Below are 137,400 nucleotides of genomic sequence, written 5' to 3' on the forward strand. Positions count from 1 at the left end.
TGGTAGAACCAGAGACTCATCTGAAAGTGTGACTGGGGAAGAGCTGCTCTGTGCAGGATACAGCTCTCTGCAGCTTACAACATGGTAGTTTTCCATTTTGTTTTTTAAAAAATATTTATTTGAAAGGCAGAGTGACAGAGAAAGAGAGGTCTTCCATCCACTGCTTCACTGCCAAAATGGCCACAATAGCCAGGGCTGGGTCAGGCTGAAGCCAGGAGCCAGGAACTCCATGTGGGTCTCCCACATGGGTGACAGGAACCCAAGTACTCAGGCCATTATCTGCTGCCTCCCAGGTACATTTAGTAGGAAGCTGGGTCAGAAGCAAAGGCAGAACTAGATCTCAGGTGTTCCAATAGGGGATACAGTTGTCCCACGAGGCAGCCTAACCTGCTGAGCCAAAGTATACCACTTAATTCCATTAAAATTTTATTTTATTTGAAATATAGAGAAAGAGTTCTTCCATTCTCTGCACTTCCCAAATGCCCACAACATCTGGGATTGGGTTTGGCCAAACCCAGAAGCCCAAAACCCAACCCTGAAGTCTCTTGTGGGTGGCAGGGATTCAAGTACTTGGGCCATCATCTGCTGCATCCCAGGCTGCACATTAACAGGAAGCTGGATTAGAAATGGAAGCAGGATGGCCGGCGCCGCGGCTCAATAGGCTAATCCTCCACCTGCGGCGCCAGCACACCGGGTTCTAGTCCCGGTTGGGGCGCCGGATTCTGTCTCGATTGCCCCTCTTCCAGGCCAACTCTCTGCTATGGCCAGGGAGTGCAGTGGAGGATGGCCCAAGTGCTTGGGCCCTGCACCCGCATGGGAGACCAGGATAAGCACCTGGCTCCAAGCGTGCCGGCTGTGGCGGCCTTTGGAGGGTGAACCAATGGCAAAGGAAGACCTTTCTCTCTCTCTCTCTCTCTCTCTCTCTGTCCACTCTGCCTGTCAAAAAGAGAGAGAGAGAGAGAGAGAGAGAGAGAGAGAGAGAGAGAGAAATGGAAGCAGGGCTCAAACCCAGGCACTCTAGTATGGGGTACAGAAGTCCAAGTGGCATTTTCACTTCTATGCCAAATGTCTACCCCTATAGCCCCAAAATATGATAGTTTGCTTCACCAAAGCCAGCAAAAAGAACTCAGCTATGAAAATAAAACCATATCTAATCCAATCACAGGTAGGCCACCCCGTCAGTGTAGGGACATTATGTTGACTGAAGTCAGGTTGGTCAAAAGGATGGGATTACACAAACCCATGAATATCAGTGGACAAGGACCACTGATGGTAGGGCAAACTCATAGCTCCCTTCCACGTGGCATTTGCTTGTTATGTCTTCCTGGTCTGTGTTGACCATTTCTCAGGCTGTCCATTGAGAAGCTCTACAAATCATGCGATTCTGGAAGCAACAAGCACATTTCGTGCCCAGATCTTGCATTCTAAATGCATTCCCCAATAAAAGGAACCAGATGGCCGGCATTGTGGTGCAATTAAGCTGCCAATTGCAAGGTTGGCATCCTATATCAGAGCACTAGTTTGAGTCCTGGTTATTGCTTTCAGTCTAGCTTCCTGCTAATGTGCCTGCGAAGGCAGTGGAGAATGGACCAAGTACTTGGGTCCCTGCTGACCATGTGATAGACCTGGATTGAGTTCCTGGCTGCTGGCTTTGACCTGGCTCAGCCCTGGCTATTATGGCCATTGGAGAGTGAACCAACAGATAGAAGAGTCTCTCTCTCTCTCTCTCTCTCTCCCTCTCTGCCTTTCAAATAAATGGATAAATATGTTTTAATAAAAGGAACCAGAGCTCCTTGGAGAAATGTCTGATTTTAAGGCTGGAGTAGAGAAACATGAGCCTAGAACATCCTGTAAAGCCAGTAGTTATGGGAGCATGTCACCAGGATATGGGGGCAACCTCACAGAACTCCCCGGAGCCAAAGCTGGAACAATGACAGAGCAACAGTAGTATTGGATTATGGTCCAAAGGATGAAACATCCATGAGTCCATACTGACATCAGTCAGTGCTATGATTGAATAAATCAATGCTGGAGAAGGGACAATTCTTCCATGTGGAAGAATCCCAAATAATAAATATAGAAGGAATGAAAGGAGTAGAAAAGTTCATTAGACTATTGCAGAAATAATTACTGCAGGTTAGATCCACCAAACGCTAACACATAAACACGGCATCCAACAGTTGCCCAACCTTAGTTCTCACTTTCCAAACATATGTGAAATATCTGACTCTTAGCCCTCTGAGAGGTGGGGTGGAATTCCTTTCCGCTTCAATGTGGGCTACACTGTGAAACTTGCTTCTAATGACAAGGCCTCACATAAGCATGAATTTCTTCTTTTTAAGAACATTTATTTTGAAAGTCAGAGTTATGGGGGGCAGGGAGAGAGAGATCACTCTTCCATCCACTGGTTCATTCCTCAAATGGTCACAATAGCCAGTGCTGGGCCAGACCAAAGCCAGGAACTTGATCTGGAGTGGGTGCAGGGGCCCAAGGACTTGGCCATCTTCCACTGATTTCCCAGGCCATAGCAGAGAGCTGGATTGGAAGTGGAGCTGCTGGGACATGAACTGGTATCCATATGGGATGCTGGCCGGTGTTGCAGGCAGCATCTTTACCCTCTACACCACAATGCCAGCCCCAAACATGAATTTAAAGGTTTTTTTTTTTTAAAAAGATTTATTTGAGGCCGGCACCGTGGCTCAATAGGCTAATCCTCCACCTAGCGGTGCCGGCACACTGGGTTCTAGTCCTGGTTGGGGCGCCAGATTCTGTCCCGGTTGCCCCTCTTCCAGGCCAGCTCTCTGCTGTGGCCCGGGAAGGCAGTGGAGGATGGTCCAAGTCCTTGGACCCTGCACCCCATGGGAGACCAGGATAAGCACCTGGCTCCTGCCATCGGATCAGCGCGGTGCGCTGGCCACGGCGCGCTGGCCGTGGCGGCCATTGGAGGGTGGACCAACGGCAAAGGAAGACCTTTCTCTCTGTCTCTGTCTCCCTCACTGTCCACTCTGCCTGTCAAAAAAAAAAGATTTATTTGAAAGGCAGAGTTACAGAGAGATAGAGAGACATACTTCCATTTGCTTGTTCACTGCTCAAATGGACACAACAGACAGGGCAGAGTCAGGCTGGAGCCAGGAGCTTCATCTGGGTCTCCCACATAGGTGGCATGGACCCAAATACCTGAGCCGTCACTGCTGCCTCGCAGGGTGCACATTATCAGCTGAAATTGGAAGAGGAGCTGACTCAAACCAGGCATTCTGATATGGGATGTAGGCATCCCAAGTGGCATATTTTTTAAAAAAGTTTTATTTGAAAGTCAGAGTTACACAGAGAGAAGGGGGGAGAGAGAGAGAGAGAGAGAGAGAGAGAGAGAGAGAGAGAGAGATCTTCCATTCACTGGTTCACTCCCTAGATGGTCACAACAGCCAGAGCTGAGCTGATCTGAAACCAGGAGCCAAGAGCCTTCTCTGGGTCTCCCACATGGGTGCAGGGGCCCACATCTTCTACTGCTTCCGCAGGCCGTAGCAGAGAGCTGGATTGGAAGTGGAGCAGCCAGGACTTGAATTGGTGCCCATATGGGATGCTGGCACTGCAGGCAGTGGCTTTACCTGCTAACGCCACAGCACTGGCCCCCCAAGTGGCATCTAACCACTGCACCAAATACCTGACTCTCCATATTTTTAAGAGTTACATGCGGGGCTGGCACTGTGGCGTAGTGGGTAAAGCCGTCGCCTGCAGTGCCAGCAACCCATATGGGCGCCGGTTCTAGTCTCGGCTGCTCTGCTTCCAATCCAGCTCTCTACTATGGCCTGGGAAAGCAGTAGAAGATGGCCCAAGTCCTTGGGCCCCTGCACCCACGTGGGAGACCTAGAAGAAGCTCCTGGCTCCTGGCTTCAGATCAGCTCAGCTCTGGCTTTCGCAGCCAATTGAGGAGTGGACCAGTGGATGGAAGACCTCTCTCTGTCTCTTGCTCTGCCTCTCCTTCTCTCTCTTTGTAACTCTGACTTTCAAGTAAATAAATAAATCTTTTAAAAAATAAATTTAAAAAAGAGTTACATGCAAGGACTTTGGAAGTTATTTTTTAAAAGATTTACTTATGCATTTGAAAAGCAGAGTTACAAGAGGGTGGGGGGGGAGAGGTCCTTTCTCTGACTTTATTCTGTTTCTGCTCATTTTCCTTCCTGGAGCTATCTTGGGTCTTAGAGCACTTAATATGCTCGATATGTGCCTTAATTCTCTTGGCAAGAATTTTGCCCTTAACTTGTTTGTTTACAACAATGTCAACAGCATGCTGGGTGACATTGTAAACTCTTCCAGTGTTACTATGGTAATGTGGATGGGCCATTCCCTTTTGAGCAGCACCCATTACCTGGAAGTCTACAATATCACCTTTCTTGTGGATGTGCATGTATGTGGCCAAAGGAACAACTGCATGTTTTCTTTTATAAGAAATTAATTAATTGGGGGCTGGTGTTGTGGCACTGAGGGTTAAGCAGCCACATGCAACAGCAGCATCCCATAAAGAGTGCCAGTTTGAGCTATAGCTGCTCTGCTTCCTAGCTAGTTCCCTGCTAATGTACCTAGGAAAGTAGTAGAGGATGGCCCATGTGCTCATGGGAGATCTGAATGGAGTTCTGGGCTCCTGGGTTTGGCCTGCCTCAGCCTGGCTATCTGGATAGTAAAGCAGTGAGTGGAAGATCGATTCTCTCTCTCTCTCTCTCTCTCTCTCTCTAACTCTGCCTTTTACATAAATGAATCAATCTTAGGAAAAAAAAGAAAAAACTTGGGCACTCCGATGTGAGACTTGGGCAGCCAAGATGTTAGGTCAAACACTAGCCCCTCCATGTCTTTTGCTTTAATAAAATTTATTTTGCAGTGTTTTGTTAAACATATTTTTTAACATTTATTTATCTATTTGAAAGTGAGAGTTACACAGAGAGAAGGAGAGAGAGAGAGAGAGAGAGAGAGAGAGAGAGAGAGAGATCATCTTCCATTCACTGATTTACTCCCCAAATGCCCACAGTGACCAGGTCTGGAGCCAAAGCCAGAAGCCTGGAGCTTCATCCAGGTCTCCCACATGGGTGCAAAGGCCCAAGGCTTTGGGCCATCTTCCACTGCTTTCCCCAGCATGTTACCAGGGAGATGGATTGGAAGTGGAACAGCCTGGACATGAACCAGTCCCTATATGGGATGCGGGATCACAGGTGGCAGCTTTACCTGCTACACCACAACACAGGCCCTGAGATAATATATTCTCAGTTTACATTATAGTCAAAGACTTAATGCTCCCCTAAAAAAAGAGATCAGCAAATAGAAAGTAAAAAGACCGTAGTTCAGGAGGAACCCCTCCATGTTTTCTAGAAGGCCTAGAGAATATATATCAGGTTCCTCTCCTCTATTTCTTTGTACTGCTCATTTTGGGGAATTACTGCTGGGAGATAGCAGTTCCAGCCAAAAGTCTATTGTACACTTTTCTTAGAAGAAGAAGAAGGAGAAGGAAGAATTTTGAATGTTTTCACCATAAATACATGATAAGTGTTGGAGGAGATAGATACATTTGCCCTGATGTGAACATCATACCATGTATACATGAATTGAAACATTGTATGGGGATGGGCTGTGGTGAGGACACCACTTGAAATGCCCTTCATCCCACATCGGAACACCTGGGTTTGAGTTCTGGCTCTGCTTACAGTTCCAGCTACCCGCTAATGTGCACTGTAGGAAGTAGCAGATGATAGTTCAAGTACTTGGGTCTTCTATCACTCATGCAAGAGATCCAAATTGAGTTTTGGGCTCCTGGCTTTGGCCTGTCCAGCCCCTGCTGTTGCTAGCATATGAGGAATGAACCAGAGGATGAAAGATCTCTGTCTCTTTCTGCCTTTCAAACGAGTTCAAATTTAAAAATATTTTTAGGGGCTGGCACTGTGGCACAGTGAGTTAAAGCCCCAGCCTGCAGCTCCAGCATCCCGTATGGGTACCGGTTCCAGTCCTGGCTGCTCCACTTCCCATCCAGCTCTCTGCTATAGCCTGGGAAAGCAGTGGAAGATGTCCCAAGTCCTTGGGCTCCAGCACCCACGTGGGAGACCCAAAACCCAGAAGAAGCTCCCGGCTCCTGGCTTTGGATCAGCTCAGCTTTGGCTGTTGCAGTCATTTGGGGAGTGAACCAGTGAAATGGAAGACCTCTCTCGCTCTCTGGCTCTCTCTAACTCTGTCTTTCAAATAAATAAAATAATTCTTTAAAAAAATATTTTTAAATGTTAAAGCATAGAAGAAATATATAGAGGACATCAAGCTCAGGAAAGATGAATTGTCTGTATTGTGTTAACAGAGAAAATAGATTTTTAAAAGATTTATTTATTTATTTGAAAGTCTAAGTTACACAGAGAGAGAAGGAGAGGCAGAGAGAGAGAGAGAGAGAGAGAGGTCTTCCATCCACTGGTTCACTCCTCAGCTGGCCACTATGGCCGGAGCTGTGCTGATCTGAAGCCAGGTACCAGGAGCTTCTTCCAGGTCTCCCATGTGGGTGCAGGGGCTCAAGCACTTGGGCCATCTTTTACTGCTTTTCCAGGCCATAGCAGAGAGCTGGATCAGAAGTGGAGCAGCTGGGACTCAAATCGGCCACCCATATGGGAACTGCTATGCCACAGTGCCGGCACCAAGAAACTAGATTTTAAGGCTGTGGCTATCAGGACTGGAGCCATGGCCTAGTAGGTTAAGCCTCTGCCTGCAGCACCAGCATCCCATATGGGTGCCGGTTTGAGTCCAGGCTGCCCCACTTTCGATCCAGGTATCTGCTATGGCCTGGGAAAGTAGCAGAAAATGGCCCATGTGCTTGGGCCCCTGCACCCATGTGGGAGACCCAGAAGAAGCTCCTGGCTCCTGGCTTTGGATCAGCCCATGTCTGGCTGTTGTGGCCATTTGGGTAGTGAACCAGCAGACAGAAGATCTCCCTCTCTCTGTCTGTAACTTTGCCTCTCAAATAAATAAATAAATAAATCTTCTTTAAAAATGCTGCAGCTATTATAAAAAATAAAGGGATATTATAAAAGGGTGAACTCATCAGGAAGCCATACCATCATGAATGTGTAAAATGAATAGTAACAGGATTTCAAAATCTGACCCAAAATCTTACAGAAAAAAAGGGAGAAATACACAAGTCCACAGTCATGGTTGAAGATTTTTACCATCCTGTGCTCAGTAGCTGATAGAACCACATGATTTGTAAGCTATAGGAGGCTTCCACCTCCAACCAAGAGAGAATAATGGTGACTGGATTTCCTCTACTGCCTGAAACAAACAAGAATCCAGGCAGGGGCTGGCGCTGTGGTGCAGCGGGTTAAAGCCCTGGCCTGAAGCTCCGGCATCCCATGTGGGCACCAGAGGAACACCAGCTGTTCCTCTTCTGATCCAGTTCTCTGCTATGGCTTGGGAAAGCAGTGGAGTCTGGGAAAGCAGTGGAGTCCTTAAGCCCCTGCACTCTTGTGGGAGACCTGTAGGAGGCTCCTGTCTCCTGGCTTTGAATCAGCACAGCTCTGGCCATTGCAGCCATCTGGGGAGTGAACCAGTGGATGGAAGACCTCTCTCTCTGTCTCTACCTCTCTCTGTAACTCAATCTTTCAAATAAATAAAATAAATCTTAAAAAAAAGAATCCAGACAAATTTATAAAAACACCAAATCTCAAGACAGCAGACAGCAGACAATGAAGGAAAGTGATCCTTGAGAAATTGGAAACCAACAAGGTGAGCTGGAGACAGAGGGTCAACTTAGTGTGGACCATGAAAATATTATGCTATTTGAACTAAGCCAGACACAGGACAAATATGCGGTATCTCAAATAGACTAATCCATAAAGACAGGAAGTAGCACGGAGGTTATTGAGGTCTAGGGGGTGGGGAAGGATGCGGAGTTATTGCCAGAAGGGTACACAGTTTCTGTTTGGGATGATGAAAAAGTTTTGGAAATATACAGTGGTCACTGTTACACAACAACAAATGTACTCCTGAATGTATACTGAATCGTATACTGAAAAATGATAACTTCTACTTGATGCATACTTTACCATTATTTATGGGAAGGATAAAGGGGAATATTATGAACACATTCATGCCAATAATTTGGACACAAAATATCCATGCCCACTCAGGAAGAAAGGGATAACTTAATTAGCCCTATATGTATGGACTACATTGCATTTGTACTAAAACACCTTTCCACAAATGAAATGCCAAGCCCATATGACTTCCTTGGAGAATCCTATCGTATAGTTAAGAGAGAAGTAGAACAAATTCTGCCCTAACTATTCTAGAAAATCAAGGAGGAGAGGATACTTCTCAACTCATTCTATGAGACTAGCATTACTTTAATACAAAACCAGAGAAGTTATGACAAAGAAAGAAACCTGGGGAGGGCATTCAGTACAGTAGTTAAGCGTGGGATGCCCATATCCAGTATCAGAGTGCCTGGGACTGAGTGTCTTTCTCATGCACATCCTGGGAGGCAGTAGATAATGGTTCAGTTACTTGGGTCTCTGCCACCCATGTGGGAGACCCAAATTGAGTTCTGGGCTCCTGGCTTCAGCTTGGCCCAGCCTTGAATGTTTTTGAGCACTTTGGGAATGAACCGATGGATGGAAGACTCTGTTTCTCTTTGCCTTTTTAATAAAAAATGAAAATAAATAAAAATTATAAAGAGCAAATTATACATAACTACACTTCATGAATACAGGTACAGGATTTCATAACAATTTAGTAAATCAAATCTAATAATATATGCAAAGGAAAATACATAAAGATAAAATTTTATTTCTTCTAGTAATGCTAGCAAATCCACAAAATCATAAAAAAAAAGATGCAGAATAACCATTTGACAAAATCCCACATCCATCCCTGATTAAAGAACAACTTTTTAAAAAATATTTATTTATTTATTTGAAAAGCAGAGTTATGGAGAGAGGGAGCTGGATCTGAAGTGGAACAACTGGCACTTGAGCCGGTGCTCATATGAGATATCGGTGTTTCAGGCAGCAGCTTAACCTGCTGCAACACAGCTCTGGCCTCTAAAGAAAAACTTGCAAGGAGCAAGTGTTGTGGCACAGTGGGTTAAGCCATTATTTCAGACACCCACATCCCATATTGGAGTGCCTGGTTCAAGTCCTGGCCTCACCACTTCTTATTCATCTTCTCGCTGATGCATCCTGGGAAGCCAGTAGATGATGGCTCAATTACTCGGACCCTTGCTGCCCACATGGGAGAACCGGATGGAGTTCCAGGCTTCTGGCTTCTGCCTGGCCCAAGGCAAGTGTTGTGGGCATTTGGGGAGTGAACCAGCAGTTGGAAGATAAAGATAATCTCTCTGTCACTCCCTCTCTGTGTGTCACATTGCCTTTCAAATGAATAAATACATCTTTTAAAAAAGAAACACTCTCAAAAGATTAGAAATAGAAGGAAATATCTCAACATGATAACAAGCAGCTACACATAACTCATTGTGACATCAAACTTCATGGCAAAAGCCTGACTGTCTTTCCTCTTAAGATCAAGAACAAAGCAAGATATTCACTCTCATCACTTCAATTCAACATTGTGCTGTTGGTTCCAGCCAGCGCAAAGGCAAGAAGAAAGAAAGAAAAGGCATATAGATTGGAAAGGAAGAAGCGAAGCTGTCTTTATTCAAAGATGATGTAATCATATGGAATCTACAAAGAAATAGAACCATGTTACTTTAGCTACATTGCAGGATATATCAATATACCTAAATTAATTGTATTTCTATAAACTAGTAGTGACCCACGGGCCATTGAAATTTTAAACTATCATTTATTACAACACCAAAAACAAGAAATATTTAGGGAAAAACTCACCAAATACATGCAAGATATATACATTGGGTATAAAGCATTGATGAAGTGTGGGGGAGGCAGTGTTGTGGCACAGAAGGTTAAGCCTCCACTAAGGATGTCCGTATCCTGTATTGGAGTGCCTGGTTCCAGTCCCAGCTATTCTGTGCTTCTGATCCAGTTTCCCATGAATGTGCATCTGAGGCATTGATGGTGGCCCAAGTACTTGAGTTCCTTTCACTCTCATGGCAGAACATGATGGAGTTCTTGGCTCCTGGTTTTGACCTGACCCAACACTGGCTGTTGCGGGCATTTGGGGAGTGAATCAGAAGATGGAAGCCCTTGTCTCCCTCTCTGTCTTTCCCTCTCTCTTTGTCACTCTGCCTTTCAAATAAGTAAATAAATCTTTTAAAAAATTAAGACTAATACAGGGGCTGGCATTGTGGCATAGTGGGTAAAGCTATTGCCTGTGATGGCAGCATCCCATAATGGTGCAGGTTTGAGACCCAGCAGCTCCACTTCCAATCCAATTCCCTGCTAATGAGCCTGGAAAAGCAGCAGAAGATGGCTCAAGTGCTAAGGCACCTGCAGCCATGTGGGAGACCTGGAGGAAGCTCCTGGCCCCTGGCTTTGGCCTGGCCAGGCCCTGGCCATTGCAGCCATTTGGGGGGTAAACCAGCAGATGGAAGATCTCTCTCTCTCTCTCTCTCTCTCTCTCTCTCTTCTGTCTCTCTTCTCTCTCTGTAACTCTGCCTTTCAAAAAAATTTTTTTTTAAAAATGACATACATAGAAAAGAAGAAATGTCAAAGAAAAAAAATCTATGCGGAAAAAAACTTTAAAATGCCTTTGTCATAACCCATAGATCTTTACAACACACAAAAAAATGCATCTTGGAGTGGGTGTTTGGCTTTAGTGGTTGAGGTTACTAGGGATGCCCACATTCCAAATGGGAGTGCCCTGCTAATGTGCACCCTGGGAGGCGATTTCTGCAGCCCACATGACAGACCCGGATTGAGTTACTGGCTCCTGGCTTGCAGCTCAAGTCCTGACTGCTGCTGCCTTTGAGAAGTACACCGATGGTTGGGAGGGTTTTTTTTGGGGGGTGGGGGTGGGGGTGGGGGGAAGGGTGTCTCCCTGCCTTTCAAACAAATGTAAAATAAATAAAAATTAAAAAAATAAAATTACACTAACAGAATGGATAAGCAAAATGTGGTTTGGCATTCTACTCACCCAGAAAAAAATATGGATACAATTTGTATGATGTTTGAAAGTATTACAATGAGTAACAGAAATCAGATACAAAAGTGCACAAAATGTCTCATTCCACTTGTAAGAACCGCTACAAAAGCCAGACACAATATATAGGAAAGGAAGGCCATCAGTGGTTGCCTGGGGTGGGGGTGGGGTTTGGGATGGGGCACAAAGGAACCTTTTGAGGGTAAAGAATGTCCTGTATCTTGATTGTGGGGGTGGTTACAAGGTTGCATACATTTGTCAGAGCTCACGGAATTCTTCTGTTATAATGGATGCATTGGTATAGAGGTGTATATAATAAAGTCCATTCCATTACTAAAGGGCAGGGAAAAAAAGCCCTGACTGAAAATATTTTCCCACAACAGACAACTCCTATGATAATGAAAAGAAAAAAAAAAAACTGCATGAGATACCATTTCTTACTCTCAGGTCAGTGAGGATTATAATGTATGTTAAGGCTTATTTGAATGTTCCTGGTGTTTCACCAGTTCGTTCTTTTTTTAAATATTGTGTTTTTTTTTTCTCCCTTCGATTCACTGCCATTCTTTCTGGCATTTTAAATTTATTGGGTCATTTACCTAAAATAATATACTACATCACGTTAACAAAATCATCGTCAGAGTTAGAAAATAAATTTTAAAAGGGCCAAGGGCTTTATAAGAGGTGGGATTCCCCCGTTCGGGTCATCCGGAGGAGGGCGGGAACGAAACCGAGACCCGAGCAAAGCTTCCGCTTTCATTTCTATGGTTAAGTCAACCTTTCTCATTAAAGGAGTACCGCGGAAGGGCGATTTTCTGTCGGCAAACACTTCCTCAACGACGAGTCCACCCCTGAGGCAGGGGTGTCATAATGTCGCACCATAATAGGCAGTCTATGGGAGCTCAAACGCCAGATCCTATGGCTTGCATTTCAGTAATACATGGAGTCACAATTCATCTGGCTTGCTCATTTCGCCCTCCTCTTTCCATCGGCAAAACGCCGAACTTCGGAATTACGTTGTTCCCCCTCCATTCCTGGCCAGTGGTTTGGTCAGACCTGAATACTGACAGCAGGCACGAGCTGCGTCTGCGTAGAAAGCTGACGGGGGGGTGGGGGGGAGGAACATGGCGCAAGCTCTGTCTGAGGAGGAGTTTCAGCGGATGCAGGTGCCACTCGCTGTGGGAAAGACCACCGGGCTGGGCGAGCGGGGGCGGGGTAGCGAGCGGTCATGCCACCGCCTCTGACGAGTTGGTTGGGATGGACTCTTGAGTCTAAAGGGCTTGGGCTGGAGATGGGAAACTGAGGCGCTGAGTGGTGAAAACTGTTGGAATCCGAGATTCTGTAGGGCTTTGAAGATTGGATTCTGTTAGCTTTCTGGGCAGGGGAGAACGTCCTTGAATAGACATTACCTTACTCAGACCTGGGGGTGGGGCGAGACCTTTGGGCTCGTGCGGGGGACACCATCGGTGGTGATAATGCTGGGCTTTGCGGGAAGGAGATTCTGACAGGGCGAAACCATTTTGTGTGGAGAGGAAGGAAGCCGGCGTTGGGCCGTTTGCGTCATTGTGGGGGGAGCCCAGGAGAGGGCAATACCATTAGATGGTGGGAGGTGAAAAGTTTGTGGAAGATACCATTATGAGATGCGTTTCTGTGAGGCAGAGATCACTGATGAGGTGAATCCTAACAGGAGGCGGTACTGTTGCATGATTAGAAATGATCTCATAATCCCTGTAGGGGGCAGGACCAGAGGGGGTGGGCGAAAGTAATACTTGGGACAGCATGCAGGGGAGATCACAGAGATTTTGGGAGGTAATCTGGGTATTCTTGCCACTTGGTTCTTTTCCAGCAGTGGGGATATTTGGAGAGGGGATGCATGGTCATAGTGTTCCACCGTAAGTGGGCCCTTGTTGAGAGTTGCTCACTGTGGGGAACTCTGAGAACCCCTTAGTGGGGTCCTGTAGGGGAAAGAGATGAACTCTTGAGTGAGGTTTGGTCATTCTATTGGATCTTGAATAAGGGAATCCAGTTGTCCCCTGTGTGAGGGACAGTGGAGATGGATGGAAGGGTGAACTATTTGACCATGAATGGGGAAGAACAGTGTAACCGGTGCAAGGAATTCTAAGTGAGCAGGAGAAAGCCACCTGGCCCACCTAAGACCTTGTAAGGAGAGACTCTAAGGGTGAAGAGCCTTCCCTTTGGATCGTGACTTGGAGCAATCTTGAGCGGGGAGGGGGCACCCTTGATTTAGAAAGACTGAGCCCACTGGCCCATGTAGAGGGGAAAAATGTTGGCTCCATAGCAGAGGGACTCCAAGGCTGTGCAAAGGATGTTCCAATTGGACCAGGAGTAGGAAAGATCTTGTAGAGGCTAAGGGTTGGGGGAGGGGGGCAGTGGGGGAGTGGAGGATGGTGCCATAAGAGGGAGGAGAAGGTCCTGGTAGAGTATGGGACAGTGAGCTGGTTTGGGAAGAACCAGCCTTGGGTCTAGAGGGTTGGCAGACAGGAGTGTGCTGTATGAAAAGACCCTTACTTCACTGTCCCTAAATTTTTGAAGAGGCTCTGGACATGTTTTCAGAGTCTTGCAGATGGAAGACCCTGGGAAGCCTCCTGACGCAGTGAAAGCTGGGGAGGAGAATACCAGACCCTCTTCTGCCCTCCTGGGCCTCTGAGTGGGATGAGGAGGATGGACTACACTCAACCCCTGACAGTCTTCAGCTAGGAGGCGGAGGAACTTTATCCTGTGGGCATGGATAACCACAGGACGCACCCAAACAAGAGCCTGCCCTGATCAGTGCTCTGGGATGGCCTGAGTGCCAAGTGGATTGAAACGGGGGAGATGGAGGAGTGCAAATGGCTAGGGGAGCTAAGGGAGGTGAGACAGGGGCTGAGGGCCTGGAAGCTCAGTGAGTATACAGTATGCATAGGTTTTAATGAGTAGCTAAAGAGGCACATGGAGGGACTGGGGCTTAGGGGCTTGGTTCACTCATGGTGGGGCTAGGGGTGGTTTCCTGACCATGTCTTTCCCCTTTCCTACTTCCCCTAAAGGCCCAGCTCCTGGAGCTTCGGACTAACAACTACCAGCTTTCAGATGAACTTCGCAAAAATGGTGTTGGTAAGCCAAAAAGGTCTCATTAGGTGATGGGGGACTGGAGTGGCTTTGGGGGATGGAGGCCAAGGTTTCCGCTCCCAGAGGCCTGGCAGGAAGACCTTTCAGCTTCTTGCCATTGCTTGAAGCTGAGATTCTCTGCTTTCCTTATACCAGAACTCGCCAGTCTTCGACAGAAGGTTGCCTACCTGGATAAGGAGTTCAGCAAAGCTCAGAAGGTACCTCCTTCTACCTACCCATCCATTCACCCATGCTTCCCTCTATCCATACCACTCATTCACCTACCTGGTGAGCCCCTACAGTGAACCAGACCTAATGTCACATGCTGCTTCCATGTACTCATTTAAAGAATTTGCATGGAAGTCTCTTGAGCTTGCTAATTTTACCTAATCCTGCTTAATTTAGTGATTCATTTTAATTTACTCTTAATTCATTTCCAATTTCAATTACATACTCATTCTCATTCACTAACTTTTAATTAAATACTCAAATCTGTCAGGAAATCTGCCTTGACTGTGCCTACCATCCTCCACTCACACTGTTGCTTTGTGCTCTTGCCTGTCATCCTTGTCATTGTTCTGTTGGTAAAATGAGGCCGAACCCATCTCTCATAGTCTCTAAAGATGAGGTAGAATATAACCTGCTATGGCCCCTCAAGATATTCAAGGTCCTCCTTTGTCTCCTTCTTTTATAGTTCATGCTTGGTAAATAGTTGTTGGATGAAGATTGCAGAATGCAGCGCGTCAGGCAGGCAGGAAGCAGAGCTTCTCTTTGGTAGGGTGCTGGTTCCCCAAACCTGGCAATTCCCTGCACTGCCCATCGAGGGCATGGCAGCTTCTACATTGTATGGGAGGGATCGACAGAGATGTGTTTGGACAGATGTAGCAATGAAGTCACAATTTTTGAGTCTGGAGATTGAGCTCGTATAAGGTTGAATAAGGAACACCCCTTTCCTACATGCATACACACACACACACACACACCAGCCTAAGAACTTAGAGGAAAAGATGATATCTGTGTGTTGTAGTACCAAGGCAGAATTCTCATTCATTCACTAATTCATTCTATCATTCCTGTAGGTTCCAAATTGATATGGAAAGTTCTGGGGTTGAAGATCCTCCTATTCCACAGCCCTTATCATTGCCCCATCCCCTTTGCACTTGCCACCATTGTCTCCATACTCTAGTGGATGGGTTCATCTCTGTTCACTTTAACTCTCTTCTCCCACTTCAGGCACTGAGCAAGAGCAAGAAAGCTCAGGTAAGGGAACCCATGGAGGGTGAGTATGTCTGGGAAGCTGTGTGTTAGTGGAGATATTTCTGCATGTTGAGCTCTCCTTGTACTGCCCTTTCTTTCTCTCAGTGTATCCTTGAATCTGTGACTAACAGTCATGTGTTTGTTTTCCTGTGTTGGTCTTGCACCCTGCTTCTCTGTGTCTCTATACTTCTCAATTTCTCTGTCTTCATCCTTTTTTTTTTTTTTTTTTGAGGTGCCCTCTGCCCCATCTCTCTGTCCTCCTGTCCCTCTCTCTAACCCTTGTTTTTCTCTCCAACCTTCTCTGACTTCTCTCCTCCACCCATTCCTATCTCTGTCATTTCTCTTTTCTTTTTTTTCCTTATTTCCTTTCTTTCCTTCCCTCCCTCCCTTCCTCTCTTTCTTTCTTTCCCCCTCTCCTTCCTTCCTTCTCTCTCTCTCTTTGCTTCCATCTCCCCATTCCTCTATCTTTCCTGACTTGTTTCTTTCCCTGAGCCTCCCTCTGTTCTGTTTTCTTCTTGTTTGATCTTTCTATTCTTGCCTTTATTTCTCTTTTTCCCTTCCAATGACTCTCTTTTTCTGTCCCCGTTCCCCTGTCTCTCTTTACCTCCTCTTCCCATCATGATTTCCCCATCTTTACCCCACTCTCTCCCTTCCTGTCTCTCCCTCTCCATCTCTCTCTCATCTTCCTGATTTTCCCTCCTCTCTACTCCCCATGTCTCTCTCCCCCATCACTTGTTCTCATTCTATCTCTAATCTATCACCTCATTCCCTTTACCCTATGTTTTCTCCCCATGCCATTTTCTCTCCCTCTCTTTCTTTGTCCTACCCCCATCCTTTCTGCCCCTGATGGATTCCTGGCCCATGTCTGCCACTGCAGGAGGTCGAGGTACTGCTGAGTGAAAATGAGATGTTGCAGGCAAAGCTGCACAGCCAGGAGGAGGACTTCCGCTTGCAGAACAGCACACTCATGGCCGAGTTCAGCAAGGTGCTGGTGCCCAGGAGAGCCCCAGGGGAAAGGCAGGGTGGGGAAAGGCAGCAAGGGTGGTTGGACAGGGTCTGGCATTGGAGCACTGTCCTTGGTGCTGAAATAGGTCCTGGACTGCTGCTGGGGGGCAATGATTTGACAGAAGGGCTCACTCACTGTTCTGGGATCAGGAGGCTTCCAGCCATGAAGTCAACTGGTTCCTGGCCAAGTCATTTCTTTTCTTTGGGCTTCAAGTCTCCCCATGTATAATTGGGGTCAATGCTGTGGAACTCTAGGGTATTGAGGAATTTAGGTAATGCTTAATATGGGATGGAAAGGTGTTCAAGCTACTTCCCTTTTCTCTGCCTTCCCTTTGTCTGACATGAGCCTGGGGTTCATTCTGGATTGACTAATTCTATCTCCTCACTGATTTTAGTGTACTGTTTTTAAAAATACTGGGTAGTTGGAAACATTAACTATTGTTCCCTATTTGTTTTATGTACCTTTGGTTAACAACTTACTAAGTTTTTAGTGTGTATTTTTAAAGATTTCTTTATTTGAAAGGTGGAGTGAGAGAGAGGTACAGAAATATATCTTCCATCTGATGGTTCATTCCTCAAATGGTCTCAGTAGCCAGGTATAGGCCAGGCCAAAGCCAAGAACTAGAAACTCCATACTGATCTCTCATATGCATGGCAGTGGCCTGAGTATGTGGGGCATCTTCCAGTGCCTCCCCAGGAACATTTGTAGGAAGCTAAATCAGAAGTAGAGGACTGAGTACTTGAACTGGCATTCTGATATGGGATGCCAGCATTGTCAGCTAAGGCTTAAATCACTGCATCACAATGTTGGCCCCTTAGTGTAGGGGTGGGGAGCACCCGGCCCATGGGCCATATGAGGCCTGTGCAATCATTTGGTCTGGCCCTGCCAAGGCAACCACAGGTGGGACTTGAAATTCAGTAACTTGGGGCTGGCACTGTGGCATAGAGGATTAAGCCACTATCTGCAGCTCTGGCATCCCATATGGGCACTAGTTCAAGCCCTGGCTCTTCCACTTCTAATCTAGTTCCATGCTAATGTGCCTGGGAAAGCAACAGAGGATATCCCAGGTCCTTGGGCCCCTGCACCCACATAGGAGAGCTGGAAGAAGCTCCTGGCTACTGGCTTTGGTCTGGCCCAGCCCTGGCCATTGTGGCCATTTGGTGAGTGAACCAGCAGATGGAAGATCTCTGGAAGATCTCTCTCTGTCTTTCCCTTTCTCTCTCTAATTCTGTCTAAATATATATATATATATATATATATATATATATATGTATATATATATATATATTTTTTTTTTAAAGGAAATTCAATAACTCTATAGCAGGCTAATTTTTAAGTTGATAATTTTGTGTGAACCATAAATGATATTATAATTATCTAAATGATCCTTGGCAGAAAAAAGGTTACCTAACCTTAGTGTGTTTTTTTTTAAGTTTTTTTTTATTTTTAATTTTTTTTTTTATTTTTGACAGGCAGAGTGGACAGTGAGAGAGAGAGACAGAGAGAAAGGTCTTCCTTTACTGTTGGTTTACCCTCCAATGGCCGCTGCGACCGGCGTGCTGCGGCCAGCACACTGCGCTGATCCGAAGGCAGGAGCCAGGTGCTTCTCCTGGTCTCCCATGAGGTGCAGGGCCCAAGCACTTGGGCCATCCTCCACTGCCTTCCCAGGCCATAGCAGAGAGCTGGCCTGGAAGAGAGGCAACCAGAACAGAATCCGGCACCCCGACCGGGACTAGAACCTGGTGTGCTGGCGCTGCTAGGTGGAGGATTAGCCTGTTGAGCTACTGTGCCGGCCAAAGTTTTTTTTATTTTTTTTGAGAGGCAGAGTCACACAGAGGTAAGTTAGTGGAGAGAGAGAGAATCTTCCATCTTCTGGTTCACCCCTCAAATGGCAGCAATGGCCGGGTCTTGGCCAGCCTGAAGCTAGGAGCCAGGAGCTTCCTCCAGGTTTCTCACACAGGTGCAGGGGCCCGAGGACTTGGGTCATATCCTGCTGCTTTCTCAGGCACATTAGCAGGGAGCTGGATTGGAATTAGAATAGCCAGGAAGCGACCTGGCACCCACATAGGATGCCAGTGCTGTAAGCTGTGTTAGCCTGCTGAGCCACAATGTTTTGCTCCCTTGGGAGCAAAAATGGTGTTTCTAAGTCCACCTAAGAAGATAGTGCTTAAGACCTTGGAGCTGGCGCTGTGGTGTAGTGGGTAAAGCTGCCACCTGCTGTGCTGGCATCCCATAGGGACACCATTTTGAGTCCCAGCTGTTCCACTTCTTATCCAGCTCTCTGCTATGGCCTGGGAAAGCAGTAGAAGATTGCCCAAGTCCTTGGGCCCCTGCACCTGTGTGGGAGACCCAGAAGAACCTCCTGGCTCTGGCCATTGTGGCCATCTGGGGAGTGAACCAGCAGATGGAAGACCTCTCTCTCTCTCTCTCTCTCTCTCTCTCTCTCTCTCTCTCCCTCTCTCTCCCTCTCCCTCTCCCTCCCTCTCCCTCTTTCTCTCCCTGCCTCTGCCTCTCTGTAACTCTACCTTCAAATAAATGAATTCATTTTTTAAAAAAGATCTTAAAAACAAAACAAAAGGGGCTTATATGTGACACATGGTGTTAAGCTTCAGGTTGCAACTCTGGTATTCCATGTGGGAACTAAGGTTCTATTGGCTTCTCTGCTTCTGATGCAGCTCTCTGATAATGTGCCTGGGATGGCAGCAGAAGATAGTCCAAGTACTTGGGCCCCTGCCACCCACAAGAGGGACTTAGATGAAGTTCTGGGTCCCTGGCTTTGGTCCTTTGCAGCCCAGGCCATTGCAGCCATTTGGGGAGTGAACTAGCAAATAGACAATCTTGTCTTCTCTCCATCTATCCCTTTCTGACACTCTACCTTTCAAATAAGTAACTGTGTAAATCTTTAACGAGAAAAAAAAATCAAAGATAATCTTTAAGCAGGTGTAATACCAGGAGAGGCAGTTGAGCAAGCAGTAGTTCTTTGTAAGGACTCTGGGGCCAGAAGGCCTGGATTGGAAATTCTTGGCTGCACCATCTACTACCTTGAAACCTTGGACCTGTACCACCTGCCAGTTTCTTTTACTACCTGCCTGTATCATGGTTCCCAAACATTTAAAATGGAAATGCTGACAGTCACAAGGTGTACCTCACTGACCTTTCACAAGGACTAAATTGGTTAATGTATGTAAGTCACATAGAACAGGGCCTTGGCACAGTCTCTGCTGTGGACAGGCTAGCTACTAATCATCTCCTATCAATCTTCTATTAATTTATTTTCCATCTATAATATATCTCAACTTTTAAAAAGTTTTGTTTGTATTTCTGGTTACCTCAATCCTCATCACCTGCCACCTGCTCTATTTCCACAGTCTTTTCATTGCTAGTTTCCTCTATTGGTCCACGCCACAGAGATGGTTCTGACCTTCAGCTCTGACTATATCATTCCTTTTGTTTTTATCTATTTGTTTATTTCCATTTTATGATAGAGAGAGAGAGAGAGAGAGAGAGAGATCTCCCATCCTCTGGTTTACTTCTTAAATGGCCACAACAGGCAGGGCTGGGCTAGGCCAATGCTGGGAGTCTGGGACTCAATCCCAGGATGCACTTTAGTGGGAAACCAGAATTGGAAACCAAGCTAGGGGTTGGACCCAGGCTGGCTAAGCCAAACATCTGCCTCCATATCACTCTATTAAACAGTGTCTTCCAGTGGGACCCCACCCTGTGTTCAGAGCCCCTGGTGCTCACATAACTACTGGTTTCAGCAACCGACTTCTCACTGCTTCTTGTGTCCAGCCTCTGTGGTGCCATGAGGCAGAGGCAGGCATTTGTCCATAAATTCAGTTCCTATTTCCCTGCACCCTGGGTCAGGCACTGTCTTCCTAGTCCCCTTCTCCCTTCCAAGAGCTAGATGTGCTCACAGAAATCCCTGGGCTCAAAGCTTGCCTCAATCCTTTGTTTACAAAGATGGTTCAACTCAATTGTTCTTTCAACAAAGAGTTACTGAGAACCCTGTGTGTGCCCTATGTTATGGCTATACAGTTGTGAGCAACACAGAGTGGTCCCCACTTTTGGGTTACTTACATTCTGGGGGTGGAACAAAGAGGATAACTCACTGAACAAACAATAGTAGTGATAGCTGACTTTTTAAAAAAAAGATTTATTTATTTATTTGAAAGTCAAAATTACACAGAGAGAAGGAGAGACAGAGAAAGAGAGGTCTTCCATCCAATGGTTCAGTCTGCAATTGTCTGCAATGGCTGGAGCTGTGCTGATCTGAAACCAGGAGCCATGAGCTTTTTCTGGGTCTCCCAAGTGAGTGCAGGGGCCCAAGGACTTGGGCCATCTTCTACTGCTTTCCCAGGCCATAGCAGGGAGCTGGATCGGAAGTGGAGCAGCTGGGACTTGAACCGGCGCCCATATGGGATGCTGGCAACTGCAGGCAGTGGTTTTACCCACTACACCACAGTGGTGACCCCAAGAACTGCTACTTTAGAAGTGACTTCTGAGCAGAGCACTGAAGGATACAGATACACCAATCGTGTGAAGATCTAAATCAAAGAAATAGTATTCCGGGTAGAAAAGAAATGAAGCAATACAAAAAAAATTATGGGCCTCAGTATTGTCACCTAAAAGTGGTGACAAGGGACCATGTCAGAACTGCTGTGATAGCTGTCCATTAGCCACATGTTAAGCATACAGCAGATGTAGGCAGTGTTGGTCCTGGAAGTGTCCTGAAAGTTACCTGTAAATGCCTGAGCTGAGAAGGAACTTTCCTTGGGCCTGGGACCCAGGACACAGAAGGCTTCACAGAAGAGAGTGGCTCTGGGGCTATCCATGGTCCTGACAGCTTCCAGAGGTGCCAGTATCTTGGGTTGCATGGTGAGGTTGGGAGAAGACAAGGGAAAAAAAAAAATTGTTCACAGTACCCTCATCCTCTTTTTATTTATTTTAATGTTTTGTTTATTTTTATTTACTTGAAAATCAGAGAGAGAGAGAGAGAGAGATCTTTCATCTACTGTCTGTTCTCCAAATGCCTGCAACAGCCAGGGCTGGGCCAGACTAAAATCATGGCCAGGAACTCCACCCTGGTCTGCCACATGGGTGGCAGGACCCAAGTACTTGAGCCATCTTCTGCTGCCTCCTTGGGTGTGCATTAGCAGGAAACTGGTTTGGAAGTGGATGTGGGACTTGATCCCAGGCACACTGATAATGGGATGCAGGCATTCCCAAACAGCAGGTTAATCCACTGCACCACAAGACCAGCCCCTTTATTTTTATTTGTTTGAGAGGCGCACACACACACACACACACACACCCCAAGCTCTTCATTTGCTGATTCACTCCCCAAATGCCCACAACAGCCTGGACTGGGCCAGGCAAAAGCTGGGAGCCAGGAAATCAACCCATGTGTCTCACATAGGTGTCAGTGACCCACATATTTGAGTCACCTGCTGTCTCCCAGGTGCGTGTTATTTGGAAGCAGAGCTGTGAGTCGAACCCAGGCACTCCAATATGGGATGTGTGTATCCCAAGTGATGTCTTAATTGCCACACCAAATGCCCGCCCTCTGTTTCTTATCCTCTTTGATGCTTCCATTTTTTAAAATATTTATTTGTTTATTTAAAAGACAAGAGTTACAGAGAAAGAGTGGGAGGGAGAAACAGAGAGAGAGGAGATCTTCCATCAGCTGGTTTGCTCCCCAAGTGGCCCCAATAACTCAAGATGGGCTGATCCAAAACCAGGAGCATGGAGCTTCATCTGTGTCTCTCATGTGGGTGCAGGGATCCTCTGCTGCTTTCCCAGGCTCATTATCAGGAAACGGGATGGGAAGTGGAGCAGCCGGGACTTGAACCGGCACCTATATGGGATGCTGGTGCTGCTTGCAGTGGCTTTACCAGTGACACCACAGCACTGGCCCCTTGACACTGCCATTTCACAGACCTGCAGCATTATTTAGCATCCCTCCCTCAGTATCCTTATGTGTAAAATGTGAGAGCACCTACAACATAGGGGCGTTTTGAGAATTTAAGGAATTGTGGAGTGCATGGCCCGGTGCTGTTTTGGTTTCACTCAGTGTTGTTCTGATCTGCTGCTGCTGCTGCTGCTTCTCTACTTCTCTCTTCCTATGCTCAGCTCTGCAGCCAGTTGGAACAGCTGGAGCGGGAGAACCAGAAACTGAAGGATGGGTCTGCTGGAGCAGTGGCTGCCCAAGTGGAGCCCCATGTGGATGGGGAGCTGCTCAGGCTGCAGGCGGAGAACACAGCATTGCAGAAGAACGTGGCAGGTACTGGGGGGCCCTCCTGGGGGTGGCGACCTTGGAATTTGAGTAGAGCAAGGAAAGGTATTGTCCTCTTAAGGGGGGTGGCGACCTTGGAATTTGAGTAGAGCAAGGAAAGGTATTGTCCTCTTAAGGGAGGGAGAGGGGCTTCAGGGTGAGGTGTGGCCCTGCCACCAGTGTGTGGCTCTGGACAAGTCATTCCACATCTCTTAGCCAAAGCTCCCTTGTCTACAAACATGTCTGCCGCCTGGAAGAGGGCAGTAGACATAGGAGGTAACCTGCATTTAGTTCAACATCTGGTACCTGGAAAATGTTAGAGAAGAGCAACTTGAACACTGAAAAGGACATACTTGCTAAGTGGAGAAAACGAAGGAACAATGTGAAAATTGTGAGCCTAGATCCTAAGTGGAGTTTGGAAGGAAAGCTGAGTAGGAAGTCCATGGTGTGTGAACCTTGGAGAGCAGCTGGGGCTGGTATGCTGTTGGCTGCTGGCTCAATGACCAGGAGGGAGACTCTATAGAATATGGATAGGAAGTTAGAGGAGGGATTCAGCTGTAAGTCGTAGGTGCAGCATGATGGACATGGCCTTGGAGGGCTCTTAGTGGAGGCTGGAAGATCAAGAAGAGGGATTGGGAAACCAGGTTGCATTAATAAGATCTCAGTGGTTGGTAGTGTTTAAAATAATTGTGAGAGGTGAGGACAGGGCTGGAGCTTCATTTGATAGGCTGTGGTCATTTGGAAGGGTCAAAGGCCAGTTCTCTCTCTAGTTGAGGCATGGCAAGGACTTCAGAGATGACCTCATCCATCATATGTCCCTGTTCTACTCAACAGCCCTGCAGGAGCGCTATGAGAAAGAGGCCGGGAAGACCTCAGCTGTCGTTGGGGGTCAGGGAGACCCCTCAGGGGGCCTGGCCCCCACGCCATTGGCAGAGGTGGAGTTGAAGTGGGAAATGGAGAAAGAGGAAAAGAGATTACTCTGGGAACAGCTGCAAGGCTTGGAGGTGAATCTAGTTTTGTTGAGATTGGGATGCCAGGAGGCAGCAGGTGCCCTGGCTCTGCCCATGGTCCCATGGAGATGTCTGTGACATCATCATCTCATGGACTGACACGGCGGGGGAGGCAGGAGGATGGGAAGGCAGAGGCCTTCTCCCCTCCTTGATGACAGCAACCCCATTTTTCCTTCCCTGCAGAGCTCAAAACAAGCTGAGACATCCAGGCTGCAAGAGGAACTTGCTAAGGTGGGGCTTCTGGGTGCTTCCTTAATCTGTGCCACACTCCACTCCCCACCTTCCAGGGCAAAAGGGGCATTGTGTCCTCTCCAAGCCTCAGCTTCATCACCTGTGAAATGGAGAGACCCACACTTAGGTCTCCATTGTTTTCAATATGGAATGGGTTCATGCGGTCCCACCATATCTTGTACATCACAGAATCCACCCCTTCTATCTCCTCCTATTGTCTGCTCATTTGTTCATTCATTCATTCATTCATTCATCTAGCCAAGCATTTATAGATTCCTGATCCTTAGGACCTGGAAACCCAGTGGTGAGACAACAGATCATGATCTTGGGTTCACCCAAGCCTCACCATTCTGTGACATGGCCATTGGCCACTATTTTGGGCTTTGGAGCCTGTGGGGTCCAGGTGGAGATATTATTGTAGCTGTTGACCAGCTAGGACTCAGTTTGTCCATTTGTAAAACCAGTGGTACTCGCTTCTTGGGGCTGTTCTGAGCACTCCACGAGATAACATGAATAAATCGTGGCTTCCAGAAAGGCCTGAGTAACAGGTATCTATAAATATTAAGTCTTTTTCTGTGTTTAATATTATTCTTACTGTTGTCTCTTGTCCATATCCCCTACACTCCCCAGCTCTCCGAGAAACTGAAAAAGAAACAAGAAAGGTAATTTTCCTTTTTTCAGGGGCTTTGAGGGACAAGGTGGGGGGTTTGACTTGTGGGGCTGACCCATCTGGGTGTGTCTTTCCTGGCCAGTTTTTGCCGTCTGCAGACAGAAAAGGAAACACTATTCAATGACAGCAGGTAACTGCCAGGGTTGGGGGCCTGAGGACAGCGCCCAGCAGAGTTACCTGAAGGCCACGGGGCCTGAGCTAGGAGACAGCCTCAAGCCATGCCCAATGTGCTCCCTTCCTGTCACCCCCAGGAACAAGATTGAGGAGTTACAACAGCGGAAGGAAGCAGATCTCAAAGCGCAGTTGGCTCGTACCCAGAAGCTACAGCAGGAACTTGAGGCTGCCAATCAGGCAAGTGGGGCTGGCTTCTGAGATCCCTGGGGTAGAGACCAGGGCTGGGTGTCTGGGGAGGTCTGAGGTCCCTGGGGTAGAGACCAGGGCTGGGTGTCTGGGGAGGTCTGAGGTCCCTGGGGTAGAGACCAGGGCTGGGTGTCTGGGGAGGTCTGAGGTCCCTGGGGTAGAGACCAGGGCTGGGTGTCTGGGGAGGTCTGAGGTCCCTGGGGTAGAGACCAGGGCTGGGTGTCTGGGGAGGTCTGAGGTCCCTGGGGTAGAGACCAGGGCTGGGTGTCTGGGGAGGTCTGAGGTCCCTGGGGTAGAGACCAGGGCTGGGTGTCTGGGGAGGTCTGAGGTCCCTGGGGTAGAGACCAGCGCTGGGTGTCTGGGGAGGTCTGAGGTCCCTGGGGTAGAGACCAGGGCTGGGTGTCTGGGGAGGTCTGAGGTCCCTGGGGTAGAGACCAGGGCTGGGTGTCTGGGGAGGTCTGAGGTCCCTGGGGTAGAGACCAGGGCTGGGTGTCTGGGGAGGTCTGAGGTCCCTGGGGTAGAGACCAGGGCTGGGTGTCTGGGGAGGTCTGAGGTCCCTGGGGTAGAGACCAGGGCTGGGTGTCTGGGGAGGTCTGAGGTCCCTGGGGTAGAGACCAGGGCTGGGTGTCTGGGGAGGTCTGAGGTCCCTGGGGTAGAGACCAGGGCTGGGTGTCTGGGGAGGTCTGAGGTCCCTGGGGTAGAGACCAGGGCTGGGTGTCTGGGGAGGTCTGAGGTCCCTGGGGTAGAGACCAGGGCTGGGTGTCTGGGGAGGTCTGAGGTCCCTGGGGTAGAGACCAGGGCTGGGTGTCTGGGGAGGTCTGAGGTCCCTGGGGTAGAGACCAGGGCTGGGTGTCTGGGGAGGTCTGAGGTCCCTGGGGTAGAGACCAGGGCTGGGTGTCTGGGGAGGTCTGAGGTCCCTGGGGTAGAGACCAGGGCTGGGTGTCTGGGGAGGTCTGAGGTCCCTGGGGTAGAGACCAGGGCTGGGTGTCTGGGGAGGTCTGAGGTCCCTGGAGGCCAGTTCAGGAGTCTGATAGTTCCTGTGTTGGAAATACAGGGACCAGGTATTTCCTAGCCCCCTGCCCCCCACCAGGAGCTAGGGGAGTAGGGAGTGAGGGAGTCCTGAGAGCCCTAGGAGTTGGGATAGGAGTCTGCATGAATCAGAGACTCTGAGGGATGGAGGACTTGAGGGAATGTGGGCCACAAATTTGTGTGAATCTGAAACTCCTGGGCTTGGAGACAGGAGGGTGGCCACTGGGGACTGGGACCAGGAATTGTGAATCTGAATTCCCTAGAGGCTGGGTAACTTCAAGGCCTTTGAGGGTCTGGAGTTGTCAGTGAATTTGAGACTCCCAGGGGCTGAATGGATATAAGATTTTCAAGGGTAAAACAGTCGGGGATGCAGGCTGAGTGCATTTGAGATTCTGAGGGTCTGTGGACTGGTTTGGGACTGAGACACCTAGGAAGTGGAATCACATGGGTGGTGTGGTTCTGATCCCCTGGGGGCAGGGAACCAAAGCTGAAAGGGATGGTGGGGGGACGACAGCAAAAGTCTAGGTGGGTCTGAGGCTCCTGGGGTTTAGGGGCTGGATGGCCTTAAAGCCTCTGGGTGTCTTCCTCAAAGGGACAAGTCTGAGGTCCCTTGAAATGGAGGATATAGTGGCTTGTGGGCCTAGCACCCCTAGAATTAAAAACATGGGGGTTGGTGCAGGAGTCTGGAGAAAGCTGAACCCCCCCCCCCCACCCAAGAGCTGGTGGTTGGCTGGGTCTGAATATCTCCAGAGACTGGGGACCAGGGTGACAGATGGGAGGGTCAGTCTGAGAGCTTACTAGAAGCAAGAGGCTAGGAGATTGTATGAATTTGAGACTTCCGGGTTCTGGCCCAATAAGCTTGGGTAGATCTGAGACTCTTGTGAGCTAGGGACATGGAGGCTGAGTGTGTCTGAAAGTCCCAGTGGTTGGGATCAGGAGTCTGGGCAAAGCTGTAGTCTGTGGATATTGACTGCATCTGGGATCCCTGGGGGCTGAATGTGTCTGAGAATCATAGGCCCCTTGAGCTGGAGTCTGGGGAGTGGGAGGCCTCTTAGGGATGAGGGCTGAGTGAGTTGGAAATCCTCCCACCCCAGGCGCTAAGGCCAGGAGCTCAGGTGTGTCTGAGATGCCTGGAGACTGGGACAGAACAGAGGGGACACATGTGTCAGGGGCCCCTGGGCTAATGAGCTGGAGTCCAGGTGAACCTGAGCTTTCTGATGGTTGTGTTGTCTGAGACCCACAGGAACTGTGGGTTAGATGTGCTGTTCGGTGGTCAAAGAGGGAGTCTGTGGTTTATACATACAACAGGGGGAGCTGAGATCTGGAATGGGCTCCCCTGACCTGTTCCCCACAGAGCTTGGCAGAGCTGAGAGATCAGCGGCAGGGGGAGCGACTGGAGCATGCAGCAGCTTTGCGGGCCTTGCAAGATCAGGTACGTTGTACTAGGTGGGCTTGGGGAGATGGAATTGAATGAGCGCAGCCTGAGTGGGCCCACACAAGCAGGCAAGGCTCTGGGAGGGGGAAGGGGGGCCTGCTTCCCCTACTCTGGGGTGTGTGTGTGTGTGTACGTGTGTATGTGTGTCTGGCTGTCTCCCTGTCTCTCTTCTTTCTTGGCTGCAAGCAAGTTCTGTCCTCCTGTTCTGGACCTGCTCTCACCTGTTGTGGGGCTGGGCCAGGTGTCCATCCAGAGTGCAGATGCGCAGGAACAAGTGGAAGGGCTTTTGGCTGAGAACAATGCCTTGAGGACTAGCCTGGCTGCCCTGGAGCAGGTACAGGACACCTGGGAACCTTTGCTGATCCTTCCCCAGCTCTCCGGACTCCCTCTGCTTCTGATCCACATCGGGGCAGGGTGGTCTGGACCCCGTGCTGCTCCCCTGCCTCTGTTTCTGTTTCTCCTTTCTGTTGGCTTCCAGTCCTCTCCTCTCTGGCCATCCATCCCTGCTTCCCTGGCATTCATGTTTCTCTCCAGTAAAGTGCATGAAATGGACTAAGCTTAAGTGGCCATTGAATGAATCCTCTTTAGCGAGCTCTCTCTCTAAGTATTTATCTGCATGCAGCCACCACCCAGATTAAGATACAGAGCACTTTCAGTAGCTTAGATGGTCCTCTTTACTCCTTCCCAGTCAGTTCTCCCCCAAAAGTAACCATTATTCTGATGTCTGGCAACCTAGATTCATTTCACTTGTTCTTTAACTTCATATAAATGGAATTAGAAACTCTTTCTCTCTGGCTTCTTTCTGGCAGCATTATGTTGATGAGATTTATCCATGTGTAGCCATCTGGTCTTTTTTTTTTAAGAAAAATATTTATTTATTTGAAAAGCAGAGTTGCAGAAGGAGAGAGAGAGAGAGAGACAGAGAGAGACAGAGAGACAGAGAGAGAGAGAGAGGTCTTCCATCTGCTGGTTCACTTCCCAGATGGCTGCAATGGCCAGAACTGCACCGATCCAAAGCCAGGAGCCAGGAGCTTCTTCCTGGTCTCCCACTTGAGTGCAGGGGCCCAAGTACCTGGGCCATCCTCTGCTGCTTTCCCAGGCACATTAGCAGAGAGCTGGATTGGAAGTGGAGCAGCCGGGACTCAAACCAACACCCATATGAGATGCTACCACTGCAGGCCACGGTTTAACCTACTATGTCACAACTTTGGCCCCACCATCTGTTCTTTTACCACTGTGTAATATTCCATTGTATGAATAGACCACATTTATTCATTTCCCTTCTCATTACTGCCACTTTCTCCAGATCCAAACAGCAAAGACCCAGGAACTGAATATGCTCCGGGAACAGACCACCAGTCTGGCAGCTGAATTGCAGCAGCGGCTGGACGAGTATGAGGACCTCATGGGACAAAAAGATGACCTCAACTCCCAGCTCCAGGTGACACCTCTGCCTCTGGCCCATCTTCCAGTTCCTGAGTCACCTCACTGGAGTCCCCCAGGAAGGGCAGAGGGGAGACTGTGGGTTCAGGAGGATGCAGTCGGGCTCCCTAACTTGTTAGCATATATATGTCCTGGGATGCATCATTTCACTTCTGTAAGACTGAGCTTCAATGAGTTAAGATATCCATTCAGATTCCATAATATAGAGTATTTTCCTTATCTGAAATTTGTGGGACCAGAAGGATTTCCAATTTTTTTAAAGCTTTATTTATTTATTTGAAAGGCAGAGTTAGAGAGAGGTAGAAGCAGAGAGAGAGAGAGAGAAGTCTTCCTTTCCACTGGTTCACTCCCCAGATGGACGCAATGGCTGGAGATGGCCAATTCAAAGCCAGGAGCCAGGAGCTTCTTCTGGCCTCCCATGTGGGTGCAGGGGCCCAAGGACTTGGGCCATCTTCTACTGCTTTCCCAGGCCATAGCACAGAGCTGGATTGGAAGTGGAGCAGCCGGGACTTGAACCAGCACCCATATGGGATGCCAACACTGCAGGTGGCTGCCTTACCCATATACCACAGCACCAGCCCCTCCAATTCTTTAATTAAAATAAAATCTGGACTATATGAGGGTATTTCAAAAAGTTCATGAAAACTAAAATTAAAAGATAACATTATTGTAGTATAAAAATTTTGAAATCCACACATAGTTTTGTAATAATATGCATTTTTCACAAACTTTTTGAGGGTGGGACTCAACTCTGAACATAAAATTCATTCATGTTTTATATATATATATATATACATATATATACATACATATATATATATGTAAGCATGGCTAGAAAATTTTGTACAATATTTTAGTGTGCTGTACTTTTTAATAAGGATTTATTTATTTATTTATTTGAAAACAGAGTTACAGAGACAGGCAGAAACAGAGAGATCTTGGATCTGCTGGGTCACTCCCCAAGTGGCCACAATAGCCAGGGCTGAGATAGGCTAAAGCCAGGACCCAGGACCCAGGAGCTTCATCTGGGTTTCCTATGTGCTGCTCTCTCAGGCACATTAGCAGGGAGCTGGATCAGAAGTGGGGCACCCAGGACTTGAACAGGTGCTCATATGGGATGCTGGTGCTGCAGGCAGCATTTTTATTTATTTTTAAAATTTTTATGTATTTGAAAGGTAGAGTTACAGAGAGAGGAGGAGAGACAGAGTGAGAGAGAGATCTTCCATTTGCTTGTTCATTCCCCAAATGGCTGCAATGACTGGGGCTGGGCCAGGCTGAAGCTAGAAGCCTGGAGCTTCTTATAAGTCTCTCACATGGGTGTAGGAGCCCAAGGACTTGGGCCACTTTTTGCTGCTTCCCCAGGCACATTAGCAGGGAGCTGGATTGGAAGTGGAGCAGCCGGGTCTTGAAAGGTGCCCATATGGGATGCTAGCACCGCAGGAGGAGGCTTAACCTGCCACGCCACAATGCCAGCCCTGCCACCTGCATTTTGATGGTGACCTGTTACATGAACTCAGGTGTGGAATTTTCCACCTGCAGGCATCATGTCAGCACTCACAAAGTTTTAAAGGTTGGAGCATTTCAGATTTCAGATTTTCCTTTTTTAAAATAAGCTATTTTTTGTATTTGAAAGGCAGAGTGACACCCCATATGAGATGCCCATGTTGCAGATGGCAGCTTTACTCACTACAGCACAACACCAGCCCCAAGCTTGCCACTTTTAATGCCAGCATCTCATATTGGGAGCACTGGTTCAAGTCCCACTTCTGATCCAGCTCCCTGCTAATGTACCTGGGAAAACAGCAGAAGATGATCCAAGTGCTTGTGCCCCTGCCACCCACATGGGAGACCTGGATAGAGTTCCTGACTCCTGGCTTCAGCCCGGCCAGCCCTAGCCACTGCAGCCATTGGGAAAGTGAACCAGCAAATGGAAAATCAATTCTCTCTCTCTCTGCCTCCCTCCCTCTATGTAATTCTGCCTTTCAAACAAATAAACCTTTTTAAAAAGAAATTACATGACCACAATAAACTGGGAGGGATGGAGAGAAACATGTGCTAGGCAACCACGTGCCCAATCACAAATTCTGCAGTTAGGAAAGTCGGGGGGAAATGGGTACTGGGTAGCAATTACCAGTGTGTGTCCTATTTCTCAGCCAGAGCTTGATCTCATAGCACCTACTTTCCAGGGAGAAGGGAGATGTCTATCTGAAGTGTCCGGGGTGACTGGCACCCACTGAGAGCTGTTTATCAACCTTTTCCCCTGCATTCCTGCATTAGGAGTCATTGCGGGCCAATAGTCGGCTGCTGGAACAGCTGCAAGAAATTGGGCAGGAGAAGGAGCAGTTAACGCAGGAGCTCCAGGAGGCTCGGAAGGTGGGGCAACGTAGGGGGAGGGGTGAAGTCTAGCTGGATGGGAGGAGGCGATAAATGGCCAAAGCCATGGGAAGGGGAAGGCAGTTGACTAGTTCCATGGCTGGCCAGTTTCTTGGCCTGATCCCTGAGAATGGGAAGAGAAAGAAAGTGGCCAGTCCCATGAGGATGGGTGAGTGACTGAGACAGTTGGATGGAGATGGGGAGGGGATGGGGTTTGGGAAGTTCCTTGGGCATGGGAGAGGGTGGTTGACCTCTCTGGGTGTTGGGGGCAGAGGAGGTTGATTGCCATCCTCTTGGTCCCCAGAGTGCCGAGAAGCGCAAGGCCATGCTGGATGAGCTAGCCATGGAGACGCTGCAGGAGAAGTCTCAGCACAAGGAGGAGCTGGGAGCAGTCCGACTCCGGCATGAGAAGGAGGTGCTGGGGGTACGGGCTCGCTATGAGCGTGAGCTCCGGGAGCTTCATGAAGACAAGAAGCGGCAGGAGGAAGAGCTCCGGGGGCAGATCCGTGAGGAGAAGGTGGGTGGGCCGACGGCAGTGCCCTTCCTCCTCTAAACCCCGGGGACCCCAGCATCGCTACTGGGCTAGTGGATGGTGTGTGCAAGGTACCTGGCTCCTCTGTCTGCCTGGCCTGTGACTGTCTGTCCCCTCCCAGGCCCGAACACGGGAACTGGAGACTCTGCAGCAGACAGTAGAGGAACTTCAAGCTCAGGTCCACTCCATGGACGGCGCCAAGGGCTGGTTTGAACGGCGCTTGAAGGAAGCCGAGGTGAGTTTGTGGTTCCGGGTAAGGTGAGGAGTCTGATTGGAGGCATCCAGGCCAAACCAGGAGAGCAGGAGTGGCCCTGGAACTTTCGGAGAAGTTCTGAACTTGTGGGTATCTCCAGAACACCCCTAGCTCAACCGTGGTGCTCCGGAGGGATCAGAGAAGGCCAACAGCTCAGACCGCAGTCAGGTGTGCAGGGCCGCCCTACCTTTGTGCAGATTTTAAAAGGCACCTCTTCTTCCTGAATGTGTACTTCCGTCGGGAAAGTATTGCACTACACATGCGAGGTTTATTCCCGTAGGAACCTTCATTGCCCTTTCAGGTGAAACTCAAGATAGAACATAAGAGGCAGTTGCTTGCCTGGGTTTGAATCCTGGCTGGGCCACTTTCTAGCTGTGTGCCCTTCGGCAAGTTGTCTAACCTCTCTGGCCCATTTCCACTGTCAAGTAGAAAGGGGATAATAATACCTAGTCTCTAGGTATTAGGGGAGGATTATAGAGAATGAGTTAGTACTTGTAAAACCCTTCCAATGTTCCTGGCATGTAGTAAGCGTGTGCTGTTAGGTTTTGTTAAAACAAAACCATAAAAGCAAATCTAGAACTAGGGTGTGCATGGTACAGCCCATGGGCCTGTGGGTGTTGCCTGCAGGGGGTTCTTTTCTGCATAGCCCAGGGTCCCCAGGTCACCCCCGAGCAGGTGCGGTATCTGCTGGGGGATTGCTGCCAGACCTGGGACTTATGTTACAGGAGTCCCTGCAGCAGCAGCAGCAGGAGCAAGAAGATGTTTTGCGGCAGTGTCGGGAGCAGCACGCTGCTGAGCTGAAGGTGGCTCTCATGTGACGGTGGTCCTCTCTGGGGAGGCGTGGTGGGCCTTCGTGGGAGGACGGCGGCTTCCCAAGCTGAGGCTGAGCTTCTATCTGCCTTGTAGGGCAAGGAGGAGGAGCTGCAGGCTGTGCGGGATCAGCTCCAGCAGGTCCAAGAGGAGCGGGACGAGCACCTGAAGACCATCAGCAGCCTGAAGCAGGTCAGCGGTCACTCCGTGGCTGCAGACACTCCCCCACTCACCCAGCCAGCCAGCCAGCCAGCCACTCCAGCACCCACCAGGCTTCTTTGCTCTACCCCACAGGAGGTGAAGGACACGGTGGACGGGCAGCGGATCTTGGAGAAGAAGGGCAGCGCTGCGGTAAGATGAGGCACCGCTGGCCTGCAGCCCCCCGCCCCGCCCCCGCCTGTGGGCCCACTGGCCTCAGTCCTCCTCTCCCCCTGCGCTCACACACAGCTCAAGGACCTCAAGCGGCAGCTGCACCTGGAGCGGAAACGGGCCGATAAGCTGCAGGAGCGCCTGCAAGACATCCTCACCAATAGCAAGAATCGTTCAGGTGAGGGACCAGGACAGGCTGGGGAGCCGCGGCGCGGCCCAGCAGGGCGCAGGTCCTTCCTGCATGTCCCTCAGGCCTGCTCTCCTATGTCCTGTCCCTCCTGAACTCCATTTCCCCTTTTACCTTTTTTCGGTCTTTCTTTCTGTGCCCCCATCTTTTTGCTGTGTCCCCTATTTCCATCTCTCTGGGCTTTTCTATCTGGCTCATTTTGTTCTCTCACTTTCCTCTGGATCTGCCTGTGTCTCCTTGCTTTCTTTCCCTAGTTCTCTCCTTTTTCCTCTTCCTATTTCTTCTCTCTTTCCTCTTATCCCCCAACTCTCTGCCTCTTCCTCTCTTATTCTGTCTTCTGTTGCTCACTCTCTCAGTCTCCCCACTCCACACTCCCACACCTCACTTGATGTTTCTAAATCCATTGCGTCCATTCTCTCATTCCATCAATCCCCAGCCTCAAGCCCAGGGTCCCTGATGTGAAACTTCCTGAGTGGCTGCCCTCAAGGAGCTCCCAGTTGAGCTAGGGAGACCCTCACAGACACGCAGGCAGCAAAGACACAAGTGGCACTGCAGTTGCTTCATGCTTGGTTTTACATGGGGCAGGCCTCAAAGTCCATGCACATAAAGCAAAGAGGCAGATCACACAGAGAAAACTTGCTTGCTCGTCCCCTGACTTGGGGAACCCATGGAGCCCCACTCAGCACCCCTGCCCTTGCTGGGGAGCCCTTGACGTGTAGTGTTGACTCCCTCCCCGCCACCCGGAGGCAGCCACAAAAGCAGCGGCACAAGCTCAGTGCCTGGGTTTTAAGTGACATGGCGAAACAGATGGATCTCCTACCAAATCAACTTCCCTGTGAGGCACTGTCTCCCGAAGTAACTCTCTTTACGAAGCATGAGTTCTGTTTCTGTTTTGTTAGGGGTTCATGTCAGCATCGCAGAACTGATGAGAATGGCGTACCGTACATTCTCCTGGTCCATTAGATGAAATGGAGGGTTGCCCGCATAGCTGCGGGAGCCGGCTGCCATCTTTTCTCTCTTCCTGCTCTGACTTGCTCTCGTGTCCTTGTCTAGGCTCTCTGGTTCTCTGGCCTTTTCTCTTTGCACATGAGTGTGCCTCGTGCCCTCTGCAGATGTCAGTCTGCCTTTTTCCATCACCACCCACACCCCCGCCGCCCCCAAGTCTGAGTGTGTATGCCGCTCAAGGCCTTCTTTCTGCTGGCTTCTTCAGCTTTGCTCTCCTCTGTTGGCTGTTTGCCTAAAGAGGCACCTTTTCTGTTTTTGTCTCTCCCTGTCCTACTGCCTGCTTCTGCCTTGCCGCATGCCCGAGTGTCTCTTGCCTCTTTCCATCTCTGTCAAATCTATTTCTGCCTCTTCTTCTTCCTGCCAGTTGTGGCTCTGGGACCCGAGGGGATTGGGGCTCAGGTTTCTCTTCCCTCCACTGCCCAGGCCTTGAGGAGCTGGTTCTCTCTGAGATGAACTCACCAAGCCGGACCCAGACCGGGGACAGCAGTAGCATCTCCTCCTTCAGCTACCGGGAGATCTTGCGGGAGAAGGAAAGCTCGGCTGTTCCAGCCAGGGTAAGGGGCAAGGAAGAGCATACAGCCCCAGCTTCTCCCACCCAAATTCTAGGACCCCCTTTTCTCCTCACCTACTGCCATCTCCTACTCTGAGCCCAGGACATGCATTTTCTTGTTAGCTCTGCCCCAAGCTTACCAACTTGGATTCAGATTGCCACACGGGGGGAGGAGCTAGTCATTTGCTCGCTCTGCCCCCGTTTCGCCATCTGGGAGCTAATTGCACTTTTCCTGGCACTGTAATGTGGCTCATAGTAGGTACGCTATCCATGTAGAAGGTCCCTTTTTCCAAGTTACAGTCACCACTCACTATTATTGCCATCTGTCATGGCAGTTTCTTTGCCAGCCACTTTTCTTACAAACATTGTTCTTTTTATAAAGGTTTATTTATACAATTTTTAATCTACTTGAAAATCAGAGTGACACACACACACACACAGCACTTTTATCTATTGGTTTAAACTCCCCAAATGCCTGCAACAAACAGGACTGGACCAGGCTGAAGCCAGGAGCCCAGAACTCCATTTGGAACTCCCACGTGGGTGGTAGCAGGGCCCAAGTACTTGAGTCATCATTTTCTGCCTCCCAGGCTACATCAGCTGGAAGCTGGACTGGATGCAGAATAGCCAGGACTTGAACTAGCACTCCAACATGGGATGTGAGCATCCCCAGCAGCACCCTCACCTGCTGCACCACAATGCTTGCTCCTTGCAAATAACATTTTTTATTCTATCAATAGTCCATGTGCATTACAGAAAGATTTTTTAAAACTACAAGATTTTTAGAAAATCTTAAATAGCAAAAAAAAAAAAAATCACATTTTCACCATCCAGAACTCAGTGTTATAAATTCTTAGTTCATACCCTTCAATATCTCACTCCCTTTTAAACCTAAATGAGGAGGCTGGCATTGTGGCACAGTGGGTTAAACCACTGCCTGCGACGCTGGCATCCCATGGGCGTTGGTTTGTGTCCTGGCTGCTCCACTTCCAATCCAGATCTCTGATTATGTGCCTGGGAAAGCAGCAGAAGATGGCCCATATGTTTGGGCCCCTGCCACCCATGTGGGAGACCCGGAAGAAGTTCCTGGATCCCGGCCTCTGCCTGGCTCAGCCCTTGCCATTGTGGCCATTTGGGAAGTGAACCAGCGGATGACAGATCTCTGCCTCTATCTCTCCTTCTCTCTCTGTAACTCTGTCTTTCAAATAAATAAATACATCTTTAAAAAAAAAAACCCTAAATGAGATTATGAGTAACCTGTTTTTGTTTAGCTGATCTTTCTACCTTCCCAACTTGGTAAATCTTCATCTCATCCAGTACTTTGAACCTAATCAGATTGCTCTTTTTGGCCCCCAAATCTCCTTTACTGCTGGTTTTATGGACACCGGTACCCAGTTTCAGAGCACATGTTGTGTGTGGTTGTTCTGTATCCTTTAAGTCTCTCTAAGGTTAGCCCCTCTTTTCCTGATGTCAACTTTGTTGAAGATGTCACCTCTTGGATTCTTCTGCTGACTTCTTAGTGTGGTTGTTTTTAGCTGGCTCTTCTCTCCTAGTTTTCCTGTCAGCTAGAAGTTGGATCTCAACTCTGTGGGATTGCCCTTCATTCTCTCAATAAAGCTCTGATATGTGTGTGTGGGGGGGGGGGGGGGAGTTACTATCAACGCAGCTTTGGGCCAAAAGGGACGCAGTGTTACCAAGGGTGCCAAGACAGGGCCCACGGCCTCCCACCCACCTCTGCCTGGTTCTCTCCTCCTGTTTGGAGTGGGCAGTGCTAAGCCTGGCTTCTCCCTTCTTCTTTCCTGCAGTCCTTATCCAGCAGCCCGCAGGCCCAGCCCCCTCGGCCAGCAGAGCTGTCAGATGAGGAAGTGGCTGAGCTTTTTCAGCGGCTGGCAGAGACCCAGCAGGAGAAATGGATGCTGGAGGAGAAGGTACCGTCTGCCTGCCTGCTTATCCCCACTTGAAGTGCCCTGGGAGAGGCTGAGGCTGGGGCTCCGGCCAGGTCCCTCCTCATAGTGGGGAACAACATCTGCAGTTGAGGGGTCTGAGATGGGCTGGGCCATCTTGCAGGTGAAGCACCTGGAGGTAAGCAGCGCCTCCATGGCAGAGGATCTCTGCCGGAAGAGCGCCATCATCGAGACCTACGTCATGGACAGCCGCATCGGTCAGTGCTCCCTCCCGTGCCCTCACCCCTGGGCCAGCCTTCACCTGCCCCTCCTTCTCCATGGTCCTCTGCGACAGCGTCTCATGGCGTGGAATTCAGCACGGCTCCTGATGAAGCCATAACCCAACCTGTGAAGGGGACAGCAGGAAGTTCTGTCTCTTTACCTTGCCTCCTCCCTCCGCTCCATGCCCCTCATTCACTGGTGTGTGCCTCTGTGTCCGCCCTTCCCTTTCTCCTTTCTTCTCCCTGTGGTTCAGTTCTCTCCCTTTCTCTCCCCTCTGCCTCTCCCCTCTCTCTCTCCCTCCCTCTCCTTTTTCTGCCCCTTCCTTCATCTTCTCTGTCTGTATTGTTCTAGTTCCAAATATCTTCAATCTCTTTATCTGTATCCACTTTTAGGTCCTTACCTCTTTCTCTCCATCCTCTTTCTTCCTCGCTCTGCCCCGCCCCTCTCTTCCTCTCTTCTCTCCCTCCCATCTCCCACCTTCTCTCTCCTTTCCTCTCCCCTCCCCATTTCTCATCTTGCTGCTCGCTCCTGTCTGTCAAACCGTCTCCCTCTCTCCCTAATTTTCCCTAACTAGAATACTGCTAGCTAACCCGGATGGAGGGTTTACTGTGTGCTCAGTGATTCCTATGCAGTCACAGCATTTTTTTCTAGCTCTGTGACTGAGCCCCATCTCTCTGGGTCGCACAGCTAGGAACAGAGCTGTGTTCTACACCACAGAGCCCCTGTCCCTCTATAACATGGCTTCTCCCCAGCCCTCTGTTCCCTCCTCTTCTCCTCTGGCTCCGCCGAGGGACTGCTTCTCAGCTTGGGCCCTTGCAGATGTGTCCGTGGCAGCAGGCCACACAGACCGCAGCGGGCTGGGCAGTGTCCTGCGAGACCTGGTGAAGCCAGGCGACGAGAACCTCCGGGAGATGAACAAGAAGCTGCAGAACATGCTGGAGGAGCAGCTCACCAAGAATATGCACTTGCACAAGGCAAGTGTGGCCCAGCAGCCTAGCCCTCTGCCCATCTAGCCAGCGTAGCTCCTGCGTCCTCTGCCAGTCCTCCCAGCCAGCCCCCTTGCCCATTCATCAGCCACCCCATCATGCTTTCATCCATGTTCCATTCTCCTGTCAACTTAATATCACTTCAGTCTTTCACTCGTCCCTCTCTCCTTCCATCCACCCACTCATCCATTCATACACCTTTCACCCGGCTATTTACCTATGAGTCCATAGACTCACCCTACTGTTCACTCTTTGAGTCATCTCCCCCATGTCTTCCTACCTATTTCTTGACATCTCTGTTACATCAGTCACTCCTGGCCTCACCTTTCAGTGCCCACCCCCCTTCAGCCACCTGCCCGTCCTTTGCCATCCTTTGGCTTCCCACCCATGCCCACACTGTCCAGCTCAGCGGCCCCCACACACACACACACTGCTGGGGGCTCTGTGAGCATCTCTGACTACCTTCCCATTCCAGGCGAGACCCACCTGGGCACTGATGAATAGGGTGAGAAGGAAATCACCCTCAGGTTTGTTGAGGGAGCTGTCCCTGCCCTCTTCTCTCACTTCTGATGGCTCGTTTGTTTCTTAGGACATGGAAGTTCTGTCCCAGGAAATTGTGCGGCTCAGCAAGGAGTGCGTGGGGTCCCCTGACCCAGACTTAGAGCCGGGAGAAACCAGCTAAAAAGATCTGCAGGCTACACCCCCCTCCCCTCCCACAGGATGCCCTTCCCTTGGGCTGTGGTGGAAAAATGGGGACTGGCAAGAAAATCAAATAGTTTGGGAGACTGGACATTAAAGGGGCTAGAGGCCTGACAGCTGGTGTTAATGACCCTGTCTCAGGGCAGAAGCCTGTGGAGAGTGGGGTCCTAAGGGAAGGGGCAGCGGGTCCCAAGGGAAGGGGCAGGTATTTCTCCTTCTTAGCCCTGGCTCCCAGGCGCTTCTGCCTTCATCTCTGCATGAGCTCTCCCTCCCAGAGACCAACTCTTTTTTATTTTATTTTATTTTTTAATTTATGTCTGGAAGCCTGGCTACTCTGCATTTGGGATCGGGGATGTTGGGTGGGGGCGCGGTCCATGTTCAGCGTTCTAGCAACATGTGTGTGTGTGTGTGTAAAGGCTGTGCAGCCAAAATACCACCTGGCCAGACGGGCCCACCCACTGACTGTCTGATCTCGTTCTTTTCAACCAGGAGGAGTGTGCGGGCCGGGGGGTGGGGGGGGATGTCACATCACTGGGATGGGGAGGGCAGTCTCTGGTTGCAACCTTACTCTCCTTCTCCCATCCTGTATGTATTTACTGTGGACCAACCTCTGAAACTGAGCAGAGGACGAACATCTGCAGATGTGTATGTGGGTGGATATGCATGGAGTTGTGCATGTAGAGGCGGCGTCTGATGGGAAGGAGGATGGGTAAATAAACAGAAGGTTGCATGGACCCGTGATGGATAGATTGGGAACTAAATGGATGGATGGATAGGTGGCTGAATGAATAAATGGAGATGTAAATGGACAGATGTATAGCTGCATGGACAAATGGGTGGATGAATTAGTAAGTAGATGGACAGGTAACGAGTAAATGGACGCATTGACGGGGAAAGTGGATGGATGAGCTCATGAATGGGAAGTTAAAGAGTGGCTGCATAAAAGACGGGTGGATGGACAGATGAGTGGAGAACGGATACATACAGATGGTGAATGGGTAGGTGGATGAGGTGAGCATACAAATGGACGAGTTGGGTGGAGTAATGACTAAATGGACAGATGGGTGGGTGGAAGGATGAGTAGAGTGATTATGTGGATGGGAGCATGGGTGGGTGGGTGGAGGGATGAAGACATGGACATGGCAGGATTGTGGTAAGTGAGCAAATGGAAGATTACATGGGCGTGTGAACTGATGGAAAGGCTAGCCTTGCTGCTCCCCGAGCACCACCCACCTTTCATTACTTGAGATTAGGCATCCTCTGTGTCATCCCTGTCACATCACTTCGTGTAATACCCTAGGAGGACACTGTCAAGATAGGACAGTTGAGGAAACAATACAAGTCACTTGTTTAAGGGCACAGCGACTCAGTGGAACAGCTGGAGTAGGAACCCACCCATGCCTGCCAGAGGCGCTCCCTGATCCATGCTCTGTGCTCCTGCCACCCAGGAACAGAGCCCTCTAGGGGCAGAGGTGTGACTTGAGGCCAGCCACTGGATGTGAACCGCTCCGAGTGGGGCTGCCTGGGATAGAACCTGGTGGGGGCGTAGGGCCTGGATTGTCCCCATCTGCACTTCCCTTACTGCTCATTTCACATCCAGAGAGAGGAAGATGCACGCTCCAGTGCCAGAGCATAAATCTTAGGGCGGGGGGGGGGGGGGGGAGGGGATGGGGGGGGTGGCTTTGGAGGCAGGGCCATATAGAGGATCCCTCATACCAATTATCCCCACCCCCCAGCCCTGTTTCTTCTGCCCTTCCATAGCCTGGGGGGCAGGGAGGGGACACAGCGCTGCATCATCCCCCGTGGCACTCCGCTCTGGGGCCATTAACAGACGCCTCCCCATCGATCGGATCTGCTAAGTGCTGCTGATTCAGGCCAGTGGGGGGTGGGGGCCCCCTGGGGGCAGAGGGGGGTAGGAGCTGGGCAGGAAGAGGGGGGGAGTCCAGGAAGGAGGTGGGGAGAACTGGCAAAACTCCCTGCCACCCCCATTTTCCAGATGACGCGACTGAGGCCCAACCAGCTTTGTAGGAGGCGGAGTCTCCCCAGGGTCCCTCTCAGGCTGTCCTAGGGGAGGGGGCTCTGGGAGCCACAAGGCCCCTCCCTGCCTCTCTCTCCATCTCCCGGCAAGCTCGGAGGGGCGGGGAGAGAGAGCCAGAGGAGAACTCCCGGCAGCTCTGCAGAGGGGTCAGGAGCTTCGGTGCTTGGTACCCCCAGCCCCACCGCTCTTGCTGCTGCTGCAGCGGGGACACAGGTGAGGACAGCCCCATGGGGAGGGGGAGGGGACCACCAGTGTCACAGTCCTTGTCCTTCCCTGGTCCAGCCCCCATGCCCTAGCCCATTCTGGGACAGTCCCCCGGGGTCCCACCAGATCTTGTCTTTCCAGAGACCCAGCCCCCTTCCCCTGCCTGTGCCGCCTTCTCTCCTAGGCCTGGCTGTGGCTGCTTCTCTTCCTCTTCCTCCTCCTCCTCCTGCTGCCGCTGTCGCTACTGCCGCTGCCCAGCACGCACCGCCAGCCCCTCGGGGTGTGGTTTCCCCAGACCTGCCCCCAAGGTGGGACCGAGCCTTCTCCCGGACTCCCCCCGCCAGCCTCCTTCAAGGTCTTGCAGTCCCCTCCCTGATTCAGACACACCCAACTCCCCTCAACACCCCCCCTCCAGCCCCTTCCTCTTATCTTAGTCTTTAGGGATCCCCGGGTTCCTCTGGGGCTGTGCCCAACTTCTGTCCAATTGAGTCCTGGTCCCTTGGGCTTCCCCAGGCCCCCTTTTCCTGCCTGCAGGACTCCTGAGGGTGTGGGAGGGGCTCTGTCAGCCTCTCCAGATAGTCCCCAGGTAGCTCTCAGCCTCTCAAAATGTAACCCAGCCCCTTTTGCCGCCCTGGCCAGTCCCACTAGGGGGCTCACCTCGCTTGCCTTCCCCAGCACTCCTGCAAGGTGGAGACGACCGCCACCTCCACACACATCCCCCGGGCGAGTCTCAGCAGCTCAGGTACTCCGGAGACAGCTTTCAGCCTCCCTGCAAGCTCCTGGTTCTGTAGCCACCCCTCGAGATGCACTAGCCCCCTTTCCACATCTGTAAGGGGGTTCCAACCCCTTTATCATTCCTCCAGAAATCTTGATGGTTTGGACAGCCCTCCTAGCTTTTGTCAGCCCCTCCTTGAAGCCCCCTGCCCCTTCCAGACTCTGCCTCTTTCAGGCACCTGTGGTCCCACTTCCACTCCTCTGAATGCCCCAGTCTCCTCGCCAGCCCTGCCAGGGGGTTCCAGGCCCTTTTTCCTTTCCTAAGAACTCCGGAGAGTGTGACAGCCCCTCACGTGTTTGTTGGCCCCTCTAGACACCCCCAGTCACCTCTCAGGCATATGTTGGCCCCTCTACAAACATCTAAGTCTCTAAATCCTCCCTCAGACACCCTGTGGCCCCTTCAGACACTGTAGCTCTTGCTTGGTCCCTTGTGACATTGTCTGGCCCCCTCCTAGACCCTCTAAATGCCCCCCATGCTCCTGCCCGTCTCTCTAGTTCCTCCTCCTGGTTCCTCTTGGCCTCTCTAGACACCCCCCAGTATCCTTGTCTGAGTGGCCTAGGGCCTCTCCAAGCCCCCCACCATCCTGGAGACAGCTACATTCTCCTAAAGGCCACTCCCCCCAAGTCTCCGTGGGCCTGGGGAGCGGCAGGATGGCGGCAGGTGTGGCCACGTGGCTACCTTTTGCCCGGGCGGCTGCAGTGGGCTGGCTTCCCCTGGCCCAGCAACCGCTGCCCCCGGCGCCGGGGGTGAAAGCATCTCGAGGAGATGAGGTTCTGGTGGTGAACGTGAGTGGCAGGCGCTTTGAGACCTGGAAGAACACGCTGGACCGCTACCCAGACACTTTGTTGGGCAGCTCGGAGAAGGAGTTCTTCTACGATGCTGACTCCGGCGAGTATTTCTTTGACCGGGACCCGGACATGTTCCGGCACGTGCTAAACTTCTACCGCACGGGCCGGCTGCACTGCCCGCGCCAGGAGTGCATCCAAGCCTTCGACGAAGAGCTGGCCTTCTATGGCCTGGTCCCCGAGCTTGTGGGTGACTGCTGCCTTGAAGAGTATCGGGACCGCAAGAAGGAGAACGCCGAGCGCCTGGCTGAGGACGACGAGGCCGAGCAGACCGGGGACGGTCCAGCATTGCCGGCTGGCAGCTCCATCCGGCAGCGGCTGTGGCGGGCCTTTGAGAACCCGCACACGAGCACCGCAGCCCTCGTTTTCTACTATGTGACTGGCTTTTTCATCGCCGTGTCGGTCATTGCCAATGTGGTGGAGACCATCCCGTGCCGGGGCCCTGCACGGCGGCCCCCGAGGGAGCAGCCCTGTGGCGACCGCTTCCCACTGGCCTTTTTCTGCATGGACACAGCCTGTGTGCTCATCTTCACAGGTGAATATCTCTTGCGGCTGTTTGCCGCACCCAGCCGCTGCCGCTTCTTGCGGAGTGTCATGAGCCTCATTGACGTGGTGGCCATCCTGCCCTACTACATTGGGCTTTTGGTGCCCAAGAATGAGGATGTCTCTGGCGCCTTCGTCACCCTGCGTGTGTTCCGGGTGTTCCGTATCTTCAAGTTCTCCAGGCATTCCCAGGGCTTGCGGATTCTGGGCTACACCCTCAAGAGCTGTGCCTCTGAGCTGGGCTTCCTCCTCTTTTCCCTCACCATGGCCATCATCATCTTCGCCACTGTGATGTTCTATGCTGAGAAGGGCACAAGCAAGACCAACTTTACGAGCATCCCGGCGGCCTTCTGGTATACCATTGTCACCATGACCACACTCGGGTGAGTGCAGACCCTGTGTTAGGAGCTGCCCCATCAACCACACTCGCCCCTGCTATAAAATTAGGAAGGCTGGCTGAATGAAGGATCTCTTTCTCCCCTTTGGTGCTTCACTTGTTCCTAGGTAAAAACTGAGGGAACTGGACACGAGTCTTGAAACCCCTCCCAGTTCTCACAATACCTGGATTTCCCAGGCCAGGAGACTTGGGTATGAGGGTTGTCTTTGCTTTTTTGCTGTTGGTATTTTCTCAGAGCCTCAGTTTCCCCCTTTGTGAAATGGGAACTGATGACTCCCTCTTATCATCTAGAGAGGATACTGACATCATGGTTGTGAACGTTTTCTGAATGTTTCTGGTGCAGGACACACAGGTATTGGCTTTCTATCGCTCTTTTTTCTGTTCCAAGAACCCATGTCTCCCAATCTACTAGAATTCTCTGCTGTGTGGGACACTGCTTCTGTGGATTTGTGATTCCTTGATGGTTCCCAGAACAAGATTTTTTTTTTTAACTGCCAATTTCTGAGATTGGGATAAAAGTATCATATGGAATCACCAAACCCATGACACTCTTAAACACGTCATCTAGGGCAGCTGCTGTGATTCTTCTCTAAATTTCCATCACCGTGATTAGGTATACCGTTGGTGCTCAGTATCTCCTGTTGAATGAATGACTCAATGAATTGGCCTTGCTCAGTACCTTAATACAGGTACAGAAAAAATAGATTTAGCGTTTCTAAGGAGTGGAAATTAATTCTGGTTACAGGTTCAGGGTGAGAGCAACAAATATTGAGCCCTGACAGCGGATTGGCACTGGGTGTTTGATGTCTTTTACCCTATTAAGTCCTTTTATGCTATTCCTCCACCCTGTGAGGGTGGATGGCTGCCCGTGTCTCGCGGTCGAGGACACGGTGCGGGATGACACATCACAGAGCCCAAGGTGGCCAAGTTGGAGGGACTTCTTAGCAGAGTCCTGAGTGCTTAAAATGAGTCAAAATACACGAAGCAAGCAGGCAGGGCCAACCCAGGGCCAGCCTGAGCCCAGGCCGAGAGGCTGAAGCCTGCAGAGGCTGTGTTTCTCTGGTGGAGTTCTGATTGCTGCTGTGGTAGGACACAGGTCTGCTGTGTGGTCTTGGGCAAGTCAGTTATGGAATCTCCCAGAGCTTCCGTTCACCTCTCTGGGAAACAAGTGAGTCAGCTTGGCTCTACTCTGTCTCCATGGAGGAGCGGGGGCAGGAAATGGGGGGCTTCAAGGCTCCTCCCCAATGTGTTTATCCGTGGACACTTTCAAGGTTTTCCCTGGGGGGAGTCAGAAGGGGTGCTGCCTAGAGAGCGTAAGACAGAGAGAGGCAGGCAGATACAACCAACAGAACATTCCTTCTGGGATGCCGTTCGCCTCAGCTGGCCTGAGGGACTCTCGCCCCTGGAGGCTGTTGTTACCACCTGTGACTTCCTCATTCTCCCCTCTGCTGGGTGTGAACAGGTTTCCAGCTGATTCAGATGCCCAGTGCATAGCTCGGATGGTGGCAGCAGATGGTAGGGGCAGAGAGCCAGGCCTGTTTCTCAAGTGACCCCCAACTGCTGGCCAAAGAGGTCCTTCCCCACATTCTGTAGGGCAAGAAACTGAGGCTCAGAGAGTTTGGGTGCCTGGCCAGGGTCGCAGGAGCGAGTCAGTGTCGGGTGGCATGGAGTGGGGCACTGAGGGGTGGGTGGACACATTTCCTCACCTTGGCCTACCTGCTCTGCCCCCGCCCTAGCTATGGAGACATGGTGCCCAGCACCATCGCTGGCAAGATTTTTGGGTCCATCTGCTCACTCAGTGGCGTCTTGGTCATTGCCCTGCCTGTGCCAGTCATTGTATCCAACTTTAGCCGCATCTACCACCAGAACCAGCGTGCTGACAAGCGCCGAGCGCAGCAGGTAACTGCCCCTTCCATATGAGCACCTCCTGTTCCCCACACCCCCAGGGCGGTCTACTCTTGGGCTTACCCACCTACCCCTTCGTCTCCTCCTGTCTCTGTAGAAGGTGCGCCTGGCAAGGATCCGGCTGGCAAAGAGTGGTACCACCAACGCCTTCCTGCAGTACAAGCAGAATGGGGGCCTTGAGGTGGGTAGGGCCCAGATAGGGGCTGGGGGGTGGGCAGCGAGTTGGGCAGGAAGGCGCTGACCTTACCTCTCTGCTCTGGCCACTCCAGGACAACGGCAGTGGAGAGGAGCAGGCGCTGTGTGTCAGAAATCGGTCTGCTTTTGAACAGCAACATCACCACTTGCTGCACTGCCTAGAGAAGACGACGGTGAGGCCTGCTGAGAGGTGGCATGGCAGACTGCAGGGGGTCCCTCTGCTGCCAACCCAGCTCCTTCCCTGGGATGGAGGCTTGCTGCTACTTGTAGAAATCACCCAGGGCTTCCTGGAAGAGGGCACGGCAGAGCTGAACCTTGGAGGATGGGCAAGGGAAGGGCAAAGAGACTAACTTCCAGAAAGGAGGGAAAAGCCTGAGCGGACATGGGGTGGGATCAGCTCCCAGAGGGTGCCTGTCTCCCTTCTGTCCACAGTGTCACGAGTTCACAGATGAGCTAACCTTCAGCGAGGCCCTGGGAGCTGTCTCACTGGGGGGCCGCACCAGCCGCAGCACCTCTGTGTCCTCGCAGCCAGTGGGGCCCAGCAGCCTGCTCTCTTCCTGCTGCCCCCGGCGTGCTAAGCGCCGGGCCATCCGCCTTGCCAACTCCACTGCCTCGGTCAGCCGGGGCAGCATGCAGGAGCTCGATACGCTGGCAGGGCTGCGGCGAAGCCCTGGCCCTCAGAGGTAAGCACCTCTTCCATCTGCTGGTCACACCTGGGGCTGCTTGGAGCTTGGAAGAGCGAGTCTGAAATTTCATGACTCTAGGCCTAGCAAGTTCACCTTGAACCCAGACTCCTCCAAGGGCTTCTCCTGACCAGAACTCCTCAGTTTCCATTTGTTCTCTCACCAAGTATTTATTGAGCACCTACTGTAGGCCAGGCAGTTTTAGGCACTTGGGATGTAGCAGTGAACCGAGCGGAACAGATATCCCTGTCCGTCTAGAACCTGCAATCTACTGAGATGAAACAGTTACTAAGCAAACAGGTCAGTTACAAAGCCAGGTCACATAGGGTGGGTAAACACCTGTGAACACCAAGAAAAAGGAGAAGCCACGGACGGGGCATAGAGAATGTGCAGGAGGGGATGCGGTCCTCGCAGTGTGGTCAGAGACCTGAGGGAGACCCAGATGAGCCATGCAGATAATGTTGAAGAAGAGGTTTCTAGGAGTGAACATCTGTGCAAAGGCCCTGAGGCAGGTATGGGTCTCTGTGTTAGAGACACAGCAAAGAAGCTACTGTGGGAGGGTGAGGGAGGGGGAGGGAAAGTCAAGAGGACTGAGGACCCGATGGTGCTGTTCCTGGTTTTTAAAGGCTCGGGCACTGACCCTGGTGCATTTGCGTGCCTGCTCGTCATGTCCCAGGTACTGCCCTGAGCACTTTTTATCATTTCCCATCTATTTCATCTCCAGCCTATGAGGCAGGAGCTATTGTTATTCCTATGCTACAGATGATGGGAAAGAGAAGTTTAGACTGGTTAAACAGGAACCAGGCATAACACCCAGGATTATCCGACTCTGGAACCCTCACTCTCCACCACCTTAATTGAGGATGCAGGAGAAGCATTTTGCACAATGCCAGGGACCCAGCAGGTGCTCAATAAATGCCATGATTGCAGTGGCAAGTGTCGAGATGACTTTGTAAACACCTCCCATCTTTCCCACCCTTGTCCACAGCCGCTCAAGCCTCAATGCCAAGCCCCACGACAGCCTAGACCTGAACTGCGACAGCCGGGACTTCGTGGCTGCCATCATCAGTATCCCTACCCCTCCTGCCAACACCCCAGATGAGAGCCAACCTTCTTCCCCTGGCGGTGGCGGCAGGGCCAGCAGCACTCTCAGGAACTCCAGACTGGGTACCCCTTGCCTCCTGCCTGAGACTGTCAAGATCTCTTCCCTGTGATGGGTGGGCCTGCCCCCTCAGAAGGCCCCCTTCCTTACTGGGGACTCCTTTCCAAAGCCATATCTTGGGGAGGCAGACAGGGGCCGGCCTGGGGACCCCTTCTGCCCCCTGCTGGGAACTATGCAATGGACTTCCATGGAACGACTCACCTTGGGGGTGAGGGGGAAGCAGTTAGGGAATGGGCAACTTCCCCCACCCCAGACAGTTTTCCCCGTGGGAGCTGAAGCACTGGGCTTCCACAGGCCCTGGCCTCCTTGCCCCAGCACACTGTGGGACTGGCCCTTCTCCCCCAGCTGCCTCCTGCATGCTCTTCCCTTTGGGTCCTTGGAGGTGGGTTGAGGTGGCCTGAGAGGGACAGCTGAGATGTCCTCTTCTCTCTGGCTGGGCTGTGGAGCTTTGGGAGTTCAGAGAACAGAAACCCCTTGCCTCTGATCTGACCTCCAAAAAGATCCTTGGCCTCCACCAGGCCCAACAATTCCTGGATTCTGAAGCTTGGAATGCAATCAATTACAGGCTTCACGGGCTGTGGCCTCAGCAGTGCCCTGCCACCCCCAGGCCTTGGCTAAGGGGACAGGCTGCCTCTCCAATACATAGATAGCACAAATGCCACCGCTCCCTTCCCTGGCTGCTGGAAACAGGTCCCTGCAACCTTGTCGTCTGCTAGGCCCCTGGCAAACTCTAGCAATAGCAGCTGCTGCCATGACATTATGCAACGCCTCTGACCGGTCTGCTGCAGTAGTTACATCTGCCCTAATTGGAGGACCACCTCTGATTACCTCTCCTCCCCTCTTCTCCTCCTTCCTGGGTTGGGCCGGAGTCTGGACTGGCTGAGATAAGAGCCTGGCAGCAGCAAGCACTGGACTGTGTTTGGAGATCATGGGCATGTTCTTGGGCAGCAGCACAGACACATCACGGGCTGAGGCCTGGATTGTTCCTGAACTCTGTTCCTAGAGGAGCTTTTGGAGGCAGGAGGAACTTCTGATTCGCAGCCCCGTCACCCACTCCTTTTCACATATTCCCCTCTCTTCTCTCTCCGGGGTCACCTTCCAGAATTCTTGCTCTCAGGCTGAAATCTGGCATCATCTCAGGTTCCCTGTCCCCAGCGCTGTCCCCACAGAGCTGGCGGCTGACAAAGATGTAGTTTCCATCGGTCAATAAAACCTGAGAGGAGAGATGGGGACTGAGCATCTGCTGGCTCTGTGGGCTTGGGGGCTGGGTTGGCCAAGGTGGGGGTTTGAAAACACTCTTGATTTCAACTCCTTTCAACCAGTAGAAGGTCTGGAGTGAGCTGAGGCATGAGGCAGGTGGCTGGTGATGTATTCTGGAAGATGAGGCCCTAGAAGAAATGAAAGAGGGTGATTTGAAGAGTCCAATCTACAACCAGGCAGGCTAGGGAGTCTCATGCTACTCCTTTTGTACATCATTGGGTCCAGCTCCCTCAGTCACAGATGGGTAAACTGAGACTCAGAGCAACACATACTTGGTTAGAGGAGACTTCAACTCAGGCTTTCTGACAGCAAACAACTCTGAACTGAACCCTAATAAAAGCATCTCTTGGTCTGATGGACTTCCTGTTCCTTGTGGCCTCTCCCACCTTCTCTTTTCTGGTTCACCAGCTACACAAGGCTCGTGCATGACCGAACTCTGCAGAGCGCTGAGGAGCCAGGCCTTGGGTGAGGGAACCACTTATTTTCTCTTGCTTCAGGTTGCTAATCTGTGAAATAGAGATAATGATTCATTTATTTGCCAGTTATTCATTAACTGCTCACTGCGTTCTAGTGTTAGAAATACAAAGAAGGGCACATTAAGCACTCCGCTGTACAGAGTTGAGCATGGAAGGCGGATGATTAAGCAACACTGTACTGCTAGAGCTATGATTGGTGGATTACAGGACAATGTAGCTGCCAAGAGAACCTAACCTGGCCAACACACAAGGAATGAGTTGGAATTGGCCCGGGCAAAAGACGAAAGGCTGGAAATGCTGTAGGCAGGCAGAGGGAACAGCATGTACAATGGCCTGGAGGCTAGAGAGTGAGCCCAGGGTTCTAGGGGGAATGGAAGTAGTTCAGTCCAGCTGGGGAGGAGGGTGAGGCTGTGAGGAGAGGTAGGTCTTGGAAGCTAGGAGATGGACTCGGGACTCCATTGTAAGGATAACGGGGACCTCTGAAGGCTTAGGAACAAGACTATCATGATGAGGTTTGGGTTGCAGAAGGGCTGTTCTGGCTGTAGGGGGATGAATTACAGAGAAACAGTCCTGGAGGAAGAGCAGTGAAGAGGCTTTCGTGGTAGCCCAGCTGGTAGGTGACGGTGGCTTGGACCAGGGGAGGAGCAGTAGAATCGGAGAGAGAGCCAAGAGACTTGGGAGGAACAATGGCAGCACTAGGGATTGGCAAGCCTGTGGGAACTGAGGGAGCGGAAGCAGTCAAGATTCACTAGACGATTCAATGGGATAACGTGTACAGGCATTTGGCTCAGAGTCCCAAACACAAAAGGCCAGAAAACATGAGTCCCCTCCTCCCATTCAGTCTCCTGAGCAGACAACACTACTGATGCTTGTCTATTGCTAATACCTTTGGGGGAAGAGCTTCGACTAGTGGCAGCATCTGAAGGGAAAACGTTAGGTGGCACTCGGAAGCTTTCCAGTGGTCTTTCAGTCAACTTGTTGCATGACGAAGGCTAGCAGTGAGCCCTCACCTCACAAACCTTCTTGGTTCATGAGCTCACCAGAACCCTGTAATGATTCCCCGCATCATTCTCATTTTACACATGGGTAATCTCTAAAGTCTGGGATCTTTTCTATGCACACACCATGAGACTAATTTACTGAGCACTTACTATGTGCCAGGCATTGCACCAGGCCCTTTATAAGTATTACTCGCCGAGGCTCCGATGGAATTATCATTGTAATACAAAGAAGTCAAAATTGAGAACGAGTGGGTGTTAAATGACTTGCCAAAGATCACTCAGGAAAGGCAGAGCTAGGATTAGCTTGTAGGTCTCCAGCCACCCAACAGCAGCGATTTTACCAACCCCCTTGCGAGACCATAGCTGGTGGCACAGTTGGTTCAGAAACATTAGCTGGATCCAAGCAAATTCAGTTTTTAGAAGAAAGCCGTAGTGCGCTTGCGTACCAGCCATAGGGGCGGGGAGGTCAACGCGAGGGTGAGTACGGTGGTGCCAGAGAGGGAGTGTCTGTTTCTCTAACACCTACTGTCCCCATGGTACCTGTCTGTCCCGAGGTTGGCTTGTCTGAAGTGAGTGACGGCGTCTCTCAGCCAATCACTGCAGAACTCAGCCTGTTACCAGGGTGAAGCGGCGCCCGCCTCTCCGGCCAAAGGGGATTTGTAGGTGGGTGGGACCGGAACTGACGATGCGGGGACTGCTGTGATCTGGGAGTGTTGATGTTTTCCAGTCCGGGTGACTGTGTTCAAGTTGGTAGCCTGGAGGGGCGGCGCTTTTACCGTGCGCGGGACAGACCACGCTGTTCTTTCGCGGTACCCACGCCTGCGAGTCAGAGCCTCCACGAGAGACTTGACGAGCATGACGGGACCGACAAAAAGAAACGCTGGGAACCAGAGTGCCGACTTTGAAATCTGAGACGGAGGGCCCGGGAGGATGACCGCTAGCCTCTGATTGGCCGGGGGCGCCGTCGAGGACTTACGCAGCTGCTTTGATTGGTTGGCATCCGCAATTGTTGTGGCGGTGGCGGAGATCTTGCCCACGTACTTCCGAGCGACGGGCAGGGCTGTGCCCTTGCGCGCCTGCGCGGCGCCCCGGGGCCCCACCCGGTAGTTCAAGAACCTGGGAGGGGGCGGAGCGAAGAGGTGCTTGTTTTGGTTCTGTTTCCTTTGAAGCCGAAGGCCGGAACAAACGTAGCCGTAAACTTGCTCAGCTACGACAGTCTCGTCGGAGAGAAGGCTGCAACAAACCCGCCGCTGTATCTTCGTTCTAGACTTCACATCCGGGTTTTCCTCCCGGCGTGACCTGCGCGCCGCCGACGGTTCTCGAACCGGTGCCTGATCTCTTTATCCGGGTCTAGCTGCTCCCGTCGTGCTTCGCGCACGACTGTAGCCCCCTCATCCGGGTTCTCTCCCGGCGTGCCTCGCGCCGGGTTTGCTGGGGGGTACTCGGTTGTGCCGCCATGACTATTCTCCCCAAAAAGAAGCCGCCGCCTCCCGACGCCGACCCCACCAACGAGCCGCCGCCGTCCGGGCCTCTGCCCCCGGCGCCGCGCCGCGGCGGGGGTGTGGGCGTGGGCGGCGGCGGCACGGGTGTGGGTGGCGGCGACCGCGACCGTGACTCGGGTGTCGTAGGGGCCCGTCCCCGGGCTTCGCCGCCGCCTCAGGGCCCGCTCCCGGGGCCGCCGGGCGCGCTTCACCGCTGGGCATTAGCCGTGCCACCAGGCGCAGTGGCGGGGCCTCGGCCACAGCAGGCCTCTCCACCTCCTTGTGGGGGCCCTGGTGGTCCCGGCGGCGGTCCGGGTGATGCACTGGGTGCAGCAGCGGCGGGCGTAGGCGCGGCGGGCGTGGTGGTGGGCGTAGGTGGTGCTGTGGGCGTGGGTGGCTGCTGCTCAGGACCGGGGCACAGCAAGCGGCGGCGTCAGGCTCCTGGGGTTGGCGCCGTTGGTGGGGGCAGCCCGGAGCGTGAGGAGGTCGGCGCGGGCTACAACAGTGAGGACGAGTATGAAGCAGCAGCTGCACGCATTGAGGCCATGGACCCTGCTACGGTCGAGCAGGTAAGGGTTGGGGGTGAGGCTGGGCGTTGCATGTTAAAGTAGCAGCCCCTGGGCCGAGAAGGGACCCAAGGGACCTAGGCCTTCTCGCGTGATCTGACACTCATACGTGTGTGGTAGGGATAGGATTTACACTCTCCTCCACCCCCAAGGACTTGCGGGTAGAGGCTTCCGATAAGGTGGGGGCCTTAAAGACGGGGGCCAAGGTCTCTTGAAGGGGGCGCTAGTCTTCACTCCAGGCCCTGGGACCTCATCTTGTGGGACCCACAGAGAGAGTCTCCAGAGACAACAGGCAAGATGGAGCTCCTCCAGAGAGGAGGAGTCAGGTGAGGCGAGGGCTTAGGCATCTCTGAGGAATCCAGGTGTGTGTGTGTGCCGCCGCTTGAGATCGCCCTTCCTGGACAGGCCAATGCGAGTGCCCCCTCCTGGGAACTCACGTAAGGTGGGGACCTCAGAGATGGGGGTCTCAGCCTCCTTAAAGAACCTAAATGCTCCCAAGGGTCTGAGACGCCGCACGCACGCACGCACGCATGGGACAGCCCTTGTCCCCTGCAGGGCAGCATGGTGTGGGACCCCTGAGTGCTCGGGCCTGGCCCCTCCTCAAGGGTCCTAAGCCTGCCTTCAGGGGCCTGACACTCCCTGTTCTAGAATTTAGGGCTTGGCAGGAGCCTACGTGCATGAGAGTATGTGCACACGTACACAGCAGAGGGATCTTCTGAGCTTTTTCTTCTCCTGGGGAGATAAGATCTCCTCCCCATTTGTGGACAGGGACTAAAAACAACTCCCAGGGCCTGCCGGGAGACTGCTTGGGTACATGAGATATATCTCTTCTGAGCGATAAGGGGCTGTGTTTCTCACCAGTGGCCCGAGGCTGCCCGCTTTCCAGAGATGCCCCCACCCCAGGGGGAGGGGGCGCTCAAGCTTTTGTCAAGGGGAAATAACCCACAGCTTGTGGATACTGGGGCCTAGGAGGCTCCTGCTTACGGGCTGGGGGTTTTTTTAGGCTGCGTTTGAGACCTCTTCAGGGGCTTGATAGCCCCCAGCAGAGGTCCTGGGCAAGGTGAGTTCCTTAGGAGATGGTTCTTCTCATTGACTGGCGTCTGAGTGTTCTCAGGGGTCTGAGACCCGGCCGCCACACACACACACACACGGATGTAAGGTCTTTCTTTCTCAATTCTATGGGACTGAAATACACCTTGGGGACTTAACAGCCTGTCTTTTTCTCTGTAATAGGGGTTTGAGGGCTCCCTCTTGTCACAAGGGCCTAAATTTCTCTCTTGGGAACTCGAGCCTGCCTCAGGGGACATGGGCAGTATGGGGGTCCCAGAGATGATGTCTGAGGCCTCCTTGTGGCTCTTTAGCGTAACTTGAAGGGCCCAAGGCCCGCTCTGCCGAGGACACTGGAACTTCTCCTCAGGGACTGGAAACCCACTGCACTGCAGTGGCTGTCCTGAGAGAGACAGGGTCTGAGCATTCTCCTCAAGGGTCTCCTCAGGAGTAGGAGATCCTACCAGAACCGAGCCCTGGAGCTCTTCTCTCTGGTCAAGATACCAGGTCCCTGAGGAACAGCGTGCTGAGTCTCCCCTCAAAGGTTTGCACTTGCCTGAGTGAAGGCCTGTCTCCCACCTCAGGATCTGACGCACGACTCTTCCCTGAAGGCACTGTCCCCTCACCTCGCACAACAGACATACACCCCAGTCATGGGAGCTTTTAAGGAATGTAGTATTTCCTGCTTTGGGTATTTGGGCCTAAGACTCACATTCCCTTGTCTTCCAGGGGCATGTGTTTCTGCTCAGAGACAAGAGATCCTTTACCTTAGGGACTGAGGCCTGAGCTCCCCCTTCAGCGTGAAGCTCTCCTACCACACCAGGCAATCCCTTATCACCAGGGAGAGGAGCAGGAGGTCATCTTAGTGTGGCTGAGACTTCCTCATTGGGTGCTCTTCAGGTCATATAACCCCTTACCCTGAGCCCCCTCACTGGGCCAAGAAGGTCCCCCTACCTTCTATGAGAAGGTCATGTCCTAGGGGCATGGGGTCTGAGCCTCCCCTCTGGAACTGGGAGAGATTCTGAGTCTTTCCCTGACCCGCCTCTGCTGGCTTGCCATATCCAGGGTCAGGGAAATATTCCAGGTTCTGAAAGGCAGGGCAGGGGTTTGGGACCCCCACTCCAGGGAAATTTTCCTCCCATACCCCTCTCTCCCTTGGTGCAGGTAAACCTTTGTGTACTTCCTTCACAGAGGGCAGGGCCTTGTCTTGAGCCCCATATTCTTATTCCCTACCATCATTATTTTTGACAGGATCAATCTGAGCTCAACAGAGTCAGGACCAGGAAGTTCATTTTTTTCCTTGGTAGGGATAAAGTGTCTCTCCTTGCCCACAGAAGTGGGGAGTGATATATTCCCTGGTCCCAGGGGCAGAGGAAGAAGGTTCTGTGTTGCCATGTTAACCCAAGAAACACCTCTCTACAGCCCTGTCCTTACATTTGTCCCCATAGGAACATGGAAGGGGCCTGCACTGTGGCGTAGTTGCACAAGTCTCCGCCTGCAGTGCCATATCCCATGTGGATGCCAGTTCAAGCCCCTGCTGCTCCAGTTCTGATTCAGCTCCCTGCTGGTATGCCTGGGAGGACAGTGGAAGGTGCCCAAGTGCTTGGGCCCCTGCCACCCATGTGGGAGACCCAGAGGAAGCTCCTGGGTTCTGGCTTCAGCCTGGCCCACCCCTGGCTGTTGTCGCCATTTGGAGAGTGAGCCAGCGGATGGAAGATGTTTTTGTTTCCCCTCTCATTGTATCTCTGCCTTTCAAATAAAAAATAGATAAATTTAAAAAACAGAACATGGAAGAAGAGCTTTGTGGGCTCATGAAACCTGCCCTTCCTGATAACACAGGAGAGGCCCTCTGTCCTCTCACTTGGGATGAAGGGAAGAAATTTCCTTTTCTCCCTGCCTCACCTGTGCCCTTAGGACCTGTTAGGAATGAGAAGAGGGGAGAGATTCTTCTTGCTCTCCCTGTCTTGGTCCTGAACTGTCATCGGGGGCACTTGTACCCTGGAAGCCAGTTGGATCCCTTGGGAAGGAGAGCATTGTAGAGTCTGGATGGTGAATCAGTCCCCGTTCTGACTCCTTCCTGTTTGTCCTGAATCTGAACAGACGCCTCCTCCTCGTAGGAGTCTCTTTTGGCACTGTAGGGTCCAGGTGCTGGGGTTTCCTTTTCCAGATGTGACTGCCTTGCTGAGAGTCTACCCTATGGAAAGGATGACTTAGAAGCTTCCTGAGCTTGGGGACCCCGCGGAGCTCTTCACAGGTGGTAGAAGAGGTGGACCTGGCACTTGTAAGCAAGGTGCTGTTGTTCCAGCTCTGAGACTGTTGAGACCTTACTGGGTGAACCAGAACAGGCGTCGGCTGTGCTGTCTGCACCTCTGTTTTCTCACTGGTCAGAGAAGGGGCTGGTGAGGTGTTGCTTAGCTTTGAGACTTTAGGCAACTCGGTCCACAGCCCTCTGGACCTAAAGGTGACAGAATGGTGGGTGACTTTTGAGGAGGAGCTGGTTTCTTCCCCTCTCTTCCCTGCTCCTCTGTTTCAGCCATCCAAGCATGGTGGGGAGGACAAGTGTCCTACTGGTGTGACTTAGGGTTGCTAGTAATTTTTGTGGCCAGCTGTGCTGTGGTGACTAAGCTTGGTGAGCGTGGTCATCAGGGGCCTGTTGGGCAGTGTAGAGAGAGAGTTGTGTGTATGAAAGAGTTTGGGCTTTAAGCAGGGTAGGCTTGGGTGCAAATCCCAGCGTCTCCTACCTAAGTGCTTCATGGCTTTGGGCAGCTACTTCACCTCTCAGCTGCCATTCTTGCAGAAGTCCATCTATGCCCAGAGCTGCTGAGTGTGGGATACCTGACCTTGCCCACCTTAGAGCTTGGCTGATTTGTTGTCTTGCCTGGGGTGGGCAGTTTGCCCCAGAGCCATCTGGGTTCTCCCTGGGAGCCTTTTTGCACCCCTTGTAACACATCCTTGGTAGCAAAGAACCCACTCTGTGGCTTCTAGGAACCTGCCGGCTGATTCCTTGGGCGCTTCTTTCCCTTCAGGAGTTGGCTAGCTAACTGGGGGATGAGCTCTGCCCAGGTGACAAGGATTTGAGTCCTGTTTCTGCACTAAGCTTTTGTGTGGGCTTCAGGCTACTCCTTTTTCTGCAGCTTGGTTTCAACATTCCTGCAGTGACGGGGGTTGGGGGTGGGGGAGGTTGGACTTACTGCTCCGAAGTAAGTTGTGATCTCCACTTTAATTCCTGGCTCCTTACTCCCCCTGCCCTTCATGAAAGTTTGAAGTGGGACCCCTTGGCTTTTGAGGATATGTTGTCTTTTAAGGGATGTGCTGTGACATTTCAAGTGATGTTCAGCCTCTTCCCGGGCTGTTGCTATAGGCCCTTGCTGTTCTTTTTGTAACAGCTTCATTGAGGTGCAGTTCACGTACCATCCTTGTGCATCCATCGCCACAATTTTAGAACATTTCTGTCACTCCAGAAAGAAACTGCATCCCTTAGCCATCAACCCCCAATCTCCCAACCCCCTCATCCCTTTCCAGCTCCTGACAGCCATTAATCTACTTTTCTATCTTGATTGATTTGTCTATTTTGGATGTTTTGTATAAATGGAATAGTACAATATACAGTCCTTTGTGAACTTGGCTTCTTTTTACTTAGCATTATGTGTTCAGTACTCATCCGTGTTGTAGCATGCATCAGTACTTCATTCCTTTTTATTACTGAATAATAGGGTCCTGGAGGTTTTTAATTCCCCTCCTCTCAGTCTCCTGGCAATAGGCTGGGGCCGTGCTCTTTTCCTCCTGCCCCAGAAGGCTTGTGTCTTGTGTTTCTCATTGGATGGGTTGCCTGTGTTTTGCCCATGGAGCCAGGCCAGTGTTCCTGGGTGTTTTGGGGGAGGGGATGGTGTAGGCACCAGGATTGCTGGGACAGAGCTGTGAAGCCCAGAATACTAAACACCTCTTGGCCATGAGCTCTGGGAAGACATCTGCCCACCGGGCCACTGCTGCTGCCATCTTTGCCTGCCCCCTTCCCCCTGCACTGGCAGCTCATTTATGATCAGCAGCTTCCTAGGCCAAGAGAGAGGGGATTCCAGGCCCCTGCTCCCCTTCCTAGAAGGATGCAGAATAGCAGTCATACCATGTTTCACAGCCTTGAGGCCCTAGAGCTCAGACGCTAAGGTGGTGGTGGTATTTGTGTCTGTGGCTGCTCCGACAGATTACCACAAAGTGCATGGTTTAAAACAACAAAAATTGATTCTGTCAGAGTTTTGGTGGCCAGATGTCCAAAATAAGTTTCACTGGGACAAAAATCAAGGTGTTGGCAGGACCACACTCTCTCTGGAGACTCTAGAGGAGAATTCAGCCCATTTCCAGCTTCTTGTGGTTTCTGACATTCCTTGGTCTCTGGCTGCATTACTTCCATCTCTGCCTCACATCATCTTCTCTGTATACGTGTTGTTTCCTCTTCTGTCCATAGCGAACCTCCCTCTGTCTCAGAGGACACTTGTGATTGCATTTAGACTCTACCTGGCACTCCAAGGTAACCTCTCCCCATCTCATGATCCTGAGTCATGTCTAAGAACACCCCTTTTCTTCTTTATTTTACTTATTTATTTACTTGCGATAACAAGCGTGCATGCTCTGAGAGAGCTCCCATCTGTTGGTTCACTCCCCAAATGCCTGCAACAGTCAGGGCTGGGCAAGGTGGAATTCGGGAGCTAGGAATTCAGTGCAGGCCTCCCTCTTGGGTGTCAGGGACCTAACCCCATTGAGTCATCACTGCTGCCTCCCAGGGCCCACATCAGCAGGAAACTGGAGTCAAGAGCTAGAGCCAGGTATTGAACCCAGGAGCCCTGATAGGCCACAGCATTCTCTTCTCTTTTGTTTCTCTCTTTACTAAAAAAGATTCATTGATTTATTCAAAAAATTACAAAGAGATGAGGAAAGAGGATGAGAGAGACCATCTATCTGCTGGTTCACTCCCCAGATGGCCACAATAGCCTGGGCTGGGCCAGGCAGGAGCCAGGAACTTCATCTGGGTCTCCCATGTGGGTGGCAGGGGCCTAAACACTTGGACCATCTTCCACTGCTTTTTCCAGGCCATAAGTAGGGAGCTGGATTGGAAGTGGTACACCTGGAACAGGAACCAGTACCCATATGGGATGCTGGTGTTACAGGTGGCAGCTTAACCCGCTAAGCCACAATGCCAGCCCCTCTTTTTCTTTTCCCCTTTAGCTTTTTATTCTTTTCTTTCCTCGATTTGAAAGGCAGAGTTTTTGGGGCAGCACTGTGGTGTAGTAGGTTAAGCCTCTGCCTGCGGTGCCACTTCAAGTCCTGGCTACTCCACTTCTGATCCAGCTCTCTGCTGAAGTCCTGGGAAAGCAGTGGAAATGGCCCAAGTGCTTAGATCTCTGTGCCCACATGGGAGACCAGGAAGAATTTCCTGGCTCCTGGCTTCAGATCAGCCCAGCTCTGGCCGTTGTGGCCATTTGGGGAATGAACCAGTAGATGAAAGATCTTTCTCTCCCTCTCTCTGCCTTTAACTCTGCCTCTCAAATAAATAAGTATTTTAAAAAGAAAATAAAAGCAGAGTTTTATCCTCTGATTCATTTCCTAAATGGCTACTATGGCCAGGGCTGGGCCAGGCTGAAGCCAGGATCCTGAAACTCCCATCTGGGTTTCCCTACATGGATGCAGGGGACCAAGCACTTGGACCATCTTCCACTGCTTTCTCAGGCACACTAGCAGGGAGCTGGATCAGAACTGGAGCAGCTGGGACTAGAGCTGGTGCCTATATAGGATGCAGGCTGTGCCAGTGCTGGCCCCTTTTCTTTTTAAAGATTTATTTTTAAAAATAGTTATTTGTTTATGTGAAAGTCAGAAATATGGAGAAAGAGAGAGACCTTCCATTGGCTGGCTCACTCCCCAAATAGCTGCAATGGCCGGGCTGGGACAGGCCAGAGCCAGGAGCTTCATCTTGTTCTCCCACATGGATGGCAGGGGCCCAAGCACCTGGGCTATCCTCTAGGGAGCTAGCTCAGTAGTGGAGCAGCCAGGACTCAAACCTGCACGCATATGGGATGTTGGCATAATAGGCAATAGCTTTACCTGCTATGCCACAATGCCGACCCCTAAAGATTTATTTGTTTGAAAGGCAGAGTTACAGAGCGAGAGAGCGAGAGCGAGCTTCTATTTGCTGGTTCACTCCCCAGATGGCCGTAATGACCAGGGTTGGGCCAGGTGGAAGCCAGGAGTCAGACTTCTTCCTGGTCTCCCATGTGAGTGCCAGAGGCCAAGGGGCTTGGACCATTTTCTGCTGCTTTTCCCAGGCCATTAGCAGGGAGCTGGATTGTAAGTAGAGCATCTGGGACGTGAACTGGCCCCTATATGAGATACCATTGTTGCAGGCTGCTTTACCTGCTATGCCACAATGCTGCCACCACCCCCAGCCCACCAAACACCTTTTTTTGATTTTTGTTTTTAATGATTGTTTGATTTATTTGAAAGAGTTACGTAGAGAAAGGAAGAAACAGAGTTTCCATCTGCTGGTTCATTCCCCAAATGGCCATGATGCCTGGGACTAGGCCAGGCCAAAGCCAGGAGCCAGGAACTTCTTCCAGGTCCCCCATATGGGTTGCAGGGGCCAGTGTACTTTAGCCATCTTCCACTGCTTTTCCCAGGCCATTAGCAAGGAGCTGGATCAGAAGTGGAGCAACTGGGTTTTGAACCAGCTACTGCAGCAGCTTGACCTATTATATCACAACACTGGCTCCACCCCGCCCTTTTTCAAAAAAGAAGATTCATTTACTTATTTGGGGCTGGCATTGTGCAGCAGGAACCATGGGGACCCTGCACCCATGTGGGAGACCCAGATGGACTTTTCAGGCTTGGCCTGTCCTAGCCCGGCCATTGGAGTGAACCATAGGATGGAAGATATTCTGTCTCCCTTTCAAATAAGTAATTTTTTAAAGAAAAATGATTATTTATTTGAAAAGCAGAGAGAGAGATCTTCCATTTGCTGGTTCATTCTCCAAGTGGCTAGAACAATCAGGCCTGGGCCAGGCCAAAGCCAGGAGCCAGGATCTTCTTCTGGGTCTCCCACATGGATGCAGGGGCCCAAGGAGTTGGGCCACCTTCCACTTTCCCAGGTGCATTAGCATGGAGCTGAATCAAAAGTGGAGCAGCTGGGACTCAAATCAGTACCCATATGGGATGCCAGCATCACAGGTGACAGCTTAACCTGCTGTGCGACAATGCTGGTCCCTTCCTTTTTTTTATTTAATGATTTATTTATTTGAAAGAGTTAAGAGAGAAAGAGAACCTGCTATGCCACAACACCAGCCCGTCCTTTTTTCTTTTTCTTTTTTTAAAGATTTATTTATTTGAAAGTCAGAGTTACACAGAGAGAGGAGAGGCAGAGAGAGAGAGAGAGGTCTTCCATCTGATGGTTCACTCCCCAATTGGCCACAATGGCTGGAGCTGTGCTGATCCAAAGCCAGAAGTCAGGAGCTTCTTCCGGATCTCCCACATGGGTGCAGGGGCCCAAGGATTTGGGTCATCTTCTGCTTTCCCTGGCCATAGCAGAGAGCTGGATCAGAAGTGGAGCAGCTGGGCCTCGAACGGGTGCCCATATGGGATGCGGGCGCTTCAGGCCAGGGCGTTAACCTACTGCACCACAGCGCCGGCCTCATTTTCTTTATGGGATAACACCTCATAGTAGGTTCCAGGTAGCAGCATATGACATCTTTGGGTAGCCATTACTCAGCCTGCTACTGTGTTCTTTTTGTTTCCCTTCCAGGGAGAGAGAAATAATTCATTAAAATGGTTTCCTCACGGGCAATGTCCTGTAACATTTGAGTCCATCCAGTATCTCTGTTATTGGGAGTTTATTATCCCTGTTTCTCACACTGGAAAACAGACCCAGAGCCATTCATCACATGGCTGATAGTTGGTGGAACTTGGTTGGAACCTGGGTCATTTGCATTGCACAGCCTGCTCTGACTTCTCTTGAAATTTTAGACCCGTTGTTTGCAGAGTTTTGCCTCAGTTCCTGTGATACCCCGGTGTCAGAACTCTGCCCAGTCCTTTTTTTTTTTTGTGGTGTCTCAGAGAGCAAGAGCAACTCACACTCTCAGCAGTGGGCTACAAGGTTCAGGGCCCAGACTTGACCTTCTCTAGCCCTTCCTAAACAACATACCCCCACCCTCCCACAAAGGGAGAGAGGGAAGGGCCATAGACCAAGTTCTTCAGGCTGCTGGTACCAAAGCCAGTGGGTGGCTGGTGGTCTGCTCTCTACATCCAGGCTTAGATGCCAATCTGGCTGCCCAGGGACCCAAACTCTCCTTGGGCAGAGGGTCTGCTCAGGTCTCCATTTTTATTTTATTTTTTTAAATTTTTTTTAAGATTTACTTATCTGAAAGAGTTACACAGAGAGAGAAGGAGAGGCAGAGAGAGAGAGAGAGGTCTTCCATCTACTGGTCCACTCCCCAGTTGGCTGCAACGGCTGGAGCTGTGCCAATCTGAAGCCAAGAACCAGGAGCTTCTTCCAGGTCTCCCACGTGAGTGCAGGGGCCCAAGGACTTGGGCCATCTTCTACTGCTTTCCCAGACCATAGCAGAGAGCTGAATCAGCTGGAAGTGGAGCAGCCGGGTCTCAAACTGGCGCCCGTATGGGATGCTGGTGCTGCAGGTGGCAGCTTTACCCGCTATGCTGCAGCGCCGGCCCCAGGTCTCCATTTTTAGAGGCAAGCCAAAAATTTCCTAGGACAAACTGCCACGTATGTATGTATGTATGCATCCTGAGGCTCATGGAGCCGTTCCTTTGTTCCTACACGGGATTTTGCTGGTGTCCAGACCCCAAGTCCTTTCTGCTTTTGTAAAACGAGGTTAATGCTACCTGCTACCTGGGCTGTGGTAAGGATAGTTACGCAAGGCCACCCTTTTCCTGATATGGGGCAGGCGTTCAGCTAGTAAGAATTCATGTTTCCTTCTGGCCCTTAACCTGCCTTGTTCTTCTCAGGCCTTTACTCTGCTGAATTCATTGCTGGGTTCTGGGCATCCCTGGTGCTTTATGGCAGAAGTGACTTTGTTTCTCATCCAGTTAAGAAGCATTTCTGGGGGTTTTGGTATTTGAAACCTTTGCTCAGGTGGCATCTCTCCTTAGGTGCCAGCTTTATTTTTCTCCTGTTCTTTTTTAAAGGTTTATTTTGTGTATTTGGAAAGATGGTTTCTGAGAGAGATAGAGCCAGAAAGAGAGGGAGAGATAGAGAGAGAGAGAGGGGTCGGTCTTCCATCTGCTGGTTCATTTGCCAAATGACCTCAATGTCCAGAGCTGAGCTGATCTGAAGCCAGGAGCCAGGAGCTTCTTCCAGGTCTCCAATATGGGTGAAGGGGTCCACCAAGGAGTTGGGCCATCTTCTGCTTTCCCAGGCCACAGCAGAGAGCTGGATCAGAAGAGGAGCAGCCAGTACTTGAACAGGCGCCCATATGGGATGCCGGCACTGCAGGCTGAGGCTTTAACCCACTGCGCCATAGCGCCAAAGGTGCTAGCTTTAATGGTCGAGCCAGGTCCCAGCTTGTTTCACAGCACCGAGTGTTCATGTCCTTCACAGGCCTGCTCACACCATGTGTGGTTACTGCCTGTCTTTCTGCCCTTCCCCTAGTGGTAGTAAGTATATGAAGGGATATTAACCAAGGTCGATTCATTACTCTGTCCTCATTGTCCAGCCTAGGATGAATAAGTAGGGACCCCTCTGCTCATAGAGGACCGTGGACCTGGGAGTAGGAGGTTGCTGTGTTCCCTTCCTTTTTCACAACTCTTGTGCTGTTGGGTTTGAGGCTGTAGTTACCAGTTGCAGTTTCTGTGCTGGATGCCTCTGGCTGGGTTCTGGGAGATGGCTGACTCGGAGGGGCAGGGATGGACTTAAGGGTAACTGGCTGGAATGTGCTAGTCCACAGTCCCTAGAGCAGGCGGGGCCCCTGGACTGCTGGACTGTTGGGAACAAACAGGAGTCTTTGTGCTGTCCACGGGAGCCTGAGGGTTTCCAGGTGCCTTTGTGGTCTCTGAAAATCCATCCACACCTTTTTAGGTCTTGGCCCTGTTGGTAGGGCTGGCTGGGTGTTCCATGTCTCCCCCTCTTTATCCCCTCCTAGGACATTGTGTGGGCCTCTGAGTTGTACATCATCCCTGTCTGTGCCAGTCTCTTCCCTTCTTCTGGGATTGGTATCTTATTTCCAGCACCTCTTCAGGTCCTGAAACTCCTTTGAGCATCATGATCGCTCTGTTGAGTAGATGTCATCTCCCCTATTTGATAGGAAAGTAGGCTTGGCGAGGTTAGACAGCTTACCAGCTGTCAGCAAATGAGCAACAGAGCTGAGATCGGTACCCAGAGCTCTTGGCTCCAAACTTTATGCTTACCATTTGGCCAGAGATTCCTCCCCACTGATTTTCCTGGGGAGTGGCTACTACCCCTTGCCTGAGCTGGGGGAAAATGTCCTTGTGGAGAAGTGGGCCCATCAGCTTCAGCATTGGCCAAAATCCTAAGTTTTTGGGCAGGGCCTAGATCCCTGAGGAGCAGGCTTGCTACACTGTGGTTTCCAGCTCTGTTGCTTGGTCAGGCTAGTTGCTTCTAGTGGCCAGCAGAGGGCGCGAGGGGCTTGGAAAAGGTTTGCAGCTTCTGGTTTGTTTGGCTTTGAAATGAAAAAATGTGTTTCAAGTGGGACGAGATCATTGTATAAAAAAGAAAAAAAAAATCCCAAACCACACTCTTGTACAGGTTCACTTAACCTGAACCTTTGGAATTTAGAAAAATTTCAGAATTTAGAAAAGTCACCTGTTGTATATCCTTAGTATTATCTAACACCTCCAGCAGAGTCTGGGGCGGCCCCTCATAATCAAATATCTTAATGTTTCTGCCTCAGAGTGTTTGAATATTCACCGCAGGTGGGCCAAATAGATTCTTGCCAGGTCTAGTTAGGTAATGATGCCAAGGGAGTTAAAGACTTGATTTTTAAAGCTTTGGGGGTTTTTGAATTTTGAGTGAGGGATTGTGTACCTTTATAAAGAGGGAAAGTAAAATGAAATCGCCTGTAATACCAACACAAAGGGATAATATTTTGTTGTGTAGTCTTCCCAATTTTGTGTGCATATGTGTATACATATGTATATATGCGTGTGTATAAATGTGTATGTGCTGTTAAATGTGTTCAGTCATAAATGAGATAAAATTTGTGTGCTTTTTGCCTTATAGAATATATTTTGGAATTCCCAATCTATATGTGGGATTCAGGATCTGGGTTCTTGCCAATCAGTCCCTGTTGAGCGTTTCCCATAGGTTTACCTCCTTGAAGTAGAGCCAGATTTTTCCATGCAGGTACTTGGTGGGTCTGGGTCTCTGGCTGCTAGGGGAGTGTGGCTGCTTGGGATTAGACCCTGCCAAGTCAGCAGGGGTTGGAAGGCAAATTGAGGCATCTGCTCTCAGGGTACCTGGGGCCCCTCTTAGAGCAAGTCTGATGCTTATCCAGCAGCTGCTTCCCTAAAAGAAAGAGTCTTCCTCATGTTTCATGGGCGGAGTAATCAAGAAGGGCTGAGAATTTCCCCCTGCTCAGTGTCCTGTCTGCCAATTTATCTGTGCCCCTCAGGATGCAGGCAGGGCCCTGGAAAGGGGGTACAGGCGGTCCCTGGCGCTGACCCCCACCTCTTCCCTCCAGCAGGAACACTGGTTTGAAAAGGCCCTGCGAGACAAGAAAGGCTTCATCATCAAGCAGATGAAGGAAGACGGCGCCTGTCTTTTCCGGGCTGTAGGTGAGTCTCTGTCTCTGCCTTCAAGGGCCTGGGGCTGCCCCTGAACTGTGTCCCAGTTATCAGGAGTAGCCCCTGAGACAGGGTTGAGGCAGACTTAGTGGATCTCTTAGGGACTGGAGGCCCTAGCCTCAAATTAGTATCTGGCTCCTACCCCTGGGTCTTGAGACTGTGGTGGTATGAGAGTAATAACAGCAGTAACAATAGTGATAAAGAAAACAGCAGTGCTCTAACAGGCAGTACTGGAAACCCTTTTAATTCTCCCCCAAACTGGGTGAGTGTAAGGGGTATTGTTGTTTCTGTTTATCACTTGAAAAACTGTGGCTCAGAGATAGGGAGTGACTTGCCCAAGGGCACACAGATAGTCTGTGTAGAGTTGGCATTCAGAGTCTGGGTTAGTCTGAAGCCCTTGTCCTGGGCTGCAGAACACCTGGATTTGCACTCAGACCTGGACTGGTATGCGTGGGGGTCTCTGTTCTTTCATCCAGGTGTGTGTGTGTTGGGGGGGAGCAACTAGATCCTAACATATTTCTTCTATCATTGATTTTTTTAAACTTACACAAAAGTAGAATAGAGAGCCCTCATTTACTCATTTTCAAGCTTCAAAATAGTCATCAACACATGGCCAGCCTTGTTTCATCACTACCCCACCCACTCTTTCTCACTCCCCTGAAAACGAGTATTTTTAAAGCAAAACCCTGACATTGGATCGTCTCATTCGCAAATATTTCTGTATGTTTCTCTGACAGATACAGACTCACTCTCTCTTTCTCTTTTTAACAGAATGTCACCATCATACCTAACAAATTAATAATTTCTTCATACCATCTGCAGTCCAGCCTGGGCTACATCTTTGAGGCCCTCTGGTTCTGAATTGGTGACCCAGCAAGCAATTGTGAGGTCCCGTGTTAGTGAAAGTGTTAACAGAGATGAGTTGTGTAGGGGTGCGGGAGACAGAGAGCAAAGTAGCCACATTTTTATTGGGGACAGGGCATCTGTCAGAATGGAACAGACAGAAGAGTGTGCAGTTGCTCAGACTGCGAGACAGCAAGGTTACATGGTGAAGTAGAGAGAATGCACCTGGGTTGGCCGGCACCGCAGCTCACTAGGCTAATCCTCCGCCTTGTGGCACCGGCACACCGGGTTCTAGTCCCGGTCAGGGCGCCAGATTCTGTCCCGGTTGCTCCTCTTCCAGGCCAGCTCTCTGCTGTGGCCTGGGAGTGCAGTGGAGGATGGCCCAAGTGCTTGGGCCCTGTACCCACATGGGAGACCAGGAGAAACACCTGGCTCCTGGCTTCGAATCAGCGTGGTGCGGCGGCCATTGGAGGGTGAACCAACGATAAAGGAAGACCTTTCTCTCTCTCTCTCTCTCACTATCCACTCTGTCAAAAAAAAAAAAAAAAAAAAAAAAGAAAAGAATACACCTGGGCACCGGTGGGTGGCTCAGCTGAAAGCGCATTCTAAGACAAAGGGTTCAGTTTTTCCAGGACAGAGAGTTTGCTGAGGGTAAATTAGGAAGATTCCTCCCAGGTTTAACACTTGTGTTATCAGATTGGGGAGCCCCCCCCCCCCTTTGATGGACAGAGGGGCTTCCCCTAGGACATCTGCCTCAAGGAAGGCTGTGAAGGTTTTATTGCTCCATGTTATCTGGCCAGGTAACCCATTTGGTCCTAAGGAAAGAGAATTCTCCTGGGGAGCTTTCCTTGGGGGAAGGGCTGGGACCACCTGGACAGTTATCAGAGTCTGGGCAGGACTCTGAAGTGTAGATATGCAGGTTTCCTCAGGCACACTTAGGCTAATTTCTAACTTCTACCTAACAAAAAAAAAAGGGAAGCTAGGAGTGTGACCTGATCCCTTCTTTCTTTGCTGCTCTGATAGCCACCAAGAAGTCCCCTCTGATAAGGAGTTTTAAACAGGGAGTCAGAAGACCTGTCTTCTAGTTGTGGCCCTTATACATAACTGCTGTGTGACCCCTGGCTTCCATCTGCCCTTCGTGAGATGATGTTGATTCACAGGGGCTCCTTGAGTTCCTTTTGGAGCTGCCATTCGCAGCATGGGGGGCCTCCACATCCACTGGTGGGGTGGACTGGTTCCGGCTTTATTCTGGCCAGCTGTGCCACTGATTCCCGTTTTGAACCTTGATAAGCAGCTCTTTGTTGCTGTGTCTCTTTTTTCAGTTGTTAAAACAGGCCCTGAGACCCAGTGTCATAGAAAGGTGATGAGATTACTTTGGTAAATCTCTGTAGGGCCCTGACACATAGTAGGCCCTCGTGGAACAGTAGCATCCGTAATGCCCAGATGCTCTTCTCAGTGGTATCCCAAAGACACAGTGCTGAATGGGGGGAAAGAAAGTTTGATAGGGTGAGTGGTTGCTTCCCCCTTCTGTAAGTAGAAGTAGAAGAAGTTCCGACAGTGGGCTCTGTGGGACTGGGGAAAATTGCAACCCTCCTACCCCTCTGACTCAAGTTTGTATTCTCTAGATGTTTCCTAGAGAGCTGGGTTGGAGGGCATCTTGGATAAAAGGAAGAGCAGGGGACTTCAGGCTAGAGCCAGGCTACTGATGGAGTTAGGGTCAGAGAAAAGTTAGATGGACATCTGGGTCTTGGGTTGTCACTGAGTGTTTGCGAGGACCTGTTATGTGCAGTAACCCAGATCACGAACCGTGTGCGTGTGTGTATGTGTATCAAGCCACTCTCTCCAAACACTCCCTGCCACTTCCCCTGCTTGGGGCCTTCCAGTAAGGGGCCCGAGCGTACAGGAAGAGCTGACCACAGCAGGTTGAAGGCCTTTGCTTATCAGCACTATGGCTACACATTTCCCCTGACTGGGCTGCCCTCGGCTTTTCTCTGTAAAACCTCAAGTCCCATGGCCTCCCCCCAGAAGCACATGGCCCCTGGTCTCTAGGCCTTATCTGGAGGTTTCCTTGGTGCAGAGTACACAATGCATGTGCCTGGGAAGGGGACTTTGTCCCCAGGCTTTTTGCCATCCCCGTTTCCAGCCTAGCCTGTACAGGGACAGATAGTCATCACTTTCAGCTCAAGTGTGAAGGCCTGAAGCTGTGCATTGAAGGGTAAAGGCACATATAACTGAGAGTTGGGGTCAGACAGGTTGCAAACATAAAGGAAGCGCCGTCCTCTCTTTGACTCCTACTGTCAAAGACCCTGGGTGCTTCAGGCTCACCTGAGAACATTGAGGCTCCAAAATGGGAGGTAATGCTCAGGGTCATTAGTGGCACAGCTGGCTTTGGGAACCCAGAGGTGTCCAAAGGACACATTCTTTCTGTAATCTTAGGAGTGCTGGCTGCTTAGCTTAGTTGTCAGCTGACTGGGTGACCTCAGCTGTCTTCTCTGACCTCTCAGCCTTACTACCACTTCCAGTAGGTGAGTGTGGCCCTCTACTGTTGGGAACGCTGAAGCAGGTAGCTTGCTTTCTTTCTTTTTTTAATTTTTTTTTTTGACAGGCAGAGTGGACAGTGAGGGAGACAGAGAGAAAGGTCTTCCTTTGCTGTTGGTTCACCCTCCAATGGCCGCTGCGGCCGGCTCACCGCGCTGATCTGAAGGCAGGAGCCAGGTGCTTCTCCTGGTCTCCCATGCGGGTGCAGGGCCCAAGCACTTGGGCCATCCTCCACTGCCTTCCCGGGCCATAGCAGAGAGCTGGCCTGGAAGAGGGGCAACCGGGACAGAATCCGGTGCCCCGACCGGGACTAGAACCCGGTGTGCAGGCGCCGCAAGGTGGAGGATTAGCCTATTGAGCTGCGGCGCCGGCCTGAGGCAGGTAGCTTTCTGCCCTCTGTTTTATTTTTTTGATTGTTTGTTTGTTTGTTTTTGCCTCTGAGGTCCCAGTGTCCCCTGTGTGTACCAGTATCCACTGCTTGTACTCAGTTCCTCCCCACCACTTCCTATTAGTGGTTCATGAGCATCACGAAGGCTTGGGTGGAGTGGAGGTGGGAAACTGAGTTTTAGAGGTATTCGTGGAGGTGGGAAACAGTTTTAGAGGTATTCTGTGGCCCACCCGGCCCCTGCCAGGCTCAGATAACCTCCTCCTGGAAACGTGAGTCTGCATCTCTCTCTCTCCCTCCCTTTCCATGTGGCTTTGACTCAGCAGAAACCTCTGACCTTGGCCATGGCTCTGGTGCTGGCCTCTATGGTCAAAGTAAAGGCCAAACTGGTGTGTGTGCATGGGCCTTGTGGGAGCGGCAGGAACTGTGTGTGTTAGGGCAATGGGGTCTAGGAACATTAGCCAGGCCTGCTTCTCTGGACCTCTTGATCTTGGAATAGGGACCGTCATCTCTGGGAGAGAGGGATCTTAGATCGATTTGGAGTGTTTTACAAATGGGGAAACTGAAGCGTCAAGAGAAAGCTAGGACCCTACCATATCTAGGTCACACAGCCAGTGTCGGAAACATGGCTAGTTGAGGTTGAACCAAGCCACAGGAGGAGAAGATTCCCACAGGCTATTTCCTGTACAGCAGCTTCTTTCGGCCTCTGCCCTGCATCCTTTAGTTTTCTCATCTTTGCCATAGGAATCCTTGAGCAGGGGAGCAGACAGCTCAGGGACCAGGTTATTGAAGGGGCTGAGTTCTCTTGTATCCCCCCACTGAGAGTGTGCCAAATGAGGGAGTTGGGGCCACAGACCAAGTCACACCATAGCTGCTGGACAGGCAGGCAAGACCTTTATCTTGGCTCCTCATCTTGGGCCCGGACTCCCACTGCACCCAGGAGGGTAACAGGGAGCAGACTGGGTCCTGGTTTCCCCATGCTGCTCTGTGTACACACATTTGTGTGGTTTGTTTTTAGGTTCCCTGCAGACACCACGCTTCCTTTTCTGTCCTTGGCGGAACTTCCTGTGGCTCTGCTAGCAGGCAGGCAGGCAGGCGGCAGCCTGGGGAGTAGGCAGTCCCCAGGTGCTTCTAAAGCAGATGGTGGGACCCTGTACTTAAACCCCTCTAGAAAGGTAATCCAGCATCGCCTGTCTTGCTTCTCCACACAACTGGGGGTAAATATTGGTTACATTTTGGGGAACGTGAGGAGGAAGGGACACCCTCCACCCCCACTGGCAGCAGGGGAGGGAGAGAGAGGCAAATTGTGTTAATAGCTATCAGCCGTGCTTCCAGTAGTGCCAGAGGCTCGGAAGGACGTGGGGGCACCTTAGCTTGTGTGCCCTTCCATCTGTCTGTCCTGCTTGCTACATGCTGTGGTTCTGTCGTTGTGGGGTTTGTTATGGGTATTTGGCCTCAAGATCATCTCTGGCAGGCTCTACTGACTGTGTGTATGTGCATTTCTTTGCTGTGTCTGGATGCTCAGAGACAGGAAGGAAGTATGATGTGTTGGGTAAGGTTCATGCTAACCCGTGTGGCCCTAGAGAGGACAGCAGCCCCTGAAATCTGTAATCTACCCACTCCCGGGCCTTTCCTGGTTTCCACCTGATTCCTACCTGTGTTGGTAGGGAAATTGAGGCACACAGGATCAGCCCTGCTCCCAGGGTGTGAGATGGCTAGGATAATAGCTGGATGGGAGTGGGCAGTGCTGCCCCTTAAGAGCCTGGCCTTACCTTTGTCCCCCTATGTGTGATCTTGGGCCAGCCGTGCCAGATTTCTGTATCAGTATCCCTTCTGGGTGAAGTAGGATTTTTTTGGTAAGGATTGAATGAGTTGGAGTGGGAAAGGTCTTTGACGGAACCAATTGTAGTAATGTACTGAGGCTTTCTGAGCCCTATGTTGGATGGGAACAGAGGTGGGGTAGTGGGGGACCCCCTTCCAGCTGGACTCTGGGAGGAGAACAGGTGCAGACTGCACACAAGTGCAGCGTCAGCAAGAGGCGGAGTTTCAGTTTCTATCAAAACAAGTTCTCTGAATTCCCCTACCTCTGCAGGTCCATTGGGCCTCTCTTTCCCCCATCTTGCCCCGCCCCCTCCCCAGGAAGTCCAGCCTGACCTCCAGCCCCAGGTGCCAACCTTCTTGGAGGAGGAGGGCTTTCTGGAGGACAGAGGTGGGGCTAGAAATGTCAGAAAAGTTCATTCTTGTTACCTACTTCCCGTGTGCTGGATGCTTTTCCTGCTGCCTTCTCTCCCTTGTTGGGGAGGTACTGTTGCTGCTTCCTTGTGCATTTTCTTCCACATTAATGATTCCAAAACAAGGGTACATTTTATAATCAGTGTTGTGAGTCTCTTTTCCCCCAAAAAACTGAGTCCCATGGCTTAGCATACTTCAGGACTGTTTTGTGGAGCCTGTGTTGTTCATTGGAAATTAATTTGATTGTTCAAGTTTTGAACCAAGGGCACAGAGAGTAGGCTCATGGACTTTTGTATTTAGTGAAGATAGAGACCGGTTCGGCTTGCAGTAGGAAAGACAGCCCAAGTCTAGGCACTACATTTGGGGCTTTCCTCATGCTGAGGAAGTGCAACAAGAATGAGGAAGGAGTTAATATGCATTTCTGGTAGCATTCTGGCTGACTGGTGGGCAGCTAGCAATATGAAGGAGTTACCGGCTCAGAGGGGTTAAGGGCCTTGTTCGATGCCATGCAGAGATGACAGAGCCTTTCTGCCTGCCAGGCAAAGGGGTCAGTGACAGGGAGATGGGGCTCTACCCCCAGCTTCATCCCTGTCCCACAGTCTCCCTTCTTCCCATTGTCCTATGTCTGCTCCCAGGCCTGGAAATGGGAACCCCTTCCATAGCAGATACATTTTCGTCCAACACCTCAGCCTGCCTCCCTGAGCCTGGTAGGCCAACTCCAACTTAACCCCTTGAGTTCCATTTTAGTCTCTGTTTACTGCGACTGCTTACAGCACTATCACCTGCACTACCTCCGGACACCCCGGGCACCCAAGGCTCCGCTCAGCTCACAGAAATAGCTCCTCAAGCAGCTCCGGCAGCCACAGCAGGCTGTGCGGTCCTGGCTTCTAAGAAAGGCAGCAGCAGGGGCCCCCCAACCTGTATGCAGGACATGTGACTTGCTGGAAGTGCCACTGGGGGTGGGGCCGAGAAGAGTGTGGCCACAGAACCCACATCCTTGTTTACATCTGTGAAGGGGCTACCCCCTTCCCGCCTTCGCAGCTCCTACCTCCCTCCCTCCCTCAGGTCTCTTCACCTCCAGGAGGAATTGAGAGGGACGTCGTCCCATTTTCTGTCTGGGAGCAACCTTCTTTTTCTTTTTAATTTGTTTATTTGAAACACAGAATTAGAGAAGAGACAGATCTTCCATCCACTGGTTCACTCCCCAACTGGCTACAATGGCCAGGGCTGGTACAGGCTGAAGCCAGGAGCCAGGAGCTTCTGGGTCTCCCACATGGGTGCAAAGACCCAGGTGCATTAGCAGGGAGCTGGTTCAGAACTGGAGCAACCAGGACTCAAACCAGCATTCATATGGGATGCTGGTGTTGCCAGCAGTGGCGGCTTAACCTGCTTAGCTGCCACACTGGCCCCTCAGAGCAACCTTTCTCTCCTTATCTCATAGAACCCTCCAAGGAGGGAAGGGGAGGGCAGCAAGTGAGTTCTAACAGTTCTTCTGAGGTACACTGAGGCTCATGGAAGAACTCTGGGTGTTTCCTGTGTGACCAGACCCTACCTACCCCAGGGCCCTAGGAGATCCTTTCAGTGCGCTGGTCCCCAGGGGAAACAAAGGGAAATTCCCTCTTTGTCTCAGCCAGTGGAAATATGGCTTGCCTGATTTTTTAAAAAAGATTTAAAAGAGTTACACAGAGGGAGAAGGAGAGGCAGAGAGAGAGGTCTTTCATACACTGGTTCACTCCCCAATTGGCTGCAATGGCCAGAACTGTGCTGATCCGAAGCCAGGAGCCAAGAGCTTCTTCTGGGTCTCCCACACAGGTGCAGGGGTCCACAGACTTGGCCCATCTTCTGCTTTCCTAGGCCATAGCAGAGAGCTGGATTGGAAGTGGAGCAGCCGGGACTTGAACCGGCGCCCATATGGGTTGCCAGCATTGCAGGCAGCAGCTTTACCCATTACACCACAATACCGGCCCCTTGCCTGATCTTTAGGCCCACTTTAATTTCCCAGAGAGAAGAGCTCCCTGGCTGCCTCCGCCTATCCATATGCCTAGCAAACTTTCTCTGATTTCCTTTACTGAGCTGGGGGAGGACTTAGGTATGAACTGCCTTCTCCCTTTAGTGGGAGCCCGGTGTGGTCGGGCAGAAGTGTGTGCCCATGTTGGATCAGTGTGACACGGGTGCCCAGGAAGGTAGGGAACTGTGTCACACAATAGGTTGGAGTTTGAGGAGTAGGCAGTGGGGAGGATGGAAGAGCATTATGAAGAGGGGAATGGCACATGTGAAGATCCTCAAGTGAGGCAGAGGGTGCCTGGTTCCTGCCCGCCTCCACCTGACTGAATCCCGTGATGCCTGAATCTTTGGGGCCACGAGCTGCCCTTGAATTAAACTGAAGTTAGGTGCCTGCGTGCTTTTCTCCCTTACTAGACTGTGTGCTCCTTGAAGGCAGGAGCAGGAGTTTAGTCACCTTCCCAGTACCCCAGTTTGAATCCTCACTATGGAGAGGGGACTCCTACCACCGAGTGACCTCTCTGTGCCAAGCTCAGTGCTCATCATTTTATACTATTGCTCACGGAGTCTCCACAAGAGGCATGCTAGGCATCGCTTGTCTTGTCGCCATTTTGCAGATGAGGCATATGAGGCTCAGAATACTTGGGTCATGTAGCCAGAACTGAACAGAGAGCCCAGTTTCTTTTCTTCTTTTTTAAACCTACAAAAGCCATGCTGGCTCTTGGACGTCAGGCATCTGAAACTGAATTCCAGAACTGATTTCTGTCACAGGCTCCACACAGCCCTTGCAGTCTGTTCGCATGTGGAAAGTGAGAGGCTGTGGAATGGATAGTGCTCAAGGCCATTGTGGAACTTGGAATGTTGATGACTTGTCCGAGTGGCCATGCATGTCCTAGTCAACTGCTCGAGTAGCCTGTGATCATGTCCCTCTCAGCTGCACTCTCTTGTTCAAGATTGTCCCTGCCTGTCCCTTTTTCCACAACCCCATTCTAGGCCACAAGGGCAAGAACTCTCCTGATCTTGGAGTAGGAAAGAGTGTTTCCCTGGTCCCCTGGCTCCCCTCCCCTGAAGGTGTTCTGTGAGTCAGAAGTCCTTTCTAGTGGTAGCTCTCACCCTCGCGCCTCCTTCTGTCCCCACAGCTGACCAGGTGTATGGAGACCAGGACATGCATGAGGTTGTACGAAAGCACTGCATGGACTATCTGGTGAGATCTTGGGCAGGCCTTGGGTCAGGCAGCGGGGGAGGATCTCCTCTTCTTTCCACACAGACCTTGACCTTCCAATCTGTTCTGCAGATGAAGAATGCCGACTACTTTTCCAATTATGTCACAGAGGACTTCACCACCTACATCAACCGCAAGCGGAAAAACAACTGCCATGGCAACCACATTGAGATGCAGGCCATGGCAGAGATGTATAACCGTCCCGTGGAGGTGTACCAATACAGCACAGGTACTTCTGTGGTGGGGAGGGGGGACTAGTGGCACCTCACGCAAGCCTGCCATGTCTGGCCCTCTGTGGATGCTCCCTCCTTCTTTTGCCCTGTAGAACCTATCAACACATTCCATGGGATCCATCAAAATGAGGATGAGCCCATCCGGGTCAGCTACCATCGGAATATCCACTATAATTCAGTTGTGAATCCTAACAAGGCCACCATTGGTGTGGGGCTGGGCCTGCCATCATTCAAACCAGGGGTAAGTGGGTCCCTATGCCCAGGATGGCTGCCAGAAATCTCTGTTGGAGTCTACAAAAATGTCCTGTCTCCTCTCTGGGTCTCTTTTGAGGCTTCCCTTATTCAGGGAGTCACCTGGTAGTCTCACATGGCTTGTTTGATGGCCTTAGTTTGTCTTTCTGTGAGCAGCTCATCCATCATTTGTGTCTGTTGAGGGTTGACCTTTAAGGACACAGAGTCCTATTTGGGAACAGTAAGCCAAGGCTCATCTGAGTGACTTGGCATCCACCTGGGTCTTCCTCCCACATTCACAGCACTGATAGACAGCTGGGTTCCCAGAGACTTGGAATGTGGGCCTGACCCTGCATACTGGCTGTGGAACCTTGGGCAGACTGTACAAGTACCCTCTGGTGGCAGCTTGACTGATTAAAAAAAAGTACCTCCCACTGGATCTGGGGCCTAATAGGTGTTCAGAAGGTGGCAGGACATTTTCCCAGCACACACTGATACATTGTCTTTCTCCCATACACTGCTGTAGTCATCTGCTGGGGGATTTTGATATCTTTTATTCAAGTTTCACTTCCTATAATCAGAAAATGCTCTTGCCTCGTTTTTAGGAAACACCCTAACACCAACACACCCTCTGTCTAATGTAAGGGTTTGGTTTGGTTTGATTTTTGAATAAACTTTTAATTGTAGAAAAGTTCTAGATTTACAGAACTATTATGAAGACATTACAGAGTTCTCAGTACCTCACTGTACTTAACATATTAGCCTAGTACATTTGTCATAATTCATGAACTGGTATTGCTGTATCATTGACTAAAGGCCATGCTTTATTCAGATGCTCTCAGTTTTTCCCTAATGACCTTTTTCTGTTCCAGGATCCTATCCAGGATACTATTTTGCATTTACTTGTTGTGCTCCCTTTGGCTCCTCTTAGCTGTGACAGTTTCTCAGAGTTTCCCTGTTTTTGTTTGTGATTTGTTTACTAACTCTAGTTTTGCCTTTTCTAGAATGTCATGTAGTTGGAAGAATGCGGTATATACTTACAGCTGTTTCAGACTGACCTTTTTCACTTTACCATTATGCACTTAACATTCTTGATTTCCTGGCTTGAAGGCTCATTTCTTTTTCTTCCTTGTAAAACTGGAATGCGTGAAGCATTTTTTATTTAATAGATTTAATTTTTAGAAGAATTTCAGATTTATAAAAACAACTGAGAAGATGGCTAGAGTTTCCTTTTTGACCCCCTTTCCTAGTACACAGTTTTGCTGTTATGAATATCTCCCATGACCAGTGTACATTTGTAACAATGTGGGGACAAATATTGATACGTTAGCATTAACTGAAGCAGCTATGCCTCCTTCGGGTCCCTTGTCTGGGACAGTTTCTCATGATTCTCTTGTTTTAACGACCTTGGCAGTTTTAAGGAGTACTGATCAAGTATATCATAAGCTTCTTTTTTCTTTATTTTTTCTTTACTTTTTTGACAGACAGAGTGGACAGTGAGAGTGAGAGAGAGAGAGAGAGAGAGAGAGAAAGGTCTTCCTTTGCCGGTGGTGCACCCTCCAATGGCCGCCGCGGCCGGCGCATCGCACTGATCCAAAGCCAGGAGCCAGGTGCTTCTCCTGGTCTCCCATGTGGGTGCAGGGCCCAAGCACTTGGGCCATCCTCCACTGCACTCCCAGGCCACAGCAGAGAGCTGGCCTGGAAGAGGGGCAACCGGGACAGAATCCGGTGCCCCGACCGGGACTAGAACCCGGTGTGCCGGCGCCTCAGGCGGAGGATTAGCCTATTGAGCCGCGGCGCCTGCCCATAAGCTTCTCTTTTAGAATTTGACTGATGTTTTTCTCATGATGAGACTGGGGTTACTGGTTTCTGGGAAGAAGATTGCAGAGCTGAAGTGCCATTTTCATTACATCTTGTCAAGGTTGTGTTCTACAAATGTGATTTTTGACTGTTGATGTCCTTGATCACCTGACAGAAATAGTGTTTGTCAGGTTTCTCCACTGTAAAGTCACTTTTCCACCTTTACCATGCTCTTTGAGGAAAGTCCTTGCACAACTCACACCTGCTTCATCTCGCCAGGGGCAGAGTATTCATGTAAATTATTTGGAATTCTGCAAGAGACATCTGTCTCTTGTCCCCCAAATATTAATTTGTCTTTTATATCAGTATGGACTTACAGATATTTGTTTTATACTTTAGGTTATAATTCAGTTCTACTTTTATTTATTTTGTTGCTCAAATTGTTCTGATGTTTTTAAAGTACTTCCTTACTTTCTGGTGCTGTAAGGTGCTTCGGTTGTGTATTTCCTGGCCCAGTCCTAGAATCAGCTCTGGAATCTTTTATTAGAGAATGTTATTAGAAAACAAGATCTACTTGTTGAGCTTAACTCTTTTCTACAACATCGTCCTTGCTTCCAGGCCCTCTTAGGAGACAGCAAGGAGATGTACGTGTGCGTACCAGCCCACATGTACACACAGATACACAAGTATTTCCTTATGGAACCATCTGGATCTCTATTAAATGGGAATTCTTATTGATGTCTCCAACTCAAATCCATTACCACATGCATCATGGTAGTCTTCTTCCCCTTGTTCGTCTGCCAATTCCCGTTGCAGCAGTGAGAAACCTGGCTCCTATTGTCCGCCATCCCTTTACTTAGCTGCTCACTTCCATCTACAGGTATAGCAGTGTCTGATTCGTTAACCCATAGGCTTGTGGGAAACAACTCAATCAACTAGAGTACCGCGCTGTGCACAGTTGCTTTTGCCTTTAGTGTTAAGACTCCATTCATTTTCAAAGTGACTGAGAGATCACCAGCTTTTCTCTCTACCCCATTCAGTAACACATTAAGATTCTTTTGTCACATTCTGCATTCCATCCTGGATCCCTGACCTCCTAATTGATCTTTTTTTTAAAAAAATTAGCATACATTAAGGTTTTCTCTTTGTTTTGTAAAGTTCTGTGGCTTTTGACAATAGCACTCCCTGTGTTCCTGTTGCAGTATCATTCAGAAGAGTTTTACCATTCTTAAAATTCCCTGTGTTCCTCCTATCCTCCCTGCAGCAACCGCTGATGTGTTTATCTGTCTCTCTGGTTTTGCCCAGAGAAGTGATGTTCAGAATGTCCTGTGACTGGAATCATGCAGTTAGCAGTATGCATTAAGGTGCTTCCATGTTTTCGCACGACTTGGTAGCTCGTTTCTTTCATGTCAACTTAATACTCCATTTATGGAGGCCCCATAGCTTATTTAATCATTTGCCTATTGACAGACATTCTCGGTTGCTTCCGGTTTTTGGTGATTGTGAATAAAGCTGCTCTGAATTTCTGTGTGTGGGTCTTTGTGTTAACTTAAGTTTTTTAGACTAGTTAGTCAATGTCTAGGAGTGAGATGCTGGATTGTGTTATAAGACTATATTTTGATTTGTAAGAAACTGCCAAACTGTCTTCTAAAGTGGCTGGTGCTACTTTGCTTGCTTACCATAATGAATTTCAGTTCCTGTGGCTCTGCTTGCTTCCAGCAATTGCTGCTGCCATTCTGTTAGGTGTGTGGTAGTATCTCATTGTTGCTTCAATCTGCAGTTACCTAAAGAGAAATGCTGGTGAGCTACCTTTCATATGCTTATATGTCCTCTGTAGGTCTTTGATGAATTGTGTGTTTAGATTTTTTTCTGCCCCCTTTTAATTGGCTTTTTCTAAAACTCCATTAAAATACAGCCTTACGTACTTTTAAAATTATTGTCCACAGGAAAAAGGTTATACTTTCCGTCATCACTTGACACACACATGTTTGTGTGTAGTCTGTCTGTGTGCATTAAAATAATGTTAGCTAAGGCTTCAAAAGAAACTATTTATACTTGTTCCCTGGGATATACTCTGATGTTTCCTGTTATTTATGTTTTTTTTTTCACATGCTCACAGCCTAACAAGCAGTACTCTCTTAAAGTGCGTGAAAGCTCACAGTCCCGCACAGCACAGTGGTACTGCCCCTCATTGCCTCACATAGCCACCTGGCTTCCTTGGCCCCTTCCATCCTTGGATACCCCCTCCACTGTGCGCTGTGCGCCAACACTGCTCACTTCTTGGATGGTCTTTTTCTTTGTCTCATCCGGGCACATTTGAGGGAGACCCACCTCAGCAGCGTGAAACTGAGTGGGACTGCTTTTCCTTTAGGCCAAGGCTAGAGGGCACCTGGCCACCCCAGACTTAGTGCCTCCATTGGGGTGGGGTCAGGACATGGGAGCATAGGATTTTGGAATAACAGGCCCCACAACTCAAGCCTGCTTTTCCCCTAGTCACTGATAAATAGGCATCTACAAGGGGTGCTGTGTGGGAGCACCTGTCTTCAGGTCTTTTTTGCAAAGCCTGGGCCCCTGTCTCCCTGAGCCCATTTTGGCTCTTGGCCCCACATGCCTGTTCCTCTCCCCCTTGCAGTTTGCAGAGCAGTCCCTGATGAAGAATGCCATAAAGACATCGGAGGAGTCATGGATTGAACAGCAGATGCTGGAAGACAAGAAACGTGCTACAGACTGGGAGGCCACAAATGAGGCCATTGAGGAGCAAGTAGCTAGGGAATCCTACCTTCAGTGGCTGCGAGATCAGGAGAAACAGGCCCGCCAGGTCCGCGGCCCCAGCCAGGTTCGTTATGGGCTCTGTCACTGACCTGGCCCTCCCATGCTTTGCCCCAAACTGAATAGTAGTAAGCGGTTTGACTTCCAGAGGAGAAGGAAGTTTTCAGTCCCATCTGTAGCTCATCTTGGCCTTAATCTTGGCATTTTGCCTTTGAACTCTGTAACCATGTGGGCAACACTTGCTTCAAGGAGCAAAGGAGGGTAGTCACTGGTTCTAGTGACATGGGTGCATGGTGGATAGCTGCAGAGAGACAAGCTTCTGTCGGATGCCCTTGAGTGCCAGAGCCAGCCTGCACTGCCCTTAGTGATCCCATCTACTGAGGGAGACAGAATCACTGGTGGGGCCTGTGACCCTGGCTGGGAGCCCAGTGGAGGTGGGAGCTCTGGTCAGTCTTCATAGAGGAAGATTGAATAGTTAGGACATGGCAGACAGGCATCTGAAGAATCACAAGGAATTTGGAGTGACTGGATGTTGGCGATTGTTCAACAAATACTTGTTGCAAGCCTGTACTAGGCACTGTTCTCGGGACACTTTAGTGAACATGGAGGGCCAAGATCCCTGTCCTTATGATGTTTGCATTCGTGCAGAGTGAAACAAAATGAAGAAGACTAGAATGAATACATCAGTTGAGGGGTGCTGTGGATGAGAAATGTAGAGCCAGGGTGGAGGGGATGGGAGTTCACAGTGCTAGAGTGTGGTCCAGGTAGGCCTCAGAGCAGATGAGGCTTGAGCAGAGACTTGCAGAAGAGTGAGCTGAGCGCATATGCAGGGAATGGCAGGGCCTGGGATTCAGGCACAGCCTGGAGGGAGACCAGTGTAGCTGAATAGAATGTAGTAGTAGGTGAAGTGAGGGAGGGGTGGGGCCAGCTGGGATAGAGGCTTGTGGGTTGTGGTGAGGTCTTTGGCCTTTGTTTGTTTTCACCTACTTGAAAGGCAGAGGGACAGAGAGAGACCTTCCATAGGCTGGTTCACTCCCACATGCCTGCAGCAGCCTGGGATGGGCCAGGTGGAAGCCAGGGGCCCAGAACTCCATCCAGGTCTCCTACATGGGTGGCAGGGGCCCAAGCACTTGAGCCATTCTCTTCTGCCTGCCAGGATGTGTCAGCAGTAATGCTGTATCAGAAGCCAAGTAGCCAGGACTTGAGCTGGCACTCCGATATGGGATGGAGGCATCCCAAGTGGCAGCCTTACCTGCTGCCTCACAATTCCCTTCCCAGGACTTTGGCTTTTACCTCGAGTGAGGGAGATGTATGGGAGTGTCGTGAACAGAGGAAGGACCTGATTTGGGATTTGACAGGATCCCCCTGACTGCCGAATGGAGAATAGAGTGTGAGGGGTGAAGGAGGGAACGAGGAAGAAGGCTACTGAACTAGACTAGGTGACAAGTGACCCTGCTGGTAGGGTTGGTGGGGAAGGGATTGGATTTAGGATCTGTTTTGAAGGTAGAGGTAACCACATTTCCTGTCATTGTCACAGCTGTAGAGGTATGAGAAAGGAGTAACAGAGGCCTGCATGGAAGCTGGTCATAGCCAGGGTCCCGGGAAGGGAGTGAGCACTCAGGGCTGGGGCACAGGAGAGTCCTGGCTAGTGTTAGTCCTTACTGCTCTTCCTCCCCTGCTGCAGCCCCGGAAAGCGAGCGCCACGTGCAGTTCAGCCACAGCAGCAGCCTCCAGTGGCCTGGAGGAGTGGACCAGTCGGTCCCCACGGCAGCGGAGTTCGGCCTCATCCCCCGAGCACCCTGAGCTGCATGCTGAGCTAGGCATCAAACCCCCTTCCCCAGGCACTGTCTTAGCTCTTGCCAAACCTCCTTCACCCTGCGCACCAGGTCAGTGACTTGCTTATAGGGCACATGCTGGGGTCAGAAGGCACTGCCTGGGCCCTGGGCCTTGGGCCCTACCTCTGCCTGTCCATTTGCCCTAGGTACAAGCAGTCAGTTCTCTGCAGGGGCCGACCGGGCCACTTCCCCCCTCGTGTCCCTCTATCCTGCTCTGGAATGCCGGGCTCTCATTCAGCAGATGTCCCCCTCTGCCTTTGGTAAGCTTCCTCTGGGGACAGGGGCCAGCTGGGAATTGGGGGGAGACTGGAAGAGGGAACTTCTGGAGCCTCTGGCTGTCTCCCTAAGTAAAGAAGTGAGATAGCACAATAGAGAACTTTTTTCAACCTAGGGGATTTGTCCCAAAGGGGGGCTAAGTGGGATTTCACAGGCCCAGGGGAGCCTTTTCCATAGAGAAAGGAGTGAGAGGAGCCTGAATAGGAGAGCCGGGGGATTAGCCACAGGTGAGGAGAAGGCAGGCTGAGGGTGCCTCATAATGCATTTCCTCCTGTTTTTGCCCAGCAGGTCTGAATGACTGGGATGATGATGAGATCCTAGCTTCGGTGCTGGCAGTGTCCCAACAGGAATACCTAGACAGTATGAAGAAAAACAAAGTGCACAGAGACCCACCCCCGGACAAGAGCTGATCGAGACCCAGGGACTGGAACCATCTCCGAATCCCCCCAACTCCTGCCCTCCGGTGCCACCCCGCCTTCTTTGGCTTTCTTCCCTCTTGCCTCCTTCCCCTTTTCCCTCTCCCTCCTCCCCACTTCCCTCTGGCTGACCCTATGCGCTTCCTCTCATTGCTGCCACCACCACCTGTCTCTGTGCCAGCTGACGTGCCCTGTTGCCCCCCGCACGGCACCATCCCTGCATTCCACAGGGGACTTGGGCAAGGGTGCTGAAGGTAGGCGAGAGACACAGAGACAGGCCAACTGGCAGCCCCAGAGGAAAGAGACATTCAGACAGAGGAAAGTCGCCCTGCCCCTCCTCATTCCTTCCAAGATCAGAAAATCCTGTCACATACCCCCCTTCAATGATGCCAGGCAGGTGGGAGGAAGAAGTGGGAAATGTCCCTTCCCAGTACCCTAAGAATGTCTGAGCCTTCAGTGTTGGATTTTTTTTCTTTATTAAAATGTACTTTTATCTTATGAAATCAACCAAACAAAAGCGATGTAGACGACAGCATTGGCTCTGTGAAGGTGGCATCTCTGATTTGGGGACAGGCAGGCCATGGGGCATGGACGGGGGGCACAAAGATGTGGACTTCTGCTGTCTTCTGGCTTCCAGCTCCACGGGGGTGGGCAGAGGACCTGGAGTGTGAGCCGGGGCAGGAATCGGGGGTAGCAGGCGTCAGACCAGCTTTGGACAATGAGACCCTGACCTTGCTGCATTCCTTTTGCTTCCACCATCACTACCACTAAGTCTTGGAATCTTGGGGATCATGGCCAGCACCCAGGATTTGAGTATAAGGAGTGGGAGCAGCCTTGGCAGATTGGGCACTTGAGCCCTGCAGGTGTTGACAAGATTCGCCATCTGTAATGTCCTTGGCACAATAAAACCAAATGTCAGTTTCCCTGAGCGGCTCTGTTCTGTGTGGGAGAGGGGGTGGGCAGGCCTCTGGGCAGAGGAGGCCATGGCACAGGACTTGGCTTGCTCTCTGAGGTCTAAGTCCTCTCTACAAGGGGTCTGTCGGTGGCCCCAGAGTTCCCACGTGATTTGCTGCTCATTAAACCTCCCTCTGGACCTCTTACCTCAAAAAAATAAAAGCAAGCTGTCTTTGCCTGCTGGCTGCCGCCTTTCTTGGGGGTGGGATACGGGCAGAGGACTGAGCAAGCCCGAGGACAGAAACATCTTCCTGTCTGAATCCCGCCTGTCTTCCTTGCCATAGATGTTTGCTCTTCCTTGTGCTACTCTTGACATGAGATGCTTTGGAAAAGCACGACTGATGCTTGCTTGGCAACGTGGGTCCACATAGTGGACGTTATCAGAGGAGCCACCTCCAGTGGGGGTTAGAAGCTGAGGAAGGCTGAATCTGGTTTTGTGTCCCTCAGTCCACTGAGACCTCTGTCCCTGCCTCTCCTAGGGGTAAAGCCAAGGCAGAGGAGGCTGGCTGGCCCCCAGGTTTTCTCAAATATCTTTTCTTTGCTGTGCCTCAGTAATGGGGTCCCCATGGAAGGATGTGTGGCTCTACTGGTGAGGGCATGGCTGGCTGAGTGGCAGGCTGCAGGTTGTCTAGTCCACTGGGGAAGCATGTGTATGTTGGAGAGTGGTTTCAAAGCCCCCCTCAGTGTTGTCGAGCTGTGTGGCCCTGCTCAAACCACAGGCTCTTTGAGCTTAAGTGTCCCCATCTGTAACACAGGGGTGAGGACGATAAATGTGCTCCCTCCTGCACGCTCTGGTTGTGAGCATTGATGGAAAATGTATATGGTCAACATAATGTGTTGCGAGGTGCAGTGCCTGGCACGTTCTGAGAGTGCAGATGTTCGTGGGTGTTATCAGTGACCCTGTTATGGCAGTCAGCACCACTGGGGCCCCTACCTACCTCTTTCCGCCCCGTGCAGTCTCCTTGGCCTCTGCCTGCAATTTGCCCTTTTCCTGTCCTGAGCTGCCAACTTTATTTGTCTTTTTTCTTTTAAATATTTATTTAGTTGAAAGGTAGAGTGACAGAGAGTGAGCGGGTGAGTGAGCTTCCATCTGCTGGTTCACTCCCCAGATGGCCACAACCCTGGAAGCCAGGAGCTCCATCCGTGTCTCCCACGTGGATGGCAGGGGCCCAAGCACTTGGGCTATTTTTCCACTGCCTTCCCATGTGCATTAGTGGGGAACTGGATCAGAAGTGAAGAAACAGGGACTAAAACCGGCACTCTGATCAGCCGGCCCCTTATTCGTCTTACAAGGCAGAGGGTCCCCTTCTGAGAAGCCCTGTGTGACCCCTTTCATAGTCTCACTTCTGTCTGCAAATATCTGTGAGCTGGGCAAGGGCTCTGATGCCTTACTTATGTGTCACTAAAAGCTGTAAACCCTACCAAGGCCCAGAAGGGTAATAGTAGGCCCTGATAATGGGGAGTATGTGGGAGTGTATGTATTTGGTTTTGGGGGATGTTGGTGTGTGTGTGTGCAGACACACAAGTCTTTAAGTCCATCTCACAGTGTCTCCAGTTGTGTGTGACAGGGACTTGTCTCCAGGTGTGTCAGGGTGGTGATTGAGGGTGGAACTTTGACGGCTTGTATCTATATCTGAAGACGTGCTGGTCTGCGTGGGTTGGTCTGTTACAGAGGCGTCTGTAGTTTGTGTCTGATGGGGATGATGTCCGTTTGTATTCCTGTGACAGATTTCAGGTTGCTATTTCTGAACAGTGTTGCAGTGACAAGGCTGCGTGTGTGATGGTGCATGTGTCTGTTACTGGGTCTATCTGTCTGTGTCTGTGGTGCTGCCTATGTTTGTGACTGTCACCTCGGTACATGTCTGCCTTTTGAGCCGTGGGTGTATGTCTCAGGAGCATCTGTGTCAGACGGTCTGTGACAGACTCTAGGTCTCTCATTTCTAGGACAAGTCTTTCTGTGACAGTGCATGTCTGAGGATGTGTGTGTGTGTGACAAATTCTGTCCGTGTGTCTGACAGGACATGCTTGTCGCACGGCTCTGTACATCTATATGGGGCTCTGGCATTCTGTCTCCAACAGTGTATTCTGTGTGTCATTCTGGGACATGACTCCGACAGTGTATGCCTGTGTGACGGTGCATGTCTGCAGGTGTTACGAGACAAATGGACATGAGTATGTCAGGCAGCACGTGTGTGTGGGTGGGGGGGTGCATGGCATGGGGCCTTCTCTGGCTGTACGTCATGAGTTGCGTCTGCGGAGGCTTTATCACTTTTCTGGCAGCCTCTTCCAAGGCTCTCAGTCCTTGTCTCACCCGGAAGCGCAGCCCTACCCCCACCAAGGACCACCCCCTGTCGTTCTAGATTGCAGACCTGCTCACTGGCCCCATGGCGCAGTCTAGCCAGGTTCTGCGTATTTTCAGGGCTCCAAGAGCAGCCCACGGCGACCACCTCCCGGCGTGGGAACACCGCATTTGATAAGAATGACTCCAGTGGTGGGAGTTGAGGGAAGGGGGAAATCCTTCCTTAGCGACCGACCGGACCATTTCTAGGGTCCGGATTTCAGTTTGAGAGTGAAGGCCGCCCGTTGCCTGGAAGACTCCTGTCCTGGAGTACCGTTTGCGACAGTGTCCTGGATAGTCACAGGCTCAGATTCTTAGAAGCCAAACCTAGTGTTATCTCCGCGCTAATCTTGAGGCGGCGGCGGCAAACCAACTTCCTTAGGAAGGAGGCTGCGCAGTTGTTTTTCAAGTGTGCACGCATACACGCACACACACCCCAACAATAACAACCACCACCCCACCCCCAACGACCAAAACAAACGCAGTTGTTGCAAAGGGATTCCCAGAACCTGTTTTTGTGTGCCCCCACCTCGAACCCCCTCATTTGCATTCAGGCCCCGCCTCCGCGGAGGGACCCGGTGTGTTTTTGCAAAAGAGGGCTCTTGGAACGTTGAGGGTGGTATGCAAATAAGGGCTGGCTCCGATTGGCTGGGGTACAGCAGGTGCCTCGTCCGGATTGATCAAAGCCAGGTGGGCGGGGCCGTCGCCCAGGGCGACTCTCCCGGGAGGCGCGTGCCCCAGCTCAGTAGCACTGGGGCTGGCGCGCGCAGCGAATCTTAACGCTGCGCCGTCTGTGGACGCTTCCGGGCCACCGGTTTCCCTGCCTTCCACCCTGGCGCCCCCCAGCCCTGGCTCCCCGGCTGCCCTGCCCCGGGCGTCCACGCCCTGCGGGCTCAGCGGATTCAGCGGGCTCAATCTGCGCAGCACCTCCTCCATGTTGACCAAGCCTCTGCAGGGGCTCCCCGCGCCCCCGGTGACCCCCACGCCGCCGCCAGGTGAGCGCAGTCTCCCTTCTCCCGACCAAGTGGGGTGGGATGGAATGGTGGTTGGTGGTCCCAGGGGGAGGGAATCGCGGACGGGCTCAGCACGCCGGCACCCTGACTTCCTCGCCTCCGCCTGCGTAGGAGGCAAGGATCGGGAAGCGTTCGAGGCCGAGTACCGACTTGGCCCCCTCCTGGGTAAGGGGGGATTTGGCACGGTCTTCGCGGGACATCGCGTCACAGATCGACTCCAGGTATTCACCATGAGGGTCTCCAGCGGGTGTCGGGTAGGTGTGGAGGGGGAGGGGGAGCTTGGGGCTTGGATGCTGTTTGATCGGGGTGGGAGCCTGCAATGTGTATAGTAGGATGATGAGGATCAGGATCCTGGGTTGCAAGGATGTGTGTATATCCAAGTGGGTATGTTGGGGGGCGGGGGTGGTAAGGGTTTTCATGGCGGGGATTTTGGATGTCCAGGGAATTACACTGCGAAATGGGGGGTCATGAGGATATATGTATATGTTGGAAGGTGGGGACCTAGAGCTGAGATATTGTGATTTTGGAGGGAGGTGTCTGGTGTGAGGACCAGGACCCCGGTACAGAGTTGGGGTAACTTGGCTGTGGGTAGGAAAATTGAGGGCTTGGGAAGGCAGGAAATTTAGAACTCAGGACCTAGAATGAGGGGTCCCGATGCCTGAGGAGGCCCGGGGCTAAGGATGATGGCAGAGGTGAACTTCGTTCTGGAGACTTTGAGGCCAGGGGGAAAACCCTGACTTAGTGTGGGTTGTGTTAGTGTGGTTGGTGACTGGAAAGGTTAGGGGCCGATGGAGGGACACTGGAGGTGAGCAGGAGGTATAGATTGGGAGGGACATGGGGCTCATCTGCTGGCTCTCATAGCGTGGCCCTCTTCTCCAGGTGGCCATCAAAGTGATCCCACGGAATCGTGTGTTGGGCTGGTCCTCCTTGGTGAGTATCTTTGATGTACTTCCTGACCTATCCACTCCATTGCTTTTTTTCTGGGGGGTGGGGGTGTATTGCTCCCTGGGCCCTGTAACGGTGAAGAGAACACTTCTGTCAGCCCATGTTTACTCCCTTGGGGTGATGCACAGTTCTGAGTCACCCCATTCCCCATAGAGCCCCGGATTCTCCCCTCCAACTCGCCTTTCTTATGCTCCTTCCGAACATTGCCTCGAGGGTTGCCCGCGAGGCATGCTGGTGGGGAAAGAAGGGCAGAGGTCACTGGTTGCCATGGAGATGGTGGCTGCTTCTCTCCTGCCTTTTGAGCGCTAACGGACATCTGGGCGGGTCTAGACAAGTTGTAGATGCGGGAGCGCCCTCTGGCGGGTTTAGTGGGAGACTGCGCTTGCGCAGCCCGTGGGACCCAGAGGCATAGGGGACGCCTGCGTGATAGCGGATTTCGCATCACCGTGAGAAAGCCTGTCTGCGGCTGTGCAAGTACGCGGCCTGGCCAGCAGAGGGCCCCACTACTAGGCAAAGATGCCTGCTGCTCGCAGTCACCATGTGCTTGTGTGCGGTTTCTGGAGTAGGTGGGTGGGTAGGCCAGTTAACATTTTTTAACAGGGCTTTTTTTCTAAGATTTTTTAAAAAGTTTTATTTGAGAGATACAGTTACAGAGAGAGGGGGAGACAGAGATCTCCATCTGCTGGTTCACTTCCCAAATGGCCTCAATGGCCAGGGCTGAGCTGATCTGAAGCCAGGAGCTAGGAGCTTCCGAGTCTCCCAAAATGGGTGCAGGGGCCCAAGCACTTGGGCCATCTCACTGCTTTCCCAGGCCATTAGCAGGGAGCTGGGTCAGAAGAGGAGTGCCCAGCACACAAACCGGCACCCATATGAGATACTGGCACTGCAGGTGGAGGCTTAGCCTACTATACACAGTGCCGACCCTACCACTTACCATTTACACCTGTTCTTGAGTGGTTCTGGGTACTTAGTGACTAGCAAAATATCTCATGAGCACATTTATGGAGCTTGTTGACAGGTTCTTTGCAATTAATCACTTTGAGCTATCTTAACAATTATATATTGAGTACCTTCTGTATGCGGGCACAATTCTAGGCCCTTGGCAAAGTATTACATAATATTTATTGAGCGCTCATTTTGTGCTAAGTCCTTTTCTACTAAGTGCTTTCACATGTTTAGCAAATATTTATTAAACCCTACCCTGTTACCGGTTACTGTTCTAATGTTTGCGATATGTCAGCAAACAAAACTGACCATTATACAGCACTGGCTTCATGTCAGACCCTGTGCTATAAAGTGCTTTCAACTGTTTAGAAAGCATTTATTGAGTACCTACTGTATACAAGGTGCTCTTCTAATCACTTTGGATGTGTCAGTGGACAGAACAGGTACCGTATTACATCATAGCGCTGCTGCTGGACCCTTTTGTTGGGAACCACTTTTATTTATCCAAATATTATTCCCCGAGCTCGTCCTACCTGCCAGATGTGCGTAGGCTCTTTGCTCGATTGGCCCTTCAATGGCCGTGGGGGTTTGTGCCCCAGTGATGAGGAAACTGAGCCCCAGGAAGGCAAATGGGTCCCTCAAGGCCATAGTTGGCTAGGATGGGAGCTTAGGCTGGAAGTTGGCCTCAGAGCTGCTGGCCTGACCTCTGCCTTCTCTTTTCTCTCTCTGCTCCCCACCCAACCTGCACCTGCAGTCTGACTCAGTCTCGTGCCCACTCGAAGTGGCACTGCTCTGGAAGGTGTGTGCAGGTGGTGGGCACCCTGGTGTCATCCGCCTGCTCGACTGGTTTGAGACACCTGAGGGCTTCATGCTGGTCCTCGAGCGGCCTCTGCCGGCCCAGGATCTCTTTGACTACATCACAGAGAAGGGCCCGCTGGGGGAAGGCCGAAGCCGCAGCTTCTTTGGCCAGGTGGTGGCAGCTGTCCAACACTGCCACGCCCGTGGAGTCGTCCACCGGGACATCAAGGACGAGAACATCCTGATAGACCTACGCCGGGGCTGCGCCAAGCTCATCGATTTTGGTTCGGGTGCCCTGCTTCATGATGAACCTTACACTGACTTTGACGGTGAGGCTGCGGGGTGTGTGTGTGTGTCTGTGTGTGTGCACGCATGCACATGCGCGATTTTATGACCTTGTGACCTCTTGTCTCTGTCCTGTAACCCTTAACCTATGTTACACCTATAGATTGTTCTTGATTTCTAATACTAGGGATTCTCAAGACTTGGTGTCCTTTGTTAAAGTCCATGTTTCAACAGTGCCCTAACCTTGTTTAGGGCTTATTCTGGGTTATGTGTGTGTGTGTGTGTGGGGGGTCCTGTTGTTACCCTGAGAGTATATGTGTGTGTGTGTGTGTGTGTTTTCTGATAAAGAGATCCTACAGCTACTTGTAAGTGGTTTTATTCTGGAAAGGAGACATTGCTGTCAATTCTGCTGCTGGGGTTCTGATGATGGGATTTCGTTCTATTTAAAGCACTACTATTCTAGTTGAGGGGACAGTACTTCCTGGGGAACATGGGGGTGGGAAAGGGGGATTGACAGAGAGCAGTCTGACACACACCCCCCCGGCTTGTTTGCAGGGACAAGGGTGTACAGCCCGCCGGAGTGGATCTCCCGACACCAGTACCACGCACTCCCAGCCACTGTCTGGTCCCTGGGCATCCTCCTTTATGACATGGTGTGTGGGGACATTCCCTTCGAGAGGGACCAGGAGATTTTGGAGGCTGAACTCCATTTCCCGGGCCATGTCTCCCCAGGTGAGGCCTCCCTCAGCCCAGCCCGGCAGACCCCACCCTTCCCGGGGACCTAGGTGGGATCCCCCTACTGACCGCTGATCTCCCCCTGTGCTTCCTGACCCACAGACTGCTGTGCCCTGATCCGCCGGTGCCTGGCCCCTAAACCCTCTTCCCGACCGTCACTGGAGGAGATCCTGCTGGACCCCTGGATGCAAACACCAGCTGAAGATGCACCCCTCAACCCCCCCAAAGGAGGTCCCACCCCCTTGGCCTGGTCCCTGCTGCCCTAGTCCTGGCCAGGCCCCCCTAGTGATCATAATAGCCATCCCATGGCCATGCCACAGGGATAGACGGACATCTGTTGACCTGGTTTTACAGGTCACTAACAATCCAGTGTTACTAAGGTCGGGGGGATGGGGGGGTCTCCGGGGTCAGAAGACAAGCCAGGTCTGCCCAGTCCCCATCCCAGTCCTGTGAAGGAGCCTTTCTCCCAGGACCTGTGGCCCCTTGTTCTGAAATTCACTCCATTCTGAGGCCTAAGACTCTTCATTCTACTGAGTTGTCAGCCCCGTACGGGTACCTCCTGTGACCACCACACACACTTGGTTCAGATGCTCTTACGTGGGCGAAGGGTGCTTTCCTGTCAGTGCCCCAGCAGCTCTGAAGTTAGCAAAGGGACCCTTTCCCCAGCCTGGGGTCCTCTGTTGGGTCAAGCTGCTCACCTACCTCAGCCCAGGATTTCTGATTCTGGGGGAGGTAATGCCCAATTGTTATCCCAGGGCGCGTGCGCTCTCTCTTTCTCTCTCTGTTTTGTTTGGTTTTGGTTTTGGTTTTGGTGATGGGACCCTACTTTGTTATCCCAAGTGCTCTTATTCTGGTGAGAACAACCTACTCCCATGATCTGGGAAGGAAGGCAGATGGACACCACCGGCCACCACCAGACATTAGGACGGCACAGTTGGTTTCTTGGGAGATGGGCTGGGGAAATGAGTTGTGCTGAGTGTTCTCTTTGGGGCACCCTCTCCACCTTTTGCCTCCTCCTGAGCCAGGATTATCCAGTTGCTAAAATGTAAATACTTATGTATTGGGCGGTGGGGAGTTGCAAGTGTGCCCTCTTCTCCCTTCTCCCCCTGCCTGGATTATTTAAAAAGCCATGTGTGGAAACTCACTATTTAATAAAAGTAATAGACTCCAAAGCACCTGGCTGTTTGTACATGCGAGATATCTGTGGGACATTTATTGTCTGCTGAGCCGGGGGTGGGGGGTGGGGGTGGGGGTGGGGATGGATTGGACTTCCCCTTTGGCCTTGGGAAGCCTCAGTCCTACAGTGCCATCCTAAAGAGCTTTTGCGGGTTTGTGTAAGCTGGGCCACAAAAAGGAGCAGTTCCTGGCTCCACCTGCCTGCCCCCAACCCTTATGTAGCACTCAGCATATGCAGAAGGGCTGAGCCCACTGGAGTTAGGGTAGACGCATTCCCAGTCCTAGATGGCGTGCTCCAAGAGACAGAACTACTATGTCTCCCACGGGAGGAAAGGTACTTCTTCCCTGTTGGCGAAAAGCCCTTTCTGGGCTGGTGAAGGTGAGGCTCGGCGCTGATCATGGAATGTTCTAGCTCTTCCTTGTTTGCCTACAACGTCCAGGGTGTAGTCACCTATATTTGCCCTTGTCTTTCCTCTTCTCTCTCCTCACTTTACCTGCCCTGCCCTATGGTATCTTTGAGACCTCAAGCTGCCCCTCTCCTGCTGGGCTTTCAAATGCCAGCCAACAACCAACCTGGGGACTTCTCACCCGGTCCCATCTCATTTCTTTTCCGTCCTCCATGGTGACTCAAAAGCTTGCCTTCCTGTCTTTGGTCTCAAAGTTATCTTTTGCCTTCTCATTTCTATATCCGCAACTGCCCTGCTTCTATCTGCTACGTCACTTGCACGACCCTCCCTTGCCCCGCACTCCTCACCAGCCCTGCGCCCTGTGTCTCATCCCTGCCAGATGCCCAAGGGCTCCCAGGGGGCGGGGCCTCGCTGGGCGGGGAAAGAGGAACTTCCGTTCAACTAGGAAGGACCTGGGTGTTTCTGACGCGGAGGGCGGGGCCCGCTGGGGCGGGTTCTGATGAAGCGAGATGGGAGAGGGGCGGCTGAGCCAATGGGAGCAGGAGGCAGGGTGGGCGGGTGTTGTGGGAAGAGGATCAATAAAGCAGACGAACTGGAAGACGAGGGCGGGTCCGGCCGCAGGATTGGGCCGATGAGGCCCCGTCTTCGAAAAGACGGCCGGAGGCCAAACTGGCTGCGTGCTCGGTCTCCCGGCCCGACGGAATTTGAGAATCTCCGGGCCTTTGTCTTAGATTCAGCATTTAAGAGCGAACGAAGCAAGACAAGGGCCCTGCCTGTCCGGCACTTCGCCCCACACCCACTCCGCTGGCCCGGAAGCGGAAGTGACAGACACGGAAGTGGCCTGCTGTTGCCGAGGGGACGGGCCGGGCAGATGCCAACATGGCAGCGGTTGGGGTTGGCGGTTCCACCGCGGCGGCCGGACCGGGGGCGGTCTCCGCGGGGGCGTTGGCAGCTGGGACCGCGAGTGCGGGTGAGACTGGCTGTGGCCGAGCAGTCGGCGGCGGGGCGGAGGTCAGGATCGCCGGGGGCGCCTGAAGTGAAGCGGAGCATTCCGTGTGGATCGACGTGTGTGTCTGTGTGTGTGTGTGTGTAGGGGAGGGAGGACAGAGAAGACCATTGTGCGCGTGTTGGGGGCGGGGAAGAGCCCATTCTCAGGGTAACTGGGGAATCCCTCCATCTCTGGAGAGTAGAGACCGTGAGAAGGGTGGAAGGTGTTTGCTTTGGGGGGCGGCTAAGGCCACCGAGAGCACTGGGAGTGTGGGTGCAGTCTTTCCTTATGGAGGGGAGGGACCGTTCTGAGGGTGTGAGAGTTCTTCCTTATAGAAGGAAGAGACTCTTTGAGCCTGGTGCCTCCTCCCTTGTGGGAACCTTATAAATTGTCAGGGTGGGGCTGGCTCCTTCCTTCTGTGACTTAGGATCCATTTTGAGGATGGGAATGCCCTTCCTTGTACGGAGAGACGACCATTCCGGGGAGGGGGGTCCCTACGTGGTGGAAGTGGTTTAATGTATGTGGAGCTGGGAGGGTCCACCCTGACTTGCTGGAGGAAGAAGCTTCTGAGGGTGCCTGGTTCTTCCTCATATCAGAGAGAGTTCACTGTGGGTGTGGGTAGAACAAGGGGCAATTTCTTGGCTGCGGAGGTGGGAGTGGAGGGGGGCCAGCGTAGGGAAGTATCTTCTTACATGGTAGCCAACCATTCATCAGAAGAGGTTCAGTCCTTGGGGAAGTCGAGGAATCATTCCTTGTGTGTGGGACTAGTTTGAGTTGGGAGGAATCAGTCGTTCTGAGCGTGAGGAGGATATTGCGGGCAGGTAGGCTTTCCGTAGCACAGCCCCTGGTTAAGTAGGGATATTTCATAAGAACTTTTGGGTTGTGCCTGTGTAAAATGCGTGTTTTCATGGTTCGCTTGGAAATCATTATTAAGTCTGTTGAGGTCATCAGTGTAAGTCCCCGAACCCAGTGATAGGCACCCAGCAATGAGTAAGTACATGTTGAGAATGTGGTCGATGTGATTCTGAGTGGGGGGAGGGACAGAGGGAACCAAGTGCGGTGTCCAAGGCCTGCCCTAGCCATTTCCTGGCAGCTCAGCAAGGATTCCAGGTATAGGCTGGGACAGTGCAGACCCCACTTCTCCTTTTCTGGCTCTTCCAGTGGAAGCAGATAGAGGTGAGACCCTCATTGGGTCAGTGTGGGTAAGCCAAGGGAGGACGTGGCACTGGCTAGGAGGGTGGTGATTGAGCAAGGAGACGGGGGTGGGGGTGGTATGTGGCTGTGCCCAGGAAGCTTCTCACCTCATCCTTCCCCTTTTGCCCCTCCCACCCCCAACAGCTCACAGACGCCTCAAGTACATATCCCTAGCTGTGCTGGTGGTCCAGAACGCCTCCCTCATCCTCAGCATCCGCTATGCCCGCACGCTGCCTGGGGACCGCTTCTTTGCCACCACCGCTGTGGTCATGGCCGAAGTGCTCAAGGGCCTCACCTGCCTGCTGCTGCTCTTCGCCCAGAAGAGGGGTATGAGCCAGGGAGGGAGGCCGCGCCAGGCTCGGTGGGTGGGACTCCACACGCCACACACGTGTGGAAGGTTTTCTGGGGGAGGATCTCCGTGTCTGTGAACCTGCTCCCTCGTCCCTGCAGCTGGGAGTGGCTGCAGCTGTACTCTCCGTACGGCGGTACACCCCTGCCAGCCTGCTAGCTGGCCTCTGTGCACTTGTAGGAGCGAGTCTACCCGTAAGGCAGCGGGCAACTGTTCTGTGGCCGTGGATTTAGCTACTGTTCCATTGCAGAGAATTCCAAACATAGACCAAATGAGAAAGAAGAGTAAAATAATAAGATAGCCATGTCCCCAGCCCCCAGATGCACTAATGAGCATGAATGAGCTCATGTCTAGTGTCCAAGCAGTGTTCAAATTGGTAGTGATTTCTTAAATATCATAAAAGTTTTAAAAAATTTGTACATGGCCAGTGTTCTGAAATCGGTTGTGTCTTTTAAGCTTAATTGCTGGGTTTCCCGACAACCCCTTTTTTTCTTTTTTAAACAATTTTGTGGTAAAAAGCTTATTGGATACTTCTTTTTTAAAAGATTTATTTATTTATTTGAAAGGCAGAGATACAGAGAGAGACAGGTCTTGTATCTGCTGGTTCGCTCCCCAAATGGCCACAACGGTCAGGGCTGGGCCAGGCTGAAGCCAGGAGCCAGGAACTTCATCCGGGTCTCACACATGGGTGCAGGGGCCCAAGGACTTGGGCCATGTTCTGCTGCTTGCTCAGGTGCATTCACAGGGGCCTGGATTGGATGTAGAGCAGCCAGGACTTGAACTGGAGCCCATATGGGATGCCGGCACTGCAGACAGAGGCTTAAGCTGCTACACCACAGTGCTGGCTTCTGTTTCCTTTAGGTTAGGAGCTGGGTTCACCTACTAACTTGAACAGGAAGGCCCTCTGACTTGGAAATGTTGCCCAGTTGTTTCTCTGTGAAGGCCTTGTACTAAAGCATAGAGGTGAATTGTGCAGCTCTGACCTGGGGTTAGTGCTGTGGAGGGCAAGAGCAGGGTTTTGTGAATGCGCACCAGTGGAAATTGCCGGGATAACCAGTGCAGTGGCTCTGGAGGTTTCCCCCTAGGAAAACCCCCAGCTGAGGCTTAAACTGCAGAAACCTGGGGTGGGCTTTGCAAAGGCCGTATTGCATAGACCGTGATTCTTAGTTGCTTACTGAGGTGGTCCCAACCGGACTTGAGCTTTGGGGTCAAGGCTGCATCCATCCATGCAGCAGAGGCAAGTGCTTGGTGTGTGTAGGGCTGACAAGTGGGACTGAGTAGGAGGTGGCCTTGTCTCAAGGCTGCTCAGCGGGCTGTAGGGAGCTAGGATAAAAGACTAGTCTGGGCTGGTGCCGTGGCTTAACAGGCTAATCCTCCGCCTTGTGGCGCCGGCACACCGGGTTCTAGTCCCGGTTGGGGCACCGGATTCTATCCCGGTTGCTCCTCTTCCAGGCCAGCTCTCTGCTGTGGCCCGGGAAGGCAGTGGAGGATGGCCCAAGTGCTTGGGCCCTGCACCCACATGGGAGACCAGGAGAAGCACCTGGCTCCTGGCTTCGGATCAGCACGATGCACTGGCCGCAGCGGCCATTGGAGGGTGAACCAACGGCAAAAAGGAAGACCTTTCTCTCTCTCACTGTCCACTCTGCCTGTCAAAAAAAAAAAAGACTAGTCTGAAACTTCCAGCCTTGGCATCTGCTTCTGGTTAATGACAATTATTTCATTGTACAAAATAGGCTTGCCTTGGATGGGGCTCTGTGCTAGGGAGTTTGGCTCTAGGGTGAGTGAAGTATGGTCTGTGATTAGCACACACAGTGTTATGGATGAGGATTTTTTTTTTTTTTTTGACAGGCAGAGTGGAGAGTGAGAGAGAGACAGAGAGAAAGGTCTTCCTTTTTGCCGTTGGTTCACCCTCCAATGGCCGCTGCGGCTGGCGCATCGCGCTGATCCGAAGCCAGGAGCCAGGTGCTTCTCCTGGTCTCCCATGGGGTGCAGGGCCGAAGGACTTGGGCCATCCTCCACTGCCTTGCCAGGCCACAGCAGAGAGCTGGCCTGGAAGAGGAGCAACCGGGATAGAATCCGGTGCCCCAACCGGGACTAGAACCTGGTGTGCCGGCGCCACAAGGCAGAGGATTAGCCTGTTGAGCCACGGCGCCGGCCGAGGTTTTTTTTTTTTTTAATATTTATTTCAGAGGCTGAGGGATAAACACGGAGCTCCTATCTGCTGGGCTGGTTCACTTCCCAAATGCCTGCAACAGCCTGGATTGTGCCAGGCTGAAACTGGGAGCTGGGGACTCAGTCCAGGTCTCCCACGCGGGTGGCAGGGACCCAACTACTTGTGCCATCACCTGCTGCTTCCCAGAGTGTGCATTAGCAGGAAGCTGGAGTCGGCAGTGGAGCTGGGTATCAAACCCAGAACCTAGGCACTCCAGTGTGGGATGTGGGCATCTTACCCACCCAGGCCAGATGCCTGCCATGGATGTTTCTTTTGTGGTCACTAAATTGCTCATAGAAAGGCTCACTGCACAGATGGTTGGACTGTCGGGAGAACAGCACAAACTTCTTCCCAGCGCCCGGGGAGTCAGGCCTGCTCCCAGCCTTCAGGGGACCCTCATCCTGGGTAGTCAGTGCTTTGCTACAAAGGGCTGTCCTCCCCCCACTTAGGTAATGTGAAACACCTGGTTCTCTTCCTCCACGAGGCTGTCCTGGTGCAGTACGTGGACACGCTCAAGCTTGCGGTGCCCTCCCTCATCTACACTTTGCAGAACAACCTCCAGTACGTTGCCATCTCCAATCTCCCAGCGGCCACTTTCCAGGTGAGCTCCAAGCCCAGCATGGCCCCACAGGAACTGGCTGGGTTGGGGTATATGGGATGGCCGTGACTGTGTCACCTTCGGAATGTCCTTGGAATTCCCTCAACCTGGGATTCCTCCTCTGTGAGGCTTGGCAGCAGAAACCACGTTGCTTGCTCACTGGAGCGTCAGGACTATTGAAAGAAAGAGCAGCTGGGAAGAGCTCTCAGTTGGTGGTGGATAAGCTGTAGGCTGTTCATAGGCAGCCTTGCGAGATGGTTACAGAGCCCAGATTCTAACCTCAGCTCTGCTTTTGGGCAAGTCACCTCACTCTGTGCCTTAGTTTGCTCATTTTTAAATTGGGGGTTACAGTGGTGCCCACTTGACATGGCGGTTATGAAGATTAAATGAACTCATGTATGAACGGACCCACACGGGCACACGCCGTAAATATTGGCTGACATTACTGTTATGGTTGATTGAATTGCATCAAGACCTCCCATCACAAAGCCTGCCGTTTGTCCATCACCTGTGAGCCCTTAATTTACATTCATCAGTTGCATGTTGCAGATGATGTCCCCAGAGCTGAGTCAGGGCAAGTGCTTTGTCCCTGGTCACGTAGCCAGGAGATGGGACTGGGATGTGGGCTTGGGCACAGTGTGGCACTTTCTGGCCCAGCCACTCTTCTGTGCACTTTCTGGAAGGGACCTCTGAGCTGTTAAGCCACAGCCCAGCCAATGGTTGGCTCTTTGTGCTGTTTTTGCTATCATCTACCCCACCGCGTCCCTCCATTGTGCTCAGGAGACCCACAGTGGGTGCTGCCCAGCCCCTGCCCACCACATACACCTGTTGGGGGCCAGGGCCAGCCCTCAGTGTCTGTCTTCCACATGCCACTGCAGGTGACGTACCAGCTGAAGATCCTGACCACGGCACTGTTCTCAGTGCTCATGCTGAACCGCAGCCTCTCCCGGCTGCAGTGGGCCTCCCTGCTGCTCCTCTTCACTGGGGTCGCCATTGTCCAGGCACAGCAAGCTGGTGGGGGCGGCCCACGGCCACTGGATCAGAACCCCGGGGCAGGCCTCGCAGCTGTTGTGGCCTCCTGTCTCTCCTCGGGCTTTGCAGGCGTCTACTTTGAGAAGATCCTCAAAGGCAGCTCAGGTTCCGTGTGGCTGCGCAACCTGCAGCTGGGCCTCTTCGGCACAGCCCTGGGCCTGGTGGGGCTCTGGTGGGCTGAGGGCACCGCTGTGGCACACCGCGGCTTCTTCTTTGGGTATACACCTGCCGTCTGGGGTGTGGTGCTCAACCAGGCCTTCGGTGGGCTCCTGGTGGCTGTCGTTGTCAAGTATGCTGACAACATCCTCAAGGGCTTTGCCACCTCCCTGTCCATTGTGCTGTCCACTGTTGCCTCCATTCGCCTCTTTGGCTTCCAACTGGACCCATTATTTGCCCTTGGCGCTGGGCTCGTCATCGGTGCCGTCTACCTCTACAGCCTTCCCCGAGGTGCAGCCAAAGCCATAGCTTCTGCCTCCTCCTCTGCCTCTGCCTCCGGGCCCTGCACTCAGCAGCAGCCTCCGGGGCAGCCACCGCCGCCGCAGCTGTCTTCCCACCGTGGAGATCTCGTCACGGAGCCCTTTCTACCAAAGTCAGTGCTGGTGAAGTGAGGGCTGGAGGCAGCGGGGGGAGAGAGGGAGGGGGGCTGGGGTGGAGGGTGATGGGCATCTGCAGGACCCAAGTCACCTCCAGGGCCTGGCTCCTCTCGGGTTGGAACACCTTGGTCTTTTCTCCCAGGTCGTTGTGGCTTCCAGAGGGGTTGTGGGACTAGGGCCAGGTATCTTGTGAACCCTTCCTGGTAGGCTGAGCCCCCTCCCCTGGGCGGAGGGGGGGGCCGTGTTTAGAGCTGCCTTCTCTGCCCCAGTCTGGCCTTTGTGAAGGACAGGGTTGGGAATGTTGTCATTCAAGGCCTTTTTTCTCTGTTACCCTCTGCTGGAGGTGTCCTGTGGCCCGTGCCTGGGAGACACCCTCCCAGCAGTCCCTCCACATTTGTAAGGACAAACTGGACAGAACTTGTGCAGCTCTTTGGTGATGACTAATGCCTATCCTGTGGGGTTCAGTTTCCCATTGTTCGAGGCCTTCTCTCCCTCCCCCCCTCCCCCTGCCGGATCATATTAGCAGCTCTGGCTTTTGTGTGGCCTTCCCTGACACTGAGCGCCTTTTTCGAGTATCCAGGGCACGAGAAAAAGGTGAAAGCTGAGACTTTGACATCAGGTTGTCTGGGGGAGGTCACACAGCAGCAGGGCCACCTTTGTTTTTGTTGTTTTGTTTTTTTTAGCAGGTTTGGGATTTGTGGTGTAATGAGGTCATTAACGATCCAGGTAGTGGGGAAAAGTGGGGAGGGGCAGTCCTGGAAGTGACTCACTCACTGAATTAAAGACACTGGCAGCTGCTGGATGCAGGGTTATTTGCGGAAGTCACCCAGAGAGGGCAAATAAAGCTGCCAAGGCATACTCTGGGTACCCCATTGGCTGCAGGAGATACCCTCACTCTGTGGGGGGAGGGGTCTTAGAATCAGAAGACCCATGGAACCCGCCTCCTGCACTCCCCAAAGCTTATTAACCCCTTAACCATGTCCTGGGGGCGGGGGTATGAGTGCGCGCATGGGAGATGCCCGGGTTGGCTCTGCTATTTGTAAATATGGCCATTGAATCTTTATTTTTGACTAATTTGTTTTGATTTTTTTTGTTGTTTTCTAAGGAACTGTAATGAAAAAAAATGTCAGGATACCCAATGCCAAATAAAGATGTTGTATTTATTTAGTCCATGTGTAGCTTTCTGACCCAGGGGGCCCGCTTTCTTCGCCTAGGCACCATTACTAACCCCAGGACTACCAGCCTCACTCCTGCCATCCTCGCTTGCTCAGAAGACCCTCCTGCCAGCCCACCCCAGCTCTTTCTGTTTCTCTTTCCTCCCCATTCCCACCACAGGTTGCTCACCAAGGTGAAGGGTTCGTAGCCACCGGGATCGAAGACGTTGCTTGGCCTGGCCTCGTTCTCCCTTCTTGCCCTGGCCCAGCTGGGACCAGACTGTGATCAGTATTAGGGGTAGGGTGAGGCAGACACAGAACTCCTTGTCCCACCACCCCCTCCCGCACGCAGGGCTTACCTGAAGAAGCTCTCTCTGTTAATGACCCACCTCAGCCCCCGCCCCCACCCCCTACCCCCAGCAGTATTTCTTAGGTGACTTTTTGCAAATAAAATGTGTTTTGCATCATGTGGGCATGGGTCAGGAAACCTCAAAAGAGCAAGGTAAGGAAGCACGGAAACTTCATGCACGTACTCAGAAGAGCTTTAATTAAAACCCTCTCCAGGGCTCAGGAAGGCAAAGGGTCAGTCCTGCTGCTTGGTTCGGGAAGCCTCAGCATTGGCCCGGAGCACAGCCCCAGGTGATGGGTACGGCCGCTGCTGGAAGAGGGGCCCGGCCGCCGTTGTGTCTGCTCCTGTCTTGGCCTCATTTCGCTTGGGGAGTCCTGTTGACCATGTGCCCCTGGGGGTGACAAAGTAGGATTGGAATGGGGGACAAGGGCAGGGATGGCATCCAGTGGTGCAGTCAGAGTTGGGAGGGAAAAGAAGGGCTCAGGGAGAGGTCGTCAATTACCGGGGTGCGTCTGAGTAGGAGCTGGGGTCCATGGGGTCTAATTCTTCATCCTTTCGGCTTGCTACTGTAGAAGTAAGCAGTAGTGCCAGGTCTTTGATGGGGCACAGGAGCCCCTGATCCTCAAGAACCCCTATCCCAGGAGCCTGCGGCTGCCATGGGCTGCAGCACCCTTCCCTGGGATCCCAGGCTCAGGCACACACCCAGGCGATGGCTATGTTCCATGGTGCATCGCTTGCTAAACCCGTCTCAGTCTGCCCAGCTTACCCTTCTTGCTCTTGGGGTAGGGAGCCAGCTCCTCCCGGCGGTGGTGGCGCCGTTCTTTGCCCTCGTCTCGGTCTGCCTTGTCATAGCCACGGTCCCGGTCCCGATCCCGATCCCGGTCCCGGTCCCGATCCCGGTCCCGATCCCGGTCCCGGTCCCGATCTCTGTCTACCTTGTCATAGCCACGCTCACGATCTCTGTCAGACTTATCGTGGCTGCGGTCTGACTTTTCATGGCCCCGGTCCGACTTTTCATGGCCCCGGTCCGACTTGTCATGGGCCCGGTCCAGCTTCTCCTCAGCTTCTGGGGACACGAAAGTCTTTTTTTCTTCAAAAAAAGAAAAAGGTTTATGTATCTATTTGAAAAGCAGAACTTTAGAGAGGAAGGGAGAGGGGCAAGAGAGAGAAACAAAGAGTATTTCCATCCGCTTCTTCACCCCCCGAATTGCCGCAATGGCTGGGGCTGGGCCCGGCCAAAGCTAGGAGTTAGGAACTGTGTCCTTTTCTACTACGTGGGTGTCAGGGGCCCAGGCACTTGAGCCATCTTCTGCTGCCTTCCCAGGTGCATCAGTAGGGAGCTGGATCAGAAATGGAGCCACTGGGACCTGAACAGGCACTCATATGAGATGCTGGCATTGCAAGTAGCCGCTTATCCTGCTGCGCCACAACACTAGTCCTCATGGAACATGGAAGTCTTTTTATTTTATTTTATTTTTTGACAGAGTTATAGACAGAGACAGAGAGAAAGGTCTTCCTTCCATTGGTTCACCCCCCTAATGGCCGCTAAGGCCGGCGCTGCGCCAATCCGAAGCCAGGAGCTGGGTACTTCCTCCCGGTGTCCCACATGGGTCTCCCATATGGGTGCAGGGACCCAAGCACTTGGGCCATCCTCCACTGCCCTCCTGGGCCACAGCAAAGAGCTGGACTGGAAGAGGAGCAACTGGGACAGAATCCGGCGCCCCAACCGGGACTAGAACCCAGGGTGCTGGCACCACAGGCGGAGGATTAGCCAAGTGAGCTGTGGCCCCGGCCAGAACACGGAAGTCTTAAAGTAACCACCTCCTGCCACCCCAGGAGCCAGGAGCCTCTGCCTTTGACAACATCACCAGCCCCTCCTTAACGGGTTCTATCATTTACTCAGCGCCTCGTAAGAACTGCTAGGAGCAGCGGAGGCTCCGTTGGCTCTGCCAGCTCACCTGTATTACTGCTCCTGAGCTTCTTGGCAGATTTGGTAACGATGGAGTTGGGGTCATGTGGGGACAGCCAGGACACGAGGTCTGTGTCCACGTTCCAGTAGTAAGGAAGACCACTGGGGGAAGAGGGGTGCAGTGAGAGGGAAGGAGCGTCAGCCCAGATGTCCTCTCTTTGTACCCTCAACTCCACCCTGGCCTCTGCCTATACCTGTCCCATGTCAGGACCCCACAGGAAGTACCTCCAGGTCTCTTCCCGTGCCCTGATAGATCCCACAGCCAGGGCCAACACACAAAGGGCAAAGTCAGAAGTCAGCCCTGCCCCAAGGTTCCCAGGCTCACCAGGATGGGTCAAACACCTTGTACCAGCTTGGTGGCAGCCCCTCTAACCGGGTGGCCTCATAGTCCACAGGGTCATCATCATAGTCCTCAGCAATGATCTCTTCCTCTGGTTCTGGCAGAACAAGGGAGAAGAGCAGAGCAGTTAAGACCAGGGAAGTTCTTTCCATATAGTCAGGGTCTGGAGAGAGACGCATTCACATTCCCACGAACCTCACGTGGAAGACACATGTGTGCGTCAGGAGACATGTGAAGTATCTGGCATTCCAAACCCAAGTCTCTGTATTAGGGAACTGACCGAGACGTTTATTTATCTAGCCTATTTCTGGGTTCAGATGATGAGTTATACTGTTACCCAAACCCATCTGGCTTCAGAGTTAACAGGGATTCATCAAAAAAGTTATCCATATCTGTTCGGTTCCCAAGTTCAGACAGTGTGTGACAATGAGTTCTTCAAAATGATTTTGACAAAATGAGTTTCAACAGCAAGGGGTTTATCCGAAAATATATATCCAATCTAGTCATATCCCAAGCTGGAGGATCACAGGGCTTCTGAATCTCATACACCGAGTAGCAGGAATTCGGATAGTAAGGAATTTATCCAAACAGTAATCCTTTTAGTTCCAGGACTGGCATTGCGGTACACTGGGTTAAGCTGCAGCTTGTGACCCAAAACCCATATCAGAGTGTTGGTTCAAGTCCCAGCTACTCTCCTGCTGATCCAGCTCCCTGCTAATACGCCTGGGAAGGCAAAAAAGATGGGCCAAGTGCTTAGGTCCCTGCACCCATGTGGGAGACCAGGATGGAGTTCCAGGCTCCTGGCTTTGCCTGGCCCACCCTGGCCATTGTGACCACTGGGGAGTGAACCAGCAGATCAAAGTGTTTCTCTCTCTCCCTCTCTCTCTCTCTTTTGAATAAATGAATAAATTTTTTAAAAAATCTAAAAAATTCTTGAGGCCTGAAAGTCTAGCATGCAGCAGATTTCAGTAATATCAATACAATAAAAAAGGTATCTATTAGGATGAGCTTGTGGCATAGCTCAGTGCCTGGCCTTCAATATACCTATAACAGATTTCAGGTTGTGCATATAATTAACATTGAAAGGCATATGCCAACAACAGCATAGTGCTTGTTGCACAGTAGGCCCAAAATAGATGTCAGCTATAGTCATCAGTATTGTTAATACGTATAGCATGAGCACAGGGCTTAAAAGAACCATCAATAGGGCCAGTGCTGTGGCATAGTGGGTAAAGCCGCTGTCTACACTGCTGACATCCCATATAGGCACCAGTTCGAGTCCCGGCTGCTCTTCTGATCCAGCTCTCTGCTATGGCCTGGGAAAGCAGAAGATGGCCCAAGCCCTTGGGCCCCTGAACCCATGTGGGAGACCCAGAAGAAGCTCCTGGCTCCTGGCTTTGGATTGGCCCAGCCTCTGGCCATTGTGGCCATCTGGGGAGTGAACTAGCAGATAGAAGACCTCTCTCTCTTTCTCTGTTTCTGCCTTTCTGTAACTCTGCTTTTCAAATAAATAAATCTTTAAATAACTATCAGTGGGGCCGGCACTGTGCTGTAGCAGGTAAAGCCTCTGCCTACAATGCTGGCATCCCATATGAGCCACCGGTTCCACTCCTGACTGCTCCACTTCCAATGCAGCTCCCTGCTATGGCCTGGGAAAGCAGTAGAAGATGGCTCAAGTCCTTGGGCTCCTGCACCCATGTGGGAGTGAACCAGCAGATGAAAGACCTCTCTCTCTGCCTTTCTGTAACTCTGCCTTTCAAATAAATAATAAATCTAAAACAAAACAAAACAAAACAAACAACTATCAATGGGGGCTGGTGCTGTGGCAATAAGCCGCTGCCTGCAGTGCCAGCATCCAACATGGGTGCCAGTTTGAGTCCCGGCTGCTCCACTTCTGATCCAGCTCCCTGCTAATGCACCTGGAAAAGCAGTGAAAGATGGTCCAAATCCTTGGGCCTCTACCACCCATGTGGGAGACCCGGAAGAAGCTCCTGGCTCCTGGCATCAGCATGGCCCAACCCTGGCCATTGTAGCCATTTGGGGAGTGAACCAGCAGATAGAAGATCTGTTTCTCTCTGTCTAACTGCCTTTCATATAAATAAATCTTAAAAAAAAAAGTACCAATGGTCATTACCAGTATGATTAACCACAAGGTCTAAGCCAGCCACAGTAGGGTATTTTTTTTAATTACTACTAATTTTTATTTATTTGAGAGGCAGTGAAACAGGGAGAGGGAAACAAGCACCCACTGGTTCACTCCCCACATGCCTACAACAGGCCAAAGCCCAGAACTCAATCTGTGTCTCCCATGAGGGTGTCAGGGACCCAAGTTTTAAGCCATCACCTGCTGCCTCCTGGGGTGCATGTTTGCAAGAAGCTGGACTAGGAGCAGACCTGGGGCTCAAACCCAGACACTCTGATATGGAATGTGAGCATCCTGAGCAGCATTTTAAGTGCTAAGCCAAAAGCCTGCCTTCTAGCACACTAGGTTTGTAATAGACATCGGTCATCAATAAGGTGACAATAGATGTAGTTTCTAGTGCCTAGCACACTATAGCCCAAAATAGATGCCAGCTTTTCTATTAGTGATAGTAGGTGAAATTAACAGCCAGCAATATAATAAGCCTATATAAGAAATCCTGTCATTTTATATAAAAAGTTCATGGAAATACATATTATGGAAAAACTATGCACAGATTTAATTTTTTTGCACTAAGTTAATACTTACTTTTAAAAATATTTTACTTATCTACTTGAGAGAGAGAATGAGCACGAGAGCACTCCTACCCTCTGGTTCACTCCCCAAGTGCCCAGCAGTGAGGCTGATCCTGGGAGCCAGGAAGTCAAACCAGGTCTTCCATATGGGTGGCAGGAAACCCATTACTTGAGCCATCACCCTGCCTCCTGGGGGTTTGCATTAACAGGAAGCTCAAGGCAGGAGCCAGAGCTGGAAACTGAACCTAGGCACCTGCTAGGTACCTTGACAACTGGCTTAACCACTAAGCCAAACAGCTGTCCCTAAACTCACCTTTTCATTTTTCCACGAACTTTTGGAAACACCCTCAGTACTAACCATCATGTGTATTTCAGGCATTTTGGGTGGTCTAAAATACATGTTAACTCTGTTTCCAACACAGCACTTCTAAAATACATTCTATCAGTATGGTAAACAAAAGCAACATCCTGGGAGCTGATACTGTGACAAAGTAGGTTAAGCATCTGCCTGCAACTTTGTTAAGCATCCGCCTGCAGCAACGGCATCCCATATGGGTGCCAGTTCGAGTCCTCATTGTTCCACTTTTCATCTAGCTCTCTGCTGTGGGCTGGGAAAGCAGAAGATGGCCCAAGTCCTTGGGCCCCTGTACTCGTATGGGAGACCAGGAAGAAGCTCCTGGCTCCTGGTTCTTGGCTTTGGATCGGCACAGCTCCAGCCATTGCAGCCGTTTGGGGAGTGAACCGGAGGATTGAAGAGTTTTCTCTCTCTGCCTTTCTGTAACTCGCCTTTCAAATAAATAAATAAATCTTTTCTTTCAAATATTTTTAAAAGATTTTTATTTGAGTCAGAGTTACAGAGAGGCAGAAAGAGAGAGAGAGACAGAGAGAGAGAGAGGGAGGTGTCTTCCATCTGCTGGTTCACTCCCCAGATGGCCACAATGGCCAGAGCTGCACTGATCCAAAACCAGGAGCCAGGAGCTTCTTTCCAGTCTCCCACACAGGTGCAGGAGCCCAAGGACTTGGGCCATCTTCCACTATTTTCCCAGGCCTCAGCAGAGAGCTGGATTGGAAATGGAGCAGGCTGGACTTGAACCAGCCCATATGGGAAGCCGGCACTGCAGGTGGCAGCTTTACCTGCTACACCACAGCACCGGCCCCAAATGAATAAAATCTTTAAAAAAAAACAACAACATCCTGGACTTGACACATAGCCTATTAAGTACTATGCATTTACCTCCATGTGATTCGTGAAGGCCCGAAATTTGCATCAGTGTTGTGTATTGTTAAGAATGAAATATCCATCTTTTCAACCTCCCCCCGCCCCCAAACACACACATTGCATGGCTTGCAAAAGGAATGGACTTCAGGAATCCTTGCCATGCCACGGCTTAGAGCACAGAAGGTCCACGCTGAGTGTTTAGTGTCCGTATCAATGAAAAAAGTGCCTATCAGGCTTGATACACGATACGCGCATCTGCTCTTAGCTCTCTCACCAGGCTCCAGATGTTTGAGGATGCCTCTCTTAGCCAAGCGAGTCTGCAGCGCGACGGGCAGCGGCATAGCGGGTGACAGACCTGGGGACAGGCAGACTGATGAGGATTCAAATCTGGATCTCATAACACGGAGCTCATCCCTCCCTTAGCATGTACTCATCGGACTCTCACCTTCCCAAATACACCAGGAGCTAGCTGGGCGGACTCAACCTATGCGCTAAAAGACGAGAGAGACAAGAGGCTTGCAAATGTCACAAAACGCCTTCCAGCCGCTCACCTACTAGGTCCGGTGCTCCAGGATCCACTTCCTCTCTCGGGCTCCACCCACCGCCAAAGGCGCCAAGCGCAGCTTCAGAAACTGGCTCACCCAACCTCCCCCAAAGACTGCTGGGTGGGAAGAACCAAAGCCCTGGGGTGGGGGAGCGGAATGCAGCCCCTCCTCCAGCTCTGCAAAACCATGCCCCCCCCTCCCCGCGTTACCAGTACAGTCGGGCAGGTAGAAAGAACAGCCTCCTTCCTCTCGTCACTGCTCTGATCACCAGGACCACACCACTCGTCTCCCCCAAAGCACACAACGACGTACTCAATACCCGAGCCAAAACGTAACTGGAAGACGCTCGGACTGCAGTGGAAAGATGACGTTATCCTGGGTGTCCAATGAGAAGCGCCCTGCGTTTGACGTGGCGAAGCCACCCAATCGCTGTCCTGGGATAGGCGAAGAGCTAGAGCGCCTGTGGTGCGTTTCCACTGGGGGCGTGGCCCACAGGATTCGGGCCTGACTGTGCCTCCAGACGCCGGCGCCATGGAGGAGTATGCTCGGGAGCCTTGGTACGGCGATGGGCACAGGCATCGGGACTGTTGCGGCCCCAAGACCAGCCATGGGAGGCGGGCGGGGGAGGCACCGGCCGCACAGTGCGGCGTCCCAGATGAGGGAGACTTAGAATCTTCTCGCCTTCCGCTCCCTGTACTTCCTTCCTTTCGGGCTTCTTTAAAAGGGGCCAGAACTGTGTGCCCAGAGAAGGGGCGGTACAGGACGAACCACGCCATGTTGTCCCTGGCTTTGTGGCTCCTGTTCCTCTTTGTTAGCGAGCAGAGACGCTGGTCCAGTCCATTCCAGCGTGGGTGGAGGGTGGCACGCATGGTTTTTCCCAGGTCGCTTGTGTGAATCGGGGCGGGTCATGCGTGAATCTATTGTGGGTGAGGAGGGGGTGCTGGGTTTTCCCAACGGGCCTCTGGGTTTTTCTCAGTTTTGCTTGGTTTAAGAGGAGGGGACAAGGCTTGGTTGGATGCGATCACTGTCCCAGAAGGGGCTGTCACCTCGTTTCTAATAACTAGCCAGTTAACACTTCCATAACCCTTACTGAAATGCGCCAACTCTACATGCCTCAGTTCATTTAATATTTGCTAGTAAAGCAGTTGGCTGGTTCCTTGGATGCCTGCAAAAGGTGATCAAGGCAGAGACTATTATTTTTCCCCTTTTGCCCCATTTCTCGATTTCATCAGGGAAAAAGAGTGACAGAACTAGCTCGTTGTTATCTGAAGTGTTTCTTCTCACTCACAAACTTGCCATTCCAGTGACTGGTTTCTCCCAGTTGGAGAGAGTCCAGGGAGGGGAGGGGCTCCCATTAACCCCAACGTTCCCTTCCCGTTTTTCAGCCCATGGCGAATTGTGGATGATTGCGGTGGAGCCTTCACCATGGGTGTCATCGGCGGTGGAGTCTTCCAGGCCATCAAGGGTTTCCGCAATGCCCCTGTTGTGAGTCCTGGCCTACCCTGGGTGGTGTGGGGGTCAGCAGCCTTGCCCACATAGGACGCTACTCTAAAAGCTGCTTGGAGCTGCCAGGCCAATGCACTTAACTTCTTCTGGTCCCTACTCACCTACTATGTGCCAGACCTGGCTCCTGGACCTGGGGAACTGCAGATGTGACCTCTTGTCCCCTTCCCCCACCCAGCTGGACCTCCTCGGTGGAAATGTGCTGTAAAAACATTCTTCACCCAGTCCCGAGTGTGTGTGTGCAAAACCAAATAGATTTTTAGAGGCAGATGCTGGGTCTTCAACCTGGATAGAGTGAAGTGACAGAAGGAGGACAGCCTTAAAGTTGAGAAAATCATTTTAATTTAACATACTTCGGTTTATTTCTCTGACTCCCCTCCCCGCCAAAAAACAAAATATCATGGCTTTACATATCACCATTTGTCATGATCTCTTGATTTATTTGAGAGGCAGAGGGGCCAGGAGAGAGCACGAAGGAGCAAGAGAGCACACTCCCCAAATGTCCACAACAGCCTGGGCCAAAGCCAGGAGCCAGGTACTCAATCCAGCTCTCTCAGATGGACAGCAGGAGCCTAATGACTTGAGCCATCACCTGCTACCTCCCAGGGTCTGAATTCACAGGCAGCTGGACTCAGGAATTGGAGCTGGGAAGGCGTTTATGTTAAGCTGCTGCTTTTGACGCCAGCAGCCCATAGCAGAGCTCTGGTTCAAGTCCCACCTGATCTGCTTCTGATTCAGCTCCCTGCTAATGCACTTGGGAGGGCCATAGAAGATGGCCCAGGTATTTGGGTCCCTGCCACTCACATGGGAGAGACCCAGATGGAGTTCCTGGCTCCTGGCTTCAGCCATTTGGGGAGTGAACCAGCAGGTAGCAGACCCCTTTTTCTGTTTCTCCCCCCTCTCTCTGTCCCACTGCCTTTCAAATAAATAAAGTAAATCTTAAAAACAGGAACTAGTGGTGGGGATCAAGCCCAAGCACTCCAATATGAGATGTGGGTGCCTTAACCAATAGGCCAAATGCTTGCCCCAGTCTCTGTAATTTTTAAACAAATGTTTTATTTATTTCCATCTACTTGAAAGGCAGAGTGATAGAAAGAGAGAGCTCCTATGCACTGGTTTACTCTTCGAGTGCCCACCACAGCCAGGACTGGACTAGGCCGAAGCCAGGAGCCCGGAATTCCATCTGGGTTTCCCATGTGGCTGACAGGGCACAAGCACTTGAATCATCATCTACTGCCTCCCAAGATGTATTAGCTGGAAGTTGTTTAGGAAACAGAGCAGCCTGGACCTGAACTGGCACTCACATATGTGATGTTGGTATCCAAAGCAGGGCCTTAAGCCACTGCACCACAAGGTCCAGTCCTCTGCAGTTTTTATATGTAGCTCTGTCCCTCCTCTCAACCCCTGGAACTCCCTTTCCCAGATCTTTGTGTTTCTCATCGTCACAATTTCAGCACAAATGTCCCCTTTGTGAAGAGGCCTTTCCTGTCCCCCAGCCACATCACTTCTCTTAATCTGTGTCCTCGGAGTGCATATTGCTGCCCGCATCGATCTTGTTTGTGTGTACCCTTGCTCAGGGTCTGCCTTCCACTGATGTAAGCTTTGGGAGGACAGAGTCTGGATCTACCCCGTTCGCTGCTGTATCCCTGCTTGTAACATAGTGCCTGGCACATAGTAGATGCCCATTAGTCATTTATTAAATGAATGAACCAAGAAATGAATGAATGAGCACTTACCAACCCAGCTGCAAGGATACTCATGTTGGGGTGCTCACCAGGCCCCTAGTTCTTTGCTGCTTCTCAGTATTAAACAGATCTCCCATTCCCTACATTCTCTTAAAAGCTAGAAGCCCTGTCTGCTAGTGGCCGGGACCCTGCCCTGACTCCCTTCCTTACTTTCCCCAGGGAATGCGGCACCGGTTGAGAGGTAGTATCAACGCGGTGAGGATCCGAGCCCCCCAGATTGGAGGTGAGGGGCTTGGGGAGACACAGGAAATGTGATGGCAAAGGTGGGGGTGAGGTGATCCTTTAGGACTAGACTACAAGTTGGGGGTCCAGATGGTAGCCCCAGCTCTGCCTGGGACTTCCCAGGTGGGTGGCATTTTCCAACAATTGAATACTGAGGGGACAGGAATCATTTCTAGAGTTTAAATCCAGGTCCTGTGTTATTTGGGGCTAGTGACAATGATAACCAGAGCCACCTTGTTAGTAACTTTTAGTTTAGAGGCGGTTATGCTAAGCACTTTAATATTCTTTTTTTAAAGATTTATTTTATTTATTTGAAAGAGTTACAGAATGAGGTAGAGACAGAGAGAGAGAGAGAGAGAGAGAGAGAGAGAGAGAGAGAGAAAGAAAGAGAGAGGTCTTCCATCCACTGGTTCACTCCCTAAATGGCCGCAACAGCCGGAGCTGAGCCCATCCAAAGCCAGGAGCCAGGAGCTTCTTCTGGGTCTCCCACGCGGGTGCAGGGGCCCAAGGACTTGGACCATCTTCTACTGCTTTCCCAGGCCTTAGCAGAGAGCTGGATTGGAAGTGGAGCAGCTGGGACTCGAATTGGCACCCATATGGGATGCCAGTGCTGCAGACCAGGACTTTAACCTGCCTCGCCACAGCATTGGCCCCGGGCTTTAATATTCTTAACTAATTGTAAATTCCTGAAGTCAAGTGAAACACAGTATCTCAAATAGTTCCTGGCACTTGATGAGCCCTCAGTAACCATTTTCACTATAGGCATAATGAGTATCAGTATTTAAACTACAAGGAACTTTTTTAACTTTTTAACTAACTTTTTAACAGATATATAAAAATAGTGTCTGCTTGTGGAGAACCATGTGATCTTATATTTTTTTAAAGATTTATTTTATTTATTTAAAACACAGGACTACAAAGAGAGAGAGAGAGAGAGGGAGAGACATCTTCCATCTGCTGGTTCACTCCCCAAATGGTCGCAATGGCCAGGACTGGGCCAGACCGAAACCAGGAGCCCAAAGCTTCCAGGTCTCCCACATAGGTGCAGGGGCCCAGCACTTGGGCCATCCTCTGCTGCTTTCCTAGGTGCGTTAGCAGGGAACTGGGTCAGAAGTGAAGCAGCCAGGACTTGAACCGGCGCCCATGTGGGATGCTGGTGTCACAGGTGGCAGCTTTACCCGCTACACCACAATGCTGCCCTCCCCATGTGATCTTTATGATGCATGTGTACATTGTGGAATGTCCATTCAGGGTAAATATATACATATATATAGCCTCAAATAGTTAACAGTTCTTTATGGTAAAAGCATACAAAATCTTCTAATTGATTTTCATAGAAAAATACACAGTACATTCATGTTATCTATAGTCACTCTACCATGCAATGAAAGCCTAAAACTTCTTACAGTTATCTAACTTTAACTTAGTACCTGTTAATCAACCTTTCTGCAACCCTCACTTCCCTGTTCCCTGTCCAACCTCTGGTAACTGCCATTATACTCTTAACTTCTATGAGATCATGTTGTTGTTATTATTATCCTTAAGAAGATTTATTTATTTATTTGAAAGAGTTACAGAAAGGGAGATCTTCCATCCACTGGTTGACTCCCCAGATGGCTAGGGCAGGTCTGGCCAGGGCAGGGCCAGACCAAAGTCAGGAGCCAGGAAGTGCCCACCTGGGTGGCAGGGGCCCTAACACTTGGGCCATCCTCTGCTGCTTTTCCCAGGCCATTATTCGGGAGCTGGATCAGAGGTAGAGCAGCTGGGACACAAACCAGTGTCCATATTGGATGCCTGCATCACAGGTGGCAGCTTTAACCACTATACCAAAGTGCCGGCCCCAAGAGGTCATGTATTTTTTTGACACTGTGCATTTAATAACTGGGCAGTTTGTTTTGTTGTTGTTGAGTTTCTTGATCTCTTTATATGTTCTGGTTATTAATCCTTTATCAGTTTCATAGTTTGCAAGTAATTTCTCCCATTCTGTTGGTTGCCTCTTCACTTTCCTGAGTGGTTGTTTGTTTGTTTGTTTGTTTCGCAGTGCAGAAGCTTCTCAATTTGATGTAATCCCATTTGTCAATTTTGGCTTTGATAGCCTGTGCCTCTGGGGTCTTTTCCAAGAACTCTTTGCCTATGCCAATGTCTTGCAGGATTTCCCCAATGTTCTCTAATAATTTGATGGTATTGGGTCATAGATTTAGGTCTCATCCATTTTGAGTGGATTTTTGTGTAAGGTGTAAGGTAGGAGTCTTGTTTCATACTGCTGTGCTCAGACATCCAGTTTTCCCAGCACTATTTGTTGTAGAAACTGTCCTTGCTCCAGGGATTGATTTTAGCTCCCCTGTCAAAGATAATTTGATTGTAGATGCTTGGATTGATTTCTGGCATTTCTATTCTGTTCCATTGGTCTATCCATCTGTTTTTGTACCATGGATGGAACTGGAGATCATTATGTTAAATGAAATAAGCCAAGGACAATACAAGTATCACAATATCTCACTCATCCTTTTTATGGCTGAGTAGTATTCCATTGTGGGTATGTGCCTATGTGCCATGTTTTATTTATCCATTCATCAGTGGCTGGATACTTAGCTTGTTTGATTTCTTGGCTATTGGTAAACAGTGTTGCAGTAAACATGGAAGTACCAATGTCTCTGACAGATTGATTTCATTGCGCTTGGATATGTATACCCAGGAGAGGGATTGCTGGGTAATAGCGTAGTTCAATTTTTAGTTTATTGAGGAACTTTCATACTGTTTTCCATGATGGTTGCATTGATTTACATTCCCATCAGCAGTCTGCAAATGTTCCCTTTTCTCCATATCCTTGCTAACACTTGTTATTTTTTAATTTTTTTTAAAATTTATTTATTTGACAGAGTGACAGAGAGGGAGAGACAGAGAGATCGTCCATCTGCTGGTTCACTCTCCAAATGGCCACAGTGGCCAGGGCTGGGCCAGGCTGAAGCCAGGAGCCTTATCCAGGTCTCCCACGTGGGTAGCAGAGGCCCAGGGACTTCTTCCACTGCTTTCCCCAGATTATTAGTAGGGAGCTGGATCAGAAGTGGACCAGCCAGGACTTGAACCAATGCTCATTTAAAATGTTGGTGTAGCAGGTGGTAGTTTAACCCACTGCACCACGATGCTAGCCCCTGTTTTGAGTTTTTTTTCATAATAGCCAATCTAACTAGAGTAAGGTAATAGCTCATTGTGTGTGTGTGTATATATATATAATTTTACAGAGAGAAAGCAAGAGACAACACACACACACACACACACATACAGAGTTCTCACCCACTGGTTCATTTCATTCCCCAAATGCACACAAAGGATGAGATTGGGCCAGGCTGGAGCCAGGAACTCAATCCAGGTCTCCCGCATGGTTGGCAGGGACTTAACTTCTTGCGCCATCACTGCTGCCTTCCAGGGTGAGCACATACCAGGGTAAGTGCCTCCCAGGGTGAGCACGTACCAGGAAGGCAGGAAAGGGAGCAGAGGCAGGACTTGAATTCAGGCACTCCAATATGGGATGCAGGTGTCCTGACCGGTAGCTTAACTGCTAGGCCAGAGGCACCAGACACCTGCCCCTCATTGTGGTGTTAGTTTTTAAGGCATAGAGACAGATAGATAGATCTTCTACCTGCTGATTCATTCCCCAGATGCCTGCAACAGCCAGGACTCGGCTGGCCAAAGCCGGGAGCCTAGAACTCCGTGCAGGTCTCCTGTCTGGGTGGCAGGGACATAAGTACTTGAGCTGTAACTTGCTGCATCCTATGATGCATTTTAAGAGAAAGCTGGCTTCAGGTGTGGAGCTGGGACTTTATCCCAGGCACTCTGATATAGGATGTGGGTTCTCCAAGCAGTACCTTAACTGCTATGCAAAGCACCTGCTCCATACTGCCTTTTTAAACATGGAATTATTTGTGTATGTGGTTTTTTTTGTTCGTTTTTGGGCTACTGGGTTATTTATTTATTTATTTATTTTTTGACAGGCAGAGTGGACAGTGAGAGAGAGAGAGACAGAGAGAAAGGTCTTCCTTTTGCCGTTGGTTCACCTTCCAATGGCCGCTGTAGCCGGCGTGCTGCGGCCAGCACACCGCGCTGATCCGAAGCCAGGAGCCAGGTGCTTCTCCTGGTCTCCCATGGGGTGCAGGGCCCAAGTACTTGGGCCATCCTCCACTGCACTCCCGGGCCATAGCAGAGAGCTGGCCTGGGAGAGGGGCAACCGGGACTAGAACCTGGTGTGCCGGCGCCGCTAGGCGGAGGATTAGCCTATTGATGGGCTACTGGGTTATCTGAGTTTTTTACATATTCTGGGTATTAACCCCCTGTCAGATGCGTACCTTGCAAGTACTTTCTCCTGTTGTTTTGTGGGTTGTTGTTGTTTCTCCCATTTTGTACTCTGTTGATTATTTCTTTTACTATACCGAAGCGCTTTAGTCCGATGCCATCACATTTGTCTATTTTTTGCTTTTTAGGTTTTGAATATTTATTTATTTTATTTATTTGAAAGGCAGAGTTACAGAGAGAGAGGGAGAGACAGAGAGAGAGATTGTCCATCTATTGGTTCTCTCCCCAAATAGCTGTGACAGCCAGCTCTGGGCCAGCCCAAAGCCAGGAGCCAGGAGCTTTATCCAGTTCTACTATGTGGGTGGCAGGGGCTCAAGTACTTGGGCCATCTTCTGCTGCTTTCCCAAGCACATTATCAGCGAACTAGATAAGAAGTGGAAGTTGGGACTTGAACCGATGCCCATACGGGATGCCAGTGTTACAGACGGCAGGGTGGCTTAACCCACTGTGCCACAACACCAGCCCCGTTTTTGCTTCCTTTTCCTGTGTTTTGGTATATGATCTGAAAAGTCGTTGCCTAGTCCAGTGTCCTGAAATGTTTCCTCTATGATTTCTTTTGGCAATTTCAAAATTTAAGTCTTATATTTAGTCTTTGATCCATTTGTAGTTGATTTCAGTACATGTTGAAAGATAGGATCTACCAGCTCTCTGCTATGGCCTGGGATAGCAGTAGAAGATGGTCCAAGTCATTGGGCCGCTGCACCCACGTGGGAGACCCGGAAGAGGCTCCTGGCTCCTGGCTTTGGATTGGTGCAGCTCTGGACATTGTGGCCAATTGGGGAGTGAACCAGCAGATGGAAGACCTCTCTCTCTGTAACTCTGTTTTTCAAATAAATAAAATAAATCTTTTTTAAAAAAAGAAAGATAGGATCTAGATTCATTCTTCTGTATTCGGATATCCAAATTTCCCAGCACTATATTGAACAGACTGTCCTTTTTCTAGGGCCTTTTTCTTTTTCTTTTTAAAAAGATTTATTTATTTGAAAGGCAGAGTTAGAGAGAGATGAAGAGACACTTCCCAAATGGCCACAACAGCAGAGGCTGGGCCAAAACCAGGAGCCAGGAGCTTCTTCTGGGTCTCCCACATAGGTGCAGGGGCCCAAACACTTGGGCCATCCTCAGCTGCTTTCCCAGGCCTATTAGCAGGGAGCTAGATTGGAAGTGGAGCCGCCAGGACTCGAACTGGCACCCATATGGGATGCCAGCATTGTAGGTGTGGCTATGCCACAGTGCCAGTTCCACCGAGAAGTTTTCTTAGCACCTTTGTCAAAGGTGCTAAGCTTCTAGAGTCTCTGTTCTGTTCCATTGGTGTATGAAACTGGTTTTATGCTAACACCACGATCTTTTAATTACTGTTGCTTTGTAATGTATTTTAAAGTTAAGTAGTAAAATGCCTCCCACAATGTTCTTTTTGCCCAAGATTTTTTTGGCTATTTGGGATATTTTGTGGTTCCATAACAAATTTTAGTAGTGTTTTTTCCATTCTGTGAAAATGTCATTGGTATTTTGATAGGGATTGCATTGAATCTGTAAATCTCTTTGGGTAGTGTGGACATTTTATTCTATTTTATTTTATTTTATTTAAAGATTTATTTATTTGAAAGAGTTATACAGAGAGAGAAGGAGAGGCAGAGAGAGAGAGAGAGGTCTTCTATCCACAGATTCACTCCCCAACTGGCTGCAACAGTTGGAGCTGCTCCGATCCAAAGGCAGAAGCCAGGAGCTTCTTCCAGGTTTCCCACATGGGCAGGGGCCCAAGCACTTGGGCCATCTTCTACTGCTTTCCCAGGCCATAGCAGAGAGCTGGATCGGAAGAGGAGCATTCGGGACTCAAACTGGCACCCATATGGGATGCTGGCACTGCAGGCGGTGGCTTTACCCATTACGCCACAGCGTTGGCCCCTGGACATTTTAATAATACTGATTCTTTCAATCCATGAACCCGGCATGTCTTTCCATTTCTTTCTGTCTCCTTCAATTTTTTTCATCAATGATTTGTATTTTTCTTTATTTTATTTATTTATTTTTTTTTTTAATTTTTTTGACAGGCAGAGTAGACAGTGAGAGAGAGAGACAGAGAGAAAGGTCTTCCTTTTGCCGTTGGTTCACCCTCCAATGGCCGCCGCGGTAGGCGTGCTGCGGCCGGCGCACCGCGCTGTTCCGATGGCAGGAGCCAGGTGCTTCTCCTGGTCTCCCATGGGGTGCAGGGCCCAAGCACTTGGGCCATCCTCCACTGCACTCCCGGGCCACAGCAGAGAGCTGGCCTGGAAGAGGGGTAACCGTGACAGGATCGGTGCCCCGACCGGGACTAGAACCCGGTGTGCCGGCGCCGCAAGGCGGAGGATTAGCCTAGTGAGCCGCGGCGCCGGCCGATTTGTATTTTTCATTGTAGAAATTTTTCACCTCATGAGTAAAATTTATTTCTTGGCCGGCGCCGTGGCTCAACAGGCTAATCCTCCGCCTTGCGGCGCTGGCACACCGGGTTCTAGTCCCAGTCGGGGCGCTGGATTCTATCCCGGTTGCCCCTCTTCCAGGCCAGCTCTCTGCTATGGCCCCAGAAGGCAGTGGAGGATGGCCCAAGTCCTTGGGCCCTGCACCCGCATGGGAGACCAGGAGAAGCACCTGGCTCCTGGCTTCGGATCAGCGAGATGCGCCAGCCGCAGCGGCCATTGGAGGGTGAACCAACGGCAAAAAGGAAGACCTTCCTTTCTCTCTCTCTCACTATCCATTCTGCCTGTCAAAAAGAAAAAAAATTATTTCTTGGGTGTTTTTTGTTGTTATTTTTTGGTAACTATTGGAAATTAGTTTGCTTTCTTGATTTCTTTTCTGGTTTATTCACTGTTGGTGTATAACAGTGCTACTGATTTTTGCATATTGACTTTGTATTCTGTAACTTTGTGTTCATCATGGTTTTTTGTTGTTGATGTGTCCTTGTCTAGTCTTGGTATAAGAGGAATAATGGATGGAGCCAGTGTTGTGGTGCAGCAGGTTAAGCCGCTGCCTGCAGTACTGGCATCCCATATGGGCACCCAAGTGCCAGCTGCTCCACTTCCTACTGAGCTCCCTGCTAATGTGCCTGGAGAAGCAGCAGAAGATGGCCATGTGCTTGGGCCCCTGCCACCCACCTGGGAGATCAGGATGAAGCTCCTGGCTCCTAGATTCAGCCTGGCCCAGCCTGGTAGTAGCCATTTAGGGAGTGAACCAGTACGTAGAAGATCTCTCTCTCTCTCTGTAATTCTGACTTTCATAAGTCTTTAAAAAAAAAAGAGTAGTGCTGGCTTCATAGAATGAGTTTGGAAGAATTCCCTCTTCTGTTTTTTGAAATAATTTAAGGAGTGGTAGTAATGCTTCGTTAAGTGTTTGGTACAATTCCATAGAGCCATCTGTTCTTGAGTTTTTAAAAATATCTATTTTTCATATATTTGAAAGGCAGAGTGGAAAGAGAGAGAGAGAGAAAGAGATCTTTCATCTGCTGCTTTACTTTCCAAATGCCTATAATGCCAGCCAGGGCTGGGCCAGGCTGAAGCCAGGAGCCCAGAACTCTATCCAAGTCTCCCAAGCAGATGGCAAGGGTCCAAGCACTTGAACCATCATATGCTGCCTCCAGAATACATTAGCAGGAAGCTGGATTGGAAGCAGAGTAGCCAGGAGTCCTCAAACCAGCACTCGAGATGGACGTGAACGTCCCAAGCAGTGGCTTAACCCTCTGTGCCACAACACTGGTCTTGTGTACTTTTCTTTATGGGAGACCTTTTATTACTGATTCAATCTCATTACTCATTACTGATCTGTTTAGGCATTCTGTTTCTTCATGATTTGATCTTGGTAAGGTGTATGTATCAAGAAATTTGTACATTTTTTTCTAGGTTATCAAATTTGTTGCTGTATAATTGTTCATAATATTCTGAAACAATTCCTTATTTCTGTGGTATCAGTCCTAAAGTTTCCATTTTCATTGCTGATTTTATGTATTTGAATCTTCTGTCAGTCTAGCCAAGGGTTTGTCAATTTTGTTTTTTTTTTAAGATTTATTTTTATTTATTTGAAAGAGTTACAGAGAGAGGTAGAGCCAGAGAGATAGAGAGAGGTCTTCCAACTGCTGGTTCACTTTCCAAAATGGCTGCAATGACTGGGGCTGGTCCAGCCCGAAGCCAGGAGCCAGGAGCTTCCTCTGGGTCTCCCACGCAGGTACAAGGGCCCAAGGACTTGAACCATCTTCTACTGCTTTCCCAGGCACATTAACAGGGAGCTGGATCAGAAGTGGAGCATCCGGGACTACAAACCGGCACCCATGGGGTGCTGGCACTGTAGGCCAGGGCTTTAACCTGCTGCGCCGCAGTGCCGGCCCTAATTTTGTTTAAGAACAACCTCCTTTCCTTTCCTTTCTTTCTTTTTTTGACAGAGTGGATAGTGAGAGAGAGAGAGACAGAGAGAAAGGTCTTCCTTTGCCGTTGGTTCACCCTCCAGTGGCTGCCGCGGCTGGCGCACCGCGCTGATCCGAAGGCAGGAGCCAGGTGCTTCTCCTGGTCTCCCATAGGGTGCAGGGCCCAAGCACTTGGGCCATCCTCCACTGCCTTCCTGGGCCACAGCAGAGAGCTGGCCTGGAAGAGGGGCAACCGGGACAGAATCCGGTGCCCCGACCGGGACTAGAACCTGGTGTGCTGGCACCGCAGGCGGAGGATTAGCCTAGTGAGCCGCGGCACCGGCCCTCCTTTCCTTTCCTTCTATTTCCCTCCTCCCGTTTCTTCCTCTCTTCCTTTCTTTCACAGAGTAACAGAGAAGGAAAGACAGATCTTCTATCCACTGTTTGACTCCCCAAATACCCAAATACCCTGGGGCTGGGCCTATGCAAAGCTGGGAGCCAGGAACTCAATCCAGGTTTCCTATGTAGACAACAGAGACTCAACTACCCAAGCCACAGTCTGCTGCCCACCCATGGTTCTCATTAGTAGGAAGCTGTAATGGAGACTGGAGTAGGAACTTGAACCCAGGCACTCCAATATGGGATGCAGGCACCCCAAGCAGCATTTCAACTATTGCACCAAATGCCTGCTCTCTACATTTTGTATTTTTACTGTCCCATTTTAACTCTCTATATTGCCTTGTCTCAAGATTTTAATGTAGTTTCTATTTTTTTTGACAGATAGAGTTAGTGAGAAAGAAAGAGACAGAGAGAAAGGTCTTCCTTTCACTGGTTCACCCCCCAAATGGCCACCATGGCCGGTGCTACACCAATCTGAAGCCAGGAGCCAGGTGCTTCCTCCTGGTCTCCCATGCAGGTGCAGGGCCCAAGCACCTGGGCCATCCTCCACTGCCTTCCCAGGCCACAGCAGAGAGCTGGACTGGAAGAGGAGCAACTGGAACTAGAACCTGGTGCCCATATGGAATACCGGCACCACAGGCGGAGGATTAACCAAGTGAGCCACGGTGTCGGCCCCAATGTAGTTTCTATTTTTTAGTTGTTTGGTTTTAAGTCTTTACACTAACATAGGAGTGATGCATGCTGTTTGCAATATTAGAATATCCTGAGTTTGTTCATATTGTTACTTTTTGAATTTTCTACCTTATGATGTTTTATTCATATTTATTAGCATCCATTTGAAGAACTCCCTTTAGCATTTCTTGGTTTTTAAGATTTATTCATTTATTGGGCCGGCGCCGCAGCTCACTAGGCTAATCCTCCGCCTTGCGGCGCCGGCACACCAGGTTCTAGTCCCGGTCGGGGCACCGATCCTGTCCCGGTTGCCCCTCTTCCAGGCCAGCTCTCTGCTGTGGCCAGGGAGTGCAGTGGAGGATGGCCCAAGTGCTTGGGCCCTGCACTCCATGGGAGACCAGGAGAAGCACCTGGCTCCTGCCATTGGAACAGCGCGGTGCGCCGGCCGCAGCGCGCCAACCGCGGCGGCCATTGGAGGGTGAACCAACGGCAAAAGGAAGACCTTTCTCTCTGTCTCTCTCTCTCACTATCCACTCTGCCTGTCAAAAAAAAAAGATTTATTCATTTATTTGGAAGTCAGAGTTACACACAGAGAGAAGGAGAGGCGGAAGGGGGTCTTCCATCCGGTGGTTCACTCCCCAGTTGGCTGCAATGGTTGGAGCTGTGCTATCTGAAGCCAGGAGCTAGGAGCTTCCTTTGGGTCTTCCACATGGGTGCAGGGGCCCCAGGACTTGGGCCATCTTCTACTGCTTTTCCAGACCACAGCAGAGAGCTGGATCAGAAGTGGAGCAGCCGGGACTTGAACCGGCGCCTATATGGGATGCCAGCACTGGACACGGCAGCTTTACCTGCTACACCACAGAGCCAGACCTCTAATTTATTTATTTTTTAAAGATTTATTTTATTTATTTGACAGTCAGAGTTACAGAGAGAGAGGGAGAGAGGTCTTCCATCCGATGGTTCACTCCCCAATTGGTCGCAACGGCCGGAGCTGTGCCAGTCCAAAGCCGGAAGCCAGGAGCTTCTTCCAGGTCTCCCACATGGGTGCAGGGGCCCGAGGACTTGGGCCATATTCTACTGATTTTCGAGGCCATAGCAGAGAGCTGGATCGGAAGTGGAACAGCCGGGACTCGAACCAGCGCCCATATGGGATGCCGACACTTCAGGCCAGGGCGTTAACCCGCTGCGCCACAGTCCCGGCCCACCCCTAATTTATTTTTTAAGGAATGCAAATTTCATAAGTACAGCTTTATGAATATAGTTATTCTTCCAAGCATACCCGCCCTCCCACCCACACTCCCACTCCCACTTCTCCTCCTCCTCCTCCCTTCCCCATTCCCAGTTCCATTCTCCACTGAGATCCGTTTTCAATTAACTTTGTATACAGAAGACCAACTCTATTTTTTTTTTATTTATTTATTTATTTTTTTTTATTTTTATTTATTTATTTTTTTTTTTGACAGGCAGAGTGGACAGTGAGAGACAGAGACAGAGAGAAAGGTCTTCCTTTTGCCGTTGGTTCACCCTCCAATGGCCGCCGCGGTAGCGCGCTGCGGCCGGCGCACCGCGCTGTTCCGATGGCAGGAGCCAGGTGTTTATCCTGGTCTCCCATGGGGTGCAGGGCCCAAGCACTTGGGCCATCCTCCACTGCACTCCCTGGCCACAGCAGAGAGCTGGCCTGGAGAGGGGCAACCGGGACAGGATCGGTGCCCCGACCGGGACTAGAACCCGGTGTGCCGGCGCCGCTAGGCGGAGGATTAGCCTATTGAGCCGCGGCGCCGGCCAAGAAGACCAACTCTATACTAAGTAAAGATTTCAACTATTTGCACACAAACACACACACACAAACTGAGAGCCAGTGTTACAGTTATCTCACATAATACCACTCATTGAGGACAGAGGTCCTGCGTGGGGAGTTAGTGCACAGTGACTCCTGTTGTTAATTGAATAATGAACACTCTTATGTATGATGTCAGTGACAACCTGAGGCTCTTGACATGAGCTGCCTAGGCTATGGGAGCCTTTTGAATCCACAAACTCCTTGAGTATTTATACAAGGCCATAAACAAAGTAAAAGTTCTCTTCTCCCTTCAGAGAAAAGTACATCCTTCTCTGATGGCCCCTGCTTTCCACTGGGGTCTCACTCACAGAGATCCTTCATGCAGAACATTTTTTGCCACAGTGTCTTGGCTTTCCATGCCTGAAATCCTTTAGCATTTCTTGTAACATAGGTCTGGTGGTGATAAATTTCTTAGCTTTTGTTAGTCTGGAAATGTTCTTAACTCTCCCTCATATCTGAGGAATAGCTTTGCTGGGTACAATAGTGGCTAGAAATTTTTTTTTCCTTTAATATTCCAAAAATCTCATCCTATTCCCTCCTGGTCTGCAAGGTTTCTGCTGAGAAGTCTGCGGCCAGGGATACTGGGACCCTTTTATGTGTGTGGTTTCTTTCTCCTTGCTACTTTGAGAATTCTCTATCTTAAACCTTGCAGAGCTTCATGAATATGTCTTGTGGTACTCGGATTGGGTTGAAGCTGATTGGTAACCTTTGACCTTCCTGTGCCTGGAGAGTCATATGTTTCTCTGGATTTGGGGAGTTTCCTGATATTATCTTTTTTATTTATTCTTTCTACTCCTTTGACATTCTCAAGTTCTTCTTGAGCCTCAATCACTTGGCTATTTGCTTTTTCATGTATTTCAAAGTTCTCATAAACTTTCTTCATTTCCCTTGATTGTTTGTTTCTCCAACTGTGTATCTTCAAATTGCCTGTGTTTGAGCTCACTGATTCTTCTGTTTGATCTTTTCTGCTACTGATGCCTTTTATCGTGTATTTTTTAAAGATTTATTTATATACTTAAAAATTGAGTTAGAAGGAAAGAGAATGAAAGAGAGAGAGATTGATCTTCCATCTACTGGTTCACTCCCGCAGATGGCTGCAGTGTCCAGGTTGAAGTCAGGAGCTTCGTCTGGGTCTCCCACGTGGGTAGCAAGGGCCTGACCTCTTGGGCCATCTTCCGCTGCTTTTCCCAGGCCATTAGCAGGGAGCTGGTTTGCAAGTGGAGCAGCCAGGACATGAACTGATGCCCATGTGGGATGCTGGTATCACAGTCGGCAGCTTTACCCCCTACGCCACAACACCGGCCCCTCTGTCGTGTTTTTAATTTTCTTTACTATTCAGTTGAATGATTTCTTTTTTCCTTTTGGTAAGAGGAAAGAATTGACTTCAAGAAGCTGGCAGTCTTGAGGAAATCCAAAATGTGCTCTTCCCACCCAACAAGCCAGCAAGAAGGGTTTTTAAAGGGAAAGAGGTAGCTGTGGGGGAGGTTAGGGGAAAAAAAAAAGAGTCCAGTCAATTGATAATTAGGCAGATTTTTCAGGTTTTGCTCCGATGGTCATCTGGTCATCTGGGAAATCCAGGGCTACAGTCAGGTAGAGGCTCTCTGGGGCTCGTCATCAGGCAGGTGAGTGAGGTGGGGGCTTTCTTCTTCAACGGGTGGGAGGTCTCCCATTCCAGTCATTGCTTCTGAGCAGAGCTGTCCAGGCAGCCTTCTTGAGGGCTCCTGTGGTGAGGGAGGTTCCCAGAGTGGCACAGGCTGAGCCACCTGGGGCCTGTCTCAGTGGCAGCCTGGCGGCAGGGGTGGGGGTGGGGGTGGGGGTGGGTGTGTACTGTCAGTTGAAGGATTTCTGTTTAATTATTTCCCTGTCTCCGGCACGTCTCTGTTAGAGTATTGAATTATTTCTCTGTGTTCTCTCTACATTCATTGAGCTTCCTTAAAAAGCTATAAAACAGCTATTTTTTTTTTGTGGTGGGCCCAATACTGGGATTCAAGTCTCAAGATTAGACTAAATTCCATCTTCCTGCCCAAAGTGGGAGGTGTTGCTCCCCATGCTGAACTACTTGGAGATAGGGGGTGGGTAATCTGGGCAACGCTTTCCTTCTTGAATTCTTTTTTTTTCAAAGATTTATTTTATTTATTTATTTGTAAGAGTTAGAGAGAGAGGAAGAGACAGACAGAGAGAGGGGTCTTCATCCACTGGTTCACTCTCCAGATGGCTGCAACAGCCAGAGCATTGATCGAAGCCAGGTGCTTCTTCTGGGTTTCACACATGGCTATCTTTTACTGCTTTTTTTTAATTTTTTTTTTGACAGGCAGAGTGGATAGTGAGAGAGAGACAGAGAGAAAGGTCTTCCTTTTTGCCGTTGGTTCACCCTCCAATGGCCGCTGCGGCCAGCACATAGTGCTGATCCGAAGCCAGGAGCCAGGTGCTTCTCCTGGTCTCCCAAGCGGGTGCAGGGCCCAAGGACTTGGGCCATCCTCCACTGCCTTCCCAGGCCACAGCAGAGAGCTGGCCTGGAAGAGGGGCAACCGGGATAGAATCCGGTGCCCCAACCGGACTAGAACCCGGTGTGCCGGCGCCGCAAGGAGGAGGATTAGCCTGTTAAGCCACGGTGTGCCAGCCACACATGACTATCTTTTACTGCTTTCCCAGGCACATTAGCAGGGAGCTGGATCGAAAGTGGAACAGCCAGGAGTTGAACCAGCACTCGGATATGGATGCTGGCATTGCAAATGGTGACTTAGCCCGCTGCGCCACAGCACCAGCCCTGCAAATAGCTTTCAAATTAGTGTTTCTCTGGGGAGGTGATCACCAGAGTGTCTTATTCAGTCTGTTCCACCCTCCTTTCAGGTTTCATAGTTTGAAATATTTGCATCTACATAATGAGATATCTTGGAGATGAGACCCAAGTCTAAACGTGAACACCTGGGTTTGCCTTGGGGCGCAGTGGGTTAAGCCACTGTCTGCTATACCAGCATCCCATATGGGCACTGGTTTGAGTCCCAGCTGCTCCACTTCCCATCCAGCTCCCTGCAATGCATCTGGGAAAGCAGTGGAAGATGATCTGGGTGCCTGGGCTCCTGCACCCTGATAGGGACCTAGGTGGAGTTCCAGGCCCAGTTGTGGCAGCCATTTGGGGAGTGATCCAGCAGATGGAAGATATATATATCTCTCTCTCTGTCTTTCAAATAAATAAATCTTTTAAAAATAAAGGAAAAAATGAAATCTGCATATGTTTTGTATATACCATATACACATAGTATGAAGGGTTTATGCAGTATCTTTAGTGCACCTGCATTTTGACCATAACTTGTCACATGAGGTCAGGTGTAGAATTCTCCACTTTGTCACACCATGTTGGTGGTCAAGAAAGTTTTAGGTTTTGGAATATTTCAGAATTGTGGATTAGGGCTATTCAACCTGTGTCTTGTTTTTTAAAAAATGTATTTATCTGATAGGCAGAGATAGAGTGTGTGATCCCATCTGCTGGTTCACTCCCCAAATGCCCGCAACAGCCAGGTCAAGGCCAAAGACAGGAATTGGGAGCTCCAGCCAGGTCTCCCGTGTGTGTGGCCAACCGGTATCATATCATTATTCCCCAGCTTTCCTGACTTGTTGTCTTCTCCCTGAAACCCAGATTAGAATTCCAGCTCCATGTTGTGATTATGAAGAACACAGCTGTTCTGTTAAAAGCCATCTAGATGATAAATCTGCTGCCGTACGTTTTTCAGCTCCCCATAACGGAGCCGGGAAGGTTGCCGGTGCAGGATGGGGTCAGACAGGGACTCTTCCCTGTCTGCCTTTGTGTCTGGGGTTTGCTCCCATTCTTTGCCAGAGCTTGCAGGCTGGGAGTCCCCCGGTCCCTGAGATGTGACTTCTAAGATTGCCCTGGGAACACTGATTGGGTGGCTTTCCCTCTGCAGGGAGCTTTGCCGTGTGGGGGGGCCTGTTCTCCACCATCGACTGTGGCCTGGTCCGGCTGCGGGGCAAAGAGGACCCCTGGAACTCCATCACCAGCGGCGCATTGACTGGGGCTGTGCTGGCTGCCCGCAGTGAGTCCCACCCCGCACCCCCCCGCCCCCAGCTCCAGCCTCTTCATGCTCCTCTGCCCACCTTACCTGTTGCTCTGTCCCTTCCCTTGCAAGGTGGCCCTTTGGCCATGGTGGGCTCTGCGATGATGGGAGGCATCCTGTTGGCTCTCATCGAGGGGGTCGGCATCCTCCTCACTCGCTACACTGCGCAGCAGTTCCGCAATGGTGAGTACCTGCTGGCCGGGGGTCAGGGAGAGGACGGGAAGGCTCCACCCAGTCCCTCCCCCTTATCCTCACCTGCTTCTCTCCTCCCCAGCACCCCCGTTCCTGGAAGACCCCAGCCAGCTGGCCTCTAAGGAGGGCACCCCGGCGCCAGGCTATCCCAGCTATCAGTAACACCACTGAAGAAGCGACTGCCTACCACCGCCGCCGTGGGAGCTGCGCTCAGTTCCCTCCCCAGTGATCTACCTCGAAGGGAGGGCTGGCTCCCACTTAGCCCCGGGACCCTCCCGAGAGGGCCTCTGCTCTGCTCCCTGGTCCCAGGGTGGGGGTGGGGCATCCCAGCTGCCCTGACAGATGGGTCCCCTTTTTCTCTCTCAGGGCACCCCAGCCCCACACTCACATGTACAAGCTCTCAACCCAGCTCCCTCGTGTGGCACCCTGACAAGTATTTAAAGCCGGTTTTGAAACGCCTGCGTATGGACTCCTTGAGCCACCGTGAGGGCCCCTCCTTGGGACAAGGGGCGGGGCCCTCTCCGGGGACTCAGCAGCCCTAGGCCTTGCAGCCCCACAGCCAGTGATGTGTAGTAGATGGCAGTGGAATGAATGAGGATGTACATGGGGTATGCGAGTTAAGAGGGGGGTGGGGGCCGAGTAATGATCCTAAACAGGTGGAGCCACAGACTTGGGGAAAAAGCAAGTTAACACTAAGATTGCTAGGCAGTGGGCAGTGGGTCTGCACATTGTACGCCTGACCCCCAGATGTGCAAGCACACCAGGACCCCTCACTCGGCCTCCACAAGCCCCTGATGCCGAAGCTGGGAAAGTCGTTGGATACCAGTCACCCTGCTTCCGAAAATCACCCTGCATCTGTGTGGGCTGACCGTGGACACAGGGCTCTGGGAGACCCAGTTCATCATCGAACAAAGCCCCATGTCAGTGTTCCCTTCCATCCCAGAGCCACTTTGCTGCTCGCACATGCGCAGTGTTGGAAGATTTTTTTTTTAAAGGGAAAGAGTTTATTGGTGGGGGAACCAGACAAACCGGAGGGAAGGGGTGAAGAAGGACGGCAGGTTGTTTCTTTAAGAGCAAGGACAACCAAACCAGAAATGAGTTTTCATGTTGGGCTGGGGGAGTTTCAAAAAAGTGATTCTTCTGCATGGACAATCAGCCCCAAACCTCCAACGTGTCCCTTCTGTGGCAACCTCTACACAAGTGGGAAAACGTTGTCTCCCTTGGGGTTCAAATGGCACAGGGAGGCGCAGAGCTTTCTGAGGAGTCAAGGTTTCCTCTGCCTATTCTGCTCCAGTGCAAAAAGCCTCATGGGAGAAGTAAAACCTGGCCCTTTCGTGGAAACGGCATTTGGGCCACGGGGCTGCAGAGAGCGAGTGAGTTCCTGGCAATCCTCAGAGGCCTGGCCTCGAACGCCTGGCTCCCCAGGCCCTCCAGCAGAAGGGCCCAGGTGGCTTCTGTGGGACCAAGGTGCCAATGAGACCCAAGGTAGCCCAGGCGGTGACTCTTCTGTGGCGCGCCCTCTAGGCTCCTCCAGGCCCTGTCCACCATGGTTTCCACGCCCTGCTCCGCTGCTATCAAGCACCGCCCCTTGGGCTGCTCAGGCCCTGATGTCTCCAGGCTCCACCCCCTTCCCCATCTCTGGGCGCTGGCCTCTTGGCTGCTGCAGTCTACACCTCAACACTGCCTCTTCCCATCTTCAAGCCCCGCCTCTCCAGGTTCCTCAAACCCCCGGCGCTCAGTGCCCCCCCACCCCTCCCTCGGATCCTGGGTCACAGTCCCCACGGCTGGTGGGTCGCTAGACCTGCGGGACCCTGGAATGGTTCTGCCTCCCATGGCGCAGGAGGCTTGACCACGTGTGGCGCCCCATACTAGGTTTTTTTAAAATTTTATTTATTTATTTATTTTTGACAGGCAGAGTGGACAGTGAGAGAGAGACAGAGAGAAAGGTCTTCCTTTTGCCGTTGGTTCACCCTCCAATGGCTGCTGCGGCCGGCGCATCGCGCTGATCCGAAGCCAGGAGCCAGGTGCTTCTGGTCTCCCATGGGGTGCAGGACCCAAGCACTTGGGCCATCCTCCACTGCACTCCCAGGCCATAGCAGAGAGCTGGCCTGGAAGAGGGGCAACCGGGACAGAATCCGGTGCCCCAACCGGGACTAGAACCTGGTGTGCCGGCGCCGCAAGGCGGAGGATTAGCCTATTGAGCCGTGGCGCCGGCCCCCGTACTAGGTTTTGAAGCGAAGGACCAGGTCTAGAAATCGCAGCTGGGGCCTGGGGACAGAGTTGGGTGGCTGCATGGATGCCGAGGCGCTGGGCACAGAGGCAGAGCCGCATCCCCTGGCCTCACCTGGCTCTGAGCTGGGGCTCCCTGTGCCATCCGTGCCTCCAGAGCTGAGACCCGGGCGAGGAGGCCGTGTCCCCTGGCCTAACCCAGACCTCACGCCAGTTGGCTTGTGTTCTGGGAGAAGGGAATGCTCTCAGACCGTCAGCTGTTTGCACCACGAAAGACTTCAGAGTCGGAGAGAAAGCGGGAGATGGAGAGAGAGAGAGATCTGAACGTAGGGACCAGCAAGAGAGAAATGGCAAGAGACGGAAATAACCAGAAGTCGTGGGCTGGTCAGAAATGCAGGAGATGAGAGAGAACAGCGACAGATACTAATAGAGGCTGGAGGGAGCGAGGAGAGGGTGTTTCTGGTGGGCTGCCGTGGACATGTGAGCTGCGGTCAGGGACTGGACCCACAGGGATCTGTCAGGCCACCTGCCCTCTTACCCTCCACTGGAGCCTCCCCCTCCCCTGAGGCAGGCAGCTCACCAGTATCCTGCTGTCTGTGCTGGTCTTGATCTCATCTCTGATTTCATGCCAGCATCTTCCTCCCTGCCTTAGCCCATCTCTGCCTCTGTCTTGAACTGTCTCACAGCCCTCTTCTCCCATTTTTTTTTAATTTTTATTTTTTTGCTTGGGCCTCCCTAGCTGGTGGCTCTCACACTCCCCTGTGGACCTCAGATTTGCCACCTGTCTGAGACAGGGAGACAAGGGAGACTATTTTGTGAGTGGGTGGGGCCCTTAAGGAAATGGGCAGAATTAGGGGAGACCAAAGGGCCCAGCCCCGACAGTAAGGTGTGGCCTCATCCTCTCCACTTTCTCAGGAAGAGACCCTGAGCAACTAGGGAGAGACAGACAGGAAGAAAGCTGACAAGACAGAGAGAAGCCAGAGTGCACAGAGAGGCAGAGATACCAGCAGAGAAAAGGGCAGGAAGACGATAAACAGGATGAAAGTGAGAAGGGGAGAGATTAAGAGAGCAAAAGCAGGGCTGGGCATTGTGGCATAGCAGCTTAAGCTACCACTTCCCACATCAGCATCCCATATGGGTACAGGTTCTAGTCCTGGCTACTCCACTTCCTGTCCAGCTCTCTGCTATGGCCTGGGAAAGCAGTGGAAGATGGCCCAAGTGCTTGGGCCCCTGCACACACGTGTGTGGGAGACCCTGATGGAGTTTCAGTCTCCTGAAAGATTTGCTTCTTTGAAAGGCAGTTACAGAGAAAGGGGTCTTCCATCAGCTGGTTCACTCTCCAAATAGCCACAATGGCTGGGAATGGGCCAGGCCAAATCCAGCAGTCGAAAGCTTCATAATTCTTTTAAGAAATAGTATAATAGAACATTATATATATATATATATATACATATATATACATATAATCATTTTCACTGTTTCATATCTTTTTTTTTAAGATTTATTTTTTACTTGAGAGTCACAGTTACACAGAGAGAGGAGAGGCAGAGAGAGAGAGGTCTTCCATGTGCTGGTTCACTCCCCAGTTGGCTGCAACGGCTGGAGCTGCAACAGCTGGAGCTGCACCGATCCGAAGCCAGGATCCAGGAGCTTCTTCTAGGTTTCTCACGTGGGTGCAGGGGCCCAAGGACTCAGGCCATAGCAAAGAGCTGGATTGGAAGTAGAGCAGCCGGGACTAGAACCGGCGCCCATATGGGATGCTGGCACTTCAGGCCAGGGTGTTAACCCGCTGCGCCACAGCGCCAGCCCCAGAACATTATATATTTTAAAAAGAGAAGGCAGGGAAAAGAGGCAGAGAGAAGTGAGAGACTGAATCAAAGCAGAGAGGGGGAGAGAAAAGGAGAAAGTCCCAAGTGCACACTTTACCTTGAGCCTGCGTGTGCTGCTCTGAGTGTTCCCATTTCTTCATCCCTTCAGTGGCAGTTGCCAGAGGGGTGGGGCAGCACAGAGCCAGGAGATTCTTCTGGGTCTCCCACGCGGGTGCAGAGGCCAAAGGACTTGAGCCACCCTCCACTGCTTTCCCAGGCTGGATCAGAAGTAGAGCAGCCAGGACTCGAACCGGTGCCCATAAGAGATGCCTGCACTACAGGCGGCTGCTTAGCCCACTAAGCCACAGTGCCAGGCCCAAGCCCTGCCCCTTTCACCCCCACCCTGCAGCACCTGCAAAGTGACCTTTAGAGATCAGCTCTCTGATGTTGAGAAGTGGGAAACATTGTTCATTTAAAAACAAACAAACAAACAAACTTTGGGGACTGGTGCTATGGCGCAGCGGGTTAAAGCCCTGGCCTAAAGCGCCAGCATCCCATATGGGTGCCGGTTCGAGTCCCAGCTGCTCCTCTTCAGATCCAGTTCTCTGCTATGGCCTGGGATAACAGTGAGGATGGCCCAGGTCCTTGGGCCCCTGCACCCATGTGGGAGACCTGGAGGAAGCTCCTGGCTCCTGGCTTCAGAACGGCGCAGCTCCGGCCATTGCAGCCATCTGGGGAGTGAACCAGCAGATGGAAGACCTCTCTCTCTGCTCTATCTCTCTCTAACTCTGTCTTTCAAATAAATAAAATAAATATTTTTAAAAAACTTTGATTTCAGAAAAGTTTTAAATTTACCAAACAAAATTTATAAAGTAGTACAAATAATTTTCATGTACCCTACACCCAGCTTCCCCAATGTTAGCATATTTTTTTTTGACAGGCAGAGTGGACAGAGAGAGAGAGAGAGACAGAGAGAAAGGTCCTCCCTTGCCGTTGGTTCACCCTCCAATGGCCGCCGTGCTGGCTGGCGCACTGCGCTGATCCGAAGCCAGGAGCCAGGTGCTTCTCCTGGTCTCCCATGGGGTGCAGGGCCCAAGGACTTGGGCCATCCTCCACTGCACTCCCGGGCCACAGCAGAGAGCTGGCCTGGAAGAGGGGCAACCAGGACAGAATCTGGTGCCCCAACCGGGACTAGAACCCGGTGTGCCGGCGCTGCAAGGTGGAGGATTAGCCTATTGAGCCGCGGTGCCGGCCTTGTTAGCATATTATTATGATATATTTGTCACAATCTATAAAACACACCCAGCTTTGCCTATTAACACCTCTTATTAGTATAATAAACTTGTCACAATTAATGAACCACACCCAGCTTCCCCTGTTTTCTTTTTTTAAAGAGGAAATTAATTTTTTAAAGATTTATTTATTTATTTGAGAGGCAGAGTTACAGAGATTGAGAGAGACAGAGAGAAAGGTCTTCCATCTGCTGGTTCATGCCCCCAAATGGCCACAATGGATGGAGCTGGGCTGAACTGAAACCAGGAGCCAAGAGCTTTCTCCGGGTTTCCCATGCGGGTTCAGGAGCCCAAGCATTTGGGCCATCTTCCACTGCTTTCCCAGGCTGTAAGCAGAGCTAGATCAGAAGAAGAGCAGCTGGGACTCAAACTCATGCCAATATGGGATGCTGGCATCACAGGAGGAGGCTTAGCCTACTAGGCCACAGTGCTGGCCCGCTTCTTCTTTCTTTTTAATATTTATTTATTTGAGGGCCGGCACTGTGGCTCAATAGGCTAATCCTCCGTCTGCGGCGCCAGCACCCCAGGTTCTCGTCCCAGTCGGGGCACCAGATTCTGTCCCGGTTGCCCCTCTTCCAGGCCAGCTCTCTGCTGTGGCCAGGGAGTGCAGTGGAGGATGGCCCAAGTGCTCGGGCCCTGCACCCCATGGGAAACCAGGAGAAGCACCTGGCTCCTGGCTTTGGATCAGCGCGGTGCGCCGGCCACAGCGGCCATTGAGGGGTGAACCAACGGAAAAGGAAGACCTTTCTCTCTGTCTCTCTCTCTCTCACTGTCCACTCTGCCTGTCAAAAAAAAAGATTATTAAAAAAATTATTTATTTGAGAAGTAGACTTACAGAGGGAGAGAAAGGGAGAGTCTTCCATCTGCTAGTTCACTTCCCAAATGGCTGAAGCAGCTGGAGTTGGGCCGATCCAAAGCCAGGAGCTTCTTCCGGGTCTCCCACGTGGGTGTAGGGGCCCAAGGACTTGGGCTATCTTCCACTGCTTTCCCAGACCATAAACAGGGAGCTGGATGGGAAGAGGAGCAGCTGGGACACCAACCGGTGCCCATATGAGATGCAGGCACCACAGGGGGAGAGCTAGCCTACTACACCACAGCACCCACCTCCCATGTTTTCAATCAACTCTACCTAATCCCCCTCCCTTCCAGCCTCTGAGGATCACCATTCTCTATTCAGACAGATGTTTTGTCTGTCTGTGTCTGGCTTACTTCACACGATGTCCTCCAGTTCCATGCATTTTGCTGCAAATGACAGGATTTCATTCTTTTTTATGGCTTAATAGTATTCCATCATGTATATATGACCCATTTTCTCTTTTTTGTTTTTAAATATTTATTTATTTATTTGAAAGCCCGAGTTACAGAGAGAGAGGAGAGACAGAGAATCTTCCATCCATTGATTCACTCTCCAAATGGCCACAAGGAGCAGGGCTGGGCCAGGCAGGAGCCAGGAGCCAGGAGCTTCCTCCCTGTCTCGCACGTGGGTGCAGGGGCCCAAGGAATTAGGCCATCTTCCACTGCTTTCTCAGGCCATCGTAGAGAGCTGGATTGGAAGTAGAGCAGCCAGGACTCAAACTGGCACCCATAAGGGATGCCAGCACTGTAGGCGGTGGCTTTACCCGCTATGCCACAGCACTGACCCCAACACATTGCCATTATCAAATCATATGATGCTGGATGCCTTGCTTGATCCCTTATCTTGGCTGTTGTGAACAGTGCTGCAATAAACATGGTGGTGTAGTCATGTTTGCTACACAAGCCCGCTTAGGGCAGCCTCTGGGAAATCTGCAGTGTCATCAAATTAGCAAGCATGTGAAAGAGAAGGTAGGGGGGTGGGGTGCGCCAATGGTCACATCCAATGTGACGGAGAAACTTTCCTTCTGCTATCCTCATCTGGATATAAGGGAACAGAAACACCGAGAGGTTAAGCAAGGTGTCCACAGCTATGCTGTCGTTCAAAATTAGGCACCAACCACCGATACCCAAGAGACAAAAACTGATGCATGGGAAGCGGTTGATTCAAGAAGCCAGTGTTCTTGCGGGGAGGAGACTTCCTCAGCCCCTGCACCCACGTGGGAGACCAGGAAGAAGCTCCTGGCTCCTGGCTTTGGATCGGCGCAGCTCCGGCCATTGCGGCCATCTCTCTGTCTCTACCACTCTCTGTAACTCTCTTTCAAATAAATTTAAAAAATAAATCTTAAAAAAAAAATAAACCTTGGGGCTGGCACTATGGCGTAGTGGGTAAAGCAGTAGAAGGTTGCCCAAGTCCTTGGGCCCCTGCACCCACATGGGAGACCTGGAAGAAGCTCCTGGCTTCAGATTGGCACAGCTCCGGTTGTTGCAGCCATCTGTGGAGTGAACCAGAGGGTGGAAGACCTTTCTCTCTGTCTCTCCTTCTCTTTTTGTGTAACTCTGACTTTCAAGTATATAAATAAATTTAAAAAAAAAAACCTTCTGTGTGTGCTTAGTGCTCCAGAGACATCACGTAGAACGTCAGTGCCCGGACAATACACTCAATTGCAATTATAATTATAAGTTGCAATTATAGTGGTCACTGGAAGGTTACTCCAGGCCATCGTGACAATTTCAGAGTCCCCTTCATCAAAGTAATCTTTTTTTTAAAGTCTTTATTATTATTATTTTTAAAATTTATTTGAGAGGTAGAGTTCACTCCCCAGATGGCCGCAGTGGCCGAAGCTAGGCCAATCCAAAGCCAGGAACAAGGAGCTTCTTCCGGGTCTCCCACGTGGGTGCAGGGGCCTAACAATTTGGGCCATCTTCTACTGCTTTCCCAGGCCACAGCAGAGAGCTGGATGGAAGTGGAGCAGCCAGGTCTCTAACCGGCGCCCACATGGGATGCTGGTGCCGCAGGCGGAAGGTTAGCCTACTGCACCACACTGCCAACCTCAAACAATGCTTTCAAGAACATGCTTACCCTTAATGGAAGTCGAGTTGGCCTGGGGACCGAGCATTGGCACATGGCTCTCTAGTCCTATGAGCACTCAGCACAAATGTCCTCGGCACGGTTTCTGGTTCTATGATGCAGGATGGAATGTACCCCTCCACAGCTGAAGGAAGCAGAGATGCTTTTAGCTAATTACAAGAGACACTCATTACTAAGGCTAGGCTTGGGAATATCATTAGGTGAGCGTTAGAAAGAAGAAAAAAATAATCCGACTCATGACGCTGAATTTTTCTTGCAAAATATAAAGGATGGAGCCAAAGGACATTTTAAAAAATTCCAATGAAATAATGCCCATGCTGTGTTTTCCTTCTAGAAAACAAAATCACAATTCCTTTAGCCTCTGTCCCCACTTAACCCTATTGCCTCAGTCATTTCAGTTTGCATGGATTTTTCTGCACACGTCTCATTTCCCTGAGGCTGAAGTCTGACTCCTATGCTCGAAGAGGTTATGTGGAGAGTGAGATTCCTTGGAGGCCATTTTGTTCACAGAGGCATCTTGAGATACAGCAGGTGCTGTGTGGTCCTCAGGTGTTAACTGTGCATGGTACTCTTACTTTATCCCTCAACCTGGCTATGGGGGTACCTCCAGGTTTAATGCTTTTTGTTGGTTAAATCCATATCCCTAGAGCCATAGAAAATATTCCCTTGCTTTCCTCAGCCACAGCAAGAGTTTGATGGTTTTTGTGAGGCCAGATAAACATACAGATACATTGACCCAAAAAGACATACTCAAATTCAAGGCACGTATAATTGACTCAAGGTCAATAGCCACAATATGTAAAGGGCTCCTAAGAAACAATAAGAAAAAGACAAGGTACCCAATTGAAAATCAGGCAAAGGGTATGGGAAAGTATTACACAAAAGAGGAAACTTTTCTTGCTAATGCAGACCCTGGAAGACAGTGGTGATGGCTCAAGTAATTGGATCCCACCCACCCATGTGGGAGACCTGGATTGAGTTCCTAGCTCCCTGCTTCAGGACAGCCCAGCCCCAGCCATCGTGGGCATTTTCAGAGTGAACCAGCAGGTGGGGGAATCTCTCTTTATCTCTATTCCTCTATAAATAAATGAATAAATAGAAATAATAGGGTGGATGTTTAGCTTAGTGTCTAAGACACCAGTTAAGACACCTGCATCCCTGAGTTCAATACCTGTCTCTGGCTCCTGACTCCAGCTTCCTGCTAATGCAGACTCTATGAGGCATCTGTGATGGCCCAAGTAATCGGGTTCCTCCCACCCAAACCTGGCCATTGCTGGCAGTTGGGGAGCAAACTAGCAGATGGGAGTTCTCTTGCTCGCTCGCTCTTGCTCTCTCTCTTGCTCTCTCTTTGCCTTTCAAATAAGTTTTCAAAAGTAAAACAAAACAAAACAAAACAAACTTGTTTCTATCACTATCCAAAAAAGCAAACACATCTAAATGGATAATATGCATATGAAAATATGTGCACAGTAAATAGGGAACCGTGGTTCATTCAATTCGATGGACAAAAAAATTTTTAAATTTTATGATACCGAGTGTTAGTATAAACCCCTGGACATGGGGAGTGTCATTCACAGCTGGTGGGAGCTTAATAGATACAACAATTGCTTTGGAGAACGAGTGGGCAATACCTCTTAGAGCTGCCCATCTACACACCCCTCACCATGGCGCTACTTCCAGGTAGATACCACATGGACATGTGTGCCAATGTTAGCCAAAGACAGAAAGGAGTGTTTATAGCAGTGTGACTCATACTAGCTCCAAACAAAAAGTACTTTGAATGCACGTCCATCAAAGGATGGAGAAACTAACACTGGCGCATTCAAATAATGGAAAACGAAAGAGCAAAGTGTTCGGAGCTAGGTCTCCATGGATTGCTCACATTCCTTGTGGTCCATGCCTTTTAGCAAAGAGCATGCTGGAACAGAGAGGCAGCCTTGGTAGTCAGAGATACTGTATACCTCCAGTAGGGTTTAAACTCAGAAATGTCCCCCCAACACCCCACCAGGAGATCTCTCTCATTCCAGGGTAATCTCTCTCCACAGAGAAGATGACAGGCACATGTGCCAGCAGCCTTATAAAAGTTTAGTCTTGGGGCCGAACCTGTGGCATAGTGGGTAAAGCCCCAGCCTGCAGCGCCAGCACCCCATATGGTTCTAGTCCCGGTCGGGGCGCCGGATTCTGTCCCGGTTGCCCCTCTTCCAGGCCAGCTCTCTGCTGTGGCCCGGAAAGGCAGTGGAGGATGGCCCAAGTCCTTGGGCCCTGCACCTGCATAGGAGACCAGGAGAAGCGCCTGGCTCCTGCCTTCGCATCAGCGCGGTGCGCCGGCCGCAGTGGCCATTGGAGGGTGAACCAATGGCAAAGGAAGACCTTTCTCTCTGTCTCTCTCTCTCACTGTCCACTCTGCCTGTCAAAACAAACAAACAAAGTTTAGAGTCTCCTAATTTCAGGCTCCTCACTGCTGCTGCAACCTACGAGATGCACAGGAGCCATCTGGCCTAGTGCGAAATGGGGCGTAAGGAATCCTTGCAACATATCGTCCTGGCTGATTTTTGCTGTGAGTAATAAGTGAATTAACCAGTTTGAAGAATCTGTTTGTTCAGTACAGATGCATTTTGGGGGGATACCTTTGACCCATGGTTGGTTGGATCTGTAGATGTTTAACGAACTTGTGGATGTGGATGGCCAGCTGCCCTCCAGCCAAAGACCACAGGGGAACAGACCAGCAATCTTCAGTTTTTTAAAAAATAATATAAAGAAAAGAGCTTTCATGTTTTTCATAGATACAATTTTTTAAAGATTTACTTATTTATTTGAAAGTCAGAGTTACACAGAGAGAGGAGAGGCTGAAAGAGAGAGAGAGAGAGTCTTCCAAGGTTCACTCTCCAGATAACTGCAACGGCCAGAGCTATGCCGATCTGAAGCCAGGAGTTTGTTCTGGTCT

The 137,400-nt window shown here is 51.0% G+C and overlaps 7 protein-coding genes across 17 annotated transcripts; 6 read left to right on the top strand and 1 right to left on the bottom strand.

Moving 5' to 3' along the window:
* The first annotated feature begins 12,179 nt into the window (after positions 1–12,179).
* GRIPAP1 (GRIP1 associated protein 1) lies at positions 12,180–39,288 on the top strand. Of its 4 annotated transcripts, XM_062182937.1 has the most exons (26): positions 12,180–12,236; positions 14,115–14,181; positions 14,332–14,393; positions 15,409–15,435; positions 16,310–16,417; positions 22,571–22,721; positions 23,547–23,716; positions 23,906–23,953; positions 24,584–24,615; positions 24,706–24,753; positions 24,875–24,974; positions 27,367–27,444; positions 27,689–27,781; positions 28,754–28,888; positions 31,168–31,263; positions 31,568–31,780; positions 31,917–32,030; positions 32,774–32,851; positions 32,955–33,050; positions 33,153–33,209; positions 33,306–33,405; positions 34,843–34,973; positions 36,775–36,897; positions 37,037–37,130; positions 37,954–38,108; positions 38,710–39,288. In XM_062182937.1, exons 1-26 carry the CDS (start codon positions 12,195–12,197, stop codon positions 38,800–38,802), a joined length of 2,511 nt encoding a protein of 836 aa, XP_062038921.1. In that variant the 5' UTR covers positions 12,180–12,194; the 3' UTR covers positions 38,803–39,288. The 4 variants fall into 4 exon arrangements, with proteins under 4 accessions (XP_062038921.1, XP_062038922.1, XP_062038923.1 ...); XM_062182938.1 differs by lacking the exon at positions 27,689–27,781; XM_062182939.1 differs by lacking the exon at positions 16,310–16,417.
* A 1,519-nt stretch (positions 39,289–40,807) lies between these two features.
* On the top strand, positions 40,808–49,170 carry KCND1 (potassium voltage-gated channel subfamily D member 1). The gene is made up of 6 exons (XM_062184073.1): positions 40,808–43,607; positions 45,358–45,520; positions 45,624–45,707; positions 45,796–45,894; positions 46,154–46,404; positions 47,393–49,170. Exons 1-6 carry the CDS (start codon positions 42,487–42,489, stop codon positions 47,616–47,618), a joined length of 1,944 nt encoding a protein of 647 aa, XP_062040057.1. The 5' UTR covers positions 40,808–42,486; the 3' UTR covers positions 47,619–49,170.
* A 2,268-nt stretch (positions 49,171–51,438) lies between these two features.
* OTUD5 (OTU deubiquitinase 5) lies at positions 51,439–82,894 on the top strand. 3 transcript variants are annotated; one of them, XM_062184233.1, is made up of 9 exons: positions 51,439–52,353; positions 65,091–65,181; positions 74,329–74,393; positions 74,484–74,640; positions 74,737–74,885; positions 79,308–79,511; positions 81,129–81,330; positions 81,426–81,539; positions 81,841–82,894. In XM_062184233.1, the coding sequence occupies exons 1-9, from the start codon at positions 51,760–51,762 to the stop codon at positions 81,963–81,965; spliced, it is 1,701 nt and encodes a 566-aa protein (XP_062040217.1). In that variant the 5' UTR covers positions 51,439–51,759; the 3' UTR covers positions 81,966–82,894. The 3 variants fall into 3 exon arrangements, with proteins under 3 accessions (XP_062040217.1, XP_062040215.1, XP_062040216.1); XM_062184231.1 differs by having other exon boundaries at positions 51,447–52,353; positions 65,088–65,181; XM_062184232.1 differs by having other exon boundaries at positions 51,454–52,353; positions 65,088–65,181; positions 81,844–82,894.
* A 3,000-nt stretch (positions 82,895–85,894) lies between these two features.
* PIM2 (Pim-2 proto-oncogene, serine/threonine kinase) lies at positions 85,895–91,147 on the top strand. 2 transcript variants are annotated; one of them, XM_062184236.1, is made up of 6 exons: positions 85,895–86,258; positions 86,388–86,497; positions 87,156–87,206; positions 88,921–89,293; positions 89,805–89,981; positions 90,087–91,147. In XM_062184236.1, exons 1-6 carry the CDS (start codon positions 86,198–86,200, stop codon positions 90,248–90,250), a joined length of 936 nt encoding a protein of 311 aa, XP_062040220.1. In that variant the 5' UTR covers positions 85,895–86,197; the 3' UTR covers positions 90,251–91,147. The 2 variants fall into 2 exon arrangements, with proteins under 2 accessions (XP_062040220.1, XP_062040218.1); XM_062184234.1 differs by lacking the exon at positions 85,895–86,258 and having other exon boundaries at positions 86,272–86,497.
* A 998-nt stretch (positions 91,148–92,145) lies between these two features.
* SLC35A2 (solute carrier family 35 member A2) lies at positions 92,146–100,142 on the top strand. 3 transcript variants are annotated; one of them, XM_062184463.1, is made up of 5 exons: positions 92,146–92,537; positions 93,894–94,076; positions 96,760–96,911; positions 98,377–98,529; positions 99,869–100,142. In XM_062184463.1, the coding sequence occupies exons 1-5, from the start codon at positions 92,447–92,449 to the stop codon at positions 99,971–99,973; spliced, it is 684 nt and encodes a 227-aa protein (XP_062040447.1). In that variant the 5' UTR covers positions 92,146–92,446; the 3' UTR covers positions 99,974–100,142. The 3 variants fall into 3 exon arrangements, with proteins under 3 accessions (XP_062040447.1, XP_062040444.1, XP_062040446.1); XM_062184460.1 differs by having other exon boundaries at positions 97,787–98,529; positions 99,869–99,987; XM_062184462.1 differs by lacking the exon at positions 99,869–100,142 and having other exon boundaries at positions 97,787–98,548.
* A 71-nt stretch (positions 100,143–100,213) lies between these two features.
* Positions 100,214–107,170, bottom strand: PQBP1 (polyglutamine binding protein 1). 3 transcript variants are annotated; one of them, XM_062184466.1, is made up of 8 exons: positions 107,034–107,170; positions 106,725–106,770; positions 106,554–106,634; positions 102,331–102,442; positions 101,995–102,107; positions 100,803–101,126; positions 100,539–100,599; positions 100,214–100,427 (listed from the first exon to the last, which is right to left on the bottom strand). In XM_062184466.1, the coding sequence occupies exons 3-8, from the start codon at positions 106,618–106,620 to the stop codon at positions 100,271–100,273; spliced, it is 834 nt and encodes a 277-aa protein (XP_062040450.1). In that variant the 5' UTR covers positions 106,621–106,634; positions 106,725–106,770; positions 107,034–107,170; the 3' UTR covers positions 100,214–100,270. The 3 variants fall into 3 exon arrangements, with proteins under 3 accessions (XP_062040450.1, XP_062040448.1, XP_062040449.1); XM_062184464.1 differs by having other exon boundaries at positions 100,539–100,602; XM_062184465.1 differs by lacking the exon at positions 106,725–106,770 and having other exon boundaries at positions 100,539–100,602.
* A 100-nt stretch (positions 107,171–107,270) lies between these two features.
* On the top strand, positions 107,271–126,638 carry TIMM17B (translocase of inner mitochondrial membrane 17B). The gene is made up of 6 exons (XM_062184467.1): positions 107,271–107,381; positions 108,210–108,309; positions 110,232–110,295; positions 125,842–125,970; positions 126,064–126,174; positions 126,266–126,638. The coding sequence occupies exons 1-6, from the start codon at positions 107,356–107,358 to the stop codon at positions 126,343–126,345; spliced, it is 510 nt and encodes a 169-aa protein (XP_062040451.1). The 5' UTR covers positions 107,271–107,355; the 3' UTR covers positions 126,346–126,638.
* Positions 126,639–137,400: the final 10,762 nt, after the last annotated feature.

This window comes from Lepus europaeus, chromosome X (genome assembly GCF_033115175.1).
Source record: "Lepus europaeus isolate LE1 chromosome X, mLepTim1.pri, whole genome shotgun sequence".
Classification (NCBI taxonomy): domain Eukaryota; kingdom Metazoa; phylum Chordata; class Mammalia; order Lagomorpha; family Leporidae; genus Lepus; species Lepus europaeus.

Bases quoted from the DNA above. Each gene is read 5' to 3' on its own strand.
- GRIPAP1 (XM_062182937.1), top strand. From the start codon at position 12,195: ATGGCGCAAGCTCTGTCTGAGGAGGAGTTTCAGCGGATGCAG. The intron at 27,782-28,753 runs GTACAGGACACC...CACTTTCTCCAG, and splicing joins GCCTGGCTGCCCTGGAGCAG to ATCCAAACAGCAAAGACCCA. The intron at 33,406-34,842 runs GTGAGGGACCAG...TCCACTGCCCAG, and splicing joins CAATAGCAAGAATCGTTCAG to GCCTTGAGGAGCTGGTTCTC.
- KCND1 (XM_062184073.1), top strand. From the start codon at position 42,487: ATGGCGGCAGGTGTGGCCACGTGGCTACCTTTTGCCCGGGCGGCTGCA. The intron at 45,521-45,623 runs GTAACTGCCCCT...CTGTCTCTGTAG, and splicing joins ACAAGCGCCGAGCGCAGCAG to AAGGTGCGCCTGGCAAGGAT. The intron at 46,405-47,392 runs GTAAGCACCTCT...CCTTGTCCACAG, and splicing joins CGAAGCCCTGGCCCTCAGAG to CCGCTCAAGCCTCAATGCCA.
- OTUD5 (XM_062184231.1), top strand. From the start codon at position 51,760: ATGACTATTCTCCCCAAAAAGAAGCCGCCGCCTCCCGACGCCGACCCC. The intron at 74,641-74,736 runs GTACTTCTGTGG...TTTGCCCTGTAG, and splicing joins GGTGTACCAATACAGCACAG to AACCTATCAACACATTCCAT. The intron at 74,886-79,307 runs GTAAGTGGGTCC...TCCCCCTTGCAG, and splicing joins TGCCATCATTCAAACCAGGG to TTTGCAGAGCAGTCCCTGAT.
- PIM2 (XM_062184234.1), top strand. From the start codon at position 86,303: ATGGTGGTTGGTGGTCCCAGGGGGAGGGAATCGCGGACGGGCTCAGCA. The intron at 87,207-88,920 runs GTGAGTATCTTT...CTGCACCTGCAG, and splicing joins TGTTGGGCTGGTCCTCCTTG to TCTGACTCAGTCTCGTGCCC. The intron at 89,294-89,804 runs GTGAGGCTGCGG...GCTTGTTTGCAG, and splicing joins ACCTTACACTGACTTTGACG to GGACAAGGGTGTACAGCCCG.
- SLC35A2 (XM_062184460.1), top strand. From the start codon at position 92,447: ATGGCAGCGGTTGGGGTTGGCGGTTCCACCGCGGCGGCCGGACCGGGG. The intron at 94,077-96,759 runs GTATGAGCCAGG...CCCCCCACTTAG, and splicing joins GCTCTTCGCCCAGAAGAGGG to GTAATGTGAAACACCTGGTT. The intron at 96,912-97,786 runs GTGAGCTCCAAG...ATGCCACTGCAG, and splicing joins TCCCAGCGGCCACTTTCCAG to GTGACGTACCAGCTGAAGAT.
- PQBP1 (XM_062184465.1), bottom strand. From the start codon at position 106,620: ATGCCGCTGCCCGTCGCGCTGCAGACTCGCTTGGCTAAGAGAGGCATC. The intron at 102,108-102,330 runs GTGAGCCTGGGA...CTCTTCCCCCAG, and splicing joins AAGGTGTTTGACCCATCCTG to TGGTCTTCCTTACTACTGGA. The intron at 100,603-100,802 runs GTAAGCTGGGCA...TTACTTCTACAG, and splicing joins CTACCCCAAGAGCAAGAAGG to TAGCAAGCCGAAAGGATGAA.
- TIMM17B (XM_062184467.1), top strand. From the start codon at position 107,356: ATGGAGGAGTATGCTCGGGAGCCTTG. The intron at 108,310-110,231 runs GTGAGTCCTGGC...TACTTTCCCCAG, and splicing joins GTTTCCGCAATGCCCCTGTT to GGAATGCGGCACCGGTTGAG. The intron at 126,175-126,265 runs GTGAGTACCTGC...TCTCCTCCCCAG, and splicing joins TGCGCAGCAGTTCCGCAATG to CACCCCCGTTCCTGGAAGAC.